The sequence below is a fragment of the Centroberyx affinis genome, unplaced genomic scaffold (genome assembly GCF_046629955.1).
Source record: "Centroberyx affinis isolate AG114_WGS23_722 - 3 ecotype Tasmania unplaced genomic scaffold, CSIRO-AGI_Caff_v1 ptg000193l_1, whole genome shotgun sequence".
Taxonomy (NCBI): domain Eukaryota; kingdom Metazoa; phylum Chordata; class Actinopteri; order Beryciformes; family Berycidae; genus Centroberyx; species Centroberyx affinis.
The window spans coordinates 741-138,844 of NW_027278886.1; the positions used below are offsets into that span (position 1 = coordinate 741).

The 138,104-nt window shown below is 40.5% G+C and overlaps 17 protein-coding genes and 3 pseudogenes across 22 annotated transcripts; 19 read left to right on the forward strand and 1 right to left on the reverse strand.

Annotated features, from left to right (window-relative positions):
* Window positions 1–1,530: 1,530 nt before the first annotated feature.
* On the forward strand, window positions 1,531–6,424 carry LOC139659944 (immunoglobulin lambda-1 light chain-like). Of its 3 annotated transcripts, XM_071537970.1 has the most exons (8): window positions 1,531–1,702; window positions 1,802–2,119; window positions 2,211–2,558; window positions 3,077–3,202; window positions 3,314–3,345; window positions 3,528–3,632; window positions 5,748–5,844; window positions 5,964–6,424. In XM_071537970.1, the coding sequence occupies exons 1-8, from the start codon at window positions 1,639–1,641 to the stop codon at window positions 6,035–6,037; spliced, it is 1,164 nt and encodes a 387-aa protein (XP_071394071.1). In that variant the 5' UTR covers window positions 1,531–1,638; the 3' UTR covers window positions 6,038–6,424. The 3 variants fall into 3 exon arrangements, with proteins under 3 accessions (XP_071394071.1, XP_071394087.1, XP_071394078.1); XM_071537986.1 differs by lacking the exon at window positions 5,748–5,844 and having other exon boundaries at window positions 3,528–3,554; XM_071537977.1 differs by lacking the exons at window positions 5,748–5,844; window positions 5,964–6,424 and having other exon boundaries at window positions 3,528–3,723.
* A 2,962-nt stretch (window positions 6,425–9,386) lies between these two features.
* LOC139659933 (immunoglobulin lambda-1 light chain-like) lies at window positions 9,387–11,734 on the forward strand. The gene is made up of 6 exons (XM_071537959.1): window positions 9,387–9,468; window positions 9,568–9,885; window positions 9,988–10,335; window positions 10,856–10,981; window positions 11,093–11,124; window positions 11,306–11,734. The coding sequence occupies exons 1-6, from the start codon at window positions 9,405–9,407 to the stop codon at window positions 11,432–11,434; spliced, it is 1,017 nt and encodes a 338-aa protein (XP_071394060.1). The 5' UTR covers window positions 9,387–9,404; the 3' UTR covers window positions 11,435–11,734.
* Window positions 9,400–24,777, forward strand: LOC139659915 (immunoglobulin lambda-1 light chain-like). Of its 2 annotated transcripts, XM_071537942.1 has the most exons (6): window positions 22,639–22,729; window positions 22,828–23,172; window positions 23,281–23,628; window positions 24,043–24,177; window positions 24,274–24,305; window positions 24,557–24,777. In XM_071537942.1, the coding sequence occupies exons 1-6, from the start codon at window positions 22,663–22,665 to the stop codon at window positions 24,683–24,685; spliced, it is 1,056 nt and encodes a 351-aa protein (XP_071394043.1). In that variant the 5' UTR covers window positions 22,639–22,662; the 3' UTR covers window positions 24,686–24,777. The 2 variants fall into 2 exon arrangements, with proteins under 2 accessions (XP_071394050.1, XP_071394043.1); XM_071537949.1 differs by lacking the exons at window positions 22,639–22,729; window positions 22,828–23,172 and adding an exon at window positions 9,400–9,524.
* On the forward strand, window positions 16,027–19,221 carry LOC139659691 (uncharacterized). Of its 2 annotated transcripts, none has more exons than XM_071537921.1 (5): window positions 16,027–16,137; window positions 16,286–16,993; window positions 17,129–17,248; window positions 17,339–17,379; window positions 17,534–19,221. In XM_071537921.1, the coding sequence occupies exons 1-5, from the start codon at window positions 16,083–16,085 to the stop codon at window positions 17,648–17,650; spliced, it is 1,041 nt and encodes a 346-aa protein (XP_071394022.1). In that variant the 5' UTR covers window positions 16,027–16,082; the 3' UTR covers window positions 17,651–19,221. The 2 variants fall into 2 exon arrangements, with proteins under 2 accessions (XP_071394022.1, XP_071394023.1); XM_071537922.1 differs by having other exon boundaries at window positions 17,221–17,248.
* A 6,887-nt stretch (window positions 24,778–31,664) lies between the features above and the next one.
* On the forward strand, window positions 31,665–34,333 carry LOC139659974 (signal-regulatory protein beta-2-like). The gene is made up of 6 exons (XM_071538010.1): window positions 31,665–31,741; window positions 31,832–32,185; window positions 32,291–32,638; window positions 33,152–33,295; window positions 33,402–33,433; window positions 33,657–34,333. Exons 1-6 carry the CDS (start codon window positions 31,675–31,677, stop codon window positions 33,783–33,785), a joined length of 1,074 nt encoding a protein of 357 aa, XP_071394111.1. The 5' UTR covers window positions 31,665–31,674; the 3' UTR covers window positions 33,786–34,333.
* Window positions 34,334–38,998: 4,665 nt separating this feature from the next.
* On the forward strand, window positions 38,999–41,616 carry LOC139659717 (immunoglobulin lambda-1 light chain-like). Its single transcript, XM_071537923.1, has 6 exons — window positions 38,999–39,075; window positions 39,166–39,519; window positions 39,625–39,972; window positions 40,488–40,631; window positions 40,767–40,798; window positions 41,023–41,616. The coding sequence occupies exons 1-6, from the start codon at window positions 39,009–39,011 to the stop codon at window positions 41,149–41,151; spliced, it is 1,074 nt and encodes a 357-aa protein (XP_071394024.1). The 5' UTR covers window positions 38,999–39,008; the 3' UTR covers window positions 41,152–41,616.
* A 382-nt stretch (window positions 41,617–41,998) lies between these two features.
* On the reverse strand, window positions 41,999–43,574 carry LOC139659782 (uncharacterized). The gene is made up of 3 exons (XM_071537927.1): window positions 43,538–43,574; window positions 43,064–43,426; window positions 41,999–42,453 (listed from the first exon to the last, which is right to left on the reverse strand). The coding sequence occupies exons 1-3, from the start codon at window positions 43,572–43,574 to the stop codon at window positions 41,999–42,001; spliced, it is 855 nt and encodes a 284-aa protein (XP_071394028.1).
* Window positions 43,575–55,689: 12,115 nt separating this feature from the next.
* LOC139659874 (uncharacterized) lies at window positions 55,690–57,496 on the forward strand. 2 transcript variants are annotated; one of them, XM_071537936.1, is made up of 6 exons: window positions 55,690–55,739; window positions 55,926–56,267; window positions 56,489–56,530; window positions 56,683–56,802; window positions 56,973–57,007; window positions 57,331–57,496. In XM_071537936.1, exons 1-6 carry the CDS (start codon window positions 55,697–55,699, stop codon window positions 57,451–57,453), a joined length of 705 nt encoding a protein of 234 aa, XP_071394037.1. In that variant the 5' UTR covers window positions 55,690–55,696; the 3' UTR covers window positions 57,454–57,496. The 2 variants fall into 2 exon arrangements, with proteins under 2 accessions (XP_071394037.1, XP_071394038.1); XM_071537937.1 differs by lacking the exon at window positions 56,489–56,530 and having other exon boundaries at window positions 56,692–56,802.
* Window positions 57,497–64,037: 6,541 nt separating this feature from the next.
* On the forward strand, window positions 64,038–65,734 carry LOC139659733 (uncharacterized). The gene is made up of 5 exons (XM_071537924.1): window positions 64,038–64,083; window positions 64,290–64,631; window positions 65,057–65,167; window positions 65,333–65,367; window positions 65,510–65,734. Exons 1-5 carry the CDS (start codon window positions 64,038–64,040, stop codon window positions 65,630–65,632), a joined length of 657 nt encoding a protein of 218 aa, XP_071394025.1. The 3' UTR covers window positions 65,633–65,734.
* Window positions 65,735–67,886: 2,152 nt separating this feature from the next.
* LOC139659589 (uncharacterized) lies at window positions 67,887–69,110 on the forward strand. The gene is made up of 5 exons (XM_071537906.1): window positions 67,887–67,932; window positions 68,076–68,420; window positions 68,549–68,590; window positions 68,749–68,859; window positions 69,031–69,110. The coding sequence occupies exons 1-5, from the start codon at window positions 67,887–67,889 to the stop codon at window positions 69,108–69,110; spliced, it is 624 nt and encodes a 207-aa protein (XP_071394007.1).
* Window positions 69,111–74,320: 5,210 nt separating this feature from the next.
* LOC139659627 (uncharacterized) lies at window positions 74,321–76,220 on the forward strand (annotated as a pseudogene).
* Window positions 76,221–84,103: 7,883 nt separating this feature from the next.
* Window positions 84,104–86,037, forward strand: LOC139659749 (uncharacterized). The gene is made up of 5 exons (XM_071537925.1): window positions 84,104–84,149; window positions 84,325–84,669; window positions 85,100–85,210; window positions 85,381–85,415; window positions 85,558–86,037. Exons 1-5 carry the CDS (start codon window positions 84,104–84,106, stop codon window positions 85,678–85,680), a joined length of 660 nt encoding a protein of 219 aa, XP_071394026.1. The 3' UTR covers window positions 85,681–86,037.
* Window positions 86,038–90,320: 4,283 nt separating this feature from the next.
* On the forward strand, window positions 90,321–92,079 carry LOC139660041 (uncharacterized). Its single transcript, XM_071538089.1, has 5 exons — window positions 90,321–90,376; window positions 90,739–91,083; window positions 91,487–91,597; window positions 91,759–91,793; window positions 91,925–92,079. The coding sequence occupies exons 1-5, from the start codon at window positions 90,331–90,333 to the stop codon at window positions 92,045–92,047; spliced, it is 660 nt and encodes a 219-aa protein (XP_071394190.1). The 5' UTR covers window positions 90,321–90,330; the 3' UTR covers window positions 92,048–92,079.
* Window positions 92,080–95,602: 3,523 nt separating this feature from the next.
* LOC139660001 (T-cell surface glycoprotein CD8 beta chain-like) lies at window positions 95,603–97,233 on the forward strand. The gene is made up of 6 exons (XM_071538044.1): window positions 95,603–95,648; window positions 95,796–96,140; window positions 96,346–96,387; window positions 96,558–96,677; window positions 96,848–96,882; window positions 97,014–97,233. Exons 1-6 carry the CDS (start codon window positions 95,603–95,605, stop codon window positions 97,134–97,136), a joined length of 711 nt encoding a protein of 236 aa, XP_071394145.1. The 3' UTR covers window positions 97,137–97,233.
* Window positions 97,234–100,572: 3,339 nt separating this feature from the next.
* Window positions 100,573–102,403, forward strand: LOC139660025 (uncharacterized). The gene is made up of 6 exons (XM_071538064.1): window positions 100,573–100,626; window positions 100,989–101,333; window positions 101,555–101,596; window positions 101,740–101,850; window positions 102,012–102,077; window positions 102,191–102,403. The coding sequence occupies exons 1-6, from the start codon at window positions 100,581–100,583 to the stop codon at window positions 102,298–102,300; spliced, it is 720 nt and encodes a 239-aa protein (XP_071394165.1). The 5' UTR covers window positions 100,573–100,580; the 3' UTR covers window positions 102,301–102,403.
* Window positions 102,404–116,356: 13,953 nt separating this feature from the next.
* Window positions 116,357–118,229, forward strand: LOC139659765 (uncharacterized). The gene is made up of 5 exons (XM_071537926.1): window positions 116,357–116,402; window positions 116,550–116,894; window positions 117,462–117,572; window positions 117,730–117,764; window positions 117,889–118,229. The coding sequence occupies exons 1-5, from the start codon at window positions 116,357–116,359 to the stop codon at window positions 118,009–118,011; spliced, it is 660 nt and encodes a 219-aa protein (XP_071394027.1). The 3' UTR covers window positions 118,012–118,229.
* A 3,003-nt stretch (window positions 118,230–121,232) lies between these two features.
* On the forward strand, window positions 121,233–122,796 carry LOC139659611 (uncharacterized). Its single transcript, XM_071537915.1, has 6 exons — window positions 121,233–121,278; window positions 121,427–121,771; window positions 121,990–122,031; window positions 122,166–122,285; window positions 122,420–122,454; window positions 122,586–122,796. The coding sequence occupies exons 1-6, from the start codon at window positions 121,233–121,235 to the stop codon at window positions 122,706–122,708; spliced, it is 711 nt and encodes a 236-aa protein (XP_071394016.1). The 3' UTR covers window positions 122,709–122,796.
* Window positions 122,797–128,419: 5,623 nt separating this feature from the next.
* On the forward strand, window positions 128,420–129,991 carry LOC139660034 (uncharacterized; annotated as a pseudogene).
* Window positions 129,992–132,112: 2,121 nt separating this feature from the next.
* On the forward strand, window positions 132,113–133,842 carry LOC139660013 (uncharacterized). Its single transcript, XM_071538053.1, has 5 exons — window positions 132,113–132,215; window positions 132,399–132,743; window positions 133,199–133,309; window positions 133,469–133,534; window positions 133,670–133,842. The coding sequence occupies exons 1-5, from the start codon at window positions 132,170–132,172 to the stop codon at window positions 133,777–133,779; spliced, it is 678 nt and encodes a 225-aa protein (XP_071394154.1). The 5' UTR covers window positions 132,113–132,169; the 3' UTR covers window positions 133,780–133,842.
* A 4,153-nt stretch (window positions 133,843–137,995) lies between these two features.
* Window positions 137,996–138,104, forward strand: part of LOC139660050 (uncharacterized) — a 1,529-nt pseudogene continuing 1,420 nt past the window's right edge.

Here is a 138,104-nt window from a genome sequence, read left to right on the forward strand (position 1 = left end):
CACACCCTCTTTCCCCCGGTTGATTGGGAGCATCTGTGTATATATATGGCTGTCGGAACTGACGTCCGGTAACTTATCAACTAGCCTACACTGCTCCAAACATCAGACCATGTGCGTCCATGAAGAAAACGTGAGCAGATTGTTCTTCTTAGGGAATTAAGCCTCACTACCATCGTAATATCACTGCTGCATGGAACGCTGCATTATTCCAACCAGGGAAATAGGATTGTTAGAGTAAATATCCGACCGGGAGGTCCGACAGCCAGCTTCCTCCGTTGCACCCAGGAAGGTCCGATGACGTCATTCTGCATAATAATTAGCCATGCGCTTCTGTTTGTTTGAGAAACGATGGAAGATTCAGTGTGAACAAGGTATGAAACATTAGGAGGCAGGGCCGACTGATTGCAGGCCATGAATCTTTCTAACTGCAGGGAGAGTGTGTATTTTCGGAGCAATGGGCATTTGTTTTCGGGATAATTATAATATGAAACATTTTTACAGTAACGCAAATGTACTTTTACTTGAGTACTTTTAAATAGGCTACTTTTTTACTCTTACTTGAGTAATTTCCTGGACTAGTAATTTTACTTGTACTTGAGTTAATTTTCACTGAAGTAACAATACTTGTACTTGAGTAGGATTTGTCAGTACTCTTTCCACCTGTGGTTATAAGGCCCTTAAGCCATTGTGGAAGAGGTTAAATGAATCCCTGAGTGATTTTGTTGCTGTAGGGTTAGAATTCATAGAAGTGTTCCTTACTAGCTAAAGTTAGGTCTACCACAAGCTGGAATTTCTGTTATGTTTTGTCTCAAAGCAGTATTGAAGGTTGCGATTATTTTTTTCACAATTACTACATTGCTTCTTGCAATATATTTGATGGGGAATATTTTATTCATTATTTTATCTTCAATTGGAGGAGTTGGCAACACAGTAAGGGGTTAAGTGGCTCGTGTAAATTCAGAGCTGAGAAACTAACTTGCTGCCATTAGCATGTGTGATCAACCTGCAACATATTGCCTGAATATTGTATTTCTTCGATAGACTGTGTCTATCGAAGTCACCTCGCCAACAGTATTGTTACGAGTTAGACTGTTCTGGATTACGGGCCGCAACGGATACAATTTAAGACTGCATATTGTTTTTTTTTTCTATGTTCAACAGATAGTGTTACATATACAAGCAGACTACTTTTTCCATTTTACAAGCCTTATTGTGTTTTAAGTGTCTGTAGTCGTTGCCCTTTAGTATTATTTTATATAAGTGAATGACAATTATATCACTATAACATTAACATAAAAATTGTAAGATAAACATTGAAACATGTAATGACATATCTTTCAGACACATGATGCTTTTCAGCCCATCTCAATCCAGAAAGCAAGGCTTAGAGACAATGTGACAGTAATGCTCCATTTCCAATACAAATTTAAACTCAGGCAGCAGTTTAAATCATACAAAAATATAATGAAATGTTTTTTGCTCCACTGTTAACCTACTGATTTGACCCACTCAACAACCAATCAGGTATTCTGCAGGATGAAAATGACGAACCAATCAGAAACTTGACAGATCTGGCATGATGTTAAGTCTGCTGTCGCTTCAAAAAGTCAGAATTGATGTGGAGAAGAAGCACGACTGATGGAGCTAGGAGCAGAGAAGATGATGGCGTACATTCTCAAAGTTTTCCTGCTCTGTAATCTGTGTAAGTAACAAATTTCCACTTGTAGGATCTTTTCATGAGAGTCTACACACACAGAGGTGATTACATCATTTACACTTCCTGCTTTTCTGTTTCTTTCAGATGTGGCACAGTTCAGTGACATCTCTCAGCCTGTTTCTTTCCAAACTGCGGAGCTGGGAGACCCAGTTACTATTGAATGTCAGATAAAGAGTGTTATACAAAGTAGAGTATGGTACAAATTAACTACTGGGAGGAGACTAGAGTGTGTGACATCAATACATAATTCCAATAGTCACCATTATTCAGTAAACTTTAATGGCATCAAAAATGATTTGAACATATCTGCTACAACGTGGGAGGACATTGGCACATACTACTGTGGAGTGTTATTTTTGAACTCCATTGAATTTGGACCAGGAACCTTTCTGATGCTAAAATGTATTTTATCTGTGCAATTTACCATTAAACTTGCATCCCAGGCTAAATTAACATGAATGTGTTAACACAGTTAATTTGGTTTCTTCCCAAGGTCCAAAGATCAACAGTGATTCTGTTGTTCAGCAGCCAGTGTCTAAGTCAGTCCAGCCAGGAGACTCTGTAACTCTCAACTGTTCTGTTCACACTGGCAACTGTGGAGGAGAATACACTAGTGTCTCTTGGCTGAAAAACTCACAAAATTCTGGTCCGGAAATGATTTACTCCTCTGTAAATAAGAATGACAGCTGTGAGAAGACTGAGACTGGCTCTCAACAAACTAGCTGTGTCTACAACCTTCCCAAGAAGAACCTCAGCTCTGCCGATGCTGGAACCTACTACTGCGTTGTGGCTTCATGTGGGGAGATACTGTTTGGAAATGGGACCGAGCTTAACATTATAAGTAAGACATCAAAGTTAAAGATGTGAAGGATTCCATTCCAAGATGCTGTATATCAACTTTGAGGGGGGGGGGGATTCCTGAAATGCATAAGTTGATAATTAAAAGAATACAGGTGACCCCATCCTCTATAATATTTTAAATGATGCGTACACAGCAAATTTTCCAGTGTAGATCCAAATGTAGATGTTTTTTTTCAGTGACAATTATTTGGAGGTGACAAGTGTTAACTGGAAAGATATAAAGCTGATATGGCTCTGGTCTAAAAGTGTTGAATTAACTTTGATGGTGTGGACTTATATTAAAACTAGCACAGTGTTTATTTTTACACTCTCAATGTTAAATTAACACTGACGATTTTGCTGTGCATCTCAAATTTTATATTAATGTCTGCAACCAATGTGAGAGACCAGAAACCATTCAGTGCATTTTGTTTTGTTTTTTGAAATGGCGGATATTGCACTTACAGCTTTTTTTATTCAGAAGAAAAAAAGTATTTGCTTATTCTCTTTGGTGTTAAGGAAACTTAACGGCACTTGACTGGAGTCCAACTGTTGTTGCACTGGCTTTGTCAAACATCGTTCTTGGGATGGCAACGCTTCTACTTGTATGGGCACTTTGCAAGAGTCGGAGCAAAGGTCCCACAGGTATTGCAAATTACACATTATAATCATTAGCTGTACATCTGTAACAGAAGAGTGACATATTCTCTTAAATTTTGTAGCATTGACAGTAGTTATCTTTGACTCTCTCTTCAGAGGAAACTGGTGGATCTTCTGAAGGCAATCAGGTAATGCAATTCTTTTTTTTTTTTTAATTACCAACCACTGATTTATACTCAAAGTTCAACACTGACATTGCCACATGTAAATTTGCATGGCATATTTGTCTGTCTGTTTTCCATTATACCTTTCTCTCTCAAACTGTCAGAACAAGTCTATAATACTTTATTTCCATTTCCGTCTTCCTCAGACTAGTGATGCAGTTCACTATGCAGCAGTGAGTTTGGCTCCCAGAAGCTCCTCCTCCAGGCCAGCCACAGTGAAACACAGTAGAGACGCTGTATTGTATTCTGAGGTCAGGTACCGTGAACAGGACTGAGAGGTTTAGTCCTGGACAGGTGGAGATATGAGGGAATTAATATCAAATGAATGAATCTCTTGTTGACTCTCTTACATAAAGAATATTAAAATATGACCAAAGACCTCTCTGTCATGTTCTTTGTGAAATATGAAAAAGACGGCCACAGGAATAGCACTACTTACTTTTTCAATTATTACATTTTTTACATTTATATAAACCCGCAATAAGCAATATGACAGTTTACAACCAACCCTGAAACACATGTTTGCTATGTGGAGATTCCATTGAGACATAATGATATAAACCAATATCCACACACCAACCACCAGCTACTAGTGGTTAAATTATTATGATGGGCCATGAAACACAAAGGGCAGAACCTAAAACACAATCTAACAATTCACAAGACCAAATGTGCAGTGCAAAATAATGCTTAATAAATGGTTCAGTAAAACATTTGAGTGCAATGTGTTTGCAGTTGTCTATCAAAGCATGCTCATAAAATAAGACAAGGGTTTATTAATACCTTCTAACCAGAAATGTAAGCACAGGTTGCACTTTTCAAACTAGCCAAGTCTCAGCCTTTAACTTGTGTTGTCTCTCCTGCGGTAAAGGTGGTGCGTGAGTTTCCATTGTTGCTTAAGTCCTTGCAGAGCTTTTACACAGGAAGACTGGCCTATAGTCTCAAGCCCACAGCGTCTTGCAGTTCAACCAGCCTGGTCTCACAAAATTCTGTGAAATGAGCATGATGTCTTAAAATAGAAACAACATGTTCTGCACACAAAAAGTGAGAGAAACGTGTTTCCACACCAGAACGGATTATGTGGAGGAGCCATGACTAGAAACAGGAAGTAGTTTGAGATTGAAATAGTGAAAATAAGGGTGTGGAGGTCGAGGTGGTGATTGGGCATATACGTTTACCTTCAACTTCAACAACCCGGGTTCAGTTCCCTACTCATGTAAAGAAGTGCTCTAATGTGAGTGAAGTTTTCGTTTTCAGTTTTTATTAATTAATCTTAACCAAAGACTTACCCTAACCTTAATTCAATTGTTTTTGTTGCCTAACATTAATGTTTCAGTTCCTTAAATTCTACTTTCCTAAACTTAACCTTTAGCTAACCTTTTCATGTAACAAGTAAAAATTACATGTCCAATTGCTATTGTCTTGCAATCCTCGGCAATCATCAGAGCTGTTTGTGAGCTGCAATATGAGATCAAGAAGCGGACAAAGTCACAGTGGACAGGACATAACATCCATCAATCAATTTAAGATAGACTCAACACTTCTTCCAGTATTTAAAGTACCTAGTCTTATTACATAAGAAACTGCACATTCAACCAAGCAAAGAGCTATCCACTGAAATGAAATGAAGCAGCCATTACACTAAGGCCTATTGACCTTTGCCCATATACTCTGCACCTCCTTCAGTGCAGCAGCCTTTGTGGTTTTCAGCAGGATGTAGGGGTGTTTGTGCTCACACATACATGCTCCTCATGCCACTAACGACCATTGTAGCATCCAAAACCAGCACATTTGTTACATATGGTATCTAATCAGCCTAAAGGACCCACAATTAACTCATCAGGTCACTTGTAATTATAATAATGTAATGTAAAATAATGATAATAAATATAGCATAGCAGCAATACACTGGATTTCACTATAAGAGCATCGCAATGATGAAATATGCTGCCAGAGAAACGGCATGGCTCTTTGACGTGTTTTTAATCGTTTTTTTTAATACAATGGAGTTCTATGGCTGCTGGGACATGGCTTTATTGGGCATCGGCTACATGGACGAGACTTGTTAGCAAAACAAATTCATTGCTGATTTTGTTATTTTCATAGGATTTGTTGACGGTAAGAAATGCATTAAAAAACACCAGCCTAATCCTTTAAGACTGATTGCAAGAGGCTTACAATGGCTAGCAACGGCAACATGTTGCCCCCCCTCCCCCTCCCTAGTGTTTGAGAGTAGAAGAAAAAGAGCCGCCCTAAGAACCCCAAACATAACTGTTACCATTTGTTGCTATGAATGGTTTTATCTTGTGACTAGTGTTCCTGACTGAACTTGCAAAGTAAAACGGTTTCTCTTTTGTGCTATAAAGCAATACAGCACATTTCCTGTGACACCCACTGTCAAATGCAGTGTAAAGGACAGTCTTGCCAGTCTTCTTGGCCATGGAGTTTTGTCTTTTGTTTATGGTAATTACATTGTCTCAAAATTAATATGGTAATGATTTATTGAAATTAAAATGCTTTACCTAGCACCTTTAATTCCGTTGCATTTATTTCTGTACTTATTTACTTTTCTATTCTTTAAGTTACCAATGCTGCTGGGAATCATCTGGATGTGGACTGTCAAGACAAGTCTGCCGCAGCAGCAAGACTGAAATAAGTTTTGATTGGAAGACACCAACACTCAGCCTAATGCCAACACAGCACAACATGCCACACAACATACACGTTATGTTGTGTATGGTTAATTTAAAGAATAGTGCATTTTATGGTAGTTTGCTGTACTTTCAGTAAAGACAGATACAATTGAATTTATAAACATGAACAGAGTGTTAAATGTAAATGTCTAAATTGTAATGCTTGGTCTATTCCCCATGCGTCTGTCTTGGTCTGACCAGCTTATAAATGTCCCCCTGTGTGGAAGTCTTGTGTGGTCAGTTTGTTTAGTTCACTTGTATTTACTTGTATTTACCAACTCGTATTTTGTGTTCGGAGTTAGTTAGTTGACTTCAGTTTTAATGTGCCCAAAAACAGTTCTTTTTTTGTAACAATCTTATTTTCAGTCGTTGTACCTTTTTCTGACTTTACTACCTATATTTTCTTTGTTACCATCCTTGTGGATCAATAAATCCTTTAATTTTGAGCACTCTACCTAGTCTACTTCTCACATCTGTCTAATTCCTAGGAAAAGTCAACAAAATCATTGTCTTACTATTTCTCTGTAGAGTATGTGTAACCCCCCCCACACACACACACACACTTACACTTGTATACATTTTTTTTGTCTTTTTCTCCCTTCTTTGTACTTTATTCATGTTATTATAGAATGTTAATTATAGCTCGCCTAAGGCACTGTCTTTTGTATGTCAGTCTGCACCAGAGTGTATCAGGCGCAAGGATACATGGGGTTAAGTGGCTTGTATAAATTCAGAGCTGAGAAACTAACTTGCTGCCATTAGCGTGTGATCAACCTCCAACATATTGCCTGAATCTTGAATTTCTTCCAGGGGTAAGCATGTATAAATAGGTTATAAGGCCCTTAAGCCATTGAGGAAGAGGTTCATTTTTGGCTGGACCGCAACAGCGGGGCCAGCCCTACAAACGCGAATGTCTGTCACTGACTGACTGACTGACTGACTGACTGACTGACTGACTGACTGACTGACTGACTGACTGAGTGAGTGATCAAGTTACACCATTGGTCGGCCGTGGCATGTGGCACATCATAGGATCACAGAGCCAGAAATTTCAGTTTCGTTTTCTCCGCCGTCTAGTTTCTCCGCTGAGATCAGGAGCCCGTTTCTCCCACACAGTAAGCAGGCTGACCAATATCATGCATGTAAGCTGAAGCTAAAGTAGAATCTATACAATTATATCATATCACCGTTTATGTCGATGCATACTGTATGCGCGAGCTCAGTCCACCTGAAGCCCCTCTGTTCTGAGAGAGACACAAGCAAGCATGGAGGTTTCATCACGCCGAGGGCTTATTTCCGACCTTCCCGAAGTTTCCCGGGGCCACGGTTCCGGCCAGTGCCACTAGCTGGCCGCCGATTTGTTCCCGATGATCCGGCCGAGATTTCGGCCGGGGTCCCGACGACGATGCGCCCCCGGTGTCCGGCGAACAGCGTCGGCACCGACGGGTAACAGAGCGCCTGGCGCTTGGATCGGCAGGATCAATGCGGGCCGTGGGCGCGGTGAAGAGGACAGCGGTGGAGAGAGACGGGACGCGCTGGAACGATCAGTATGGATGTATGGACTATTATTCTGTATTAGCAGTCTACAGCGGAGTTAGTTACACCATTGGTCGGCCATGGCACGTGGCACACTCATACACGGTCCAGCCATATACTAGGTTTTGGCCTAGTCTTGTTATTTTGTTGCTGTAGGGTTAGAATTCATAGAATTGTTCCTTACTAGCTAAACTTAGGTCTACCACAAACTGGAATTTCTGTTATGTTTTGTCTCAAAGCAGTATTGAAGGTTGCGATTATTTTTTTCACAATTACTACATTGCTTCTTACAATATATTTGATGGGGAATATTTTATTCATTATTTTATCTTCAATTGGAGGAGCTGACTACACAGTAAGGTTAGGTAAGGTTAAGTGGCTTGTGTAAATTCAGAGCTGAGAAACTAACTTGCTGCCATTAGCATGTGTGATCAACCTCCAACATATTGCTGAATATTGTATTTCTTCGATAGACTGTGCTCCTGATATAGACCGGTTTCACTGCCTTGCCATTCCCATTGGAGGGCTTCGCTGCTTCCAATCCACTTCCGACTGCTGCGCCATGGCGACTAGGCGCGGATGGAGCTGGGAGCCGGCTAACCTGACATGCCAGATGGTTTGTTACACAGAACCATCTGGGAAGTCGTCCTTGGAAACTGTTTGGAAAAGGGCAGGCACTTTCAAAAAATACTTGGCAGGTGATTGGACGAACCATCTGTCTATCACCGTCTATCACGGGCTAACTTCAACCAATCAGATCAACGAACCATATAAACAAACTCTTACCGAAGCCGGTCGAGAGAAGAGCGAAAACATCTTTTCCATCCAGAAAAGCCTTCAGTGCCGTTCTTTGCTCTTCTTTCAATGAAGAAATACTCTCCAGTTCAGAAATAACTGATCTTATAGCAGCATCTACGCTAGCCTCTTTAGGAGCCGCCATTGTTGTGAACGAACAGTCGCTTCTCGCTGTCGCCACACCTAAACCACGCCCCTAGCTGCCCTCATAGGACGCTGATTGGTCCGCACCACTGTGGTTCGGCCACAAACGCATAACTTGAAGCCTGGCAAGATGGATTCTCGCGTGATCGTGATCTCGCAAATCCAGCTGCCTCGCAAGGTAAGGAGCCGGCTGGGAGTAACAGTGTCGCCCTCTAGTGGAGTGAATCAGTTATGATCCACAGTAGACCACTCGGTGGATGAAGAGAGAGTCACCTCGCCAACAGTGTCGTTGCAAGTAAGACTGTTCCGGATTACGGGCCCCAACGGATACAATTTAAGACTGCATATTATTTATTTTTTTTCTATGTTCAACAGATAGTGTTACATATACAAGCAGACTACTTTTTCCATTTTACAATCCTTATTGTGTTTTAAGTGTATGTAGTCGTTGTCCTTTAGTATTATTTTATATAAGTGAATGACAATTATATCACTATAACATTAACATAAAAATTGTAAGATAAACATTGAAACATGTAATGACATATCTTTCAGACACATGATGCTTTTCGGCCCATCTCAATCCAGAAAGCAAGGCTTAGAGACAATGTGACAGTAATGCTCCATTTCCAATACAAATTTAAACTCAGGCAGCAGTTTAAATCATACAAAAATATAATGAAATGTTTTTTGCTCCATTGTTAACCTGCTGATTTGACCCACTCAACAACCAATCAGGTATTCTGCAGGATGAAAATGATGAACCAATCAGAAACTTGACAGATCTGGCATGATGTTAAGTCTGCTGTCGCTTCAATAAGTCAGAATTGCTGTGGAGAAGAAGCACAACGACTGATGGAGCTAGGAGCAGAGAAGATGATGGCGTACATTCTCAATGTTTTCCTGCTCTGTAATCTGTGTAAGTAACAAATTTCCACTTGTGGGATCTTTTCATGAGAGTCTACACACACAGAGGTGATTATATCATTTACACTTCCTGCTTTTCTGTTTCTTTCAGGTGTGGCACAGTACAATGACATCTCTCAGCCTGTTTCTTTCCAAACTGCGGAGCTGGGAGACCCAGTTACTATTGAATGTCAGATAAAGAGTGTTATACAAAGTAGAGTATGGTACAAATTAACTACTGGGAGGAGACTAGAGTGTGTGGCATCAATACATACTTCCAATAATCACCATTATTCAGTAAACTTTAATGGCATCAAAAATGATTTGAACATGTCTGCTACAACATGGGAGGACATTGGCACATACTACTGTGGAGTGTTACATTTTAACAAAATTGAATTTGGACCAGGAACCTTTCTGATGCTAAAAGGTATTTTATCTGTGCAATTTACCATTAAACTTGCATCCCAAGCTAAATTAACACGAATGTGAACATGTCTGTGATCACAATTCATTTGGTTTCTTTCCCTAGGTCCAAAGATGAGCAGTGACTCTGTTGTTCAGCAGCCAGTGTCTAAGTCAGTCCAGCCAGGAGACTCTGTAACTCTCAACTGTTCTGTTCACACTGGCAACTGTGGAGGGGAATACACTAGTGTCTTTTGGCTGAAAAACTCACAAAATTCTGGTCCGGAAATGATTTACTCCTCTGGAAATAAGAATGACAGCTGTGAGAAGACTGAGACTGGCTCTCAACAAACTAGCTGTGTCTACAACCTTCCCAAGAAGAACCTCAGCTCTGCCGATGCTGGAACCTACTACTGCGTTGTGGCTTCATGTGGGGAGATCCTGTTTGGAAATGGGACCGAGCTTAACATTATAAGTAAGACATCAAAGCTAAAGATGTGAAGGATTTCATTCCAAGATGCTATATATCGAGTTTGAGTGGGGGGGGGGATTCCTGAAATGCATAAGTTGATAATTACAAGAATACAGGTGACCCCATCCTCTATAATATTTTAAATTATGCGTACACAGCAAATTTTCCAGTGTAGATCTAAGTGTAGATTTTTTTTTTTCAGTGACAATTATTTGGAGGTGACAAGTGTTAACTAGAAAGATATAAAGCTGATATGGCTCTGGTCTAAAAGTGTTGAATTAACTTTGATGGTGTGGACTTATATTAAAACTAGCACAGTGTTTATTTTTACACTCTCAATGTTAAATTAACACTGATGATTTTGCTGTGCATCTCAAATTTTATATTAATGTCTGCAACCAATGTGAGAGACCAGAAACCATTCAGTGCATTTTGTTTTGTTTTTTGAAATGGCGGATATTGCACTTACAGCTTTTTTTATTCAGAAGAAAAAAAGTATTTGCTTATTCTCTTTGGTGTTAAGGAAACTTAACGGCACTTGACTGGAGTCCAACTGTTGTTGCACTGGCTTTGTCAAACATCGTTCTTGGGATGGCAACGCTTCTACTTGTATGGGCACTTTGCAAGAGTCGGAGCAAAGGTCCCACAGGTATTACAAATTATGCATTATAATCATCAGCTGTATATCTATAACAGAAGAGCGACATATTCTCTTAAATTCTGTAGCATTGACAGTAGTTATCTTTGACTCTCTCTTCAGAGGAAACTGGTGGATCTTCTGAAGGCAATCAGGTAATGCAATTCTTTTTTTTTTTTAATTACCAACCACTGATTTATACTCAAAGTTCAACACTGACATTGCCACATGTAAATTTGCATGACATATTTGTCTGTCTGTTTTCCATTATACCTTTCTCTCTCAAACTGTCAGAACAAGTCTATAATACTTTATTTCCATTTCCGTCTTCCTCAGACTAGTGATGCAGTTCACTATGCAGCAGTGAGTTTGGCTCCCAGAAGCACCTCCTCCAGGCCAGCCACAGTGAAACACAGTAGAGACGCTGTATTGTATTCTGAGGTCAGGCACCGTGAACAGGACTGAGAGGTTTAGTCCTGGACAGGTGGCGATATTAGGGAATGAATATCAAATCAATATCTCTTGTTGACTCTCTTACATAAAGAATATTAAATATGACCAAATACCTCTCTGTCATGTTCTTTGTGAAATATGAAAAAGACGGCCACAGGAATAGCACTACTTACTTTTTCAATTATTACATTTTTTACATTTATATAAACCTGCAACAAGCAATATGACAGTTTACAACCAATCCTGAAACAAATGTTTGCTATGTGGAGATTCCATTGAGACATAATGATATAAACCAATATCCACACATCAACCGCCAGCTACTAGTGGTTAAATTATTATGATGGGCCATGAAACAGAAAGGGCAGAACCTACAACTCAAACTAACAATTCACAAGACCAAATGTGCAGTGCAAAATAATGCTTAATAAATGGTTCAGTAAAACATTTGAGTGCAATGTGTTTGCAGTTGTCTATCAAAGCATGCTCATAAAATAAGACAAGGGTTTATTAATACCTTCTAACCAGAAATGTAAGCACAGGTTGCACTTTTCAAACTAGCCAAGTCTCAGCCTTTAACTTGTGTTGTCTCTCCTGCGGTAAAGGTGGTGCGTGAGTTTCCATTGTTGCTTAAGTCCTTGCAGAGCTTTTACACAGGAAGACTGGCCTGTAGCCTCAAGCCCACAGCGTCTTGCAGTTCAACCAGCCTGGTCTCACAAAATTCTGTGAAATGAGCATGATGTCTTAAAATAGAAACAACATGTTCTGCACACAAAAAGTGAGAGAACCGTGTTTTATTATGTGGAGGAGACATGACTAGAAACAGGAAGTAGTTTGAGATTGAAATAGTGAAAATGAGGGTGTGGAGGTCGATGTGGTGATTGGGCATATACATTTACATTTACCAGTTCCTTAAATTCTACTTTCCTAAACTTAACCTTTAGCTAACCTTTTCATGTAACAAGTAAAAATTACATGTCCAATCGCTACTGTCATGCAATCCTCGGCAATCATCAGAGCTGTTTGTGAGCTGCAATATGAGATCAAGAAGCGGACCAAGTCACAGTGGACAGGACATAACATCCATCAATCAACTTAAGATAGACTCAACACTTCTTCCAGTATTTAAAGTACCTAGTCTTATTACGTAAGAAACTGCACATCCAACCAAGCAAAGAGCTATCCACTGAAATGAAATGAAGCAGCCATTACACTAAGGCCTATTGACCTTTGCCCATATACTCTGCACCTCCTTCAGTGCAGCAGCCTTTGTGGTTTTCAGCAGGATGTAGGGGTGTTTGTGCTCACACATACATGCTCCTCATGCCACTAAAGACCATTCTAGCTTCCAAAACCAGCACATTTGTTACATATGGTATCTAATCAACCTAAGGACCCACAATTAACTTATCAGGTCACTTGTAATTATAATAATGTAATGTAAAATCATAATAATAAATATAGCATAGCAGCAATACACTGGATTTCACTGGACAAGAGATGGGAATCACCTGGTTGCTACTGGTAAATGTTTGGAGCATATGAAGTTACAGTTATGCAGTTGTGCATAGGTGAAGTGAAGTGTGAATGTTGACAAACTTTGGAAGCAAAATTTTCTCCAACTTTCAGACTTAATCATCCAACTTTGGAGGGCATTCATGTGAAATTTCCAAGTATGAAATTCATTTTTCAGATAGACCTGACAGCACATGAATAAACCAGTAGTCTCTCCCTTTTGCCCCACCTTTTTGGGAATTGCATTAAGCTATTTTTGATGTGACCATTAAGATTTGTAGACACAACTAACAATGTCTAGGGACAGGTAAAAATATAGATTTTCCGATTAATTGCCATTTTCATTTGGACAATCCAATATTGATTCTTAAAATCCAGGTCGATATTTTAATCTATGCCTTTTTCTGTGGATGTGTGTAGATTTTTACTAAATGTTTTTTATAGCTGGCCTCCTCTCCTGTAGATGTCTCTAGTTTGCGACAACTGATGCAAGTGGAGGGCAACAGCACCCGTACAACTTTGACAATAATTGGAAATAATATTTTCATATTTTAATAACATGATATTCCCAGATTTTAACGTCAGCTCCCTACTGTGGACTGCATGCATGATATCTGTTTATAGTTGATACCATGGCAGTGACAAACGTATGGGACTGCCATAAACCAGACTATATCAAACAGTGGATAGCGCATGCATACAAGCATCGGTAAGTGGCAAAAAGACGTCAACAGTGTCCTTTGGAACAAATTTGAACACTCTGTGTTGTCTACAATTCCTTGTTCCTAAATATGAAACGCAAATGATAATACCCATGTCAGAATTTTAGACATCGACAAATCCCCTTTCAACAAGATAGGAGTCTTGTCTTGTTACAAAGATGGTGCACAAGTGAACCAACCTCTCTTAAAGGGACTTTGGCCTAGCAGCACAGTTGAACTAGCTACTAAGAGCAGGCTTCCACCCTGACTAGCTAAGACAAGGCAGGACAATATTGATCATGAAAGACCCCAACAAGGGAATAGCTCCATCCAACTACCGACCAATAACATGCCTGTCCACAACATGGAAATTACCGTCAGGGATCATAGCCACAAAGCTGAATGGAAATATGTGTCAATACATGAGCAGCACTCAGAAGGGGACTGGAAACAACATCAGAGGCTCAAAGCACCAGCCACTGGTAGATAGAGCAGTCACTCAAGACTCTAAGGCCAGACAGACCAATCTGAGCACAGCCTGAATTGACTACAAGAAAGCTTACAAATCAATGCTGCACACATACAGTATATCCTTGAATGCCTGGCATTTTACAAAGTCAACAAGACACTAAAAACACTCATCAAGAACTGATGTGTAGACTGTGCAAAGATGCCTCCAAGACAGTCAAGCACATAGTAGCAGGATGTAAAATGCAGGCGGGAACAGCATACACTCGCGGCGCAACCAAGTTTCAGGGGATTGTGTACAGGAACATCTGTGGTGAGTATGGGCTAGATCCTCCCGAATCTAGATGGGAGACACCATAAAGGGTGGTTGACAATGACAGAGCTAAAATCCTGTGGGACTTCCAGATCCAGACAGATAAACAAGTATTGGCCAACCCACTAGACCAGACAAAAGCTGAAAGGGACTACCAGGGGCTGAAAGAAGAACTAGAGAGGTGGAAAGTGACGGCGAAAGTGGTCCCAGTGGTGGCAGAAGCACTCGGGGCTGTGATCCCAAAGTTGGGAGAGTGGCTCCAACAGATTCCAGGAACACTCTCAGGCCTCTGGTAGAGGATCCAAGATTGAGGAAGACACACATAACACCCATATGGGTCAGAAGGGACACACACACATATATATATACTTTACTATATAATTTATTTATATAAATAAAAAACATTCTATTCAATCAAGTCTATAGAAATAGAATTAAAGAAGTGATTTGAAGGATGATAGTGGCTCTACTAGCCGAAGACCAGGTAATTTCCAAGTCTTAAAACTAGACAAGAATCTGAGGTTGGCTACTGGTTCAGAGGGGGTTAAAGTGATGTTGAACTTTGGTAGGACCTTGGGTTGTGTAGCTTCCTGGCCATGACGTAATGGCAAAATGGTAAATTCTCTGTTATCTGTTGGTCTGGTGCTCCGATAGAGGCAATTGGAGAATTGCATTTTTTCTCTCTCCATTCACTGCCATTGTATGGCGACAAAGGTCTCAAAATCAAACTTCCTAGCACATAGGGTTAGGGTTAGAGTCAGTGACCGGACACAAACAAAGCAGATTCTGACAATATATAAAAAAAACTAGTCATGCTGCTGAATTGTATATCAGTGAATCGCTTTCTTTATGTTTATTAAACCTTTCAGTTTGAACAAGTGTAACAATGAAATCCAGAAGTGGAAAGATGTTATTTCATCTCTGCATACCAGTCAAAATCCTAGATGCTGCATTCTGAACAGGATGGAGAGGTGAAAGAGACTTTCAGTAGATGAAAGGAAAGGCTTTTGAAGTATGTTTTTTTTTTAAGTAGAAAAATGTCAGCCACAATAAGCAGCTTTGAAACAAGCTGCCATATAGATCAGAAGTCAGGATTCAATTCTGTGAGCCTTTCACTAACCCTAACCCTAACTGTCAAAATGTGCCTCTTCACATCACAGATTACAGTCTTGGTTCTCTGGACTCTAACTTTAAAGTCATTCATATACTCAAGTATGGATTGAACTTCCTAAAATCGTATGAACAACATGTGAATTTGGTGTGTATTTTCTGATTAAATGCAGACTATATGCTATCTTCTCTTCAAGTCAGAGAATATTATGCCTGCATGCCTGTTATCTGATCTGCATAACTGTGATAGCTGTAAAAAATTGGAGCATAACTGGACTCCACTTTGTCTTAAACCAATGTTTATGTATTAAGACAAATTCTGTTTCACTTATTTTAAAGCAAATTTTAGGATGTTGAGTCATTTTGTGGTTCAGATAGCCTACCTCTTCCCACGTCTTTTTTCAAGGACCAGAATTGACACTAGGGGGCTGTGACCAAGTGTTCAATGTTGCCTAAATAGGACATTCAGTCAGTTCAATCAAACACAGTCTCGTCTCTGAAGAGTGGAGTACGTACGGAGATTATCTCTATTCAACACAGAAATTTTGACACAATGACACCTCCGAAGTTTGCTTTTTATCTGACATGTCTATTCTTGGGCAGGATGGGTAAGTTTTACCTTTTTGGACTGCAGTTTGAATCCTTTAAACTTTTTTTTTTCCTTTAAACTTTTTTTTAATGTATTCTGCAATACAGTATGTACATTACGATTTACTCTCTATCAAATTAATTGTGCTTTTGCTAATTTCACTTCAGATCATATGACAACTCTAAAACTGTCCTCATCTGTACATCAGGAGAGTGGTCTTATATCAGTTAACGTTGGGGACAACGTGATTTTGCGATGCTTCTGTGAAGGTGACGTTGCAGCAAAGTTTTACTGGTATAAGCTAACACTGGGACAGAAACCAAAGCTCATGTCTACCTTCTACAAGTATGATAAAAATGGCAGTTTTCATCATGAATTCAAGGACAATCCACGTTTTATACTGGACACTGGAAATGGTAAGAATGACTTAAAGATCTTAGATTTGCGCCTTTCAGACTCGGCGACTTATTTCTGCGCAAGTAGCTATTCCTTTGACTTTGCATTTGCGGAGGGAGCTATTCTCAGTGTAAAGGGTTCGGGGTCCAACATCCGAGCTTTTGTCCATCAGCCAGCGTCTGAGACCATCCAGCCAGGAGGCTCTGTGACTCTGAACTGTACAGTACACACTGGGACCTGTGACGGAGAACACAGTGTTTACTGGTTCAGAAGCTCAGGAGAATCTCATCCAGCAATCATTTACACCCATGGAGTCAGGAATGATCAGTGTGAGAGGAAACCCAAGACACAAACACAGACCTGTGTCTACAACTTCCCAATGAAGAGCCTGAATCTTTCTGATGCTGGGACCTACTACTGTGCTGTGGTCTCATGTGGGGAGATACTGTTTGGAAATGGGACCGAGATGGACATTGAACGTAAGTCACATTTTAGCAGAGGTTGTCTCATCTCACAAATAGTTTTGATTACTCCCTCACTAAACTTCAGATTAATATTAACAGAAAAAAGCAGAACATTTTGCAATATGTCCTAATGTCTGCGGATCTCTGCAGATGGGGATTCTGTTGTCTTGGTGTATTTCTTGATTGCGGCATTGGCATTCACCACCATCCTGGTTTTTGTCCTGGCTTTCTCTATGTACAAGATGAACAAGAGAAACAGCCAATGCACAGGTAATTAATATTCTTTGTATTTGATAGCATATATTCACTGTACATGGCATTTCAGTAAGAGGGCTTTTCATAATATTTTCTCAAAAACAGATTCTCAACCAAGGTCAGCTGCTTCTATTTCAAATGTAGAGGTGAGTCTTTTCTATTTACATCAACTGTTGTATTACTGTACGAAGATATTTTTATAGCACAACAATGGCATGTTTCTGTGGGCTTCTGTTATATTGTTGTCATGTGGAATATGTTACATTATGGTTATTTACCAATTCTACTTTTTGTTACCAGGGCCAACATGCAGACAACCTCCATTACGCTGCTTTAAGTGAAAACAAGGCCAACAGATCAAGAAGACAGAGGGACAACACCAAGACTGAATGTGTGTACTCCAGCATAAGGCAGTAGAGCTGGGCATGTTTCATCTGTACTTTGATTGACTTTGATTTTGATCAGGCTTTGTAACACGGCATCATTTTATCAGTGTCTCTTTCTAAGGGTAATGTAGACTTTCCTGAAATAGGAATAGTTTTGTCAAGGTGATTTCATCTAAATATGATGATTATAAAGCCTTGCCTTGCAATAATAATAATCCAATAATCCAAATATGCTTTTAGAGGACTCAGTGACGTGACTCACTTGTATGTTCCAACTATTTTCATCATTCACAAAGACTATTTCAGGAATATAGTTGGTAATATTGATGTCTGCTGAAATTGTTTTGTTTAGAGGAGCTGATACACATCAATTGAGGAAACCATTACAAGTGGTCAATTATGCTGAATAGTCCACTGTTTTATAAAGCAGGTTTCCTTTACCATTAGAGGATTAACCTTCCACTGTTTAACATATAAAACTTGCACGAGTGAACACTATATGTGGGGGGGACAGAGCTTTACCCTGTATGATTCTCATCCATCTGTGGATGGTGAGGTTTTTGACGAAGAGGAGAATCTATGATTCTCGTCTGCCTTAGGCAGTGAGATCTGACGTAAATATCAGATCAAGAGTAGAATCAGGAAAGACAGGGGGAAAGAAAATTAAAGAAAAACATATGAGTTCACTCACAATGTGCATCTAAAAGTGGGAGTATTTGTTGTGTTCTTTTATCTTTCTATTTTACTTGATTTGATTATTTTAATGCAATGCATTTTGCTTGTTCTTTTATATGAATTTTATATTTTTATCTGTCTTTTATTGATGTAAAGCACTTCGAGCTGCATGATGTGTATGAAAGGTGCTATACAAATAAAGGTTATTATTATTATTATTATTATTATTATTAAAAGACTGAAAAAAATAATAATTTGCATTGCCATTTTCAGCTTTCCCCAAAGTATCTATGTATGTTAATGTGTTGCTATACCTGTAGGTTACAATGTGCGGAGAAGAACTACATTCACACCTCTGTAGTGCTGATGGGGTTAACTACCGTAGAGAGTTTATGCTATAGAGTTTCTGCTATTGGAAAATAAGTAGTAAAAATAAAATAAGTTTGTACCATGTACACTTGATGACCTGAAAATTCCCCTGCATCTGTCTTCTACACTGACCAAAAGCATGAAATGTGCCACTTTTCCACAAAGCCAAACCTTCATCATTGACAGTGCACTATGTGGACTATGTGTAAGGCAAAGATCCAGTTTAATAGTCACTCATAGAAACACACCATACTCATCAGTCTCTCTTAGTTTAATGACACAAGGAATAATTACATGCAATGCAGTGTATTGGTAAATACCTGTTAGTCTTCGGTTGTTTGTTGTAGGCACACTGATTGCATGACAAAACCAGAGATGTAAGACTCTTTTTATAGCTTCCTTGCGGTCAGCAGTCTAAACATGCTTTGGTATGGTTTGGTCATATAGTCTACATATCTAGGACCCTCTGCTCTCTTTGTTTTTGTATCTATGTGGTTTCAAGCAGGATGTGTGGAGTCACAGTGTTGCCTCATTTTCTTGCACAGCACCCATATACTGTAACCCTATGTATAACTGCTCTACAAAGAGCAACTCATGAGACACTTTGACCTTGACATAAAGAGTGTGTGTGCATGCGTGCATGCATGTGTGTGTTTGTAAGGATAAACCAGATTTTATCTAATGAACCTGGAAGTATGTATTCTTTTCTTCATGATGCAATATGAAACCATTCTAATCAGTTGATAGGGTGATAAGAAAAATGGTGCAAATTAGTTAATTGTATGAGTTGCTCTCTGTGTGTTTAATCTATTTGTCCCTGGGTGCAAATTTGTAGGATTGACTAATGACCACAAAGATAGAGCTTCAACCAAAACAATTTCTCTACTTGTTCCTATGGAAACAAATACACAGACATGTACAGATGCTGTCCAGTCCCACGGCGCCTAAATGTGCAACATCAACCGTTGCTGTAGTGTAAGTTTCTACATAGTCCTGGAATAGTCTGGAAAACCACATCATTCACCAATTAAATGCATTGTAAAGAAGAATAGATCCACACTACTACTATACTGTTACGCTTTGGTCTGTCTTTCAGTATCATAGCCTGTTAGTTAAAATGTTCAGTTAGCATTGCCCAAATTTAAATTCCACATCTGTAAGGCAAACTGCTATGCTAGCATAATCTAGTAGCTCAAATATTCACCAACGAAAAGATTTTTTGTCACGCATAGATAAACCTCTACAGTTACACACACACATTGTGATAAGAACACTAGGCAAGTGAGCGTCACTCAATATGAGGTGAGAGAGTGCCGTTTCGTTAGCACTGGGCAATTCGCTGGCAAAAATATATATTTTTTTGTTACATACAGATTAGGCACCACAGTTGCAAAGTTATACCTAACCATCACTCAACATGAGGCGAGAGAGCACAGTCTGACTTATCAACTGAATGACTTGAATTTGGCCCTGGTGAACACGTCTTGTGCCATGGGAAAAATAACTGAAGGGGTCGCCAAAGTCATGAAGTTCCAAATTCTGCCGGTAGCAGCTTAAACAACACCATAAGTTGTATGAAATGAGTAAATAATTTACAAATAACTTACAAATAACAAAACGTACAGCTGTTGTGATCCCCTTCGGGCCATTCATAAAGTGAATTAATGGATATACTGGATAGCCTACATATATTAGATTTAATCTGCGATGTTTTTTAGATGGAAAAACAATGTAAAAATGTCAGCTGACAAAATAAAAATGAGTTATTGTTTTTAAAATATCAGAGAGCATGCTACTTCTGTTCACAATGATACATTTCAAGCCGCATATCTAATAGATTTTAGGGTCTTGTTCTGGGTTTAATAGCAATAGTGTAAAACACGCGTGGCGGTCCAAGACTCTGAGCAGCGCTGGAAGTTGTGGCTGGGCGCCGGCAGACACTGCCAGTCAGCGGTGGTGTGTGCCCCTTCATTGTAAACACGGGTTTTGATTTTTTTGACGTTGTATGACGTCCACCTGACATGTCTGGTGTACAACCCCTTTAAAGGGAGGGAGACCTCAGGGAGGTCTGGGAGGGAGGAACCGAATAATGTCATTATTGTGCAAATAAGAAACAAGCTGAAGAAGATTAGTGCTCTGGCTCAGAAAGAAATGGCAGAGGCTAAAAGGCTGGGAATAATTCATCCTGAGAAAGGAGCTTTGAATCTGAGCTTTGGATCCCAATACCTATTAAGAAAGCTGGTGTGGTATTGGTCAGAAGTGTAAGGGATGAAGAGGAAGTTGATGAGAAGTACTTGTTGTACTTGGTTGCTCCAGCCTCCTCCCTCCTTGACTTGGACCATCTATCAAAGGACCTGCAATCCTGTTCTCACAGATATGATCAGACCAACAGTGGTGTGTGTGATGTTCATACCACCTGCTGCACATCAGTGCTCAGCTGTCATGTAATACACACGCACGCACACACACACACACACACACAATCAACAACACCTCCTCTATTCCCTTAACTTCCTGTTTTTTTTATTTTATTTTATGGCATTATACACTTTTGCATCCATAATGCACACACAAACCACAGCACAATGACAACACATAGCTTTTGTTTGAGCAATATTCACACGTTTACTGGCTTTTGGACACGTTAGCTAATGTGAGTGCATGCATTTTAGTCTAACCTTGTAATGTTCAATATTGCTATTTACTTTGCTGTTCAATTAAAGGTTAAAGGCTACATTAAAAAAATTAAGACCACATTTAGCATAAACCCGTTGATTCCTGATGGAAAGAGGATGTTGGTACTTGCCCCCCATCTCGTCCCTGGAATTTGTCTTGAAGAGCTAGAAGACGGATAAGAGGTGATAGCAGCCCTTGATAACAGTGAATATGCACTCTGACCAGGTAAGCTAATATGAAGTTTAAACAATATATCAGTAGAATAGTGCAACTGGAATAAAGTTTTGTATAACTTGCAAAGTAAAATGATTTATATTTGTGCCATAAAGCAATTCGCAGATTTCATGTGGCACCCTATTTAAAATTCAGTCTAGAGGCCTGTAGAGACTTCCTTTCCATTCTTTAAGTTACCACTGCAGCTGTGATCTTGGGAAGTGTTGGCTGGAAGATACCAACGCCCAGCCAACACCAACACCACATCATGGAGAGTAATGTCATGTTGGTATGGTTAGTTGAAAGCAATGTCCTTTCATTTTATGGTAGTTTGCTGTTGTTTCAGGAAAGGCAGATACAATTGAACTTGTAAAGATGGTACGGTGGTTAAGTGTTAATGTCAAAATTTTGTTTGTCCATTCCCCATTATGTCTTGTCCTTGTATAAATGACCCCCTGTGTGTCTGTCTTGTGCTGCCATTTTGTTCAGTATTTACTTTGTTCACGTATTTTGAGTTCGTTTTAGTTGACGTCAGTTTTACTGTGGCCAAGAGCAGTTTTTTTAACAACGGTATTTCCTGTTCCTGTTGTTTAACCATTTAATGTTTCCTGATTTTGTTACCCCTATTTTCATTGTTACCACCCTTGTGAGTCAATAAATCCCTTAATTTTGACCACTCTACCTGTGACTCCTCAAATTTGTGTAATTCCGGTGAAAAGTCAACAAATTCTTTATCTTCCTATTTCTCTGGAGAGTATGCAAGTAGACTACTTTCATTTACCAGCCTCTTATTGTGGTTTAAGTGTCAGCAGTAGATGCCATTTAGTTGTTTTAATATTTTTGAGTGAATTATGATATTAACTAAGATAACAATTATAAGATAAACATTGAAAAAAATACTAATATAACATTGAATTATGACATTCTTTCTTAAGATGCCAACTACTCTGATCCACTCAGCAGCCAATCAAGTATTCTGTAAGATGAATATGATGAACCAATCAGACGCTTGCCAGATCTGACACGATGTAAAAGATGTTGCTCTTGGTGAATGTTAAGTCTGCTGCCGCTTCAATAAGTCAGAGTTCCAGTGGAGAGGAAGCAGAATCAATGATGGAGCTAGGAGCAGGGAAGATGATGGTCTATCTTCTAAATGTTTTCCTGATCTGTAATGTTTGTAAGTAAGAAATTTCACTTATAGGAACTTTTCATTAGAGTTTACACACACAGAGGTGATTATATGATTTAGGCTTCCTACTTTTCTGTTTGTTTCAGGTGTGGCACAGTTCAGTGACATCTATCAGCCTGCTTCTTTCCAAACTGCAGAGCTGGGAGACCCAGTTACTATTGAATGTCATGTAAACAGTGCTACTAGAAAAAGAGTATGGTACAAATTAACTACTGGAAGAAGACTACAGTATGTGGCAACGGCAGACACTTTCTATAATCGGAGGATATTTGGTGATCAATTTAATCATGGTTATTCAGTAACATTTGACGGCATCAAAAATGACTTGAGCATATCTGCTACAACGTGGGAGGACATTGGCACATACTACTGTGGAGTGTTAGATTTAAACGATATTAAATTTGGACCAGGAACCTATTTGATGCTAAAAGGTATTTTATCTGTGCAGTTTACCCTTAAAACATTCGCCTCCCAAAGTAAGTTAACATGATTGTCCACATGTCATCAGCGATCACAATTCATTTGGTTTCTTTCCCAAGGTCCAAAGATGAACAGTGACTCTGTTGTTCAGCAGCCAGTGTCTAAGTCAGTCCAGCCAGGAGACTCTGTAACTCTCAACTGTTCTGTTCACACTGGAAACTGTGCAGGGGAATACACTAGTGTCTTTTGGCTGAAAAACTCACAAAATTCTGGTCCAGAAATGATTTACTCCTCTGGAAATAAGAATGACAGCTGTGAGAAGTCTGAGACTGGCTCTCAACAAACTAGCTGTGTCTACAACCTTCCCAAGAAGAACCTCAGCTGTGCCGATGCTGGAACCTACTACTGCGTTGTGGCTTCATGTGGGGAGATCCTGTTTGGAAATGGGACCGAGCTCAATATTAAAAGTAAGACATTAAAGCTAAAGATGTGAAGGGGTTCATTCCAAGATGCTATATATTGATTTTGACAAGATAAAATTACCTGCAATGCATCATTTCATAATGTAAAAAATGCAGATGACCCCATCCTCAATAATGTCAGCATTTTCTGAGCAAAGGTCTTAAGATAGCTAATAACTTAAATGATAAGTACATAGGAAATTTTCCAGTATAATTAAGTCTAGATATTTCACTGATGTGTGATGTTAATTGGAGACACGTTTGTCTACTCATAGAGCTGATATGGTCTAAAACTGTTAAATTAACTTTGATGGTGTGGACTGATATACACACTTGCGTTGATTTTGTTTTTCAAGTAGTAGATTTTTTTTTTTAAAAAGCTAAATAAAATACTGTTTGTTCATTCTCTTTGGTGATAAGGAAACTCCACCTTGAACTCACCACTTGACCTGAGTCCAACTGTTGTTGCACTGGCTTTGTCAAATATCGTTCTCGGAATGGCAATACTTCTACTTGTATGGGCACTTTGCAAGAGTCGGAGCAAAGGTCCCACAGGTATTACAAATTATGCATTATCAGAAGCGGAGTAACTTACTGTCTTATATTCTGAAGCAAATGGCACTAACAGTAGTTATCTTTGACTCTCTGCAGAGGAAACTGATGGATCTTGTGAAGGCAATCAGGTAATCCAATTTATTTCCTTTTATTACCAAAAATTATTAATATAAGCCAAGAGTTCACTTATGTACCGTAACATACATTGTCTCCTACAAAAGATACTGATACTGTCAGCTCGTGACTGTGGTCACAAGCTCAACACCCACATTGCCACATGTACATTTTGCATGGCCCATTTGTCTGTTTTCCACTACACCTTGTCTCAAGCTGTCAGAACAAGTGCGTAATAATTTATTTCCATTTCCGTCTTCCTCAGACTAGTGATGCAGTTCACTATGCAGCAGTGAGTTTGGCTCCCAGAAGCACCTCCTCCAGGCCAGCCACAGTGAAACACAGTAGAGACGCTGTATTGTATTCTGAGGTCAGGCACCGTCAACAGGACTGAGAGGTTCAGTCCTGGACAGGTGGAGATATGAGGGAGAATGAATATCAAATTAATGAATATCAAATGTATCTCTTGTTGACTCTGTTACATAAAGAAGGTTAAAATATGACCACAGACCTCTCTGTCATGTTCTTTGTGAAATATGAACAAGCCAGCCACTGTAATTAAAGCTGCACTAGGCAACTTCGCACCTTTGCAGCTCCAGTTGTCAGGGAAAGGTAACTGTCTGAATTTAAAGGACATCAGTACTCACAAATCATATACCGTGATGTCAGTAAACTGCCCACATGTCTCATGTCTACCAAAACAGCCGGTCTGTGATCGCTTAGGAAGATCTAATGTTGGCAAGTCCAGCTTTCTCTGGATAGAGTGAAACTGAAAATGATACTGAAACTGAGACAATTTGTATTTTGGTCTTAAAGGATAACGCTGGTGTTTTTTAATGCATTTCTTACCGTCAACAAATCCTATGAAAATAACAAAATCAACAATGCGTTTGCTCTACTCCCGTTACTTTCTGACTTCCCACGTACCGTTTTTAGCCTTCAACCCGGAAGTCATTGGCTCCAATTGTAAGCTAAAAACCTTGAAATACAGCTCACAAAGACATAGTTTCAATTTTAAAAATCGATAACTGTTACCACGAAAAGTCAGGCTGTTGTAGTTATTACCAAATCAAATTCAAATGGGAACAAATTTCATTACGCCGGGGACTATTTTCGGTGCTACGGAACTACTCTCCTGAGATCGCAAACATGTTTACAGCCGGCTTGTTAAGTTGTTTGAGGAAAAAGTCGGCTGGCCCGGTGCATCGCATGAAATATGTCGCCCAGAGCAACAGCATGGCTCTTTGACATGTTTTTAACCCTTTTTTTTTAATACAATGGAGTTCTATGGCTACTGGGACATGGCTGCATTGGGCATCGGCTACATGGACGAGACTTGTTGGCAAAACAAAATCATTGCTGATTTTGTTATTTTCATAGGATTTGTTGACGGTATGAAATGCATTAAAAGACATCAGTGTTATCCGTTTAAATTCATTACTTCCTGACAACGTAGAAGTGATCATAACTAGATCACTTCTACATTGTGGTATTCTTAAATCCTTAAGTCAGTGAAGATGCTCAAACTGCTAAATTCAACTTAGTTGTATGTTTTAACTATATCAGAGCGAAATGTTTGTATTTTTTCCACAACTAAGTATATTTAGCAATATTTATTGAATGATGTCAGTGTATATGACCACAAATATTACAAAGTCATTGTCAAAGTAAGTCAATAATTTTTATGATTCAAAGTCACAACCAAAGTAAAGTGATACAACCTAACACAATTTTATAAGTCTGTTATAACATTGTAATTAACTTAACTCGTCTATGTAATTGCATTTTATGTTTTTTTTCAGCTGTAATAAAAAAAAAAGAGGGTGGAAGGGTTGAGATTTCAAACCCCCTCTGTTGGCTGTTGGAGGGAAAACACATCACCTCTATTTTTATTAAACACATCATCAAACAGTTTAAGACGGTTCATCACGGGGCGACCTGGTGGCTCAACCGGTTGAGCGTGTACCATTTAGGATAAGTCCTAATCGCAGTGGTACGGGTTTCAATCCAGATCCTTTGCTGCATTTCATCCCCTCTCTCTGCCCTGTCTTTCCTGTCTCTCTTCACTGTGACAATACAAGAAAGTAGAAATGCCCAAAAAACATAATAGATAGTTTATCACCTTAACTGGTTAGGCTAAGGCTAAATTGTGGCAAAGCAAACCTGACCAAGACCACATTAGTACATTATGTTCTGGGCCTAAGGCTAAATTGTCACAAATTAAACCTGACCAAGACCTGACATGTGGCAGGCCCCTAGCACATTAGTGCATGTTCTTGGCCTGTCCCTAACTCCAGCAGTTGGCAGGTGATATATGAAACACTCACCAACAAACCAATGCCTTCCCTACCTTATTTGGTATAATTACACAAGACATTATTTTGAATAACTCTGGCATTGTTTGCTACCTTAATTACTTGATGTGCAATACTTAGGAAGTGGGGCATGTTGTCCTCCCAACACCCATACAATGGTTTAGAGATATGATTTGGTTTATGAAACTGGAAAAAACATTAGATATGCCATGAAAGGGTTAGCTGAAAACTTTGCCCCCCCCCACCCCACCCCTCACCGGAATACAAACGAATCAGACTAATTACTCTGTATACACCACTATTATCAATGAAAGCCTTGCGGCTTCTCTCCCATTGCAGACGTTGCTCAAGCCCGCTGTGGACAGCGGCATGGTCCATGTGAGCGATTCCGGTGTCACAGTGAATCCTGCCCATGGACCAATTGCTGTTTAGATGAAAAGCCACAATTTCTGCTTGTGGGCGATTCCATCATTAGATTCCTAGAATTGCCTGGTGGTTTAAACTACTGTCTTTCTGGTGCCAAAATATTAGATCTGGTTGAAGTTATTCCTGCTCTCACAGATCTCCACTCAACCGCTCACACCATAATCATGCATGTTGGCATTAATGACATCAGTCAAGCTGAAACAGGATTTTGAGATTTTAGTGGAAACCGTTGAGTCTTGGTAAACTCAGAAAAAAAAATAATAATAATTCAGCCGCATTTTCGGGCTGCACAATTGGCTCCTTAACTATTGTGTTGCAACAGACCATGACTATGTTAACCATTTTGATAGTTTCTGGACCAGAAAGGATTTATACAAAAAATATAAGCTCCACCCAAACCATGTCGGCACCATGATTTTATCCACAAATTTTACTTCCAAAATGCAACTTGACTGAGATGTTGGGAGGATAGGAGACAATAGCTACCCACTCCCTATTGACACTGACCCTGTACCTCTATCCTATCCCACTCATATCCCAGTGCTCACTAGCAGGCCTAGACCCACCAGCTCTTTGTTAAGGCCAGGTTTCAGGTCTGGAAATCCAGCCACTCTAAACAGTATTCCCCTCCAAAACATAACTCCAGTTGTATCAAAAACTGTTGTTATCAAGTTAATGTTACAGAATGTTAGATCCCTGACCAATAAATCCTTTATCTGCAATGATTTAATCACTTCACAAAATATAGACATCCTGATGCTGACTGAAACATGGCTAATCATGACAGAATCCTTATTCTTGGTGATTTTAATATTCAGATTTGTCACCCTGACAATACCTTTGGACTTCTTAACATTACTTGAATCTTTTAACTTGTCATTTCATGTCTCTGGGCCAACAGATGATCAGGGACATATTCTAGATCTTATTATATCTCATGGTCTGAGTCTCGAGAACCTAGAGGTTTTAGATAGAGGAATCTCTAACCACTCCAGTATTAGTTTTGAATTGTTGTGTCATGTCCCCTCTAGGATCAAATCTGCTCCCATTCGTTTCCGGCCCATTGGCTCCTCCACACCTGTTGAATTCTCCCATGTATTCCTCTCCTCTCTTACGTACTCCTCCCCCTCTCATCAAACAGCTGAGTTGTTGAATAATTTTAATGACGTTTGCCAGACCACCATAGACACTTTGGTTCCCTTCAAAATTAAGCAAAACCTTTGATTAATTTTTCCTCCTGGTTGACTGATCCAGTGGTCTGTTCCCTAAAGAGGGAGCGGAAGAAGGTGGAGAGAAAATGGAAATCCTGCAAACCAATGTTTTCTATATTCACTTGAAAGATCTCATGAAAGAATATAATGTAAAGGCTAGGGAAACTCGTGCTCTATCCTTCTCCAGGCTCATCTCAGAAAATTCTCATAACCCAAAGATTTTCTTCCACACTATCAACACAGTTGTCAATACTCCTTCTAGTACTGCTCTTAACCATTCTCCTGAGGTCTGTGAAAATTTCTGTTCATTTTTTACCAAGAGAAGATATACAGAATCAAATATTCACTCCTGCATGTGCTCTCCTTGATACCGGCATCTTCAACCAAGAGGTCAGTTTTGACTCATTTGATCCTACTAGTGCAGTGCCCGTTCCAAACATGCCTGTTTGGAACGGGCCGATTGCTTGGCCTCCGGTATTTCTGCTTGCAGCTTTCTCGAGAACCGCTCATCCAAACAACTTCACACTCAACACTGCGCTTCCAGTCGCTTGCTTTGAGCCCTGCTGCTGCACAGAGCGCTGTTCGCTTGTTTCTTCAAAGTTTATTAATATTGAACGTGTCGCGTGTCCAAACTGCACCAAATACGACACTGCACATCTTTGGGTTCCCAGCAATACACCCGCCAAGTGTGAAGTCGATCGGACGAACGGTTCTCTAGATATGCGAAGGACACACAGACAGACAGACAGAGATTCCTTGCTTTATAGTATGAAATCTGTAGAAAACCTCAAGAACATCATAATGCATATGAAATCTTCTTGCCCCCTGGATATTGTTCCTACAAGGCTGCTCAAAGAGGCCATCGACTGTGTGTGCACTAGTATTTTAGCTATTATTAATAGTTCCCTCATTTCTGGCTCAGTGCCTCCTTATTTTAAGCATGCTGTTACCCAACTGCTTCTTAAAAAAAACTACACTTGACCCCTCTGTTCTTAGTAATTTTAGAGCTATCTCCAAACTTTTTATCCAAAGTTTTAGAGAAAGTTGTGTACAACCAGCTGTGTGAGCATTTGACTACAAATAACCTTTTTGAAAAATTTCAACCTCGCTTTTGCCCATGCCACAGCACAGAAACGGCTCTTCTTCGGGTTACCAATGACCTTCTTTTAGCCGCTGACTCAGGACAATGCTCCATTCTAATCCTCCTTGACCTTAGTGCTGCGTTTGACACAATTGACCATTCGATTCTCATTGACCGCTTTCATCATTTAATAGGCATTTCTGGTTCTCCTCTTATTTCTCAAACAGACAGTTTTCAGTTAGTTTAGGTGACACATTTTCATCTTCAGCACACATGAAGTGTGCCTCAAGGCTCTATCCTTGGCCCCATCTTATTCTCACTTTACATGCTTCCATTAGGCTACTTAATACGCAAACACAACATCAATTTCCACTGTTGTGCAGATGACACACAACTGTACCTACCCATAAATCCATCTGACCCCAGTAACCTGCCATCTCTTAAGGAATGCCTCTGAGATTTATAATGCTGGATAGCTCAAAACTTCTTACAGTTAAATGACAATAAATCTGAAATCACCTTGTTTGGTCCACCTTCCATCACAACCACAATTCGACAACATCTTGGTTTTTTAGCTGCTAAGTCCTCAGCCAGGAACCTGGGAGCTTTCTTTGATAATGACTTTAGCTTTAACACACAGGTGAAAAACGTTGTCCAGTCCTGCTTTTACCGGTTTTACCAGTTTTGCTTTTACCTTAGAAATATTTCTAAAATTAAATCATTTTTAAATTACTCTTTTATTTTCTCCCACCTAGATTACTGCAATTCTTTATACTCCACCCTCAATAAGAAAAACCTTTCATGTCTACAATTAGTCCAAAATGCAGCAGCCAGACTTTTAACTCGTACAAGAAGATTTGAACAAATTACCCCAATCTTAGCCTCCCTTCATTGACTACCCATTAGCTTTAGAATTGATTTTAAGATTTTATTGATTACTTTTAAAGCACAGCTCAGTCTAGAGATCAATTTCTATACATTGACCAACTTTTTTGTGGCGGTGTACACATATTAGCCTGTATGAGTATGGGTGAGCAATGTATGGGAAACACTGTATCTCGCAGGAAAAGACACCCTCTAGAGACCATCTCACAAAGCGCTGACAACTGACTGACTGACAGACCTGAATTTGCCTCCCGATGCCCTCAGCTACGCCATGGGAAAAAGCTGTGGAAAAACACAGACCTTTTGTGTTTCTCCAAATTAAGACCACATTTACCACAAACCCCACTGCATCCTGTTGCAAAGAGGATGTTGCTACTTGACCCCCCCTTCACCTCCCCAGCATTTGTTTTGAAGATCAAGAAGAAAAATAAGACCCAATGCATTCTGACCAGGTAAGCTAAAAGCTGACAGTTGAAACTATGCAATTAAAATAGAATAGTGGCACCCAGTGTCAAATGCAGTGTAGAGGCCTGCAGAGGCTGCCAGCCTTCTTGGAGATGGACTATAAAAGAGCAACTAAACCCCAAACTCAAATCTGGGTAAAGCCTGACATCTAATGGTAAAAAGCAGGATACTGAAATTGCCATTTTCTATTGGCTGATCTTTGGTGCCAGGTGATGTTACCTTCTACCAAGTACAACAGGTGGTGACATAACCTGGCATCAGTTTTAGTTGGCCCAAGAACAGTTGTTTTTGTAAAAAACCTTTTTCTGTTTTTTCACCTTTTCCTGAATTTGTTACCCGTATTCTAGGTTATTTGTTACCGTCCTTGTGGGTCAATAAACCCCTTGTTGACCCATTGTGAGCATTCTACCTTATACCTCATATCTAGACTCATATCTAATTCCTGTGAAAAGCTAAACCTTTGACTTCCTGTTTCTCTGGAGAGTATGCAAGTAAACGACTTTTTCAATTCGACCTGGCTCCTATTGTGGTTTAAGTGTCTATAGTCGATGCCATTTAGTAATACTATACTATATCATTATATGTTAGCATTTTTATTAACATAACAATGATAAGATAAACACTGAATGTAAAATGTAATAACATAACATTGAATTATGACACTCTTTCTTGCCTCTCTCAGATGCTTTTCAGCCCATCTCAATCCAGAAAGCAAGGCTTAGAGACAATGTCGCAATAGCGCTCCATTTCTGATACAAAGTTGAACTCTGCCAGGACTGTTAATCATAGAAAACTAAAATGATTTTTTTTTTTGTGTCACTGTTAACCACCTGATTTGATCCACTCAGCAGCCAATCAGGTATTCTGCAAGATGAATTTGATGAACCAATCAGAAACCTGACAGATCTGGCATGATGTAGGAAATGTTGCTCTTGATGAATCTATTAAGTCTGCTGTCGCTTCAATAAGTCAGAATTGCTGTAGAGAAGAAGCAGAACAAATGATGGAGCAAGGAGAAGGGAAGATGATGGTGTATCTTCTAAATGTTTTCCTGATCTGTAATCTGTGTAAGTAACAAATTTCCACTTGTGGGATCATTCATGAGAGTCTACATACAAATGTGATTATATGATTTCCTGTTTTTCTGTTTGTTTCAGGTGTGGCGCAATTCAATGACATCTCTCAGCCTGTTTCTTTCCAAACTGTGGAGCTGGGAGATCCAGTTACTATTGAATGTCAGATAAACAGTGTTATAAGAAGTAGAGTGTGGTACAAATTAACTACTGGGAGGAGACTACAGCGTGTGGCAACAATAGACACACAAAAAAATCAGATTAAATTTGGCAAGCAATTTAATCAATTTAATCAACGTTATTCAGTGAAACATGACGGCATCAAAAATGACTTGAGCATATCTACTACAACATGGGGCGACATTGGCACATACTACTGTGGAGTGGTATATCAAAACTTCATCGAATTTGGATCAGGAACCCATTTGATGCTAAAAGGTATTTTATCTGTTCAGTTTACCATTAAAACACTCGCATCCCAAAAGTAAATTAACATGAATGTGAACATGTCAGTGATAACATTCATTTGGTTTCTTTCCCAAGATCCAAAGATGAGCAGTGACTCTGTTGTTCAGCAGCCAGTGTCTATGTCAGTCCAGCCAGGAGACTCTGTAACTCTCAACTGTTCTGTTCACACTGGCAACTGTGCAGGGGAATACACTAGTGTCTTTTGGCTGAAAAATTCACAAAATTCTGGTCGAGTAATGATTTACACCCCTGGGAATAAGAGCGACAACTGTGAGAAGACTGAGACCGGCTTTCAACAAACTAGCTGTGTCTACAACCTTCCCAAGAAGAACCTCAGCTCTGCCGATGCTGGAACCTACTACTGCGTTGTGGCTTCATGTGGGGAGATCCTGTCTGGAAATGGGACCGAGCTCAATATTAAAAGTAAGGCAAAGCTAGATAAGACAAGGGTTTCATTTCAACGTGCTATATCTGGAATTTTGATGTGATAAAATTCCCTGATTGCAAAAATACACATCCTCATTTTTTGACCCAATGTCTTAAAATAGCTAATAACTCAAATGATATGTACACAGCAAACTGTCCAGTGTTCATAATGATGATTTTTCAGTTATTTGGAGTGTTGACTGGAGATATTTGTTCACTCATAGAGCTGATATGGTTCTGGAGTGGGTGTCAAAACCATCTGAAAAATGATAAATTAACTCTGATGGTGTGGATTTATATAAACACTGGCATAGTGTTGATTTTTACATTCAGTTTTATTAACACTGATGATTTTTCTGTATATCACACAAGTATATTTATATTAATGTTTGCAATCATTCTGGGAGAGTGCACATCAGGCTTTTGTTTTTGCTAGATATTGCACTTGCAGGTTTTTTTTTATTCAAAAGTTAAAAACAGTAAGGTTTGTTTGTTCTCTTTGCTGTGAAGGAAACTCCACCTTGACCACACCACCACTTGACTGGACTCCAACTGTTGTTGTCGTTGTACTGGCTTTATCAAACATCGTTCTTGGGATAGCAACGCTTGTACTTATATGGGCACTTTGCAAGAGTCGGAGCAAAAATCCCACAGGTATTACAAACAATGCATTGTAAGTACATCATCAGCTCTACATTAGCTGTACATCTATATCATATGCAGAGTGACATTCTCTTGTTATCTTTGACTCTCTCTTCAGAGGAAACTGATGGATCTTCTGAAGGCAATCAGGTAATGCAATTTTTTCTTTTCTTTTGCCTAGAATTGTTCATTTATGCCTAAAGTTCTCTTATGTACTGTAATATACAGTGTGTCTCGGTAACAAGCTCAACATCCACATTGCCACATGTAAACTTTGTATGGCCTGTTTGTCTGTTTTCCACTGCACCTTTCTGTCTCAAACTGTCAGAACAAGTCTCTAATACTACCATATTTCCATTTCCGTCTTCCTCAGACTAGTGATGCAGTTCACTATGCAGCAGTGAGTTTGGCTCCCAGAAGCTCCTCCTCCAGGCCAGCCAAAGTGAAACACAGTAGAGACGCTATATTGTATTCTGAGGTCAGGCACCGTCAACAGGTCTAAGAGCTATAGTCATGGACAGGTGGAGATATGAGGGAGAATGAATATCAAATGCATATCTCTTGTTGACTCTCATACATAAAGGTTAAAATATGACCAAAGACCTCTCTGTCATGTTCTTTGTGAAACATGAACAAACCGGCCACTTAGCGCTTCTTCAGTGTAATTAAAGCTGTACTAGGCAACTTCGCACCTTTGCATCTCCAAATGGCAGCGAGAGGTAACTGTTTAAATTTTTAGGACTTCAGTACCCAGAAAATACATACGCAATGTCAGGCAGTAAACTGCCCACTACACACTCATGTTTACCATCCCAGCCCGTCTGTGATCACTTGGGAAGTTCTAATGTTGTTAAAACTGGAGTATTTTTACATTATCATCTTCCCTAGTGCAGCTTTACTGTAAGCTTCATAATAATGATAATGCAAGCAACTAGCTGACTTTTCTATATTATGGTATCCTTAAATCCTTACGTCAATGAAGATGCTTAAAATACATTCACATGCAACTTCATTGCATGTGTTAACCATGTTAAAAGAAACTCTGCATTTTTTCTCAAAGTATATTTATTCAATGTCAGTTTATATAGACACAAATATTGACAATGTCTTCATCAAAAATCAATTTAGAGTCAAACTCACAATGAAAGAAGAGTGCAATGTAATAAGCACAAATTTATCAGTCTGTATTATAACATTGTAATTAGCCTACTCTTCTGTGTTATTGCCGTTTATGTTGTATTTCAGCTATAATAAAAAAATGTTTAAATGTGCAAGTCTGCACCTACAACTGAACCTGTTGAACTTATTCACCTTAGCCTGGACATTGAATACTACAAACCAGACTCTGCATCACTTTTTACCATTCTTAGTGATGTAGGCCAAGAAACAAATGGTTAGAGAGAGCAAGAGAATCCCACTCCTGGTGATGGACAGACAGACTAAGATTCTCATCTGTGCTGTTAGGTCTTCAACACCATTTTTAATATGCAGCTTGCTTCCGCTGCCAAACAGTATCTCCCCACACGAGGCCACGGCACAGTAGTAGGTCCCAGCATCAGAGGAGCTCAGGTTTGTCTTTTGCAAATGGTAGACACAGCTCTGTGAAGGAGACCCTGGTTTAGAGATCTCCTTACACCGATCCCCATGGATGTGAAGGACTCCTGGGCGAGATCCATGGCGAGATCCTGTTTCACTGCTGAGGACTGGGCCACCGCTGACACATGAACTAGATCAAAAAGATGTAATGATATAAGAATACACTCATATTCTAGGTTTAGCGTTAAAATTAGCATAATGGGCTCAATGTGTCCTGTCTAGTGCTAAAGGTTCAACTTACACGGTCCGCAGAGAATAAGTATCATATACAGGTCCATCATCTCAAAGGTGTTAATCTTCTCAGGAACCACTATGTTTTGAATGAAAGAAACAAGCAGCACCTCAAAAACGGGGTTATGTGTGATTGGTTGGTAAGAGGGCCGAGCATTGCTGACACATTTTTAACATCCGTCTTGGCCTTGATAGGAAATAAATAAATAAATAATATGGGACATATGAAATGTAAGTTATTCCAAGTCTTTTGTGCTACAGATTGTCATATAGACAATTACACTGTTTTGTAACAAAAATGTAGCTGCAAAGACATTTGTCACTCTTTTGGTTTTCAAGAACAAAAGGCATGTCAAAATAGCCCTGTGGTGAGTTGAGCTGACCCTGATTTTGAGAGCAGGACTGACATGTCCTACAGGTCTGAGACTCACATCTTAACCTATTTAAACAATTTGTTCCTGAATGTTTTCAGAATCAGTTGAAGTTAGTTATACTGCAAAACTAATGTAAAAGTTGCATTTTTCTTTTTACTGATTTTTGCAAAAGCGGTTTCATTTTGATTTGCACCATACATTTATAAGCCACAGGATACATAAAAGCTATATATATCATGGACTGAGTGGGTTGAATGTGCTGTTTCAATGGGGGTCTTAAGTCAAGTTACAAGTAGAAGCACGTTCTACATATGAGTGTGTGTGTATGTGTGTGTGTCTGTCTCTCTCCTATGTGTCATGTTTTGCTATGACATTCACCACACAGGTTGGGTGGGGCGAGGGGGATGTAGAGATATCACTTCCTGTGGCATGATTAACAGGAAGAACCACCTCAGTGTTGCATGAGACCTGCTGAGATGAACATGAGTTGGTCTCACATTTGTAGCATCCAGTCTGAACGTCGACTCTAGCAAATTGTTGAGCACTTGGAAACACAACTTAAACTGATCTTTGCTTTTACAGGGGGCGTGTTTGCTTGCTGACGAAAGCTGGCAAAACAACATCACCTGGCAGCACCGATCAGCCAATAACAAAATTAAATTGCAATAGCCAGATTTCAACCAGTAGAATGTGTATTTATAACACAATCAAATCTAACAACTTTGCACTAGAATGTCAAGATTTGGACATGAATCCATCGATAACACTACTAAATACCCAAATATATCGGTTGTCAGCTGAAAAATGTTTTGAGGTTTAGTTACTCTTAAATCAAACAAGACTAGGTCAAAACCTAGTATATGGCTGGACCGTGTATGAGTGTGCCACGTGCCACGGCCGACCAATGGTGTAACTAACTCCGCTGTTGACAGGGGTTAAAGTGGGATTTGGCAGGTGGGGGAACCCTGTTTCGGAGGGGGGGGGTTCAGAAAAAAATAGTAATTTAAAACAAATTTCCTGCATTTCTACATCACCTAACCTCTTGGATTAAGTCAAGAAACAGCAACATATTATATATATATATATATATTACTAGATTTCAGCATTGAGGTGCTTACATTCATGATCTTGCATAGGCATACTAACCTAAAAAACCTATTATTGGGAATCATGAGAAAGTTTCAGAGCGACAGACACAGAGCGTCCCCGTAACCATAGCAACTCACTCTCACTCCTGCCTGCGTGCGCACGGCGCGAGAGGAGAGGGAGAGACGCTGAAGAGCTGCTGACTGAGATTACTCTGAGCAGCATGCATGGGAATAAATTACAATATAATAATAATATAATAATAATATAATATATATAATAATATAATATAATAATTTGTGTATATTTCTCGCTATTCAGATGGTCTGAATAACTTGCTGCTGCGCTGTGCTGCTCTGTCTCGTCTGTCCTGCTGTCAGTTTCCTTTTTTCACGTCGTGACTTTATCAGTTATGAATTTGTTTTTCACTGCGGGCGAAAATGGACTTGTGGCGTGAGAGCGTGTGAAAAATGTCAATTGCGTGAGTCTCTCGGTCAATGCGTGAGAGTTGGCAGCCCTGTGAACTCGCTTGTCATTATTATGTATGAAACTGCCAATCAGATTTATTTACTTATTAATCGAAGGTGCCGGAACGCCGTTCCGGATCGTTCCGGCCCATTTTAACCCCTGGCTGTAGACTGCTAATACAGAATAATAGTCCATACATCCATAGTGATCGTTCCAGCGCGTCCCGTCTCTCTCTCCACCGCTGTCGTCTCCACCCACGGCCCGCATTGATCCTGCCGATCCAAGCGCCAGGCGCTCTGTTACCCGTCAGTGCCGAAAACGCTGTTCGCCGGACACCGGGGGCGCATCGTCATCGGGACCCCGGCCGAAATCTCAGCCGGATCATCGGGAACAAATCGGCGCCCAGCTAGCGGCACCGGTCGGAACCGTGGCCCCGGGAAACTTCGGGAAGGTCGGCAATAAGCCCTCGGCGTGATGAAACCTCCATGCTTGTTTGTGTCTCTCTCTCCCCCGACAGAACAGAGGATTTCAGGTGGACTGAGCTCGCGCATATGCATCGACATAAACGGTGATATGATATAATTGTATAGATTCTACTTTAGCTTCAGCTTACATGCATGATATTGGTCAGCCTGCTTACTGTGTGGAGAAACGGGCTCCTGATCTCAGCGGAGAAACTAGACGGCGGAGAAAACGAAACTTAAATTTCTGGCTCTGTGACCTATGATGTGCCACGTGCCACGGCCGACCAATGGTGTAACTTGATCACTCAGTCAGTCAGTCAGTCAGTCAGTCAGTCAGTGACAGACATTCGCGTTTGTAGGGCTGGCCCCGCTGTTGCGGTCCAGCCAAAAATCAAAAAATGAATTGGATATACATACGCAGTAGTTTCTTCAGATTATGCTTACGTGGTGTTGACGCATTGTTCCCACCATTAGTTATGAATAAATGTCAACACAACACTGTTTTACCTGGTTTGGACATAAACGGACAGAAAATCAGGCATCATTCTCTAACAGTGCCAAAGCAGCCATTGCATCACTATGCACAGCTATATATTGTGAGAGTAATAGTGTATTGATAGATAACACTAGCAGGTTTAATCTATGATCCGATGTGCATTATTCTATTTCCCACATCACTGTACAATTTGGGTGACAATGTGTAAACCTATTTAATTTAGGATGTTAAACGCACACATCTATAAATGTTATGATATGCAACTCTATTGAGACCTAACAGGCTACTGTGCTGCACTGAAAAGATTAAGGCTTTAAATAAAATGGCGCCCAAATTTTTTCTCTTTGCCACCTTGCTATATCACACTCAGCTCAGCAGATTCATAAAAGTCTGTGTACGCACAGCCGCAACGCCGTCATGTAGGCTAGCCAATTAGCTTAGCCACAATGCTAATGTTATGGTACCTCGCAGTGCATGCGTTCAGGACTCTCGGTAGACAGATCGTCTACCAGATAGCACTCCAGGTGACCTGTGAGTTCCTCTGGCACCGAGGGAGGAAGGACACTTCTCCTGCTCATCAAACAGTTACCTCTTCAACCAGTTACCTGCTCTTGATCACCGCTGTCAATGGAAGGACTGAATGAGTGAAAGAGTGTGCACCGGCTATGTGAGTACCCAAGTTTTTCTTTAGACTCTTTTGAGTAATGCGGCAATTGTTGCGGCTAGTTGACTGATTTTTTTTCTTTTTTTTTGGGGGGGGGGGGGGGGGGGGGGCACAGCCACTCAAGCAATGACAAGGGGCCACATGATTAAATGATGCCCACCGTCACTGTTAACCACCTGATTTGATCCACTCAGCAGCCAATCAGGTATTCTGCAAGATGAATATGATGAACCAATCAGAAACCTGACAGATCTGGCATGATGTAGGAAATGTTGCTCTTGATGAATCTATTAAGTCTGCTGTCGCTTCAATAAGTCAGAATTGCTGTAGAGAAGAAGCAGAACAAATGATGGAGCAAGGAGAAGGGAAGATGATGGTGTATCTTCTAAATGTTTTCCTGATCTGTAATCTGTGTAAGTAACAAATTTCCACTTGTGGGATCATTCATGAGAGTCTACATACAAATGTGATTATATGATTTCCTGCTTTTCTGTTTGTTTCAGGTGTGGCGCAATTCAATGACATCTCTCAGCCTGTTTCTTTCCAAACTGTGGAGCTGGGAGACCCAGTTACTATTGAATGTCAGATAAACAGTGTTATAAGAAGTAGAGTGTGGTACAAATTAACTACTGGGAGGAGACTACAGCGTGTGGCAACAATAGACACACAAAGAAATCAGATTAAATTTGGCAAGCAATTTAATCAATTTAATCAACGTTATTCAGTGAAACATGACGGCATCAAAAATGACTTGAGCATATCTACTACAACATGGGGCGACATTGGCACATACTACTGTGGAGTGGTATATCAAAACTTCATCGAATTTGGATCAGGAACCCATTTGATGCTAAAAGGTATTTTATCTGTTCAGTTTACCATTAAAACACTCACATCCCAAAAGTAAATTAACATGAATGTGAACATGTCAGTGATAACATTCATTTGGTTTCTTTCCCAAGATCCAAAGATGAGCAGTGACTCTGTTGTTCAGCAGCCAGTGTCTATGTCAGTCCAGCCAGGAGACTCTGTAACTCTAAACTGTTCTGTTCACACTGGCAACTGTGCAGGGGAATACACTAGTGTCTTTTGGCTGAAAAATTCGCAAAATTCTGATCGAGTAATGATTTACACCCCTGGGAATAAGAGCGACAACTGTGAGAAGACTGAGACCGGCTTTCAACAAACTAGCTGTGTCTACAACCTTCCCAAGAAGAACCTCAGCTCTGCCGATGCTGGAACCTACTACTGCGTTGTGGCTTCATGTGGGGAGATCCTGTCTGGAAATGGGACCAAGCTCAATATTAAAAGTAAGGCAAAGCTAGATAAGACAAGGGTTTCATTTCAAGGTGCTATATCTGGAATTTTGATGTGATAAAATTCCCTGATTGCAAAAATACACATCCTCATTTTTTGACCCAATGTCTTAAAATAGCTAATAACTCAAATGATATGTACACAGCAAACTGTCCAGTGTTCATAATGATGATTTTTCAGTTATTTGGAGTGTTGACTGGAGATATTTGTTCACTCATAGAGCTGATATGGTTCTGAAGTGGGTGTCAAAACCATCTGAAAAATGATAAATTAACTCTGATGGTGTGGATTTATATAAACACTGGCATAGTGTTGATTTTTACATTCAGTTTTATTAACACTGATGATTTTTCTGTGTATCACACAAGTATATTTATATTAATGTTTGCAATCATTCTGGGAGAGTGCACATCAGGCTTTTGTTTTTGCTAGATATTGCACTTGCAGGTTTTTTTTTTTATTCAAAAGTTAAAAACAGTAAGGTTTGTTTATTCTCTTTGCTGTGAAGGAAACTCCACTTTGACCACATCAACACTTGACTGGACTCCAACTGTTGTTGTCGTTGTACTGGCTTTATCAAACATCGTTCTTGGGATAGCAACGCTTGTACTTATATGGGCACTTTGCAAGAGTCGGAGCAAAGATCCCACAGGTATTACAAACAATGCGTTATAAGTACATCATCAGCTCTACATTAGCTGTACATCTATATCACATGCAGAGTGACATTCTCTTATATTCTGTAGAAAATGGCATTAACAGTAGTTATCTTTGACTCTCTATTCAGAGGAAACTGATGGATCTTCTGAAGGCAATCAGGTAATGCAATTTTTTCTTTTCTTTTTGCCTAAAATTGTTCATTTATGCCTAAAGTTCTCTTATGTACTGTAATATACAGTGTGTCTCGGTAACAAGCTCAACATCCACATTGCCACATGTAAGCTTTGTATGGCCTATTTGTCTGTTTTCCACTGCACCTTTCTGTCTCAAACTGTCAGAACAAGTCTCTAATACTACCATATTTCCATTTCCGTCTTCCTCAGACTAGTGATGCGGTTCACTATGCAGCAGTGAGTTTGGCTCCCAGAAGCTCCTCCTCCAGGCCAGCCACAGTGAAATACAGTAGAGACGCTGTATTGTATTCTGAGGTCAGGTACCGTCAACAGCACTAAGAGCTATAGTCATGGACAGGTGGAGATATGAGGGAGAATGAATATCAAATGCATATCTCTTGTTGACTCTCATACATAAAGGTTAAAATATGACCAAAGACCTCTCTGTCATGTTCTTTGTGAAACATGAACAAACTAGCCATTTAGTACTTCTTCAGTGTAATTAAAGCTGTACTAGGCAACTTCGCACCTTTGCATCTCCAAATGGCAGCGAGAGGTAACTGTTTAAATTTTTAGGACTTCAGTACCCAGAAAATACATACGCAATGTCAGGCAGTAAACTGCCCACTACACACTCATGTTTACCATCCCAGCCCGTCTGTGATCACTTGGGAAGTTCTAATGTTGTTAAAACTGGAGTATTTTTACATTATCATCTTCCCTAGTGCAGCTTTACTGTAAGCTTCATAATAATGATAATGCAAGCAACTAGCTGACTTTTCTATATTATGGTATCCTTAAATCCTTACGTCAATGAAGATGCTTAAAATAGATTCACATGCAACTTCATTGCATGTGTTAACCATGTTAAAAGAAACTCTGCATTTTTTCTCAAAGTATATTTATTCAATGTCAGTTTATATAGACACAAATATTGACAATGTCTTCATCAAAAATCAATTTAGAGTCAAACTCACAATGAAAGAAGAGTGCAATGTAATAAGCACAAATTTATCAGTCTGTATTATAACATTGTAATTAGCCTACTCTTCTGTGTTATTGCCGTTTATGTTGTATTTCAGCTATAATAAAAAATGTTTAAATGTGCAAGTCTGCACCTACAACTGAACCTGTTGAACTTATTCACCTTAGCCTGGACATTGAATACTACAAACCAGACTCTGCATCACTTTTTACCATTCTTAGTGATGTAGGCCAAGAAACAAATGGTTAGAGAGAGCAAGAGAATCCCACTCCTGGTGATGGACAGACAGACTAAGATTCTCATCTGTGCTGTTAGGTCTTCAACACCATTTTTAATATGCAGCTTGCTTCCGCTGCCAAACAGTATCTCCCCACACGAGGCCACGGCACAGTAGTAGGTCCCAGCATCAGAGGAGCTCAGGTTTGTCTTTTGCAAATGGTAGACACAGCTCTGTGAAGGAGACCCTGGTTTAGAGATCTCCTTACACCGATCCCCATGGATGTGAAGGACTCCTGGGCGAGATCCATGTCTGAACCAGTAGACACTGTGTTCTCCATCACAAGTCCCAGTTTGTACTGTACAGTTCAGAGTCACAGAGGCTCCTGGCTGGACGGACTCAGACACCGGCTGCTGGACAATCTCCTTGAGGTTTGTTCCTAAAACCACAGGAAAGAAATTAGCAGAGAAGCTGTTTAACGTAAATGAAAACAGTGACTGTAATATTCCTTATATAACTCTGCTTGGCCTTTCTAATATTTTATCATATTTTATCTTATTGGGCAAATAAATATATCTTATTTTAGATATTCTTCTATTCTTCTAGTATTCTTTTACCTTGAGTAAGAGCTAATGTGGATCCAAATAAAGAATTAATGAATCTGTATTGAAACGTGACTCTTATGTGCTGAATCAGTTTCATGGCACTGATGCCTATGAAATAAATTCACAATTAATGGTCATCAAACTGAAAATGACATTCTTTAAAATATAAATCCCTGTAGGCTGTCTTTATGGAGACACAAGGTTTTCATCTGACAGCAGCACATCAATGCAATCATCATATGGCTCTGGGGCTTGTGTCGACAACTATCTTAAGTGTTCCATTAACTCTGATGGGTGTGGACACTAGAATACTGTCAATTTGTACACTTTTAGTTAAATTAACACTGGAGAGTTTGCAGCAAGTGACAAGAGACTTCTACGATCATAAGATCATATGGAATGCAAACCTCTCCAAAAGTCTAACATACAATAAGAGTGCAGTACCTTTCACGCTGAGAAAGACCCCCTCTCCAAACTCCACCACGTTGGAGTGTGAACTACCGCAGAAATAGGTAGCTGAATCGGAGCACTGGACGTCAGAGATGTGCAAATGATTGATCCCTTCATCCCTTTGCACAGCGAAGCGAGGTTTCTTTTTCAACGAGTGGAACGTGCCCGTCCGATCGTACTTATACATGGTAGACAGGAGCTGAGGTGTACTTCCAAAGGTCTGCCGGTACCAGGAGAAGTGCATCGCCACGTCGCTTTGATAGAAGCAATGTAAAGTCACATTGTCCCCAGCACTGACTGATATAACCCCGCTGTCCTGTTTCACTGCTGAGGACTGGGCCACCGCTGACACATGAACTAGATCAAAAAGATGTAATGATATAAGAATACACTCATATTCTAGGTTTAGCATTAAAATTAGCATAATGAGCTCAATGTGTCCTGTCTAGTGCTAAAGGTTCAACTTACACGTTCCGTAGAGAATAAGTATCATATACAGGTCCATCATCTCAAAGGTGTTAATCTTCTCAGGAACCGCTATGTTTTGAATGAAAGAAAAAAGCAGCACCTCAAAAATGGGTTTATGTGTGATTGGTTGGTAAGAGGGCCGAGTATTGCTGACACATTTTTAACATCCGTCTCGGCCTTGATAGGAAATAAATAAATAAATATGGGACATATGAAATGTAAGTTATTCCAAGTTTTTTGTACTACAGATTGTCATATAGACAATTACACTATTTTGTAACAAAAATGTAGCTGCAAAGACATTTGTCACTCTTTTGGTTTTTGAGAACAAAAGGCATGTCTAAGTAGCCCTGTGGTGAGTTGAGCTGACCCAGATTTTGAGAGCAGGACTGACATGTCCTACAGGTCTGAGACTCACATCTTGAATGTTTTCAGAATCAGTTGAAGTTAGTTATACTGCAAAACTAATGTAAAAGTTGCATTTTTCTTTTTACTGATTTTTGCAAAAGCGGTTTCATTTTGATTTGCACCATACATTTATAAGCCACAGGATACATAAAAGCTACATATATCATGGACTGAGTGGGTTGAATGTGCCGTTTCAATGGGGGTCTTAAGTCAAGTTACAAGTAGAAGCACGTTCTACATATGAGTGTGTGTGTATGTGTGTGTGTCTGTCTCTCTCCTATGTGTCATGTTTTGCTATGACATTCACCACACAGGTTGGGTGGGGTGAGGGGGATGTAGAGATATCACTTCCTGTGGCATGATTAACAGGAAGAACCACCTCAGTGTTGCATGAGAGCTGCTGAGATAAACATGAGTTGGTCTCACATTTGTAGCATCCAGTCTGAACGTCGACTCTAGCAAACTATTGAGCACTTGGAAACACAACTTAAACTGATCTTTGCTTTTACAGGGGGCGTGTTTGCTTGCTGACGAAAGCTGGCAAAACGACATCATCTGACAGCACCGATCAGCCAATAACAAAATTAAATTGCAATAGCCAGATTTCAACCAGTAGAATGCGTATTTATCACACAATCAAATCTAACAACTTTGCACTAAAATATCAACATTTGGACCTGAATCCATCGATAACACTACTAAATACCCAAATATATTGGTTGTCAGCTGAAAAATGTTTTGTGGTTTAGTTACTCTTAAATCAAAATAAAATAAAACACCCGTTTCAGGCCTGGGTCCAGACGCATAAAACAAAAACTGAATTGGATATGCATATGCAGTAGTTTCTTCAGATTAGGCTTAGGTGGTGTTAACGCATTGTTCCCACCATTAGTTATGAATAAATGTCAACACAGCACTGTTTTACCTGGTTTGGACATAAACAGACAGAAAATCAGGCAACATTCTCTAACAGCGCCAAAGCAGCCGTTGCATCACTATGCACAGCTATACATTGTGAGAGTAATAGTGTATTGATAATAATAATAATAATAATTAACTTTATTTGTATAGCACCTTTCATACAAGAAATACAGCTCAAAGTGCTTTACAACAAAGAAATTACATGCATGAAAATAGACATAGAATGAGCATAACATAAGATGGAAAATAAAACCCACCGAATAATAATAAAAATAAAGTTAAGAAATAGAGTACATAGAATGCATAAAATCAAATAAAATACAACATTTTAAAAGAAGTGCAGCAGTGCATAAGTGCGAAGCAAGTGCAAAAAAAAAAAAAAAAGAAAAAAGGTTAAGGCCTGTATCAAGAAAGTCAGAGCTAGTTAAAGGCTAAAGTGAAGAGATACGTTTTTAGCTTTCTTTTAAAAATATTTAGCGAGCTGGCTTCCCTGATATCTATAGGCAGTGTGTTCCAGAGCTTTGGGGCATAATTGACAAAGGCTGCATCCCCGATTTTCTTTCGGCTGTTGCTGGGAACCTCCAATAAACCAGCAGCTGATGATCGCAGTGTTCTTGAAGGCAAGTAGTGAACAAGGGAGTTAGCAGATAGATAACACAAGTAGGTTTAATCTATGATCCGATGTGCATTATTCTATTTCCCACATCACTGTACAATTTGGGTGACAATGTGTAAACCTATTTACTTTAGGATGTTAAACACACACATCTATAAATGTTATGATAGGCAACTCTATTGAGACCTAACAGGCTACTGTGCTGCACTGAAAAGATTAAGGCTTTAAATAAAATGGCGCCCAATTTTTTTCTCTTTACCACCTTGCTATATCACACTCAGCTCAGCAGACTCATAAAAGTCTGTGTATGCATGGTGTACAGCATCCATGGAGGTACACTCATTCTCACGGCACGTATAAATAATTTGTCTGGAAAGCAGCATATGCATTCTTTTTGTGTGTGGGCATCATTTATACATATGTCCCCTTGTCATTGCTTGAGGGCGCTGTGGCCCAAAAAAAGAAAAGAATCAGTCAACTGGCCGCAACAATTGCCGCATTACTCAAAAGAGTCTAAAGAAAAACTTGGGTACTCACATAGCCGGTGCACACTCTTTCACTCATTCAGTCCTTCCATTGACAGCAGTGATGAAGAGCAGGTAACTGGTTGAAGAGGTAACTGTTTGATGAGCAGGAGAAGTGTCCTTCCTCCCTCGGTGCCAGAGGAACTCACAGGCTTTTTCCTGGTCACCTGGAGTGCTATCTGGTAGACGATCTGTCTACCAAGAGTCCTGAACCCATGCACTACAAGCTACCATAACATTAGCATTGTAGTTAAGCTAATCGACAAGCCTACATGACGGCATTGCGGCTAAGCTAATTGGCTAGCATACTTTACGGCGTTCAATACATTCGGTCGACTGTACAACAAACAGACTAGTGCAAACTTTCTACTCGCAGACAATACCTGTAGTATGAACAAAAATTTACAGTCAACTGATGAACGTTTGTTTACCGTTTAAGCAGAAAAGCTGTAGATTTGCAAATTTTACTTCTCAACTGACAGTCGCCCCCTGTCTCTCTCTCCCCCTCGACTCTCTCGCTCTCATCCCGCCCCCAACCAATCACAATAAAGAAACAGTAAATCTCTTTCTTACTGACCAATAGGAGGTGGTGTAGGACAATGAACAGGTTAGGCTGTACTCTAAAACACTCTGGACTTGTATGCACTCCAATAACAAACTATTTAACTATTGAGAGCTTTATTGAAAATGAACACTAGACACTGGGGAAAGAACTTAGGGCTACACTGAGTAGGAACAAGTTGTAGCAACTAGGGAAATGTAGGGATTAGAAAATATGCGCAGGTGTTGGCCAGCAACACCTGTTCACCTGCTTGCAGCCCCACTAGAGATGGTAAGAACCAGCCTCAGACCTGACCTGGGATTATGGTGCAACACTCTGCAGCCCACAGTAGATGAGGCAGATGAAAGGAAGCTTAAGCCCCTTTCACACTGGACAAAAAAACCACTAACATCCGCTAACATCTGGCTTTTGTCTTCAGTGTGAAAGGGTACAATCGGCATTCATTCCCGGGTCAAATGAGTCTGCAGTAGTCACGGGTATTTATCGGCTCCAGCTCCGATCGGCATTGATGGGAACATGACACCCGGGTGGACACGCTAATTTTCGCCCCTTTTCCGGCGCGATGCTATGACTCGCGTTGAAGTTCCGGACGTTGGCGCGTAACTGTCCAGGAAGGAACATTATTAATTGTTTGGGAACAACGTGCAACGGCAATTTTGTTCTTTGTATCGTGCAAGATGCAACACTGGCAAGACAGCGAGGTGAGAGAGCTTCTCCTGATTCGAGGGGAAGAGGAAATAAGGAGACAGGTTACTGGGACTGTGAGAGACACTGTGATATACAACAACATATCGAAAATGCTGAGTGAAAGAGGCATTGCTCGCAGCCCAAGGCAAGTAATAAACAAATTAAAGGTGCTGAAGAAAAAATATCTTCTTAGGTTCTTCTGTTATTCAAGCACGCCAACGACACCTGATGAGCACACTACCTACAGGCAGTTATAGTATAACTGTATAAAGGCCTTTTCACACTGACAGGATTTGTGTCAAATGTCAGTTTGTGTTGCAATTTAGTATTTGAATAGTACTTGTTAAAATTTTTTCTACTTGCACACTGTTCTACTTTGTGTTGAACTTGATAGTTTACATTTTACATGTTATATACATTTCATATATTTTATTATGTTTAACTTGATATACTTGAATACTATTCCAGTTTTTTGTTGTATATCTTGAGTGCTGGAATACTTGGTCACTCTTCTATTGTTTTGTAATTGTTCTATTTTTGTGCACTTGAATACCGGCTAAGGCCTTTCTTTTATGGGAAAAATACTTGCACACTCTTCTTTGTGTTGAACTTGATAGTTTTTATTTTGCATGTTATACTTGCATGGACACTTGAATACTGGCTGAGGCCGTTGTTGTAAGACCTTTGTTATGAATAAACACAGCATAGCAGTAACAATCATGACTCAAAAAGGTACTCTGATACAGCATCAACACTTTTCACTCTGATTACAATCATGACTCAAAAAGGCACTCTGATACAGCATCAACACTTTTCACTCTGATAACATTGCTGTTAGGTTGTCTGTAATAGTGTTGTGGATGAGTTGGGCAGTGTTAGGTCTCTCTCCCTCATACACCACGGCATGTGGTTGACCCAGACCCTCCGGTTGATCCACCTCAATGTTCCACTCTGGCAAAAAAGTGTCTTTCTGTATTTCACATATATTATGCAAAATGCAACAGGCAGCGACAACATTGGGCATTAGATTAAGTTCAATGTCATTCCTCTTCATTAAGCATCTCCAACGTCCGTTCAGTCGCCCAAAGACATTCTCAACGGCCATCCTGGCTGAGCTTAGGGCGTGGGTGCTTGTTCTTGTGGGCTTGTTCTTGCGAAAGTTGATGCTGGGTGAATCCTTTCATCAACCATTGCTTCAGTGGATAGGCAGCGTCTCCAATGATATGCACAGGGATCTCCACGCCATCCACCATCTTGGATTTATGTAAGGAAAGAACATTACAAATGTTTCCCTTGACATTCAAAAGTGTTCTTTCCATTGATTGTCTTCAAAACGTTCTCTATCTCGGACCCACATACAACGACCGGGGGCCCCACTATCTACAAGAGCTATCATGGAGGCAATGAAGGCTTGTCGCCTCCGTCGATAACTTCTGCGACTCTTTGTCATCTCTGCCACAAATTCCATCCGTCTCCGTTGCAGCTGCGCTCGAAAATTGTTAATTCGGCATTGAGTTTGAAAAAGAGAGTGAAGCAAAAGATATAAAACAGTAACCACTGTGACATTGTCACTGGCCTCCATGCTGCTTGCTACTGTTTGCTAACACTGTTTTCCGGCGCGTTCGTGATGTCAAACATGACGTCGAACGTGACACAGAAAGGCAAAAAAAAGAAAGGCAAACTTGTATACTGGTGAAAGGAGTCAATCGCCTATTTTTAGCGAAAGTGATATCAGCATTCCAGCTTTGAATTGGCTCAGTGTAGTAGAATATAACGTGATGCCGCTTGTCATTACTGCTATGGATATGAATGTCACTCTGATTCCACTGGGACCCTCTGGCCCAATGTGAACCCCCCCCCCCCCCCCCGAGGCCTAAGTACATACAGTACATTAGTGCACAGTAATAAGCAGGGGAAATGTCTGTCTAGCTTACATATGAGGTGTCTCAAGATTTAGGAAAATACACTTTTATTGAACATAATAAAAGCATAATCTTTAAAACAATTATTGACATTTATTGTCAATTATGATTTCTTTCTTCTTTTGATCAGCCAGTCTTTTAAACTCATCTGAAAATTCAAACATGTGATTTGACAAACAAGCTATTAGTTTATGTGTGACCCATATCACCCACTGGGTGACCGTTTACATCCACTGGGTGTTAGCTAGCGGCTAGCTAGCTGTCATTCATTCGTCTAATTATTCATTCTTAACTGTCCTTTTTTCCAGAATTAACTTGCATCACCACACTGTTGTATTATCAAACAGTGTTAATTTACTTAAATGTAATGACATTTTCAATGATAAAATAACTTATTTATTTATGACGTTTCTTTAAAGGAATCCTATCCAAATAATATGTAACGTTTATAACTCTGTGAGGGAATCTGTCAGATGTCTTTGAGATTGACAGCTTTCAGTGGCCCTCGCGCATAGTAAGGCGGTTTTACCATAAGGCATAGGTAAGCAATTGCTTGGGGCCTCGTGAAATTTTTTTTTTATGAATTACACCTGTTCTAAATGAATGCGCATTCATGAGAATTGTGAATTTGCATAATTGACGCCCCAATAATGCCATATAAGGCTAGGGGTCCGGCCCATATGTCGGGAAGCTTCATTCATAAAAATGACACGCAAGACTAAGAAGAAGTCTACCAGCTCTGAGACTGAAGTCCTACTATCAGAAATAAGTCAACCAAAGCATATAATATTTAATATAATTCAATAGTGGAAACAAAGCCATTTATCTTTTTAAAATTTAGATTCACTTGCACTTACCCACATTAACATTATCAACTGGAGTAAAATTGCCTAAATCAGATTCATCTCCCTCTATAATGTATTTTCCCCAATACAATCTAACCTTGCCTTTGTCTGACCTGAGTGTTTATCAAATAACCTGGCAATTATTAGTGTTTTTTGTTTTGTCTTTGTATTGAGCGCACTTATAGGCTACTATGTATGGATATTTATGAGATTGCTGTTTTTCCTGTGACTATAACCACTGTAGTTAATCTCAACATGATTATACATTACAGTGTCATTTATATATTCAAACTCAAATCTCTTCAAAGTGACATACCGTATTTCCTCTAATAGTGGCCGGTAGTCAATTAAAAGCCGGTTCTCCGATAATGGCCGGGCCGTGGTCGACACGAACAAATAAAGGCCGGCCCAAAATACAGGCCGGGGAAAAAAACAAAGGAAACAAGCGTGAATTCGCCATAGCTGCGACCACGTACTGTGCGGGGAAATTTTTGTGGACCAACCAACTGACCGACCGACCGACCGAGCAAGCGAGCTATAGTGCTGCTGGTCGCAGCTAAAAACAACGATGGATACCTGTAAACTCCTGGCGGAAGTCTCTGGAGCATGCCGCCGTTGATTACCGTAATTATCATAATGCATTGCAGTAACAAAAAAACGGCTACCTAACGAACCCAAACAGAAGCAGATCAGAAAACAAGGAGGCTTCGTACTAAAATATGAGCAAATATACTCATCAAACAGAGGGAATTACAAATAAAGGCCTGTCTCTAATATAAGCCTGCTTCCAATAAAGGCCTGGTAGCCTCTGCAGTTGAGGTAAATAAAGGCCCGGGCCAATATTAGAGGAAATACAGTAGATACAATCTATTAGTCAACAACAAAGTTTTTTTTTGCTTTGGAGAATGGTAGGTTGATTGTACGTGACTCGTACGACAGGTCTGGACCACTCGCAGATTTTGTTTGTACCTGAGAGAAAATTCTAAATTGGTGAATGCGGCAAGTTCTCTTAAATCGCTCGTACGAGTGATTTAAGAAGAACCACTCGTACGAATCTGTTCGTACGAGTGGTTCTTGCATGAGGCTCAATGTTTGTAATATCTCACTAGGACATTTTTCATAGCACTTCGGCCCAGTTATCAATTCTCATATGTACAAGAGCCAAAGTATTGTTCTTTAGTATAGTATCCCTTTCTGCTTCCCTCATCTTGTTCTCCACACCTAGCGGTCGCGGTGCTGTGCATCAGAGGACGAGAGTGTGTTTGTGTGTGTGTATGTGTGTGTGTATTGTGTGTGTGACTGAGGGTCATTTGAAGTTCTTCAGTTAGAACAGTTAGAATTCCATTTGGGTCTGTCCTTTAGTTCTGTGGCTTTGCTAACTGAAAAGAGCTGCCTCCAAATAGTTTTTGTTCACTAGCTATGATTGCGTTAAGCAAAATGGAGAAGGGCCTCACACATTGATCTTTGCCTGGGGCCTCCAAATCACTAAAACCGCCCCTGGGCCCGCCTCCAGGAAGAAGAAAACGATCGCTGCATGTGGAATACCTACTATCTTTGAATCAAGATGTATCTTCCAAATGTTGTTTATTTCACAGATATGTGTGTCCTTGCGTATTCCTATCAAATGATTGCGTTTGCTGTAACGTTACTGTGCGATACTCACGTTGCAGGACTGTTTTCCCTTCGGCGAATGGTAATCCTGAACCCGTGATCGGCATTGCTTGCTTCATTGTTGATATCTACCGGGTGCTTGTTGTTATAATTGTTGTGCTGACATTATCAGGTAAGCGCAAAGTTTCTGGTTTATATGCTTTACTCACAGGTGTGTGAATTGACCTGGATATGAAGCGTCCGTAGCACAAAATAATATAACATTAGTTTCTAAAGAGATAAGACGGAGAACTCTCCTCTCCTCTCGAAAAAATAAAATAAAATTCAGCAGCGGCGGTCATATTTTATGACCTAGATGCATATAGGGGAAGCAGTGCATTTATGTGGTCAGTGTGAGCGAACAAATAAACAACATAAAACACCCCGCCTCTTTCCATTGAAACCCCCTCACTGGAGCTCAGTTATATTAAGAGCCATTGCAGTGATACAGTCATATGCACAATGATGAGCTACACCTTGGTAACAGCTTTACTTCTCTGCAACCTGAGTAAGTGCTGGTATTCAGTTATCCATTAATTGCACCGCTAACTTCTCATCAATAGAGTAACCCAGCAGAATTGAAATGTATTAATTATTTATTAATAACTTGATTTAGAGGCATTGTTTAGGTTCATGTTGCATCATCAACCTCGGAGTAAATCATTTGTTCTCTCTGGTGTTTGTTTCAGGCTGGATCCCTGTCTCGGTTTCTGAGTCTCAGACTGTGGAGGTCCAGCCTGGTGAAGAAGTCACGTTGCTGTGCACCAACATTTCCAGTTCTCCCACTTACTCAGAGTGGTTCAGACTGGTCAACAGATCTGGTCAACAAATTGACAAATGTGACATGAGATCCAGTGTCTTCACTCTCTTTCTCAAAATCAAGCAAGTTGGTTTATCTGACTCGGGACTTTATTTCTGTGGGTTTTGCATAGACGGAGACACAGTCACTGTCAATGCAACTTTAAAGGTTCAAGGTAAGATCGCCCTACAGTCTTGTCTGTCCTTTGGCTCCCATTCATGACTGTTATGTCTTTGCCGTTATATCTCAAATCCTCACAGTAGCCTCAAACATTAACATATAGATAAAATGTAACTAATATGTGGCCTATTTCATCATTGTCAAAATAGGATTATGTGTTATACAGACTAAATAAAATTAAGATGAAGTTTTATTGTCATCTTTTTTAAAGGCAATGGCAACTTTGATGACGAAGTGGAGGGTAAGTGTACACTCCCACATTCCCACTCCCTCTCATAAACATTTCTTTCATTGTGTGTGATATTTGTCAATTGTTTGAAGGTAAAACAGATTATATACAGTCAGTTTTGTCCATTTTAGCATTAGCCAGTTCTAAAACCACTAGAGTAGAGTTCAGAGAGTCTAATTTAATAATCCTTCTTGTAGAAAAGCCTGATGAAATAACAAGCCTGGCTTGTGCTTTCCTGGGTGGTGTGACTGTTTTCCTCGTTATGGTCATCGTCGTTCTGGTTCTCAAAATCAGACAACTTGAGATAGGTACATTTTAGGAGCTATCTGTTATATTTTATTGCACATTCTCTTTTAATTTGTGTAAATATAATGGACAAATCCAAAAGTCACTATTGCACCAAAATGCATTGACAACAGCAATGTTTTTGGACAATGATAATTAACTGACTGGACTGATTTTCCCTGTTATTTAGCTGCTGAAGAAGAAATGCAGGCACAAACAAGCAAGGTGAATCCAATTTTAAGATATATTTTTAAATGTTCTATCGTTTAAAAGGTGCTAGAATCTTTTCAAGTCATGGTTATACTACAAAAAAACTATGTGAGATGTGTGTGATTGTGTGTACTCTTATTTACAGAACCTGGACTCAGATGAGCTGAAGTACGCAGCGCTGAGTTTCCATCCAGAACCAAAGAGAAGCAGCAGGCCCACATCAGAGGAAGAGGTGGAACCAAATGTTGTGTATGCTGCCACCAGATAGGACCATGAAGACACTGGAAATGCAACTCAGGGTGGAACTGATGCTTTGTTGTACTATTCTTGTTTTATTGTCACTGGAAGAAAAAATTGTAATAAAGATCCAATGTCCATGCAAAATTTACGTGCAGTTTTGATTCTCAACTTGTCAAAATTCTCACTTTGTCAAATCAGCCTTCCTCTAATTTTGCCTAATTTAGATCTCAATCTGAAAGCAAAACAATATGATTGATGTTTTAAGAAGGAGGGGCCAGTAAGGACATCGATCACTGTCCAAATTCCCTTATAGGGAGAGTTAGATGGGCGTCTGCAACAGGGGAGGAGCAAGTTAGGTAGACATCACTTCTTTGACAGGAAGAGAGAAGAGAGAACTCAAGGAAGAACTGATTAACTTTTCGCACCGATTGACCAAAGGGGGAGTGTGGCAGTGGGTTTGGCTTCTCATAAAAAGGCATATAACTTTTGAAAGGTTGGCCATGAACTGCTGCCTTGTGCAGCACCATCTGAAACTGCAGGTCTAGAACTCCTGCTCGTTTGAAAATGTAGTAAATTTAAAAGTTAAACTTTAATGTACTTACTTTGCCAAATATACAGACTATAAAGAATTAACAAAAGTTAATTTGGTCAACTATCCGATGTGGAAATGGCATATCTTTACAATTGCTGGCGTTGTTGGAGGTATGCACTCTACTGAGTGCCATCTTTATAGCTTTCCGCTGCGGTGACAAACAGCACTGTCTATCTCAGCCAGCAAGGTCTCAACCACAGGAAGACTGGCCTTCAGCTCTCTGAATCGTAACCACACACAACAAAGGCCTCACTGTTTCCACACAAGAATGATACTACTTGATCAAAGACAATTTCTTTGCTTTTAAAATGTGCAGATCATTTTTGTGTTGCATTTGTAGAGTTAGCGTTGTGTTATTAAAAGGCCAAACCAAATACTTCACACAACCTCACTTAACTATCTCTCTGTCTAAACATTGTACATCAGCTTCCGCTTTCAAATTTGCAGCAAAGATCCCTGAGGCAACCTGCTACAAACAGATATGAATGGTTTACCATGTGAAAATGTCATACACATGTATAACTCTACGGAAAATACTTAAAAAAAAATGACTATGAAAATACTCAAGATTTTCATGGAATATGGGTATATTTTTTGAGATGTAATTCCACTACTACAATATTGACAGTTATCAATACAAAGCTTCACAGAGGAACCAGGCAAATTGTTCGGTACTGCCAATCAACGGGTGCTTGAGCTTACTGTTCAGACAAACTAGGCCAGACAGCAGTTTTCAGGCCTTCACAGGGACCTTGTTGCCACCGGTACCCCTCAGTCCCCGAAGCAGTACAGTTCCTCCTGTAGGCATTGGAGGGGAAAGCATTGCATTCAGCCACAGACAGCGTGTGGCTGAGAGCAAATCACACAAGTCAACTGTCTGCATCTGTAGACAAAAGGCATGTTGTTCCATTTTAACTACTACTACTATTATCTTGAGTTCTGTAGCCTGTGTCGAGTTCTTCAGTCATAGCAATACCACACTCAGATTTAAAAATTAAATTTGGTCTAAGGTGCGTACCACATAAACGCAACGTCCTTTGTTTGACTCCGACCCAGGACCTTTGTCGCATGTCATCCCCCTCTCTCTCCCAATCTTTCCTGTCTATCTTTACTTAGAACTTTCAAAAATGCCCAAAAAATAATCTAAAAAAAAAAAAAAATCATCCTGCAACAGGTCTGGACTGTCCAATGAGGTCATTTTCAAAACAGAGATTAGTAAAACTTCCCTGTAGTGTTGAGAATCGAGTTGACTTTTTTTTGGTCACATGTTGGAACATGAGCAAGAATTATCTAATAATATGGGCTGAAGAATGACTTTGTCTTGTACTATAAACTTTATAACTCACCCAATTATCCAAATGTTTTTATGTGGCCAGTGTGAGAGAACAAATAAACAGCATAAAATGCCCCGCCTCTTTCCATTGAAACCCCCTCACTGGAGTTCAGTTACATTAATCAGTGCCATTGCAGTGATATGGTCATATGTACAATGAGCTATACCTTGATAACAGCTTTATTTCTCTGCAACCTGAGTAAGTACTGATATTCAATTATTCACTAACTGCACCACTAACTTTTCATTAATACAGTAACGCACAAGGTTTGAAAATTATTAATTACCTATTAACAACTTAATTTAAATGCATTCTTTAGGTTTGTGTTGCATTATCAACCTAGGATTCAATCATTTGTTCTCTCTGGTGTGTTTTTTTTTTCAGGCTGGATCCCTGTCTCGGTTTCTGAGTCTCAGACTGTGGAGGTCCAGCCTGGTGAAAACGTTACATTGATGTGCGCCAACATTTCCAGTTATTCCACTCACTCAGTCTGGTTCAGATTAGTCAACAGATCCAAACCCTGCTGCATCTCCTCTATGTACGGCTCTAATGACGCTTCGTACTGTGATGGTTTTCAAAATGGCAAATTTGAAATGAGATCCAGTGTCTCCACTCTCTTTCTCAAAATCAAGCAAGTGGATTTATCTGACTCTGGACTTTATTTCTGTGGGTTTTACATAAACGGACACACAGTCATTGTCAATGCAACTTATTTAAAGGTTCAAGGTAAGATCATCATAAATTTTCATCTGTCTTTTGGTTCCCATTCATGACTGTTATGTCTTTCTCATGATACTTATATCTCAAATCCTCACAGTAGCCTCAAAACAACATCCATAAAAAGTGACATATATGTGGATATTCAATTAGTGTCAAAGTAGGATTATGTGCTATACAGTCAAAGTAAAATCAAGATGAATTTATATTATATATATATATATTTAAAGGCAATGGTGACTTTGATGACGAAGTGGATGACAAGTGTAAAAGTAAGATTCTCCCTCCCTCTTATAAAGATTTCTTTCATTGCACAGATTGATATTTGTCAGTTGTTAGAAGTAGTTCGTTTTGTCCATTTTAGCATTAGCCAGGTCTAAAACCACTAAAGGAGAGTTCAGAGAGCTAATTTAATAATCCTTAGTTCTTGTAGAAAAGCCTGATGGAATAACAAGCCTGGCTTCTGTGATCCTGGGTGGTGTGACTGTTTTCCTCGTTATGGTCATCGTCGGTCTGGTTCTCAAAATCAGCCAACTTCAGACAGGTACTTTCTGAGAGATATGTGTTATATTTTATTGCTCACTCTCTTTAAGTTGTGTCAATATGATGGACTAATCCAAAACTTCCTGCTGCACCAAAATGCATTGACAACAGTGATGTTTTTGGACAATAACAATCAATTAACTGACTAGACTGATTCTCTCTGTTATTTAGCTGCTAAAGAAGAACTGCAGCCGCAAAGAAGCGAGGTGAATCCAGTTTTAAGATTTACTTTTATATGTTCTATAGTTTAACACTAGAAAGAGAAAAATGCTATCCGCACACTTCCCGCAGATGCAAAGCTTAGTTTTGGGTCAATAGACCTTACTTTGATGAAGCATTTTCTTCTTTCTAGTGCCTTAGCTTCCAGCACCTTCATTTTTGGGTGTGCGGTTGATTCTGTATTAAATGTTCTATGGTTTAAAAGGTGCTGGAATCATTATAAGTCATGATTATGCTACTAAAGATGTTTGTCTCTCTGACAAACTCAGCTATGTGAGATGTGTGTGATTGTGTGTACTCTTATTTACAGAATCTGGACTCAGATGAGCTGAAGTACGCAGCGCTGAGTTTCCATCCAAAACCAAAGAGAAGCAGGAGGCCCGCATCAGAGAAAGAGGTGGAAACTAATGTTGTGTATGCTGCCACCAGATAGGACCATGAAGACACTGGAAATGCAACTCAGGGTTTAACTGATGCTTTGCTGTACTATTCTTGTTTTATTGTCACTGGGGAAAAATTTGTAATAAAGATCCAACATGCATGCAAGATCTACATCTTCTTGTTAGTGCTGAGGTTTGATCCTCACCTGTTTCTTCATCTTTCTTTCTCTCACTTTGCCAAAACAACATCTTCCTCTTATTTTGCCTACCTTAGACCTCAATCTGAAAGCAGAAGAATATGATTGATGTGTGACAGAGGAGGGGCCAGTATCACTGTCCAAATTCCCTTATAGAGAGAGTTAGATGGGCGTCTGCAGCAGGGGAGGAGCAAGTTAGGTAGACATCACTTCTTTGACAGGAAGAGACAGCACAGTGTGGCAAGAGAACAACTGAGGTGAAAACAATGAGGCCTGTCATGTCAAAGCTTTGTAGCGGGTCAAAGGAAGCAGTGAATACTGACATACTTGCTTCTGTCATGTAAACAAAATATGGTCAGCCTCTACACTTGTGTTGAAGTTCTGACATCAGTGTGTAAATAGTATTCTAGAGCGTTTGTACCTGTTATTGAATATTTTCACTTCTGATATAGCCTTATGAGCCTTTGGTCTATACTGGTAAGTCAAATGTGTGAATGAAAAATACAAAGATACAGCAGCATTTCAGTTTTCTATCCTGGGTGTGTTTGGATGCACATGTGGACATGCAACAAGTCTTTATGGCCCCCTGCCATTTTCCACTGCAGTGACAAACAGCACTGACTATCTGAGCCAGCAAGGTCTAAACCACAGGAAGACTGGCCTTCAGCTCTCTGCATCGTAACCACACACAACAAAGGCCTCGCTGTTTACACAGAACAACAATGATACTACTTGATCAAATGCAATTCATTTCTTTGCTTATAAGATGTGCAGAGCATTTTTGTGTTGTAATTGTAGAGATGCAATCAGTTAGCATCATGGCAACTATGTCTCCATCTCTTTTCAAACCATGTTGTTCCCTTCATCACAGACCAAACTAAACACTTCACACCTCACTTCACTCTCTTGTCTGAACATGGTGCATCAGCTTCCGTTTTCATATTTGCAGCAAACATCCCTGATGCAACCCAATATATCTATAGCCAGATATAAAAGGTTGTTACCTTGTGAAAATGGTATGACATGTATGTATGTACACAAGTTAACAGAAAATGACTTTGAAAAAAAAAAGACAATGAAAATACTCAAGATTTTCATGGGATATAGTTATATTTTCTGTTTGAGATGTAATGCCACTATTATGATACTAACATGAATACAAAGCCTCACAGTGGAACCAGGCAAATTGTTCGGCATCACCGCTCAGCAGGCATTCAAACCATACCCTTCAGACAAACCAGGCCAGAGAGGTGGCCTACAGCCACATCCTGTGATGACCTTGTACAAACATTTAACATTAGCTTAACGAACATTAAGGACATCATCACCCAGAAGTAGTAAAACAACAAGTATAGAGGCCCACGATGCGTGTGTTGAATTCCACTAGCTACCACACTGATCATCGGAAAACGGACAGAATTATTGACGGATAGATTTCTGTCCATTGGGCTGTTTTGTCAACATGGTGGGAGAGGCAGAAATACAGTAGCCTAGCTTCACTCATAACGGTGCAAACAGGTGCAACCACAGGTACTGCTCTATATTTATTTTTTCAGAACCGGAACGCGCGTTAAGTCAACAAATTCACTAACAGAACGATGTATCTGTGAGTTCCAACCCAATGACGCCCTTGATATAGCCTGGATTTGTTTTCTCTGTCAAGAGACTGGAGGCCATCTCTTAGTCAAAGATGCCCTCTAGAGGCCATCTCACGAAGAGACATCTCACTAAGCGTTACCCGACTGACTGACTGCCTGACTGCCTGACTGATCTGAATTTGCTGTGTGATGCCCTCTGCCACGCTGTGGGAAAAAGCCCCATGGATAACTGTTGAGGAGGCTAAGAAAGGAGTGTCAGAGGGCTGAGTGCAAATGGCGTGGAGTGCAAATGGCAAATGTGTTCTGACATCAGTGTGTAAATAGTATTCTATAGCGTTTGTATCTGTTACTGAATATTTTCACTTCTGATATAGCCTTGTGTGCCTTTGGTCTATACTGGTCAAATGTGTGAATGAAAAATACAAAGATACAGCAGCATTTCAGTTTTCTATCCTTGGTCCTGCTTCTGTGTGTCTTGTGCTTTTCCTGATGTTTGTCTTATATCATTCTGTTCTACGATTGATTGTTAGAAGTTAGATCTAGTTAGGCTCATTCTCTGTCAAGTCCTTTGAAACATGCACGTGATAAAGGTTTATATAAAGAAACAAACTTGAACTTGGACATGCAACAAGTCTATATCGCCCCCTCATTTTCCACTGTAGTGACAAACAGCACCGTCTATCTCAGCCAGCAAGGTGTCAACCGCAGGATGACTGGTAAAAATGTGCAGATCATGTTTTAGTTGTATTTGTAGAGATGCAATCAGTTAACATCATGTCAACTATGTATCCATCTCTTTTCAAACAACGTTGTTCCATTCATCCCAGACCAAACCAAACACTTCACATAGTCTCACTTCACTCTCTTGTCTAAACATTATGCATCAACTTCTGCTTTCAGATTTGCAGCAAACATCCCTGACGCACCCCAACACTTCTACAACCAGATACGAAAGGCTTACCTTGTGAAAAAGAGATGTCATACACTGTTGGACCTGAGTGCAAAGGCCTCACTGTTTCCACAGAACAACAATGATACTACTTGATCAAAGACAATTTCTTTATTTATAAGATGTGCAGGTAATGTTTGTGTTGTATTTGTAGAGATTCATACGATGGAAACGTTGTTCCCTTTACCACAGGCCAAACCAAACACTTCACTCTCTTGTCTAAACATGGTGCATCAGCTGCCGCTTTCAAATTTGCAGCAAAGATGCCTGATGCAACCCAACACTTCTATAGGCAGATATGAAAGATTTACATTGTGAAAATGAGATGTCATGACTTCATGACACCAACTGCCACCTCACTCTATCGGCCAGCACCCTGCTGAGAGGCAGGACCACTGCTATCACACTCAGACTCACTTGTCCTTCAAGCAGCCTAGGGCCCCAAAGACTAACCGCCGCCCCCTGAAGCCTATAAAGGTCGTGATGCCAGGAACTGAAGGTCTAGGTCGGCCATTGGTCACTTTTCCCAGCAGCAGCTCAGTTACTGGTCAGCTCACACCTCGGACCCTGTGTTACAAGCGGCAGTTCTGATGCAAGCCCCTAGTCTTCAGCTGGTAGTCAGGTAACGCTTCGTGAGATGGCCTCTAGAGGGCGTCTTTGACTAAAAGATGGCATCTCGCCTATGGGCTATATGCCACATAGGCTAGGATTCCCATACACTGATGCCATATTGGATCTCACACATTGACTTACACTCTCTGCTGTCAATTTACAGACATCCACATCTTCTGCTGTCCTGCAAACCTTAATGGTAGGTAATGTTATTACCTGTGGTATTTCAGACATCTCACCTCTCCCAGAAGCTCCAGGAATATCACATATATGACCACTAGCTCCCTGACACCCGCTAGTGATGACAAATCTCCCGCAAATGCCCAAACCAATCCACAGATGACAAAAAAAAATGATGGTGTGTCCCTCTCTGTCAGATTTCCATCCATTTTGAAGGACAGAAAGTTCAACCCAGTTGAACTTTTTCTGGACGGATGATTTCGTCACCGTTATCAAATCAGAGGCATTCCTACATTTATTTTGGAAAAAATAGTGGCGATCACAGACACAATGGTACAACCAAAACAAAGATAACATGGAGAAAGCTTGTTATAACATTGGGATGACTGGAGGTTTTCCAGGTCTGTTTCTTATTTAATTTATACTGTATGGTCTGTTTCTTGTATTTCTGCCTCTCCCACCATGTTGACATTCCAAAACAGCCCAATGGACAGAAATCTATCCATCAATAATTCTGTCCGTTTTCCGACGGATAAGTGTAAAATAACTACAGGTAATAACAATAATAATAATGACAAAGTAAAACAATTAGGGCAAAACAATACAAGTGTAACAACTGTAACAAAATAAATAAAAAAAGACGACGACTTCGGCAATACAGTTTCTCCTGTAAGCATTGGGAACTCAACGCATTCAGCCACAGACATCGTGTGGTGACACAATCAGACAATGATCCTGTCAGAAAGTTAAAATCAGTGCTCAAAGTGGGACGGTTTTTGACTCTGCTAATTGAAATTGTTGTCCCCTTGTTTTGAACATCAGCAATATCTCCTAGTATCTTTAATTCACTGTAGAAATTCAAAATGTAATACTTAATGATTTTCTGATAGCAAGCAAGCAAGCAAATTTATTTATATAGCACATTTCGTACACAGGGACAATTCAGTGTGCTTTACATAGATAAAAGCAAAAGGAACATCCATATATAATTAAAAGAAAGTACAAAGTACATAAAATAGTAGTTAAAAAGAGAGTAATATAATTACAAAATAAGTAATAAAAAGAAAATACAAAGTACATATTATCCCAACAAAGTACATAAAATAGTAGTTAAAAAGAGAGTAATAATTAAAAGATAAGTAATAAAAAGAAAATACAAAGTTTTCATGTGTAGGCACATGAAAACAGAAATGTTTTTAACCTGGATTTAAAAATTGCTACATTTGGGGCACATCTAAGATCTTCTGGCAGTTTGTTCCAGTTACATGCAGCATAACAGCTAAATGCTGCTTCACCATGTTTAGTTTGGGCTCTGGGCTGTACTAGCTGACCTGAGTCCATGGATCGAAGAACCCTACTCAGTTTATATTCCTTAAGCATATCAGAGATGTATTCTGGGCCCAGACCATTCAGTGATTTGTAGACTAGTAGCAGCACTTTAAAATCTATTCTGTAACAAACTGGTAGCCAGTGTAAAGATTTTAGAACTAGAGTAATGTGCTCTGTTCTCCTGGTCCTGGATAAAACTCTAGCAGCAGCATTCTGAATGAGCTGCAGCTGTTTAATGGTCTTTTTAGGGAGACCAGTTAAGAGACCATCACAATAGTCCACCCTACTGGAAATAAAAGCATGGATGAGCTTCTCTTGGTCTTTTTGGGACACCAAACCCTTGATGCTGGCTATATTTTTAAGATGATAGACGGCTGTTTTAGTGATTGCTTTGATATAGCCGGTAAAAGTGAGATCTGAGTCTATTAGAACACCAAGATTTCGGACTTGCTCTTTGGTTTTTAGAGCCGAGAGTTGAGCTATTTACTAATATTAATTCTCTTCTCTTTGTTACCAAACACAATAATTTCTGTTTTGGCCTTATTTAATTGAAGGAAATTTTAGCTCATCCAATTATTTATCTCGTCTAAACAATGACTCAGAGAGTCTATTGGGCTGAAGTCATCTGGTGAAAGAGCCAGATATATCTGAGTATCATCAGCGTAATTATGGTAATCAATGTTGTTGTTCTGTAAAATCTGACCCAAAGGCAGCATGTAAAGATTAAACAAAAGAGGTCCGACAACTGATCCCTGGGGGATTCCACATGTCATAGCCACTCTGTCAGATTCATAACTGCCAATGGTGACAAAGTAACTCCGGCCTTCTAAATAGGACCTGAACCAATTAAGGACTGCTACGGAAAGTCCAACCCAATTTTCCAACCTGTCCAACAATATTCTGTGATCTACAGTATCAAATGCCGCACTGAGATCTAATAAAACTAGAACTGATATTTTACCTGAATCGGTATTCAGCCGTATGTCATTTAACACTTTTATGAGAGCTGTTTCAGTACTGCGGTGAGGTCGGAAGCCTGAGTGGAATTTGTCAAAAAGACCATTTGAGTTTAAAAAATTGCTGCGTTGATTAAAAACTACTTTCTCAATGATCTTAGCAATACGGAAGATTTGAGACAGGTCTATAGTTGTTATAGTTGATACCGGCCGATACCCATGCCAACATGTGAATAAGGGGAGTACCGGCACTTATTTTTTTTCACTTCAAGCACTGGTTAAAACCTGATGAAAAGAATCACACAAGTCAACTGTCTGCAACTGCAAATATACAAGTCATGTTGTTCCATCTTAACCACCTACATGTTGACAGTTATCTTTCTATCTTGAGTTCTGTAGCTTGTAAGACCAGACTCAGATTTAAAGTTATATTTCCTAGCAGCTCTGAACTGTCCTGTGAGTTCATTTTTAAAGCAGAGATCAACAAAAGTTTAGATTGTCTTCCCTGTTGTGCTGAGAATTGATTTGACTTTTTTAAACAGGCTTTGATGTATTTTATGTCAATTTCTGAACATATGTTTAAACATGAGCAAGAATTATCAAATAACATGGGCTGAAGAATAACTTTACCTCGTACTGTAAACTCTATAATTCACTCTTTGGGGCTACGATAAACCCAATTACCCAAAAGCATTCATGTGGCCAGTATAAGCAAACAAATAAACAGCATAAAACACCCCGCCTCTTTCCATTGAAACCCCCTCACTGGAGCTCAGTTATATTAAGAGCCATTGCAGTGATACAGTCATATGCACAATGATGAGCTACACCTTGGTAACAGCTTTACTTCTCTGCAACCTGAGTAAGTACTGATATTCAATTATCCTCACCACTATAACTGCATTGCTAACTTATCATCAATAAAGTAGCCCAACAGAATTGAAACTTATTAATTACCAATTAATAACTTAATTTAGAGAAATTGTTTAGGTTCCTGTTGCGTTATCAACCTAGGAATAAATCATTCAATAAATCAATCATCATTGTTCTCTCCGGTGTTTGTTTCAGGCTGGATCCCTGTCTCGGTTTCTGACTCTCAGACTGTGGAGGTCCAGCCTGGTGAAGAAGTCACGTTGATGGGCACCAACATTTCCAGTTCTCCCACTTGGTCAGAGTGGTTCAAACTGGTCAGCAGATCCAAACCCTGCTGCATCTCCACTATGTACAGCTCAAATGACGCTTCGTACTGTGATGGTTTCCAAAATGACAAATTTGAAATGAGATCCAATGTCTCTAGTGTCTTTCTCAAAATCAAACAAGTGGATTTATCTGATTCTGGACTTTATTTCTGTGGGGTTTATCTAAGCGGACACACAGTCATTGTCAATGCAACTTATTTAAAGGTTCAAGGTAAGATCATCATTAAGTCTTGTCTGTCTTTTGGTTCCCATTCATGACTGTTATGCCTTTCTCATGATGCTTACTGTATATCTCAAATCCTCACATTAGCCTCAAACATCAATATATAGATAAAAGGTAACTGATATGTGGCCTATTTCATCATTGTCAATATAGAATTATATGTTATACAGTCTAAATAAAATCAAGTTTTATTGTTTTTTTTTGTTGTATCTTTTTTGAAGGCTACGGTGAATTTGTTGACGAAGTGGATGACAAGTCTAAAAGTAAGATTCTCCCTCTCATAAAGATTTCTTTCATTCTGCAGGTTGCTATTTGTCAATTGTTTGAAGATAAAACAGATTATATCAGTATATAGGTCTAAAACCACTAGAATAGAGTTCAGAGTCTAATTTAATAATCCTTAGTTCTTATAGAAAAGCCTGATAGAATAACAAGCCTGGCTTCTGTGATCCTGGGTGGTGTGACTGTTTTCCTCGTTATGGTCATCGTTGGTCTGGTTCTCAAAATCAGGCAACTTAAGACAGGTACTTTCTGTGAGCTATATGTTATATTTTATTGCACATTCTCTTTTAATTTGTGTAAATATAATGGACAAATCCAAGTCACTATTGCACCAAAATGCATTAACAACAGCAATGTTTTTGGACAATGATAATTAACTGACTGGACTGATTTTCCCTGTTATTTAGCTGCTGAAGAAGAAATGCAGGCACAAACAAGCGAGGTGAATCCAATTTTAAGATTTATTTTTAAATGTTCTACGGTTTTAAAGGTGCTGGAATCATTTCAAGTCATGATTATGCTACTAACGATGTTTGTTACTCTGACAAATTCAGCTGTGTGATTGTGTGTACTCTTATTTACAGAACCTGGACTCAGATGACCTGAAGTACACAGCGCTGAGTTTCCATCCAAAACCAAAGAGAAGCAGGAGGCCCGCATCAGAGAAAGAGGTGGAAACTAATGTTGTGTATGCTGCCACCAGATAGGACCATGAAGACACTGGAAATGCAGCTCAGGGTGGAACTGATGCTTTGTTGTACTATTCTTGTTTTATTGTCACTGTAAGAAAAAATTGTAATAAAGATCCAATGTCCATGCAAAATTTACATGTAGTTTTGATTCTCACCATTTTGCCTAACTTAGATCACAGTCTGAAAGCAGATAATAATATGATTCATGTCTGAAGTAGGAGGGGCCAGTAACAACACTGATCACTGTCCAAATTCCCTTATAGAGAGAGTTAGATGGGCGTCTGCAGCAGGGGAGGAGCAAGTTAGGTAGACATCACTTCTTTGACAGGAAGAGACAGCACAGTGTGGCAAGAGAACAACTGAGGTGAAAACCATGAGGCCTGTCATGTCAAAGCTTTGTAACGGGTCAAAGGAAGCAGTGAATACTGACATACTTGCTTCTGTCATGTAATGAAAACATGATTGGCCTCTACACTTGTGTTGAAGTTCTGACATCAGTGTGTGAAAGGTATTCTATAGCATTTGTATATGTTTTGAATATTTTCACTTCTGAAATAGCCTATAAGTCTTTGGTCTACACTGTTAAGTCAAATGTGTGAATGAAAAATACAAAGATACAGCAGCATTTCAGTTTTGTAATCTGGGTGTGTTTGCATGCACATGTGGACATGCAACAAGTCTTTATGCCCCCCTCTCATTTTCTCATCTTTATGGCCCTCTGTCTTTACCTCCGCCAACGGAGTTGGATAGCAGTTATGTTTTCGTCCCATTACGTCCGTTTGTTTGTCTGTTAGCAGGATAACTCCAAAAGTTATGAACGGATTTGCATGAAACTTTGTGAAAAGTTTGGTCATGGGGCAAGTAAGAACCTAACTTTTCACACCAATTGGCCAAAGGGGAGGTGTTGCACTGGGCATGCCATCTCATAAAATGGCATGTAACTTCCGAACAGATTAATGCAACACCATGAAACTTTATGGAAAAGCTGGTCATGGGGCAAGGAAGAACTGATTAACTTTTCGCACCGGTTGGCCACAGGGGGAGTGTGGCAGTGGGTGTGGCTTCTCATAAAAAGGCATTTAACTTCCGAAAGGATTCACTCAACACCGTGACACTTTGTGGAAAGGTTGGCCAAGAACTGCTGCCTTGCGCATGCACCATCTGAAACTGCATGTCTAGAACTGCTGCTCTTTTGAAAATGTAGTCAGTTTATAAGTTGCTCATGGGGCTATGTTTTCGCCCCGTTCCATCTTTTTGTCTGTTAGTCTTACTACAAAGAGTTAATTTCTTCGTTTGCCTTCTAAGTCTGACATCTTCAGTTTAACTGTTTGTATGTCACTCAATATAAGCTGCTTATATTGAGTGAAATATTCAAATACAATGTTTTTATGGCTGCACCATTACATCAAATGGAAAAAATCTACATGTTTGTGCATCATTTTATACACGTTTCCCTGTAATTCAGCGGGACATATTTGGTATCTTTGGGATCTTGGCTAGAATTTAAAATAAAGTTCTGTGGGTTTGAACAAAGCTTGGGTGCACAATATGCGTTTGTAATGATGGACCAGCCGGTGGAATCGTGGGGTTTTAACAGCTAAGAAAAACACACACAGATGCTGTACAGACCCACGGCGCATGTGTTCAGTTCAATTAAATGCACTGAAGCATTGCGACACGGTTATCGGTTAAATAATTCCTCTAACGTTACTTAAATACCACAAGGTAATAACGTTACCTACCGTTAAAGTTTGTAGGGCAGCAGAAGAAGTAATCAGGTTACTGTTTACAAATCCTGTTACTAACACAATCGAGTTTGGAGCAAATTGTAAGAATGTTAAGTTTCACTTCTGTTTTCACAGCTGGAGACTGGAGTACAATGCTGCTGGTCTGTGCATCTCCAAATGACAAATATGATACTCACAAAAAGGGTTTTGAGATATATATTTTTGTTTTCATAAAGTTATTTTTATGACGTAATTTTCAAAACTGAGGTTAGCAAAACTTAGGGCTCTTCCCTGTAGTGTTGAGAATCGATTTGACTTTTTTTTTGGTCACATGTTGGAACATGAGCAAGAATTATCTAATAATATGGGCTGAAGAATAACTTTGTCTACTTTATAACTCACCCAATTATCCAAACGTATTTATGTGGCCAGTGTGAGAGAACAAATGAACAACATAAAACGCCCCGCCTCTTTCCATTGAAACCCCCTCACTGGAGTTCAGTTATATTAAGAGCCATTGCAGTGATACAGCCATATGCACAATGATGAGCTATACCTTGGTAACAGCTTTACTTCTCTGCAACCTGAGTAAGTGCTGATATTCAAATATACACTAACTGCATTGCTAGCTAATCATCAATACAGTAACCTTCCAGAATTGAAACGAATAACTAATTAATAACTTATCAACCTAGGAATAAATCACTTGTTCTCTCTGGTGTTTGTTTCAGGCTGGATCCCTGTCTCGGTTTCTGAGTCTCAGACTGTGGAGGTCCAGCCTGGTGAAGAAGTCACGTTGATGTGCACCAACATTTCCATTACTCCCACTCACTCAGAGTGGTTCAGACTGGTCAACAGATCCAAACCCTGCTGCATCTCCTCTATGTACGACTCTGATAAAACTGCTTCGTTCTGTGATGGTTTTCAAAATGGCAAATTTGAAATGAGATCCGATGTCTCCACTCTCTTTTTGAAAATCAATCAAGTGGATTTATCTGACTCTGGACTTTATTTCTGTGGGTTTTACCAAGACGCACAGACAGTCATTGTCAATGCAACATTTTTAAAGGTTCAAGGTAAGATCATCATAAATTCTTGTCTGTCTTTTGGCTCCCATTCATGACTATTATGTCTTTCTCATGATACTTACAGTATGTCTCAAATCCTCACAGTAGCCTCAGTTTTATTGTCATATTTTTTAAAGGCAATGGCGACTTTGATGACGAAGTGGATGACAAGTCTAAAAGTAAGATTCCCCCTCTCTCTCATAAAGATTGATATTTGTCAATTGTTTGAAGGTAAAACAGATTATCTGCAGTCAGTTTTGTCCATTTTAACATTATCCAGGTCTAAAACCACTGGAGAGTTCAGAGTTTCTAATTTAATAATCCTTATTTCTTGTAGAAGAGTCTGATGGAATAACAAGCCTGGCTTCTGTGATCCTGGGTGGTGTGACTGTTTTCCTCGTTATGGTCATCGTCGGTCTGGTTCTCAAAATCAGCCAACTTCAGACAGGTACTTTCTGAGAGATATGTGTTCTATTTTATTGCATAAAATATGACATGTGTCATGTGTCAATATGATGGACAAATTCAAAATTTCCTGCTGCACCAAAATGCATTGAAAACAGCAATGTTTGTGGACGATGAAAATTAACTGACTAGACTGTTTCTCTCTGATATTTAGCTGCTAAAGAAGAACTGCAGCCACAAAGAAGCGAGGTGAATCCAAGTTTAAGATTTACTTTTATATGTTCTATGGTTTAACACTAGAAAGGAAAAAATACACTATCCGCACACTTCTGTCAGATGCAAAACTAGTATTTATTCAACTTTGTTTTGATCAATGGGCCTTACTTTGATGAAGCATTTTCCTCTTTCTAGTGTTATGCCTTAGCTTCCAGCACCTTCATTTTTGGGTGTGCGGTTGATTCTGTATTAAATGTTCTATGGTTTAAAAGGTGCTGGAATCATTTCAAGTCATGATTATGCTAGTAAAGATGTTTGTCTCTCTGACAAACTCAGCTATGTGAGATGTGTGTGATAGTGTGTACTCTTATTTACAGAATCTGGACTCAAATGAGCTGAAGTACACAGCGCTGAGTTTCCATCCAAAAATGAAGAGAAGAAGGAGACTCACATCAGAGAAAGAGCTGGAAACTAATGTTGTGTATGCTTCCACCAGATAGGACCATTAAGTCACTGGAAATGCAACTCAGGGTGGAACTGATGCTTTTTTGTACTATTCTTGTTTTATTGTCACTGGGGAATTTTTTTTTATAAAGATCCAATGTTCATGCAAAATGTACATCCTCTTGTGAGTGCTGAGGCTTTTTTCTCTCTCACTTTGCCAAAACCAAATCTTCCTCTTATTCCTCTACGTTAGACCTCAATCTGAAAGCAAAAGAATATGATTGATGTGTGACAGAGGAGGGGCCAGTATCACTGTCCAAATTCTCTTGTAGAGAGTTAGATGGGCGTCTGCAGCAGGGGAGGAGCAAGTTAGGTAGACATCACTTCTTTGACAGGAAGAGACAGCACAGTGTGGCAAGAGAACAACTGAGGTGAAAACCATGAGGCCTGTCATGTCAAAGCTTTGTAACGGGTCAAAGGAAGCAGTGAAAACTGACATACTTGCTTCTGTCATGTAAACAAAATATGGTCGGCCTCTACATTTGTGTTGAAGTTCTGACATCAGTGTGCAAATAGTATTCTAGAGCGTTTGTATCTGTTATTGAATATTTTCACTTCTGATATAGCCTTATCTGTCGTTGGTCTATACTGGTAAGTCAAATGTGTGAATGAAAAATACAAAGATACAGCAGCATTTCAGTTTTCTATCCTGGGTGTGTTTGGATGCACATGTGGACATGCAACAAGTCTTTATGTCCCCCTGCCATTTTCCACTGTAGTGACAAACAGCACTGACTATCTGAGCCAGCAAGGTCTAAACCACAGGAAGACTGGCCTTCAGCTCTCTGCATCGTAACCACACACAACAAAGGCCTCGCTGTTTACACAGAACAACAATGATACTACTTGATCAAATGCAATTCATTTCTTTGCTTATAAGATGTGCAGAGCATTTTTGTGTTGTAATTGTAGAGATGCAATCAGTTAGCATCATGGCAACTATGTCTCCATCTCTTTTCAAACCATGTTGTTCCCTTCATCACAGACCAAACTAAACACTTCACACCTCACTTCACTCTCTTGTCTGAACATGGTGCATCAGCTTCCGTTTTCATATTTGCAGCAAACATCCCTGATGTAACCCAATATATCTATAGCCAGATATGAAAGGTTGTTACCTTGTGAAAATGGTATGACATGTATGTACACAAGTTAACAGAAAATGACTTTGAAAAAAAAAAGACAATGAAAATACTCAAGATTTTCATGGGATATAGTTATATTTTCTGTTTGAAATGTAATGCCACTACTATGATACTAACATGAATACAAAGCCTCACAGTGGAACCAGGCAAATTATTCGGCATCACCGCTCAGCAGGCACTCAAACCATACCCTTCAGACAAACCAGGCCAGAGAGGTGGCCTACAGCCACATCCTGTGATGACCTTGTACAAACATTTAACATTAGCTTAACGAACATTAAGGACATCATCACCCAAAAGTAGAGAAACAACAAGTAGAGAGGCCCACGGCGCGTGTGTTGAATTCCACTAGTTGCCACACTGATCGTCGGAAAACGGACAGAAATATTGGTAGATAGATTTCTGTCCATTGGGCTGTTTTGGAACGTCAACATGGTGGGAGAGGCAGAAATACAGTAGCCTAGCTTCACTCATAACGGTGCTACTTCATAGAAACAAGTTAAATTCATCTGAACACATTGTTTTATTACATTGGGTTGAAAATAGGAAAGAATGTCTAGTTCCTTCTTTCTGGACATTTTCACAACACAACCTGACTAGACTGTCTGTGCTTGTCATTTGATTGTGCGTTTGTTTAATGTCACCCGGCATCCCGGTTGAGTGGAGTTTTTCTTTTTAAGCACTGAGCGTTCCGGTTCTGAAAAAATAAATACAGAGCACTGTTTGGATCTTTGGACAGTGTTTGGACCTTCGGGCCTGAAGGTCCAAACACCACCCAGCCGGAAAACTTTGGTCATAAAACCATATATTTATTTTTTCAGAACCGGAACGCGCGTTAAGTCGACAAATTCACTAAGGGAACGATGTATCTGTGTGTTCCAACCCAATGACCCCCTTGATATAGCCTAGATTTGTTTTCTCTGTCAAGAGACTCGAGGCCAAAGACGCCCTCTAGAGGCCATCTCACGAAGAGACACCTCACTAAGCGTTACCTGACTGACTGACTGCCTGACCTGAATTTGCCGCATGATGCCCTCTGCCGCGCTGTGGGAAAAAGCCCCAATGGAGAACTGGTGAGGAGGCTAAGAAAGGAGTGTCAGAGGGCTGAGCGCAAATGGCGAAAGACCAATTTTCAAATTCACTATGACATATCTAACGACAGACTTCACAAATACAACAAGGAAATGACTCTTTCCAAACAATACTATTTCTAAAAAATTATAAATGACAAAAACAATGCATAAATTATTCCTTTCTCTACAACTGTCAACCTGTAAAATCTCCCACTCTCAATCCCAAATGACCTTCTCTCGGCTGCAAAGTTTGACAAATTTGCTACCTTCTTTAACAACAAAATAGCACACATCAGGCATAACAGTTAAATCATGCCCTGATAAAAAAAAAGTTGATCCTCTCCTCATACCAAAAAATTGTACCCTTGAGCCAATATGTCACATTTCTCCATTATTATGTCGTAACTCCTGACTTACTTACATCATACAGTAAAGCAAGGAATCTCTATTTGTGTGTGTGTCCGTTGCAAATCTCGAGAACCATTCGTCCGATCAACACGCGACACGTTCAATATTAATAAACTTTGAATAAACAAGCAAACAGCGCTCTGTGCAGCAGCGGCGCAAACGGGCACTGCACTAGTAAACCCAATTATGCAAACGCAGGTCAGTGTGAGCGATGAAAAATGAAATGAAAAATTAATGAAAAATACAAAGATACAGCAGCATTTCAGTTTTCTATCCTTGGTCCTGCTTCTGTGTGTCTTGTGCTTTTCCTGATGTTTGTCTTATATCATTCTGTTCGATGATTGATTGTTGATCAGTTAGATCTAGTTAGGCTCATTCTCTGTCAAGTCCTTTGAAACATGCACATGATAAAGGCTTATATAAAGAAACTTGGACATGCAACAAGTCTTTATGGCCCTCTCATTTCCCACTGTAGTGACAAACAGCACCGTCTATCTCAGCCAGCAAGGTGTCAAAAATGTGCAGATCATGTTTTAGTTGTATTTGTAGAGATGCAATCAGTTAACATCATGTCAACTATGTATCCATCTCTTTTCAAACAACGTTGTTCCATTCATCCCAGACCAAAACAAACACTTCACACAGTCTCACTTCACTCTCTTGTGTAAACATGGTGCATCAGCTTCTGCTTTCAGATTTGCAGCAAACATCCCTGACGCACCCCAACACTTCTACAACCAGATATGAAAGGCTTACCTTGTGAAAAAGAGATGTCATACACTGTTGGACCTGAGTGCAAAGGCTTCACTGTTTCCACAGAACAACAATGATACTACTTGATCAAAGACAATTTCTTTATTTATAAGACGTGCAGGTAATGTTTGTGTGGTATTTGTAGAGATTCATACGATGGAAACGTTGTTCCCTTTACCACAGGCCAAACCAAACGCTTCACTTGTCTCAACATGGTGCATCAGCTGCCGCTTTCAAATTTGCAGCAAAGATGCCTGATGCAACCCAACACTTCTATAGGCAGATATGAAACCTTTACATTGTGAAAATGAGATGTCATGACTTCATGACACCAACTGCCACCTCACTCTATCGGCCAGCACCCTGCTGAGAGGCAGGACAGCTGCTATCGCAGCGGTCCTTCAAGCAGCCTAGGGCCCCAAAGACTAACCGCTGCCCCCTGAAGCCTATAAAGGTCGTGATGCCAGGAACTGAAGGTCTAGGTCGGCCATTGGTCACTTTTCCCAGCAGCAGCTCAGTTACTGGTCAGCTCACACCTCGGACCCTGGGTTACAAGCGGCAATTCTGATGCAAGCCCCTAGTCTTCAGCTGGGTCAAAAAAGTGCCTCTGTATGGGAAACACTGCATCTCTTAGTCAAAGACGCCCTCTAGAGGCCATCTGATGAAGCAACATCTCACTAAGCAACTGCTGGCTGACTGACTGACTGACTGACTGACTGCCTGACTTGATTTTGCTTTGCGATGCCCTGGGAAAAAGAAAGAGAAAAAGAAGGAAATGCTGAGAGCAACTTACATAAGTCAAGTGTCTGTAACTGTAGATACAAGGCACACTGTTCCATCTTAACTGTCTACATTTTGACTATTATCTCGAGTTCTGTAGCCTATGTCTAGTTCTTCAGTCACAGAGAGACCAGACTCAGATTTAAATGTTAAATTTAGTCTAAGGCAAATCCTGGGTTAGGATCTGACCCTTTGTCGTATGTTATGTCCCACTCTCCCAATCTTTTTTGTCTTATCTCTGTTTTCGAATAAAGGTGAAAATGCCCAAAAAATAATCTTAAAAAAAAAAAATCATAAACCCACTCTGAGCTGTCCAATGAGGTAATTTTCAAAACTGAGGTTAGCAAAACTTGGGGCTCTTCCCTTTAGTGTTGAGAATCGATTTGACTTTTTTTTTTGGTCACAGGTTGGAACATGAGCAAGAATTCTCTAATAATATGGGCTGAAGAATAACTTTGTCTTGTACTATAAACTTTATAACTCACCCAATTATCCAAACGTATTTATGTGGCCAGTGTGAGAGAACAAATGAACAACATAAAACACCCCGCCTCTTTCCAATGAAACCGCCTCACTAGAGTTCAGTTATATTAAGAGCCATTGCAGTGATACAGCCATATGCACAATGATGAGCTATACCTAGGTAACAGCTTTACTTCTCTGCAACCTGAGTAAGTACTGATATTCAATTATTCACTAACTGCATTGCTAGCTAATCATCAATACAGTAACCTTCCAGAATTGAAATTAAAATAGTTACTTATTAATAACTTAATGTAGAGGCATTGTTTCGGTTTTCGGTTGCATTATCAACCTAGGAATAAATCACTTGTTCTCTCGTGTTTGTTTCAGGCTGGATCCCTGTCTCGGTTTCTGAGTCTCAGACTGTGGAGGTCCAGCCTGGTGGAGAAGCCACGTTGATGTGCACCAACATTTCCAGTTCTCCCACTCACTCAGAGTGGTTCAGACTGGTCAACAGATCCGAGCCCTGCTGCATCTCCTCAATGTATGACTCTGATGAAACTGCTTCGTTCTGTGATGGTTTTCAAAATGGCAAATTTGAAATGAGATCCAATGTCTCCACTCTCTTTCTGAAAATCAATCAAGTGGATTTATCTGACTCTGGACTTTATTTCTGTGGGTTTTACCGAGTCGCACAGACCGTCATTGTCAATGCAACATTTTTAAAGGTTCAAGGTAAGATCATCATAAATTCTTGTCTGTCTTTTGGCTCCCATTCATGACTATTATGTCTTTCTCATGATACTTACAGTATGTCTCAAATCCTCACAGTAGCCGCAAAACAACATATACACAAAAAGTAACAGATATGTGGCCTATGTAATTAATGTCAAAATAGGGATTATGTGCTACACAGTCAAAATAAAATCAAGATGAAGTTTTATTGTCATATTTTTTAAAGGCAATGGCGACTTTGATGACGAAGTGGATGACAAGTCTAAAAGTAAAATTCCCCCTCTCTCTCATAAAGATTGATATTTGTCAATTGTTTGAAGGTAAAACAGATTATATGCAGTCAGTTTTGTCCATTTTAACATTAGGCAGTTCTAAAACCACTGGAGAGTTCAGAGAGTCTAATTTAATAATCCTTATTTCTTGTAGAAGAGTCTGATGGAATAACAAGCCTGGCTTCTGTGATCCTGGGTGGTGTGACTGTTTTCCTCGTTATGGTCATCGTCGGTCTGGTTCTCAAAATCAGACAACTTCAGACAGGTACTTTCTCAGAGCTATACGTTATATTTTATTGCATAAAATATATTTATTGCATAAAATATATTTATTGCATAAAATATGACATGTGTCATGTGTAAATATGATGGACAAATCCAAAACTTCCTGCTGCACCAAAATGCATTGACAACAGTGATGTTTTTGGACAATAACAATCAATTAACTGACTAGACTGATTTTCCCTGTTATTTAGCTGCTAAAGAAGAACTGCAGCCACAAAGAAGCGAGGTGAATCCAATTTTAAGATTTAATTTTATATGTTCTATGGTTTAACAGTAGAAAGAAAAAAATATGCCATCCGCACACTTCTGTCAGATGCAAAAGTACTATTTATTCATATTTATATGTTTTCGGTCAATGGGCCTTACTTTGATGAAGCATTTTCCTCTTTCTAGTGTTATGCCTTAGCTTCCAGCACCTTCATTTTTGGGTGTGCGGTTGATTCTGTATTAAATGTTCTATGGTTTAAAAGGTGCTGGAATCATTTCAAGTCATGATTATGCTAGTAAAGATGTTTGTCTCTCTGACAAACTCAGCTATGTGAGATGTGTGTGATTGTGTGTACTCTTATTTACAGAATCTGGACTCAGATGAGCTGAAGTACGCAGCGCAGAGTTTCCATCCAAAACCAAAGAGAAGCAGGAGGCCCGCATCAGAGAAAGAGGTGGAACCTAATGTTGTGTATGCTGCCACCAGATAGGACCATGAAGACACTGGAAATGCAACTCAGGGTTTAACTGATGCTTTGCTGTACTATTCTTGTTTTATTGTCACTGGGGATTTTTTTTAATAAAGATCCAATGTTCATGGAAAATGTACATCTTCTTGTGAGTGCTGAGGTTTGATCCTCACCTGTTTCTTCATCTTTTCTCTCTCTCACTTTGCCAAAACCAAATCTTCCTCTTATTCCTCTACGTTAGACCTCAATCTGAAAGCAAAAGAATATGATTGATGTGTGACAGAGGAGGGGCCAGTATCACTGTCCAAATTCCCTTATAGAGAGAGTTAGATGGGCGTCTGCAGCAGGGGAGGAGCAAGTTAGGTAGACATCACTTCTTTGACAGGAAGAGACAGCACAGTGTGGCAAGAGAACAACTGAGGTGAAAACCATGAGGCCTTTCATGTCAAAGCTTTGTAACGGGTCAAAGGAAGCAGTGAATACTGACATACTTGCTTCTGTCATGTAAAGAAAACATGGTCGGCCTCTACACTTGTGTTGAAGTTCTGACATCAGTGTGTAAATAGTATTCTACAGCGTTTGTATCTGTTATTGAATATTTTCACTTCTGATATAGCCTTATCTGTCGTTGGTCTATACTGGTAAGTCAAATGTGTGAATGAAAAATACAAAGATACAGCAGCATTTCAGTTTTCTATCCTGGGTGTGTTTGGATGCACATGTGGACATGCAACAAGTCTTTATGTCCCCCTGCCATTTTCCACTGTAGTGACAAACAGCACTGACTATCTGAGCCAGCAAGGTCTAAACCACAGGAAGACTGGCCTTCAGCTCTCTGCATCGTAACCACACACAACAAAGGCCTCGCTGTTTACACAGAACAACAATGATACTACTTGATCAAATGCAATTCATTTCTTTGCTTATAAGATGTGCAGAGCATTTTTGTGTTGTAATTGTAGAGATGCAATCAGTTAGCATCATGGCAACTATGTCTCCATCTCTTTTCAAACCATGTTGTTCCCTTCATCACAGACCAAACTAAACACTTCACACCTCACTTCACTCTCTTGTCTGAACATGGTGCATCAGCTTCTGTTTTCATATTTGCAGCAAACATCCCTGATGTAACCCAATATATCTATAGCCAGATATGAAAGGTTGTTACCTTGTGAAAATGGTATGACATGTATGTATGTACACAAGTTAACAGAAAATTACTTTGAAAAAAAAAAGACAATGAAAATACTCAAGATTTTCATGGGATATGGTTATATTTTCTGTTTGAAATGTAATGCCACTACTATGACACTAACATGAATACAAAGCCTCACAGTGGAACCAGGCAAATTGTTCGGCATCACCGCTCAGCAGGCACTCAAACCGTACCCTTCAGACAAACCAGGCCAGAGAGGTGGCCTACAGCCACATCCTGTGATGACCTTGTACAAACATTTAACATTAGCTTAACAAACATTAAGGACATCATCACCCAAAAGTAGAGAAACAACAAGTATAGAGGCCCACGGCGCGTGTGTTGAATTCCACTAGCTGCCACACTGATCGTCGGAAAACGGACAGAATTATTGGCGGATAGATTTCTGTCCATTGGGCTGTTTTGGAGCGTCAACATGGTGGGAGAGGCAGAAATACAGTAGCCTAGCTTCACTCATAACGGTGCTACTTCATAGAAACAAGTTAAATTCACCTGAACACATTGTTTTATTACATTGGGTTGAAAATAGGAAAGAATGTCTAGTTCCTTCTTTCTGGACATTTTCACAACACAACCTGACTAGACTGTCTGTGCTTGTCATTTGATTGTGTGTTTGTTTAATGTCACCCGGCATCCCAGTTGAGTGGAGTTTTTCGTTTTTAAGCACTGAGCGTTCCGGTTCTGAAAAAATAAATACAGAGCACTGTTTGGACCTTCGGGCCTGAAGGTCCAAACACCGCCCAGCTGGAAAACTTTGGTCATAAAACCATATTTTTTTTTTTTCAGAACCGGAACGCGCGTTAAGTCAACAAATTCACTAACAGAACGATGTATCTGTGTGTTCCAACCCAATGATCCCCTTGATATAGCCTAGATTTGTTTTCTCTGTCAAGAGACTTGAGGCCATCTCTTAGTCAAAGACGCCCTCTAGAGGCCATCTCACAAAGAGACACCTCACTAAGCGTTACCTGACTGCCTGACCTGAATTTGCCGCGTGATGCCCTCTGCCTGTGTTTTGTGCTTTTCCTGATGTTTGTCTTATATCATTCTGTTCTATGATTGATTGTTGATCAGTTAGATCTAGTTAGGCTCATTCTCTGTCAAGTCCTTTGAAACATGCACATGATAATGGGTTGTATAAAGAAACAAACTTGAACTTGGACATGCAACAAGTCTTTATGGGCCTCTCATTTCCCACTGTAGTGACAAACAGCACCGTCTATCTCAGCCAGCAAGGTGTCAAAAATGTGCAGATCATGTTTTAGTTGTATTTGTAGAGATGCAATCAGTTAACATCATGTCAACTATGTATCCATCTCTTTTCAAACAACGTTGTTCCATTCATCCCAGACCAAACCAAACACTTCACACAGTCTCACTTCACTCTCTTGTGTAAACATGGTGCATCAGCTTCTGCTTTCAGATTTGCAGCAAACATCCCTGACGCACCCCAACACTTCTACAACCAGATACGAAAGGCTTACCTTGTGAAAAAGAGATGTCATACACTGTTGGACCTGAGTGCAAAGGCCTCACTGTTTCCACAGAACAACAATGATACTACTTGATCAAAGACAATTTCTTTATTTATAAGATGTGCAGGTAATGTTTGTGTGGTATTTGTAGAGATTCATATGATGAAAACGTTGTTCCCTTTACCACAGGCCAAACCAAACGCTTCACTTGTCTAAACATGGTGCATCAGCTGCCGCTTTCAAATTTGCAGCAAAGATGCCTGATGCAACCCAACACTTCTATAGGCAGATATGAAAGCTTTACATTGTGAAAATGAGATGTCATGACTTCATGACACCAACTGCCATCTCACCTCACTCTATCGGCCAGCACCCTGCTGAGAGACAGGACAGCTGCTATCGCACTCAGACTCACTTGTCCTTCAAGCAGCCAAGGGCCCCAAAGACTAACCGCCGCCCCCTGAAGCCTATAAAGGTCGTGATGCCAGGAACTGAAGGTCTAGGTCGGCCATTGGTCACTTTTCCCAGCAGCAGCTCAGTTACTGGTCAGCTCACACCTCGGACCCTGGGTTACAAGCGGCAATTCTGATGCAAGCCCCTAGTCTTCAGTTGGGTCAAAATGACCATGGTGAACAAAAAAAGCTCAGGCCCTAAACCTAGAGTTATCTGCCCTGGGGTGTTCTATTTGACTCATTTTCTCATCAAAGAGAAAGACTGTGGTTTTCATCCAGTTCTGAATTAAAAGTGGCTCTTAAAAGCTGTAACGTTCTACATGTGAAGCACAGCAGTCATTCTTCTGGCGGTTGCCCGAGAAGATTATCAGCTTGAAGAATGCTTATTTTCAGGGTTTAACCTCACTACAGACAGTTTACTCGTTTTGCCTTCCAAGTCTGACATTTTCAGTTTAAGAAAAAAAGAAGAAAATCTGCACACCGCGTTTGTGTTCCCAAGCATGATTTATTTTTCCCACTGCACAGCCGAGGGCATCACAAGGCAAATTCAGGTCAGGCAGTCAGTCAGTCATTCAGTCAGTCAGGTAACGCTTAGTGAGATGGCCTCTAGAGGGCGTCTTTGACTAAAAGATGGCATCTCACATATGGGCTATATGCCACATTGATTCCCATACACTGATGCCATATTGGATCTTACACATTGACTTACACTCTCCGCTGTCAATTTACAGACATCCACATCTTCTGCTGTACTGCAAACCTTAATGGTAGGTGATGTTATTACCTGTGGTATTTCAGACATCTCACCTCTCCCAGAAGCTCCGGGAGTATCACATATATGACCACTAGCTCCCTGACACCCACTAGTGATGACAAATGTCCCGTAAATGCCCGAACCAATCCACAGATGACAAAAAAAAAATGGTGTGTCCCTTTCTGTGTCCCTCTCTGTCAGATTTCCATCCATTTCCATCCATCCAGACAGAAAGTTCAACCCAGTTGAACTTTTTCTGGACGGATGATTTCATCACCATCTGTTATCGAATCAGAGGCATTCCTACATTTGTTTTGGAAGAACTAGTGGCGATCACAGACACAATGGTACAACCAAAACAAAGATAACACGGAGAAAGCTTGTTATAACGTTGGGATGACTAGAGGTTTTCCAGGTCTGTTTCTTATTTCATTTATACTGTATGGTCTGTTTCTTGGATTTCTGCCTCTCCCACCATGTTGACATTCCAAAACAGCCCAATGGAAATCTATCCATCAATAATTCTGTCCATTTTCCGATGGATAAGTGTAAAATAACTACAGGTAATAACAATAATAATAATGACAAAGACTGTAACAAAATAAATTTAAAAAAAGACGTTGACTTTGGCAATACAGTTTCTCCTGTAAGCATCGGAGGGGAACTCAACACATTCAGCCACAGACATCGTGTAGCAACACAATCAGACAATGATCCTGTCAGAAAGTTAAAATCAGTGCTCAAAGTGGGACGGTTTTTGACTCTAATAATTGAAATTGTTGTCCCCTTGATGAAACAAATTTATGTTTTGAACATCAGCAATATCTCCTAGTATCTTTTATTCACTGTAGAAATTCAAAATGTAATACTTAATGATTTTCTGATACCGGCCGATACACACGGCAACATGTGAATAAGGGGAGTACTTATTTTTTTCCACTTCAAGCACTGGTAAAGCAAATCACACAAGTCAACTGTCTGCAACTGCAAATATACAAGCCACGTTGTTCCATCTTAACCACCTAAATGTTGACAGTTATCTTAAGTTATGTAGCTTGTAAGACCAGACTCAGATTTAAAGTTATATTTCCTAGCAGCTCCTGAACTGTCCTGTGAGTTCATTTTTAAAGCAGAGCTCAGCAAAGCCCCTTGTGGGCTGAAATGGGAGTGGCCTATATGGTATATATGATAGATGCGACTTGGCCCAAGGAATCCAACAATCAAGGAATGTTGTTCCTATGATCTACAGTCACCGAGTTATGGCCTTTTAAAATTTGAAATGTTGCTATAGCGTACGCTATAGGTGAAATGACACCAATTTTCTTATATTAGCTCAGACTACATACCTGCATACGTGTACCAAGTTTGGTTACCATAGGACAATGCGTTCCTGAGTTATGGCGATTTTTGTGAAATAGGCCCCACCCACAACAGTTGACCAAACTTTGGAAGTCGATTATATGAAAACGGTGTTGAATATCATAAAACTGCTCAATAACTTTTGTGCAGGACAATCCAGGCATGCTGTGTTGCAAATTTGGTGACAATTGGACAAAATTTGTAGGAGGAGTAGCGAAAAAACAGTTTTGGACAAAATTCAAAATGGCGGAAAATCTAGTAGGAATTTTGATTGTGGCCCATACGGTTCAGAAGTTATAGCCCAAAACGTAAAGTTGCTTGTTATAGCGCTACCATGAGGCCAATTGACGTGGATTTCGTAACCTGAGTAGTGGCTGAGACTTTGGACCTATCTGCCAAGTTTGGTCGCTGTAGCTCTTACGGTTTCTGAGATCCAGATACTTTTAGGGCAGAAGAAGGGGTCCCAGCACGTAGTGATGATTCATGTCTGAAGTAGGAGGGACCAGTAACAACATTGATCACTGTCCAAATTCCCTTATAGAGAGAGTTAGATGGGCGTCTGCAGCAGGGGAGGAGCAAGTTAGGTAGACATCACTTCTTTGACAGGAAGAGACAGCACAGTGTGGCAAGAGAACAACTGCGGTGAAAACCATGAGGCCTGTCATGTCAAAGCTAACTGGGTCAAAAGAAGCAGTGAATACTGACATACTTGCTTCTGTCATGTAAACAAAATATGATTGGCCTCTACACTTGTGTTGAACTTCTGACATCAGTGTGTTAAAGGTATTCTATAGCATTTGTATATGTTTTGAATATTTTCACTTCTGAAATAGCCTATATGTCTTTGGTCTACACTGTCACACTACACAAGTCAAATGTGTGAATGAAAATCACAAAGATACAGCAGCATGTCAGTTTTGTAATCTGGGTGTGTTTGCATGCACATGTGGACATGCAACAAGTCTTTATGCCCCCCTCTCATTTTCTCATCTTTATGGCCCTCTGTCTTTACCTCCGCCAACAGAGTTGGATAGCAGTTATGTTTTCGTCCCATTACGTCCGTTTGTTTGTCTGTTAGCAGGATAACTCCAAAAGTTATGAACGGATTTGCATGAAACTTTGTGAAAAGTTTGGTCATGGGGCAAGTAAGAGCCTAACTTTTCACACCAATTGGCCAAAGGGGAGGTGTTGCACTGGGCATGCCATCTCATAAAATGGCATGTAACTTCCGAACAGATTAATGCAACACCATGAAACTTTATGGAAATGCTGGTCATGGGGCAAGGAAGAACTGATTAACTTTTCGCACTGATTGGCCAAAGGGGGAGTGTGGCTTCTCATAAAAAGGCATTTAACTTCCGAAAGGATTCACTCAACACCGTGACACTTTGTGGAAAGGTTGGCCAAGAACTGCTGCCTTGCGCATGCACCATCTGAAACTGCATGTCTAGAACTGCTGCTCTTTTGAAAATGTAGTCAATTTATAAGTTGCTCATGGGGCTATGTTTTCGCCCCGTTCCATCTTTTTGTCTGTTAGTTTGTCTGTTAGCAGGTTATCTCAAAAGCCTATTTTCATTGCACCTTACTTCAAAGAGTTAATTTCTTCGTTTGCCTTCTAAGTCTGACATCTTCAGTTTAACTGTTTGTATTTCACTCAATATAAGCTGCTTATATTGAGTGAAATATTCAAATACAATGTTTTTATGGCTGCACCATTACATCAAATGGAAAAAATCTACATGTTTGTGCATCATTTTATACACGTTTCCCTGTAATTCACCCGGACATATTTGGTATCTTTGGGATCTTGGCTAGAATTTAAAATAAAGTTCTGTGGGTTTGAACAAAGCTTGGGTGCACAATATGCGTTTGTAATGATGGACCAGCCGGTGGAATCGTGGGGTTTTAACAGCTAAGAAAAACACGCACAGATGCTGTACAGACCCACGGCGCATGTGTTCAGTTCAATTAAATGCACTGAAGCATTGCGACACGGTTATCGGTTAAATAATTCCTCTAACGTTACTTAAATACCACAAGGTAATAACGTTACCTACCGTTAAAGTTTGTAGGGCAGCAGAAGAAGTAATCAGGTTACTTACAAATCCTGTTACTAACACAATCGAGTTTGGAGCAAATTGTAAGAATGTTAAGTTTCACTGCTGTTTTCACAGCTGGAGACTGGAGTACAATGCTACAACATTACATCTCTTTGGCCCTGGTAATCTGGATCCTGTCACCTCAGTAATCAAATACACAGAGGACATCAAACACTGGATGACCCAAAATGTTCTTCAATTAAACAAAGACAAGACAGAGATATTTCTGTTGGGTGCAAAAGCAGACACATGAAATCTCTTCTTATCTAGATTGTCTTATTAAAGTGCAGTGACCATGTCATAAATCTTGGTGTGATTATGGATGCAGATCTGAACCTCCAGTGTCATAAACAACATCACTAGAACCGCTTTTTACCACTTACAGGACATTTCCAAAGCAAGAGGCTTTTCATCATAGACTCTGAAAAATGTACATGCCTTTATAACAAGTACGCTAGATTATTGTAATGCCCTCTGCTCTAACCCAATTATCCAAACGCATTCATGTGGTCAATGTGAGCGAACAAAAACAGCATAAAACGCCCCACCTCTTTCCAATGAAACCACCTCACTGGAGTTCACTTATATTAAGTGGCTTTGCAGTGATATGGTCATATGCACAATGATGAGCTACACCTTGGTAACAGCTTTACTTCTCTGCAACCTGAGTAAGTACTGATATTTAATTATTCACTAACTGCATTGCTAGCTAATCATCAATACAGTAACCTTCCAGAATTGAAATTTAAGTTATTAATAACTTAATGTAGAGGCATTGTTTAGGTTTTGGTTGCATTATCAACCTAGGATTAAATCACTTGTTCTCTCTGGTGTTTATTTCAGGCTGGATCCCTGTCTTGGTTTCTGAGTCTCAGACTGTGGAGGTCCAGCCTGGTAAAGAAGTCACGTTGATGTGCACCAACATTTCCAGTTTTCCCACTCACTCAGAGTGGTTTAGACTGGTCAACAGATCCAAACCCTGCTGCATCTCCTCTATGTACGACTCTAATGGAACTGCTTCGTTCTGTGATGGTTTTCAAAATGGCAAATTTGAAATGAGATCCAACATCTCCACTCTCTTTTTGAAAATCAATCAAGTGGATTTATCTGACTCTGGACTTTATTTCTGTGGGTTTTACATAAACAGACACACAGTCACTGTCAATCCAACTTATTTAAAGGTTCAAGGTAAGACCATCATTAAGTCTTGTCTTTCTTTTGGTTCCCATTCATGAAGAAGAAGGAGACTTATATCTGAAATGTATCCTCAAAGTAACCTCAAAACAACATAAAGAGAACATTTTAATATTGTCAAAATAGGATTGTGTCTTATATAGTCAAAATGAAAAAAAAAATGAAAAAGTCAAGATTAAATTATATCGTCATCTTTTTTAAAGGCAATGGGGACTTTGATGACGAAGGGGGTGACAAGTCTAAAAGTAAGATTCTCCCTCCCTCTCATAAAGATTTCATTCATTGCGCAGGTTGATATTTCTCAGTTGTTTGAAAGTAAAACAATTTATCTAAAGTCAGTTTTTTCCATTTCAACATTAGCCAGGTCTAAAACCACTAAAGGAGAGTTCAGAGAGTCTAATTTAATAATCCTTAGTTCTTGTAGAAAAGCCTGATGGAATAACAAGCCTGGCTTCTGTGATCCTGGGTGGTGTGACTGTTTTCCTCGTTATGGTCATCGTCGGTCTGGTTCTCAAAATCAGCCAACTTCAGACAGGTATTTTCTGAGAGATACGTGTTATATTTTATTGCTCATTCTCTTTAAGTTGTGTCAATATGATGGACAAATCCAAAACTTCTTGCTGCACCAAAATGCATTGACAACAGTGATGTTTTTGGACAATAACAATCAATTAACTGACTCTATTGATTCTGTCTGTTATTTAGCTGCTAAAGAAGAACTGCAGCCGCAAAGAAGCGAGGTGAATCCAATTTTAAGATTGATTTATGTTCTATGGTTTAACAGGTGCTGGAATCATTCCAAGTCATGATTATGCGACTAAAGATGTTTGTTTCTCTGACAAACTCAGCTATGTGAGATGTGTGTGATTGTGTTATTTACAGAACCTGGACTCAGATGAGCTGAAGTACGCAGCGCTGAGTTTCCATCCAAAACCAAAGAGAAGCAGGAGGCCCGCATCAGAGAAAGAGGTGGAACCAAATGTTGTGTATGCTGCCACCAGATAGGACCATGAAGACACTGGAAATGCAACTCAGGGTGGAACTGATGCTATTGTATTGTTGTCACATTTTTTGCTTGTGTGTGTTCCGTTTACCACTGGAATAAAAAGTCAAATTTTGTTATAAAGATCCAATGTTCATGCAAGATTTACATCTTCTTGTTAGTGCTGAGGTTTGATCCTCACCTGTTTCTTCATCTTTCTTTCTCTCACTTTGCCAAAGCAACATCTTCCTCTTATTTTGCCTACCTTAGACCTCAATCTGAAAGCAAAATAATGTGATTGATGTGTGACAGAGGAGGGGCCAGTATCACTGTCCAAATTCCCTTATAGAGAGAGTTAGATGGGCGTCTGCAGCAGGGGAGGAGCAAGTTAGGTAGACATCACTTCTTTGACAGGAAGAGACAGCACAGTGTGGCAAGAGAACAACTGAGGTGAAAACCATGAGGCCTGTCATGTCAAAGCTTTGGAACGGGTCAAAGGAAGCAGTGAAAACTGACATACTTGCTTCTGTCATGTAAAGAAAATATGTTTTGGCCATTGAATATTTTCACTTCTGATGTAGCCTTATGTGTCCTTGGTCTATACTGGTAAGTCAAATGTGTGAATGAAAAATACAAAGATACAGCAGCATTTCAGTTTTCTATCCTGGGTGTGTTTGGATGCACATGTGGACATGCAACAAGTCTTTATGTTCCCTCTCATTTCCACTGCAGTGACAAACAGCACTGACTATCTGAGCCAGCAAGGTGTCAGCCACAGGAAGACTGATAAACACACACAGCAAAGGCCTTGCTGTTTCCACACAACAACGATACCACTTGATCAAAGACATTTTCTTTGCTTTTAAAATGTGCATATCATTTTTTAGTTGTATTTGTCGAGATGCAATCAGTTACCATCATGTCAACTATGTATCCATCTCGTTTCAAACAATGTTGTTACATTCATCTCAGACCAAACCAAACACTTCACACAGTCTCACTCCACTCTCTTGTGTAAACATGGTGCATCAGCTTCTGCTTTCAAATTTGCAGCAAACATCCCTGATGCACCCCAACACTTCTACAACCAGATAAATTAAGGCTTACCTTGTGAAAAAGAGATGTCATACACTGTTGGACCTGAGTGCAGCCTTTGATACGCTGGATCACAACATATCAATCCAAAGACTGGAAAGCTGGGTCGGCCTATCTGGCCCAGTTCTGAATTTGTTTGCTTCTTATCTGAGCAGTCATAAGTTCTCTGTCTCCTTCAGAAACTTTAAGTCTGAAAAGAGTGTGTAGACAGAGAGTATGGCGTCCCACAAGGGTCAGTTCTTGGACCATTGTTATTCACGCTCCTTTCACAGATGCAGCCTGTTCCGTAAATGTAACAGCACTGGGGTCATGTGTGAATATGAGCCGGTGTCCAAATGCCAGTAAATCAGTTCCGCCAATTTCACTGCTCAAGACGTAACATTTCTGGTAAAGTTCCATATTGACCGCATGTGTGAACAATGCTTTAACATTACCGGCTCAAGCACGCACAACGTTAGGACGCTCTGCTGTTGAACTGTTTGAGCCGATCACAAAGTTCACAAGGAGGTGACGAGTTTATTCTGTGCTGGCTAAGACGTGTAGGAGGGAAATACAAACCACCATACAATGGGCTGTAGCTATTTTGACAAAGTATTGGCAAAAATGTCGAATTGGACAGACTTGGAAATAAGAAAGCTCTTCAGCGTCCGGGCGGACAAAGAGATTAGCCTGCTGCTTTACCCGCCATGTTTTCAAACTGCAGTGACTCCAGCACAAAGGTTAAACATAGTTTCTGGGAAATGACAACAGAGGAATTTAATGGTATTGCCAGTGTTGTGTGAACGGTAGCACTACGTAAAAAATGCGGAAAGACATGTGTCACAAACCGGGTCTAGTACGTGACAAAGAGGGAGTCTACACATGAATTTAAATACAAAAAGTAATTTATTTTAACCTAATTTAACTCAAATAAACCTAAAACAAACCAAAAGGCATCAGTGGGAATAAATGTAAACCATCAGTCATGTCTGCAATGTATGGATGAATGAAGTGTAGTGTGTGTGTTGAAAGGTGCAAAATGAACACCGGCTTAGCCCCACATGGCAGGTGGAGACCTGGGACCAAACACAGTGGCGAGAAGGAAGAGAAAAGAGAGAGACATTGGGCTAGCACAACAGCTTATATACACCATGAGCCCCAGCTACCCAGGTGAGATGAATTGGCTGACAACCTGCCCCACTCTGCCAATAACCTCCCCTGAAGGGAAACAAGACAGCCAGTAAGCAGGCAGAGGGGGAGGGCCGTCACACATGTCTTGTGTGAACAACATAAACTGCTACATTTACTGGAAAAACATATCTGGCAATTTCCCAGGTTTCATGTGTGAATGGGCTGATCTGGACATGCTCCCTCTTGAATCTTGTTATGCCCCAGCCTAGGGTAAACCCTGGTGCTACACGAAAGAGTGGTTCCCTCCTTCCCTGCTCCGAAGCACAACCAGCAAACAAAAGGTTTCAGCCCCAAACTGTTTATTGTTTTCATGGGGGAAGACTTCAGAGGGGTATTCCATCAACGCAGCTAATGAAAGCCGCGCTTACTTGAAAAAGCCCGGCTTGAATTAATGTCGACTCTCACTTAAGGCTCAAGCCGTTCCACTAACACAATCCAGCCTTGTCTAGTCAACGTCAACTCTAACCAGTCTTGAGTAATCTTGCATAGCCAGACAGACTAAATGCATAAGTTATATAAGCCTACTTATTGTTTCATTTGTATTTATTAATAAATGAACATTCAGATCACTAGATACAGTAGGGCTGTGTGGCTATATTATCAGTAGGCTAGATAATATCAGATGTATGTTTAAAATAATGGTGTGGGCTAAGTTAGGAGAACCGACATAACTACAATGCATTTACTGTTAATTAGCCTAATTCAGTGAGGTGTGTGAAGCCCCTCTGACCTAGTAATCCTTGTCCTCTATATTCATTCTTCACTGTTACATCTCAACAGGAGCCATCTCAATAGCCAGAAAATTAGTAGTGAATATTAAATACAAAAACACTTTCCAGAGTGGTAATAGCCTATAATGAAATGTGAAATGTATTTGTTAAAATAGTTGTTGAGCTGTAAATATGTACCATTATAGCCACCAAAAAAAAGATGGATGCCTACTAGCCAATCAGAGGCAGAGTAGGGCGGGTCTTCGCGGAATGCGGGTTGGAAATGAAATAAGGCATCTTTTTTTTTTTTTTTTATCTAACCTCATGTTCTATTTAACTCTTTTTATGTTCAGCACTTGGAGTTGCATTTGATGTATGACTTGTGCTATATAAATAAAGTTTGATTGATTTTGGAGACAGTGAAAGTGGTGAGACATGATTTTCATGACTTATTTTTATTAATACGGTCTTTTAAACACGTACATTCATGCTTGGTCACATTGTGAGAAAAGGTCTGAACTTATGTTTCCGAACACGAACATGAAATAAGTGATGCCAGCGTGAAAATACACCTGACGGAACTGTCTTTTGGGAGTCTAAATTAAGCTTGACAGTTAGCCTGCTACGGAGCAGGCTAGTTCTGCGGTATAAGTTACCATGGTTACTGAGCAGGGAATCATATAAGCCACGGTGATGAAACGGAACTCTCACTTAAGTTAGCGAGACTTATCAAAATAAGCCAGGCTTTTCCTTTGTCCGCCTTGATGGAATACCCCCCAGGGTGGGTACATGGCCAAAATAATAAACAAAAAGAAAGCTAAACACAAGTATCCTATTCTTACCTGTTTGAAAAGAACAACCAAAATTGCAGGAGACTTACCGAAACAGACACCTCTGGACAGGTGGCAGCAGTTTTATACTCTGGAGTACTCAGCAGGAACCAATCACCAGCCAGGACACACCTACACAATAACACATTGCAACCAATCACAGCACACCACCTGTTGCTCGTCAGACACACCCACAGATGAGGGAGAGAGAGAAACATAACACAGAGCAGAGGAACACAACACAATAGTACAGGGAAACCACACATATGACCAGGGGTCATAACAAATCTGTCATTCGACACCATAATATACTGTATGTTATCACAATTACACAGATGATACACAACATTACATCTCTTTGGCCCTGGTAATCTGGATCCTGTCATCAATCAGTAATCAAATACACAGAGGACATCAAACACTGGATGTCCCAAAATGTTCTTCAATTAAACAAAGACAAGACAGAGATATTTCTGATGGGTGCAAAAGCAGACACATGAAATCTCTTCTTATCTAGATTGTCTTATTAAAGTGCAGTGACCATGTCATAAATCTTGGTGTGATTATGGATGCAGATCTGAACCTCCAGTGTCATAAACAACATCACTAGAACCGCTTTTTACCACTTACAGGACATTTCCAAAGTAAGAGGCTTTTCATCATAGACTCTGAAAAACGTACATGCCTTTATAACAAGTACGCTAGATTATTGTAATGCCCTCTGCTCTAACCCAATTATCCAAACGCATTCATGTGGTCAATGTGAGCGAACAAAAACAGCATAAAACGCCCGCCTCTTTCCAATGAAACCACCTCACTGGAGCTCAGTTATATTTAGAGCCATTGCAGTGATACGGTCATATGCAAAATGATGAGCTATACCTCAGTAACAGCTTTACTTCTCTGCAACCTGAGTAAGTACTGATATTCAATTATTCACTAACTGCACCGCTAACTTCTCATCACTATAGTAACTCACCAGAATTGAAACTTATTAATTGCTTATTAATAACTTCATATACAGGGCATTGTTTAGGTTCCTGTTTCGTTATCAATGTCCAAACTCCGCCAAGTGCGAGCACAACTCGATCAAAAAATCCTCCTTAGGTGCACGGCCAAATATTAATAAATGAAGAATGCTACAGAGCAATAGCTGCTCTATAGCTGCCCATTTAATTAAGAGACAAAAGGACATTATGAGTGCTGGCTTTTCTTTCTTCCTGTTTGACTATCAGCATAGGATTAAATCACTTGTTCTCTCCAGTGTTTGTTTCAGGCTGGATCCCTGTCTCCGTTTCTGAGTCTCAGACTGTGGAGGTCCAGCCTGGTGAAGAAGTCACGTTGATGTGCACCAACATTTCCAGTTCTCCCATTTACTCAGAGTGGTTCAGACTGGGCAACAGATCCGAGCCCCACTGCATCTCCTCTATATACAAGTCAGATGACAAAGCTTGGTTCTGTGATGATTTTCAAAATGGCAGATTTGAAATGAGATCCAATGTCTCCACTCTCTTTCTCAAAATCATGCCAGTGGATTTATCTGACTCTGGACTTTATTTCTGTCGGTTTGACATAGACGAAGACACAGTCATTGTCAATGCAACTTATTTAAAGGTTCAAGGTAAGATCATCATTAAATCTTGTCTGTCTTTTGGTTCCCATTCATGACTATTATGTCTTCCTCAGGAGACTTATATCTGAAATCCTCACAGTAGCTGCAAAACGATATATATACAAAAAGTAACTGATATGTGGCCTATTTAATCATTCTCAAAATAGGATGTGTTATACAGTCAAAATAAAATAAAGATGAAGTTTCTTTTATCATCTTTTTTAAAGGCAGTGGTGAGTTTGATGACGAAGTGGATACCTTGTGTAAAAGTAAGATTCTCCTCCGTTTGTCAATTGTTTGAATGTAAAACAGCTCCTTTGTTGTCAGTTTTGTCCATTTCAACATTAGCCAGGTCTAAAACCATTAGAGGAGAGTTCAGAGAGTCTAATTTAATAATCCTTAGTTCTTGTAGAAAAGCCTGATGGAATAACAAGACTGGCTTCTGTGATCCTGGGTGGTGTGACTGTTTTCCTCATTATGGTCATCGTCGGTCTGGTTCTCAAAATCAGACAACTTCAGACAGGTACTTTCTGAGAGATATGTGTTATATTTTATTGCTCACTCTCTTTAAGTTGTGTCAATATGATGGACAAATCCAAAAGTTCCTGCTGCACCAAAATACAGCGATATTTTTGGACAATAACAATCAATTAACTGACTCTATTGATTCTGTCTGTTATTTAGCTGCTAAAGAAGAACTGCAGCCGCAAAGAAGCGAGGTGAATCCAATTTTAAGATTGACTTTTAAATGTTCTATGCTTTAAAAGGTGCTGGAATTACTTCAAGTCATTTGTCTCTGGCAAACTCAGCTATGTGAGATGTGTGTGATTGTGTGTACTCTTATTTACAGAATCTGGACTCAGATGAGCTGAAGTACGCAGCGCTGAGTTTCCATCCAAAACCAAAGAGAAGAAGGAGGCCCGCATCAGAGAAAGAGGTGGAAACTAATGTTGTGTATGCTGCCACCAGATAGGACCATGAAGACACTGGAAATGCAACTCAGGGTGGAACTGATGCTATTGTATCGTTCTCATATTTTTGCTTGTGTATGTTCTTTTCATCATTGGAATAAAAAGTCAAATTTTGTTATAAAGATCCAATGTTCATGCAAGATTTACATCCTCTTGCTAGTGCTGAGGTTTGATCCTCACCTGTTTCTTCATCTTTCTTTCTCTCACTATGCCAAAACCAAATCTTCCTCTTATATTGCCTACCTTCGATCTCAATCTGAAAGCAAAATAATGTGATTGATGTGTGACAGAGGAGGGGCCAGTATCACTGTCCAAATTCCCTTATAGAGAGAGTTAGATGGGCGTCTGCAGCAGGGGAGGAGCAAGTTAGGTAGACATCACTTCTTTGACAGGAAGAGACAGCACAGTGTGGCAAGAGAACAACTGAGGTGAAAACCATGAGGCCTGTCATGTCAAAGCTTTGTAACGGGTCAAAGGAAGCAGTGAAAACTGACATACTTGCTTCTGTCATGTAAATAAAACTTGATTGGCCTCTACATTTGTGTTGAAGTTCTGACTGAGTGTGTAAATAGTATTCTATAGCGTTTGTATCTGTTATTGAATATTTTCACTTCTGATATAGCCTTATGTGCTTTTGGTCTATACTGGTAAGTCAAATGTGTGAATGAAAAATACAAAGATACAGCAGCATTTCAGTTTTCTATCCTGAGTGTGTTTGGATGCACATGTGGACATGCAACAAGTCTTCATGGCCCATTTTCCACTGTAGTGACAAACAGCACTGACTATCTGAGCCAGCAAGGTCTCAACCACAGGAAGACTGGCCTTCAGCTCTCTGCATCGCAACCACACACAACAAAGGCCTTGCTGTTTACACACAACGACAATGATACTACTTTATCAAAGACAATTTCTTTGCTTATAAGATGTGCAGATCATGTTTGTGTTGTATTTGTAGAGATTCAAACGATGGAAATGTTGTTCCCTTTATCACAGGCCAAACCAAACATTTCACACCTCATTTCACTCTCTTGTCTAAACATGGTGCATCAGCTGTCACTTTCAAATTTGCAGCAAAGATGCCTAATGCAACCCAACATTTCTATAGGCAGATATGAAAGGGTTACATTGTTAAAATGAGATGTCATACACATGTTCAACTCAACAGAAATTGACTTCATGACAATTTTCTGCCACCAACTGCCACCTCGCTCTATGGGCCACCCCAAGTATCAGCACCCTGCTGAGAGGCAGGACCACTGCTATCGCACTCAGACTCACTTGTCCTTCAAGCAGCCTAGGGCCCCAAAGACTAACTGCTGCCCCCTGAAGCCTATAAAGGTTGTGATGCCAGGAACTGAAGGTCTAGGTCGGCTGTTGTAGAGCCCTGCACGGGTCTCAAATTTAGGCCCGAGCCCGACACGAGCCCAATGTATTTTTTTTTTTTTACATATAAACCTAATATGTTTGATCAATTTCAAATAGCCTATTGAATCAACACCATACAAAACACTTCCAAAGCATTACCAGTATTAAATGTGTCAGTTGTGGCCGAGCGCAAAGTAGGCTACCACAAAATCGGATCAGAGCCACAACTCTGGAGATACGCAACACTTCTATTTTTGACAGACTACTATGCATCCGTCCGTTCCGTATTTTAGCCATATAAATGTATATAAATGCCAATAGTTTGCTTATTGTAGTCATTCATCACCATGTCAGTTAACAAAACAGAGGATACATGAACCAATGTCGCTTAAATATATGCTGGAGATGAGGTTATCCACGGATAGCTGCTGAGAAGCTTCTATTTGGCAACAGTGCACCTACACTCAAAAAAAGTGACATACGTACTCCTCCATGGTACATTAATGTTCCTCACAGTACAACCTGAGTTGTTTATAGAACAATAAGCAAAACTAGATAACTGTGTTCACTTACCCATAGCCTAGGTAAAAACCTAGATACGCTCAACAGAACGGGCTGACCGTAACGGAGCTGGTGGAGCAGCTTGGATACGCAAACGGAACGCATGCTGTGTACGATGATCAAAAGCTTCACCAAAGAACATGGCTGAAGTCCATTTTCTCAAGAACATTCCAAGAACAGTAATGTGCTTGCTTGGAAGTGACGAGAGGGTGCGTGTGTGTGCGCCAGGCAGACTGTGTGTGTGTGTGATAGGCAAAACGGTTTTCTAAGTTAACTTAGAGTTAATTAGTAGTTTCTTTGATTGATATGCCTATTGATTTCAAGCCAAAAAACCCAAGCCCGAGCAAGTTATGTGAAAATCGGGCCGAAGCCCGGCCCGAGTCTGTCAGTAGCTTCGGGCTCTGTCGGGCTCGGGCTGGAATGCAGGGCTCTAGGCTCTTGGTCACTTTTCCCAGCAGCAGCTCAGTTACTGTGCAGCTCACACCTCTGACCCTGGGTTACAAGCTTCATTTCTGATGCAAGCCCCCAGTCTTCACATGGGTCAAAATGACCATGGTGAACAACCTGGAAAAAGCTCAGGCCATAAACCAGGAGTTATCCATCCTCTTGGTAAAAGGGGCTATTGAACCTGTGGACCCCCTGATACAACCTGGGGTGATCTATTCCACTTATTTTCTCATCAAAAAGAAAGACGGTTGTTTTCACCCAGTTCTGAATTTAAAGGGGCTCAATGTGTTCTTAAAAGCTGTAACGTTCCACATGTTAAGCACAGCAGACGTTCTGAAGAAAAAAAAAAAGAGAAAACCCACACACTGCGTTTGGGTTTTTTCATTCTTACATACTGTGAGCATGACAGTGTTTGATTTCATACCAACATAATATGATAAAAAAAAATAAGTTGACTGATAAAATAACTACAGGTAATAACAATAATAATAATGACAAAGTAAATCAATTTGGACAAAACAATACCAGTGTAACAAACAAAAGGACGAAGACGTCGGCAATACAGTTTCTCCTGTAAGCATTGGAGGGAAACTCAACACATTCAGCCTCAGGCAGCGTGTGGCAACACAATCGGACGATGATCAAGTCAGAAAGTAAAAACCTGAAAAAGAACAAATCACACAAGTCAAGTGTCTGCAACTGCAGATACAAGTCACATTGTTCCATCTTAACCACCTACATGTTGACAGTTAAATTCTGTAGCTTGTGTAGTTCTTCAGTCATAGAAAGACCAGACTCAGATTTAAAGTTATATTTCCTAGCAGCTCTGAACTGTCCTGTGAGTTCATTTTTAAAGCAGAGATCAACAAAAGTTTAGGTTTTCTTCCCTGTTGTGCTGAGAATCGATTTGACAGGCTTCGATGTTTCATTTTTGGTCACATGTTGGCACATGAGCAAGAATTATCAGTTAACATGGGCTGAAGAATAACTTTCCCTCGTACTCTAAACTTTATAATTCACTCTTTGAGGCTACGATGAACCCAATTACCTAAAAGCATTCATGTGGTCAGTGTGAGACGAACAAATAAACAGCATAAAACGCCCCGCCTCTTTCCATTGAAACCCCCTCACTGGAGCTCAGTTATATTAAGAGCCATTGCAGTGATACGGTCATATGCACAATGATGAGCTACACCTTGGTAACAGCTTTACTTCTCTGCAACCTGAGTAAGTACTGATATTCAATTATTCTCAACACTAACTGCATCACTAACTTCTCATCAATACAGTAACCCACCAGAATTTAACTTATAAATAATTAATGACTTACCAACCTAGGATTAAATCACCTGTTCTCTCTGGTGTTTGTTTCAGGCTGGATCCCTGTCTCGGTTTCTGAGTCTCAGACTGTGGAGGTCCAGCCTGGTGAAGAAGTCATGTTGATGTGCACCAAAATTTCCAGTTCTCCCACTTACTCAGAGTGGTTCAGACTGGTCAACAGATCCAAACCCTGCTGCATCTCCTCTATGTACAACTCTGATGAAACTGCTTGGTTCTGTGATGGTTTTCAAAATGGCAAATTTGAAATGAGATCCAGTGTCTCCACTCTCTTTCTCAAAATCAAACAAGTGGATTTATCTGACTCTGGACTTTATTTCTGTGGGTTTTACATAGACGGACACACAGTCATTGTCAATGCAACTTATTTAAAGGTTCAAGGTAAGATCATCATTAAATCTTGTCTGTCTTTTAGCTCCCTTTCATGACTGTTATGTCTTTCTCATGATACTTATATCTGAAATGTATCCTCATAGTAACCTCAAAACAACATAAAGAGAAAATTTAAATATTGTCAAAATAGGATTGTGTCTTATATAGTCAAAATTAAAATCAAGATCAAATTATATCATCATCTTTTTTAAAGGCAATGTGGACTTTGATGATGAAACGGATGACAAGTCTAAAGGTAAGATTCTCCCTCCCTCTCATAAAAATTTCATTCATTGCGCAGGTTGATATTTCTCAGTTGTTTGAAAGTAAAACAGTTTATCTAAAGTCAGTTTTTTCCATTTCAACATTAGCCAGGTCTAAAACCACTAGAGGAGAGTTCAGAGATCCTAATTTAATAATCCTTAGTTCTTGTAGAAAAGCCTGATGGAATAACAAGCCTGGCTTCTGTGATCCTGGGTGGTGTGACTGTTTTCCTCGTTATGGTCATCGTCGGTCTGGTTCTCAAAATCAGCCAACTTCAGACAGGTACTTTCTGAGAGATATGTGTTATATTTTATTGCACATTCTCTTTAAGTTGTGTCAATATGATGGACAAATCCAAAACTTCCTGCTGCACCAAAATGCATTGACAACAGTGATGTTTTTGGACAATAACAATCAATTAACTGACTATATTGATTCTGTCTGTTATTTAGCTGCTAAAGAAGAACTGCAGCCACAAAGAAGCGAGGTGAATCCAATTTTAAGATTGACTTTTAAATGTTCTATGCTTTAAAAGGTGCTGGAATTACTTCAAGTCATTTGTCTCTGACAAACTCAGCTATGTGAGATGTGTGTGATTGTGTGTACTCTTATTTACAGAATCTGGACTCAGATGAGCTGAAGTACGCAGCGCTGAGTTTCCATCCAAAGCCAAAGAGAAGCAGGAGGCCCGCATCAGAGAAAGAGGTGGAAACTAATGTTGTGTATGCTGCCACCAGATAGGACCATGAAGACACTGGAAATGCAACTCAGGGTGGAACTGATGCTATTGTATCATTCTTATATTTTTGCTTGTGTGTGTTCTCTTCATCACTGGAATAAACAGTCAAATTTTGTTATAAAGATCCAATGTTCATGCAAAATTTACATCTTCTTGTTAGTGCTGAGGTTTGATTCTCACCTGTTTCTTCATCTTTCTTTCTCTCACTTTGCCAAAACCAAATCTTCCTCTTATATTGCCTACCTTAGATCTCAATCTGAAAGCAAAATAATGTGATTGATTTGTGAAATTCCCTTATAGAGAGAGTTAGATGGGCGTCTGCAGCAGGGGAGGAGCAAGTTAGGTAGACATCACTTCTTTGACAGGAAGAGACAGCACAGTGTGGCAAGAGAACAACTGAGGTGAAAACCATGAGGCCTGTCATGTCAAAGCTTTGTAACGGGTCAAAGGAAGCAGTGAATACTGACATACTTGCTTCTGTCATGTAAAGAAAATATGGTCGACCTCTACATTTGTGTTGAAATTCTGACATCAGTGTGTAAATAGTATTATACAGCGTTTGTATCTGTTATTGAATATTTTCACTTCTGATATAGCCTTATGAGCCTTTGGTCTATACTGGTAAGTCAAATGTGTGAATGAAAAATACAAAGATACAGCAGCATTTCAGTTTTCTATTCTGAGTGTGTTTGGATGCACATGTGGACATGCAACAAGTCTTCATGGCCCTCTGCCATTTTCCACTGTAGTGACAAACAGCACTGACTATCTGAGCCAGCAAGGTCTCAACCACAGGAAGACTGGCCTTCAGCTCTCTGCATCGCAACCACACACGACAAAGGCCTCGCTGTTTACACACAACAATGATACCACTTGATCAAAGACATTTTCTTTGCTTTTAAAATGTGCATATCATTTTTTTGTTGTATTTGTGGAGATTCAATCAGTTAGCATCATGTCAACTATGTATCCATCTCTTTTCAAACACTGTTGTTCCATTCATCTCAGACCAAACCAAACACTTCACACAGGCTCACTCCACTCTCTTGTGTAAACATGGTGCATCAGCTTCTGCTTTCACATTTCCATATTGACCGCATGTGTGAACAATGCCATAACATTACCGGCTCAAGCACGCACAATGTTAGGACGCTCTGTTGTTGAACTGTGTGAGCCGATCACAAAGTTCACAAGGAGGTGATGAGTTTATTCTGTGCTGGCTAAGATGTGTAGGAGGGGAACACAAACCACCATACAATGGGCTGTAGCTTTTTTGACAAAGTATTGGCAAAAATGTCGAATTGGACCGACGTGGAAATAAGAAAGCTCTTCAGCGTCCGGGCGGACGAAGAGATTAGCCTGCAGCTTCACCCGCCATGTTTTCAAACTGCAGTGACTCCAGCACAAAGGTTAAACATAGGCTGCGTTCGGAATGGTTCACTCATTCCCTCACTCACTATTCCCCATGTAGTGTTTATCATATAGTGAACTATATGGGCAACGACCAAACAAAATTTCGGACACTACAGTAAATATAATTGCGTCAAAAACATGCGCTGGATATTCGTGTGACGCACCGGGATGCGCCCAGCATCACGTAAATAAACCAAGCATCATGACAGCAGGTTGAAATGGACTCAGGTCGTATTGATTTTGACAAGTTTTCAGCATTAAATTACAAATAAATTGTTGAAATTCTAATCATGTGCAAGTGTGGTTTTGTCAACTTTGGTGCTGTCTGCTAATGGCAGCAAGCTGTTTTGGTTTGGTAAACAAGCTTGTGAGCTAATGACTAACAGAAGCTTTCATATCACCTCCTGTCCTGTATTGGTGGATAAAGTAGTTAGCTGACCTGTAACGATGATTCCTGCAGTGTTGCTGCTCTTGGTTCAAAACGGAGGAAACTCGAATGAGGCCTCTAATACGTCTTTTGTTGATTTGCTAACGCTGTCAACCGGTAAATAGACCAGTTTCTATTAGCTAACATGTTAGCTAGCTGTTTCTTCTTCTTCGGTAAGACACGATCACATTGCATTGTGGTATACAGGAGAAATTGTAGGGTACACTGTCTGTTCACTACAATTTGTAGTGCATTGTGGGTATCTTATAGTGGACTATTTAGTGAATCAAATTAACTCAATTAACTTAATTCGGACACTAGTAGAAAATGGCGGATACACTATATAGTGCACTATTTCTGTAATAGGGAACGGTTTCGAACAGAGCCATAGTTTCTGGGAAATGACAACAGAGGAATTTAATGGTATTCCCAGTGTTGTGTGAATGGTAGCACTATGTAAAAAATGTGGAAAGACATGTCTTGTGTGAACAACATAAACTGCTACATTTACTGGAAAAACATATTTGGCGATTTTCAAGGTTTCATGTGTGAATGTGCTGATCTGGACATGCTCCCCCTTGAATCTTGTTATGCCCCAGCCTAGAGGAAACCCTTGCGCTACACGAAAGAGTGGTTCCATCCTTCCCTGCTCCCAAGTCTTTATTGTTTTCATGGGGGAAGACTTCAGGGTGGGTACATGGCCAAAGTAATAAACAAAAAGAAAGCTAAACACAAGTATCCTATTCTTACCTGTTTGAAAAGAACAACCAAAATTGCAGGAGGCTTACCGAAACAGAAATCTCTGGACAGGTGGCAGCAGATTTATACTCTGGAGTACTCAGCAGGAACCAATCACCAGCCAGGACACACCTACACAATAACACACTGCAACCAATCACAGCACACCACCTGTTGCTCATCAGACACACCCACAGATGAGGGAGAGAGAGAAACACAACACAGAGCAGAGGAATACATCACAATAGTACAGGGAAACCACACATATGACCTGGGGTCATAACAAATCTGTCATTCGACACCATAATATACTGTATGTTATCATAATTACACAGATGATACACAACATTACATCTCTTTGGCCCTGGTAATCTGGATCCTGTCATCAATCAGTAATCAAATACACAGAGGACATCAAACACTGGATGTCCCAAAATGTTCTTCAATTAAACAAAGACAAGACAGAGATATTTGTGTTGGGTGCAAAAGCAGACACATGAAATCTCTGCTTATCTATATTGTCTTATTAAAGTGCAGTGACCATGTCATAAATCTTGGTGTGATTATGGATACAGATCTGAACCTCCAGTGTCATAAACAACATCACTAGAACCGCTTTTTACCACTTACAGGACATTTCCAAAGTAAGAGGCTTTTCATCATAGACTCTGAAAAACGTACATGCCTTTATAACAAGTACGCTAGATTATTGTAATGCCCTCTGCTCTAACCCAATTATCCAAATGCATTCATGTGGTCAATGTGAGCGAACAAAAACAGCATAAAACGCCCGCCTCTTTCCAATGAAACCACCTCACTGGAGCTCAGTTATATTTAGAGCCATTGCAGTGATACGGTCATATGCACAATGATGAGCTACACCTTGGGAACAGCTTTACTTCTCTGCAACCTGAGTAAGTACTGATATTCAATTATTCACTAACTGCACCGCTAACTTCTCATCACTATAGTAACTCACCAGAATTGAAACTTATTAATTGCTTATTAATAACTTCATATAGAGGGCATTGTTTAGGTTCCTGTTTCGTTATCAATGTCCAAACTCCGCCAAGTGCGAGCACAACTCGATCAAAAAATCCTCCTTAGGTGCACGGCCAAATATTAATAAATGAAGAATGCTACAGAGCAATAGCTGCTCTATAGCTGCCCATTTAATTAAGAGACAAAAGGACATTATGAGTGCTGGCTTTTCTTTCTTCCTGTTTGACTATCAGCATAGGATTAAATCACTTGTTCTCTCCGGTGTTTGTTTCAGGCTGGATCCCTGTCTCCGTTTCTGAGTCTCAGACTGTGGAGGTCCAGCCTGGTGAAGAAGTCACGTTGATGTGCACCAACATTTCCAGTTCTCCCATTTACTCAGAGTGGTTCAGACTGGGCAACAGATCCGAGCCCCACTGCATCTCCTTTATGTACAAGTCAGATGACAAAGCTCAGTTCTGTGATGATTTTCAAAATGGCAGATTTGAAATGAGATCCAATGTCTCCACTCTCTTTCTCAAAATCATGCCAGTGGATTTATCTGACTCTGGACTTTATTTCTGTCGGTTTGACATAGACGAAGACACAGTCAATGTCAATGCAACTTATTTAAAGGTTCAAGGTAAGATCATCATTAAGTCTTGTCTGTCTTTTGGTTCCCATTCATGACTATTATGTCTTTCTCAGGAGACTTATATCTGAAATCCTCACAGTAGCTGCAAAACGATATATAGACACAAAGTAACTGATATGTGGCCTATTTAATCATTGTCAAAATAGGATTATGTGTTATACAGTCAAAATAAAATAAAGATGAAGTTTCTTTTATCATCTTTTTTAAAGGCAGTGGTGAGTTTGATGACGAAGTGGATGGCTTGTGTAAAAGTAAGATTCTCCTCCCTTTGTCAATTGTTTGAATGTAAAACAGCTCCTTTGTTGTCAGTTTTTTCCATTTCAACATTAGCCAGGTATAAAACCACTAAAGGAGAGTTCAGAGAGTCTAATTTAACAATCCCTAATTCTTGTAGAAAAGTCTGATGGAATAACAAGCCTGGCTTCTGTGATCCTGGGTGGTGTGACTGTTTTCCTCATTATGGTCATCGTCGGTCTGGTTCTCAAAATCAGCCAACTTCAGACAGGTACTTTCTGAGAGATATGTGTTATATTTTATTGCTCACTCTCTTTAAGTTGTGTCAATATGATGGACAAATCCAAAACTTCCTGCTGCACCAAAATACAGCGATATTTTTGGACAATAACAATCAATTAACTGACTATATTGATTCTGTCTGTTATTTAGCTGCTAAAGAGGAACTGCAGCCACAAAGAAGCGAGGTGAATCCAATTTTAAGATTGACTTTTAAATGTTCTATGCTTTAAAAGGTGCTGGAATTACTTCAAGTCATTTGTCTCTGACAAACTCAGCTATGTGAGATGTGTGTGATTGTGTGTACTCTTATTTACAGAATCTGGACTCAGATGAGCTGAAGTACGCAGCGCTGAGTTTCCATCCAAAGCCAAAGAGAAGCAGGAGGCCTGCATCAGAGAAAGAGGTGGAACCTAATGTTGTGTATGCTGCCACCAGATAGGACCATGAAGACACTGGAAATGCAACTCAGGGTGGAACTGATGCTATTGTATTGTTGTCACATTTTTGCTTGTGTGTGTTCTTTTCATCATTGGAATAAAAAGTCAAATTTTGTTATAAAGATCCAATGTTCATGCAAGATTTACATCTTCTTGTTAGTGCTGAGGTTTGATCCTCACCTGTTTCTTCATCTTTCTTTCTCTCACTTTGCCAAAACCAAATCTTCCTCTTATTTTGCCTACCTTCGATCTCAATCTGAAAGCAAAATAATATGATTGATGTGTGACAGAGGAGGGGCCAGTATCACTGTCCAAATTCCCTTATAGAGAGAGTTAGATGGGCGTCTGCAGCAGGGGAGGAGCAAGTTAGGTAGACATCACTTCTTTGACAGGAAGAGACAGTACAGTGTGGCATGAGATGAAACTGAGGTGAAAACCATGAGGCCTTTCATGTCAAAGCTTTGTAACGGGTCAAAGGAAGCAGTGAATACTGACATACTTGCTTCTGTCATGTAAATAAAATATGGTCGGCCTCTACACTTGTGTTGAAGTTCTGACATCAGTGTGTAAATAGTATTCTACAGCGTTTGTATCTGTTATTGAATATTTTCACTTCTGATATAGCCTTATGAGCCTTTGGTCTATACTGGTAAGTCAAATGTGTGAATGAAAAATACAAAGATACAGCAGCATTTCAGTTTTCTATCCTGAGTGTGTTTGGATGCACATGTGGACATGCAACAAGTCTTCATGGCCCTCTGCCATTTTCCACTGTAGTGACAAACAGCACTGACTATCTGAGCCAGCAAGGTCTCAACCACAGGAAGACTGGCCTTCAGCTCTCTGCATCGCAACCACACACAACAAAGGCCTTGCTGTTTACACACAACAACAATGATACTACTTTATCAAAGACAATTTCTTTGCTTATAAGATGTGCAGATCATGTTTGTGTTGTATTTGTAGAGATTCAAACGATGGAAATGTTGTTCCCTTTATCACAGGCCAAACCAAACATTTCACACTTCACTTCACTCTCTTGTCTAAACATGGTGCATCAGCTGTCATTTTCAAATTTGCAGCAAAGATGCCTGATGCAACCCAACATTTCTATAGGCAGATATGAAAGGGTTACATTGTTAAAATGAGATGTCATACACATGTTCAACTCAACAGAAGTTGACTTCATGACTCCACTGCCACCAACTGCCACCTCGCTCTATCAGCCACCCCAAGTATCAGCACCCTGCTGAGAGGCAGGACCACTGCTATCACACTCAGACTCACTTGTCCTTCAAGCAGCCTAGGGCCCCAAAGACTAACTGCTGCCCCCTGAAGCCTATAAAGGTTGTGATGCCAGGAACTGAAGGTCTAGGTCGGCTGTTGTAGAGCCCTGCACGGGCCTCAAATTTAGGCCCGAGACCAACACGAGCCCAATGTATTTTTTGTCTTTTTTTTTACATATAAACCTAATATGTTTGATCAATTTCGAATAGCCTATTGAATCAACACCATACAAAACACCATACAAAACACTTCCAAAGCATTACCAGTATTAAATGTGTCAGTTCTGGCCCAGTGCAACGTAAGCTACCACAAAACCGGATCAGAGCCACAACTCTGGAGATACGCAACACTTCTATTTTTGACGGACTACTACGCGTCCGTCCGTTCCATATTTTAGCCATATAAATGTATATAAATGCCAATAGTTTGCTTATTGTAGTCATTCATCACCATGTCAGTTAACAGAACAGAGGATACATGAACCAATGTTACTAAACTAAACTAGATAACTGTGTTCACTTACCCATAGCCTAGGTAAAAACCTAGATACGCTCAACAGAACGGGCTGACCGTAACGGAGCTGGTGGAGCAGCTTGGATACGCAAACGGAACGCATGCTGTGTACGATGATCAAAAGCTTCACCAAAGAACATGGCTGAAGTCCATTTTCTCAAGAACATTCCAAGAACAGTAATGTGCTTGCTTGGAAGTGACGAGAGGGTGCGTGTGTGTGCGCCAGGCAGACTGTGTGTGTATGTGATAGGCTAAAACAGTTTTCTAAGTTAACTTTGTTTTATAATCAATTTGTATTTATTTTCTTAAATTAGTAGTTTCTTTGATTGATATGCCTATTGATTTCAAGCCAAAAAACCCAAGCCCGAGCTAGTGATGTGGAAATCGGAGCGAAGCCCGGCCCGAGTCTGTCAGTAGCTTCAGGCTCTGTCGGGCTCGGGCTGGAATGCAGGGCTCTAGGCTGTTGGTCACTTTTCCCAGCAGCAGCTCAGTTACTGTGCAGCTCACACCTCTGACCCTGGGTTACAAGCTTCAATTCTGATGCAAGCCCCCAGTCTTCACATGGGTCAAAATGACCATGGTGACCACCCTGGAAACAGCTCAGGCCAAAACCAGGAGTTATCCATCCTCTTGGTAAAAGGGGCTATTGAACCTGTGGACCCCCTGATACAACCTGGGGTGATCTATCCACAGCGCACCTACAGGAAGCAGCCGAGGAAGCGGAGAGGGTGAAGAAACACACCTTTTGGGGCAGAGCTGCACCTACGCCTCATCCGAGGCACAGGGATGCTCGCCCCAAGAGGAGGCACCCTGCACCTGCTGCTGCATCTGCGCCCCCACGAGCACTCGCTGCGGCACCACCTCCTCCCCCGTCGCGGTATCCTCCACCGGCGACCTCGACTTGGCAGGCTCCGCGCCCGCCCAGGCAAGACCAGCATGCATGTGGTCCAACCCCGCCGTCAAGCCCCCTCGCAAACATATGCGTCAGTGGCAATGACGGGACGTGGGGATCGTGAGTCTCACTGTGGCTGAACTGAAACACAACGGCCCTTTTCAGGGCCACCCACTGTTTCCTAAAGAGCTGTTTCCTTTTAGCCAGTCCGCCGATGCTCCCTCTGAGCTGTTTGCGACTTCTCTCACACAGACTCACGCTCCCCACAGTCAACAGAGGCTCGCCGCCGCACACACAAAACGCAGTGCAGCGAGCTCAACCCGAACGAGAGGGGGCGATTTTCAAAATACTCTGCTCCCTCGCTCATTGGACCGTTCTACTGACGTCATCGCTGCGCCTCATCAGGGACAAGCGGACGTGTATGGGGACAGGTTTTCTCACACGGCGGCATCGGGCAGCTATGCGAGTGTGGGGGCGGGGCTTCAGATGCCGGCGGGCTATTCATTGGTCAATGCACAGAGGCTCGCCGCCGCACACACAACACAGTGCAGCAGTGCTGCCCGGTCACTTCCTCACATTTTAACGAGTAATAAATCCTCTACTACTTTTTTTTTTTCTTTTGACTTCCTGTGTGTTTGAATTTGAAAACCAGAAGCCGGAAGCTCTGTCACAGCTCTGTTCGTTCGTCCGTCTGAACTCTGTCACAAACTGACATTTTTATCCAGTTCTAAGCCACATCCTTATCTACTCTTTTGGATCCTGAGTGCTTTTACCTATATTTTTGAACACGGTAAAAGATTTTAGTCATCAGACGCCAGGATCGTAAGTTGTAAGTCTCCCGGTCGGGACAGCCTGCCGCGCAAATGGACTTGCTGCTAGCACCGGCTTGTTTTTAGCACAGGAGCTAGCTAGCCAACGGGGACTGCAGATAACATCACTGCTATTCTACGCCATCAACAGGCCCTGAAAACTGTCTGCTGCTTACACGCAATAACAGAGAGGTTACTAACCTCAAAGAAGATATCCGTAGGCTCTCTGCGGAGCTGCGGAAGAAGGACTCCATGCTTTCCAGTTATATGGACACGGCAGCCGCTCAGGCTAGGAGGATTTCGGCTATGAACTCCGCCATCTCGGATACCATTCTGTGGGATCCAGTACGCCCTCGGCCATCCTCTTGCTCGACCCCCAATCCACAGGCCACCTGGTCGGAGGTGGTGGTCAGGGGAGGTAGGAAAGGGGGGCGGGCGGTCGTTTCTCCCCCACCACTCCACCTGTCAAATCGCTACGCAACGCTGCCAGACGAAGCTCCGGACCACCCAGGTGATGCTGGTGTAACCTGCCCAGCTCCAGACCGTGTCTACACTGGAGCGTCTCCCGATCCTGCTAACTGTCCAGCGGCGTCTGCTCCTGCTTCTGCTCCTGCTAGATCCAGCAGTGGCAGATCCTCTGTCAAAGCTGCGTCGCACACCTCCGCTGTCACTGCCCCTGCGGCGATAAACATTCAGCCGCGCTCTCAAGATCGTGGCCAGCAGTGTCCACCGTTGGGCAGGACTGGAAGGTCCTCCAGTTGTTGTTCCGGTGTCGACAGCTCCTCCCATCCACCTGGTAGACCAGAGCCATCCAGTCAGGCAGCACGACAGTCTCCCCCCAAACCCGAGGGGCGTGAAACACGGAAGGGGCCCAGACGTCGCCCTCGCTCCTGGGAGACTCACCACCAACCACCGGCTGCTCAGCTCGGACCTCCATCTGTGCTCGTTGTCGGCTCATCCATGGTTCGACACATCACCCTGCCTGCGGCTAAAACCTTCTGCTACCCGGGTGCCCGAGTCCAGGATATAGACTCCAAAATCCCACAGCTGCTGGATCAAAACCCATCTGCTTCAACCGTTGTCATCCATGTGGGAATTAACGACCTCCAAAATAAACAGTCGGAGACACTTAAAGACGACTTCACGAACCTTATTGATAGCCTTTTACAATCAGACCGCCGGCTCATCATCTCCGGCCCACTGCCCTGTCCCAGCTTTGGAGACGTCAAATTCAGCCGTGTCCGTCAACTTCATACATGGCTCAAGGGATATTGCTGCTCGCTCAGCGTACTGTTTGTAGACAACTTTATTACCCTCTTCAACCGCTCATACCTCTTCAGACACGATGGAGTACATCCAAATTCTCACGGATCACGTCTTCTCGCCATGAACATGGAACTTGCATTAAACTCCTCCAACGCACTACGAAACTGATGTTTGGTGAGTCCGATTCATTATACTAATGACTGTCACTCTGCTACACAAATTCCTGTAATTATAAGTCATAGACACAGACCCCGTAATCTCTCTGTAACATACAGGAATCTAAACAATTTATTACTGGTTCGGACTCCAATTATCAGTCCCCCACAAAGCCATGCACCTCGAACAATAAAAATGGCTTTATTAAACGTCAGGTCGCTAACGAATAAGTCATTTTTAGTTAATGATCTTATAAGTACACATAACCTAGACTTCACCCTACTGACCGAGACCTGGCTGGATAGAAATGGCGCAGTCGCGCTCATTGAGACTGCACCTCCTAACTTCAAGTTCATCCATACCACTAGATCTGATAAGAGGGGCGGTGGAATAGCTACTGTCTTCTCTGATATATATAGGTGCAAGGAAATCTCCCTCGGGGAATTCACGTTGACAATCCCTACAGACCCTGATGCCAGAAACTTAATTAGCCTACTGGAGGCATTTGACCTCACTCAGCATGTTTCTGGCCCCACCCACAATAAGGGGCATACTCTGGACTTGGTCATATCAAAAGGACTTAATATTTCCGTACCCTGTGTCATGGATGTTGCTATCTCAGATCACTGTTGCATATTTTTTGATGTGTCTGCTTTTCCTGTACAACAGAAGAGTACTCGAACAATCAAAAAACGTACCATTGATAATAACACAATTGAAACCTTTAAGAAAACTGTAAATGAGTTACCATTGTTCATGGCATCACCAACTGAGGATCCTGTGAACAGCTTCAACTCAAAAGTACGAAATATCATTGACAGCATTGCACCTGTTAAAACTAAAAACATAAAAAAACAAAAAGCCCCCTGGAGAAATGGAGTGGTTGTTAGGCAGTTTAAGAGAAAGTGTCGCCAGGCAGAACGACAGTGGAGAAAGACAAAACGTCAGGTTCACTATGAAATCTACAAGGATAGACTGAGTTACTACAACAAAGAAATTAAACAGGCCAGAGAATCCTTCTTCTCTAAAATCATTAATGAAAATATCAACAATAGTAAAGTGCTCTTCTCTACTGTTGATCGACTTATTAATCCACCATGTCCAACCCCATCAGAGATGCTGTCCACTAAAAAATGTGAGCAATTCGCCACATTCTTCAATAACAAAATTATTGCCATCAGACAGAACATTAGTGCCTCAAGTACTATAAATGAACCTACCCTCCAGTTCTCCAGGAATATTACTTGTGCCATGTCTCATTGGAGACCCTTGGACCCTCTCCCTACCACATTTTTTAAAACTATTTTTGACTGCTTAGCACCTGAGGTATTGGAAATGATTAACTGCTCTCTTCAGTCAGGTATATTTCCTGCAGCGCTTAAAACAGCTGTCATTAAACCACTTCTGAAGAAGAGTAACCTTGATGCAACTACAGGCCCATCTCCAACTTACCTTTCCTCAGCAAAATACTTGAAAAAACAGTTTATTCTCAACTTAATAACTATCTAACATCAAACAGCCTTCTAGACACTTATCAATCTGGTTTTCGATCCCACCATAGCACAGAAACAGCACTTATCAAAGTTGTGAATGATCTGCATATAAACACAGACTCCAATAAACTATCTGTTCTTGTGCTTCTGGATCTCAGTGCCGCTTTCGACACTGTTGACCATGACATTTTACTACAGAGGTTAGAAAAATGGGTCGGCCTATCCGGCCCGGTTCTAAACTGGTTCAGATCCTACCTACAGGGCAGGCAGTTCTTTGTGTCCATTGGTGACTTTGCCTCGGAAAGAGTGAGAAGGGTACCCCAAGGTTCGATTCTTGGACCACTACTGTTTAATCTCTATATGCTCCCACTCGCACATGTCATACAGAAACACAAAATAAACTACCATATTTATTCAGATGATTCACAACTGTACATATCCCTATCCCACGAGGACCTAGATCCCATACATTCCCTAACTCAGTGTATTGATGATATTAATCTATGGATGTCACAGAACTTTTTACAACTGAACAAAGACAAAACAGAAATACTCATCTTTGGTGCAAAGGCTCAGAGACAGAAAATTGCAGCTCATCTCAGTTCTCTGTCTCTGGAGAGCAAAAGTGAAGCTAGAAATCTGGGTGTAATCATAGACGGCGATCTAAATTTTAAGAGCCATATCAATCAACTCACAAGATCAGCCTTCTACCATCTAAAAAACATTTCAAAACTGAGGGGCTTTCTATCAAAATCAGACTCTGAGAAATTAATTCATGCATTTATAACAAGTAGACTAGACTACTGTAATGGTCTTTTCACCGGCCTTCCAAAATCAGCCGTGCGGCGACTACAGTTAATTCAAAATGCAGCTGCACGCGTTCTCACCGGAACTAAAAAGTCTGAACACATTACACCGGTTCTTAGATCCCTGCATTGGCTCCCTGTCAAAACTAGAATCGATTTTAAAATTCTACTACTTGTTTACAAAGCTCTAAATGGCCTTGCACCTCAGTATATAACAGACATGCTAATTAGATACAAACCAGCAAGAACTCTCAGGTCCACAGGCAGCGGTCTTTTAACCGTCCCTCGTACTAACTCCAAAGCAGGGGATGCTGCCTTTTGTATTTATGCCCCAAGTAGATGGAACGCCCTGCCTGAGGACCTGAGAGAGGCCCCCACACTGAACACCTTTAAAACCAGGTTAAAAACCTTTCTTTTCACAACAATCTATGGCTAAGTTCTTAATGTGTGTGTGTGTGTGTGTGTGTGTGTGTGTGTGTGTGTGTGTGTGTGTGTGTGTGTGTGTGAGTCTGTGTGTGTGTGTTTTGTATATTTTGACATTGGCATATTCTGCACTGATTCTTGTGTAACTGCACTAACACTTGTTGATGCATATTGCATATGCATACTGTATTGTCTTTTTATGTAAAGCACATTGTGTTGCCCTGTGTATGAAATGTGCTGTATAAAGAAATTTGACTTGACTTGACTTGACTTAAAATGTGCTTCACTGACCGTAAAGGATTACCAACAGACGTGCGCGCGGCCACTTACAGAGCACTGCTCAGTGGGGCAAAACCTGTTATCCATGAATACATGGATGTCAAGGTTTATTTCAAAGGGCTACACGCTCCAGTTCGCCAGTCCCCCCCCCATTTCTCGGTGTGGTGGAAACGACCATGTCATCTCTATCAGAGACAACAGCCCTGAAGGCAGAACTAGCAGAGATTCTGGGGATGGAAGCTATCGCTCCTGTCCCTCCAGGAGAAGAGAACGAGGGGTTTTATTCCCGCTATTTTGTCACACCAAAGAAAACAGGCGGGATGAGGCCGATTTTGGACCTGTCCCTGTTCAACAAATACATTATGAAGCGGCCTTTTCACATGTTGACAATCAGACATGTGTTGGAATGCGTGCGTCCCGGTGATTGGTTCACATCCATCGAACTGAGAGATGCATATTTCCACATCCCCGTCATTCCCAAGCACAGGACGTTTCTGCGCTTCTCCTTCCAGGGAATCCAGTACCAGTACAACCGGTTACCATTCGGTTACTCTCTGGCTCCGCACACCTTTTCCAAGTGTATGGAAACGGCGTTGGAGCCATTACGCAGGAAAGGGATCAGGGTTTTGTTCTACCTAGACAACGTAATCCTTATGGCTCACTCCCAGGAAAAGGCTGCACCCCACACAGTGGAAGTTGTGCAGCATCTGCAAACACTGGGTTTCGCCATGAACTGGCAAAAGAGCTCTCCGCTCCCCAGCCAATTTACCTGGGTGTGGACTTGAACTCTGCCACCATGAGAGCAAAGCTGTCCCCAGCCAGGCTGGAGGAGCTAAGCTCTCTGCTGTCTCACATCGCACCTCACAGAGTGGTGACGGCGCTGTCTGTGATGCGTCTGCTAGGCATGATGTCTGCAAGTCACGTGGTGATTCCCTTGGGACTCCTCCACATGAGGAAAATTCAGAGATGGTTCAGCCGCCTGTGTCTTGACCCAATACGGCACAGAAGACGCATGCTGTCCATCCCTCCCTCACTGCAGTCAGACCTGGCATACTGGAAAACCCCCTGTGTCCTGTCGACAGGGGTTCCCCTCAGGAACTCTCTCTCTTTCAGGCTGGGGAGGGATGCGCGAGTCTCACGTTGTGGGGGGAAAATGGGAGAATCCTCCTTCCCTCCACGTAAACTGTCTGGAACTGTCCACGGTGCTCAAAGTGCTGAAGCACTTTGTTCCGATGCTGACGAACAGGCATGTCGTAGTGAGGACAGACAACATGGCGGCGGCAGCATCCATCAACCGTCAGGGCGGTGTGCACTCAGCCCGGCTGCTGGAGATAGCCAGGAGCCTCTTGCTGTGGTCTCACAGACACCTGCTCTCCATCAGAGCGGTGTACATTCCAGGGGTACAGAACCGTGCTGTGGACTTGATCTCTCGCGGCAGAGTGGAAACTGAGTCCCACACTAATTCAGATGTTGTGGGAGAGATTCGGGAAGGCGAGGGTGGATCTGTTCACCTCACGAGAGAACGCGCAATGCGCACTGTGGTTCTCCATGAACGCACGACAATCCTCCATTGGGAGTGGATGCCTTCTCTCACCGGCCGTGGCCCAGGGCTCTCCTTTATGCGTTTCCCCCAGTTCCCCTAATTTCTCGCCTCTTAGCGCGTGTTCAGGAGGAGAACCTAGCGGTTACTCTGGTGGCACCAGAACGCACAAGCACGTCTTGGTTCCCGATCATGGTGCAGCTGCTGGCGGGGAAACCGTGGCAGCTCCCATGGTGCAGAGACGCACTGTCACAGCTGGACGGTGCGATCCTCCACCTCCCGGTAATAGGCCAACAACTGTGGGCCTGGCCGCTGCACGGGAGCGCTTGGAAAGGTTAGGTCTGCTCCCTGCGGTGGTGCGCACTATCCAAGGTGCGAGAGCCCCTTCTACTACAGCGTGTTACACGGGTAGATGGTCTGCTTTTCAGTGCTGGTGTGTGGAGAGAGGCTCAGATCCCACGTTGTGTCCTCTGCCTCTCGTGTTAACCTACCTTCAGATGCTGGTGGATAACGATTTGGCTCCATCTACAATCAAAGCGTATGCTGCAGCCATTTCATCCTGCCATGAGGGCTATGGAGAGAGATCAGTTTTCGTGCATCCCTTGGTGAAGCGCTTTTTAAAGGGAGTCAGACGACAGAAACCTGTCGTGCGCTCTGTAGCTCCGCAGTGGGTTTTACCTCTGGTGTTCTGGGGGGTCCCCCTTTCGAGCCGATAGCCCAAATCTCTCTCAAGATGCTATCCAAGTCGGTCTCACTGTCCTGCCTTTCTATTAGAGAGGACGGGAGTGCAGCGACTTTACAGCCAAATCCCTCATTCACACCTAAAGTCCTAACAAACTCCTTTTGGTCGAGAATTATTTCCCTCGAGGGGTTCTTCCCCCCGCCTCACAGAAATGAGGCAGAGGAAGCGTCTCCATCCATACCATCACACAAGCCTACAGTGCGGCGGGAGCCGAGCCGCCGCACTGCCAGGTCATTCAGTCTTAAACGTGCTAGACCGCAGATGACGCGTTGTCAGATCTGGCGTTTTTTCACGCACATGCCAAACGGTGCGCCCCCAATCCAATCATCACGGATTAGTGGGCTGCATGAGCGATTATTACGATACGCAATCAACGTCTCACATTCTGTAACGGCAGTGTTGTGTGGAGCGAGTGTCTACCACTCGCCTTTTTTCCACACAGGGTTGACATGAGGTCAGCCATGGCACAGCCGGTGTTTTGCTGCCTTATTACGCTTGGCATTATAGGGTTGTGAACTGAGCCCTGTTTCATAAAGCGAGTTTACCAAATAAGCCAGGCTTCTTTCGGTTAGTCTGACTCATTTTCAGTTTATTCGGTTCCATAAATCAAATTCAACATAGCTCAAGCTCAGTTACTATGGCAACTTATGCTGGGAAACTAACCTGGTCTGGGGCAGGCTAACTGTCAGGCTAAGCCTTAATTGTTGCTTAACCAGAGTTCCCGTAACACTGACCCGACGAGAAAGCCATGATTTTACCACTGACTTTCTGGCGTGCTGCCATATTATTTTACTTTATAACCACTATCAGTCAAAAAATTAAAGTTAATAGAAAATCTACTTAAATAAATAATAAATTAAATAAATTATACAATGATTAATGATAAGATATAGACCTACGTGTTTAATTATATGGTATGTGATATCAAACGTCTAGGCTTATGCTACATAAAATATGTCTCAAACCAAATGACCCCAATAGAATGACAATAGCTACATAAATAGTTAACAGTACAATTGCAAAAACATATATTGACCAGAAATGTAGTATTTGCCCGATAGGAAACCATGTTTAAAAATGTATTGGTTAATGTATTGATTAATACATTTAAACCAATGTCAAAAAGTAAACTTAAAACTTAACTTAAATAAGGACCTCAACCCATGTGTCGTTCTTTGTCAGTCATGGCGTGTGCTTTCATTGATGAGTACTGTATATATACATCCCTTTTCTACGTAAGCCTGTCTCATAAATAGGTTTACATATTGTCACCATATCATACAGTAATGTGGGAATAGGAATAACGCACATCAGATAATAAATCAGACCTACTGGTGTGATCAATCGGGCCATTATGGCTCAAAATATACAGCAGTGCCGGTGCGTAATGGCTGTGCGTAATACTGTACAGTGGCTGCTTTGGCTTGAATCTACAGTTTTATGCGTCTGGCCCGCAGGTGATGCCAGCTGTGTGCCAGTCAGCACCGTTCTTTTAGCAAAACAATTAGCGTTGATGACGGACCTCCTTTTCTTTTTACACTTGGTCGCCCTTCTTTTATCCACAGCTCTGCAAATTTATGAGCTGGAAAGAACGCACCTTCTATAATCCATGCGTTTTATTTGGAAGTTGTTTGCGCCATGTACTGTCATATTGGAGAAATACATGTATTTAATTCACTGACAGAATAAAACATACCAGAGAGTGGGGGAAAGCGTGTCCCCACCTGCGATTGCATTTCATGATCAGAGGTGGGGAAATCAAAAGCTGTAAAATACGTATATATTAAACATGTATACATTTGCAGCCTTGAGGTTTAATATCTATGTATTCTTGCATAAGATATTTTAATAACCTACAGGTTTTCTGTTCTTACTAACTGTTTGAATGTATTGTGCCCAAGATTTAATTTTGTTTGTATCAAAATATTTTGTTTGTATTTTGTTTATGGCAGCTGCATTACATTTTTTGGTTATTATATGTTTCATTCCTTCATATACCGTATTTCTACTAATAAGCGCTGCTCGGTGGCCGTGAACATCGCCGCTCTCTCTTTCCCATTGCTTTTTGCCACGGTGTATCGATGTGATCCATGTTCGACCTCTCAGGCTGCTTAAGAATGGCGTGCACACGCAATTATCCTGACTAGTTGAACCTGTCTCGAATTAGTCTGATTGCGTGAACTTGAATTGACCTTTATGGAACCGCTTTAGCCCCGACTGATTTGTTAGGTTCATTCAAGTCAGGTTTTGGACTTTAATCCCCACTTTTCTTAGCGCGCTTTATGGAACGGGCCCCTGGTGTATGTTATCTGCTTGAGGTCCTTGGTGTCTCAGTGGGCATTGACTACATCATATAGGGGAAGCCTATACGAAATAGAACGTTAGTTATGTTGTCATAACTCCAGATTCTATGAGTATATGCGTAGCCATCTAAGATTTAGGCCCCCTGCTCCACTGACATTGGCCGAAGAAATTACTGGCTTTTGGGAGCAGAGCTCAGGTCCCGACGCTGTATATTCTATAATTGAGGACCTGAGTGTAGCCACTGTAGCATACGTGGCGGGAAAGAAAATCTTCAGACTGCGCATGCACGAGAGGGATAAACCCAATAGCGACAGCTCTTAGAGGGCTACGCCTATACTCATAGAATCTGGAGTTATGGTAACATAACTAACGTTTTCATTTCCAAAACAATGTCGCTGAGGTCTAATTCATTCATCTCTCCCTTGTCCTCCTCCTGATCTAACAACAGGTGAGGGAGGTGTGTTTGGATCCAACAGTCCTCTGTAGCTCCGTTTCTCTCTGTAGCTCCGTATTGCGCTAAACTCTAAACCCCACCCACTGTTTAGCGGTCCAATCAAATGCAAAGGATTTGATTTAAATCCCTCTTGTAACTGTACATTGCTCAAATATTCCATTTAACTGGGAAATACGTCACAGTACATAAGCTAAAGACGCTCTAACTTCCGTTTCAGTGGGACTTTAAGCACAGCAGACGTTCTTCTGAAAAAAAAAAGAGAAAAACCACACACCGCATTTGTGTTCCCAAGCATGATATTTTTTTAATTCTTACTGTGAGCATGACAGTGTTTGATTTCATACCAACATAACATGATAAAAAAAAAGAAGTTGACTGATAAAATAACTACAGGTAATAACAATAATAATAATGACAAAGTAAATCAATTTGGACAAAACAATACAAGTGTAACAAACAAAAGGACGAGGACGTCGGCAATACAGTTTCTCCTGTAAGCATTGGAGGGAAACTCAACACATTCAGCCTCAGGCAGCGTGTGGCAACACAATCGGACGATGATCAAGTCAGAAAGTAAAAACCTGAAAAAAAACAAATCACACAAATCAGCTGTCTGTAACTGCAGATACAAGTCACATTGTTCCATCTTAACCATCTACATGTTGACAGTTATCTTGAGTTCTGTAGCTTGTGTCTAGTTCTTCAGTCATAGAAAGACCAGACTCAGATTTAAAGTTATATTTCTTAGCAGCTCTGAGTTCATTTTTAAATCAGAGATCAAAAATAGTTTAGGTTGTCTTCCCTGACTTTTTAAAACAGGCTTTGATGGATTTTATGTCCATTTTTGGTCACATGTTGGAACATGAGCAAGAATTATCAAATAACATGGACTAAAGAATAACTTTACCTCGTACTGTAAACTTTATAATTCACTCTTTGAGGCTACGATGAACCCAATTACCCAAAAGCATTCATGTGGTCAGTGTGAGATGAACAAATAAACAGCATAAAACGCCCCGCCTCTTTCCATTGAAACCCCCTCACTGGAGCTCAGTTATATTAAGAGCCATTGCAGTGATACGGTCATATGCACAATGATGAGCTACACCTTGGTAACAGCTTTACTTCTCTGCAACCTGAGTAAGTACTGATATTCAATTATCTCAACACTAACTGCATCACTAACTTCTCATCAATACAGTAACCCACCAGAATTGAAACGAATAACTAATTAATAACTTATCAACCTAGGATTAAATCACTTGTTCTCTCCGGTGTTTGTTTCAGGCTGGATCCCTGTCTCGGTTTGTGAGTCTCAGACTGTGGAGGTCCAGCCTGGTGGAGAAGTCACGTTGATGTGCACCAGCAATTCCAGTTCTCCCACTCCCTCAGAGTGGTTCAGACTGGTCAACAGATCCAAACCCCGCTGCATCTTTTCCATGTCCAAGTCAGATGACAAGGCTCGGTTCTGTGATGGTTTTCAAAATGGCAAATTTGAAATGAGATCCAATGTCTCCACTCTCTTTCTCAAAATCAAGCCAGTGGATTTATCTGACTCTGGACTTTATTTCTGTGGATTTTTCATAGACAGACACACAGTCATTGTCAATGCAACTTATTTAAAGCTTCAAGGTAAGATCATCATTAAATCTTGTCTGTCTTTTAGCTCCCTTTCATGACTGTTATGTCTTTCTCATGATACTTATATCTGAAATGTATCCTCATAGTAACCTCAAAACAACATAAAGCGAAAATTTAAATATTGTCAAAATAGGATTGTGTCTTATATAGTCAAAATGAAAATCAAGATGAAATTATATCGTCATCTTTTTTAAAGGCAATGGGGACTTTGATGATGAAGGGGATGACAAGTCTAAAAGTAAGATTCTCCCTCCCTCTCATAAAGATTTCATTCATTGCGCAGGTTGATATTTCTCAGTTGTTTGAATGTAAAACAGTTTATCTAAACAAAATAAAATAAAGATGAAGTTTCTTTTGTCTTTCTTTTTTAAAGGCAGTGGTGAATTTGATGACGAAGTGGATACCTTGTGTAAAAGTAAGATTCTCCTCCCTTTGTCAATTGTTTGAATGTAAAACAGCTCCTTTGTGGTCAGTTTTTTCCATTTCAACATTAGCCAGGTCTAAAACCACTAAAGGAGAGTTCAGAGAGTCTAATTTAATAAACCTTACTTCTTGTAGAAAAGCCTGATGGAATAACAAGCCTGGCTTCTGTGATCCTGGGTGGTGTGACTGTTTTCCTCGTTATGGTCATCGTCGGTCTGGTTCTCAAAATCAGCCAACTTCAGACAGGTACTTTCTGAGAGATATGTGTTATATTTTATTGCACATTCTCTTTAAGTTGTGTCAATATGATGGACAAATCCAAAACTTCCTGCTGCACCAAAATGCATTGACAACAGTGATGTCAATCAATTAACTGACTATATTGATTCTGTCTGTTATTTAGCTGCTAAAGAAGAACTGCAGCCGCAAAGAAGCGAGGTGAATCCAGTTTTAAGATTGACTTTTAAATGTTCTATGCTTTAAAAGGTGCTGGAATTACTTCAAGTCATTTGTCTCTGACAAACTCAGCTATGTGAGATGTGTGTGATTGTGTTATTTACAGAACCTGGACTCAGATGAGCTGAAGTACGCAGCGCTGAGTTTCCATCCAAAGCCAAAGAGAAGCAGGAGGCCCGCATCAGAGAAAGAGGTGGAACCAAATGTTGTGTATGCTGCCACCAGATAGGACCATGAAGACACTGGAAATGCAACTCAGGGTGGAACTGATGCTATTGTATTGTCACATTTTTGCTTGTGTGTGTTCTTTTCTCATTGGAATAAAAAGTCAAATTTTGTTATAAAGATCCAATGATCATGCAAGATTTACATCTTCTTGCTAATGCTAAGGTTTGATCCTCACCTGTTTCTTCATCTTTCTCTCTCTCACTTTGCCAAAACCAAATCTTCCTCTTATATTGCCTACCTTAGATCTCAATCTGAAAGCAAAATAATGTGATTGATGTGTGACAGAGGAGGGGCCAGTATCACTGTCCAAATTCCCTTATAGAGAGAGTTAGATGGGCGTCTGCAGCAGGGGAGGAGCAAGTTAGGTAGACATCACTTCTTTGACAGGAAGAGACAGCACAGTGTGGCAAGAGAACAACTGAGGTGAAAACCATGAGGCCTGTCATGTCAAAGCTTTGTAACGGGTCAAAGGAAGCAGTGAATACTGACATACTTGCTTCTGTCATGTAAACAAAATATGATTGGCCTCTACACTTGTGTTGAAGTTCTGACATCAGTGTGTAAATAGTATTCTATAGTGTTTGTATCTGTTATTGAATATTTTCACTTCTGATATAGCCTTATGTGCTTTTGGTCTATACTGGTAAGTCAAATGTGTGAATGAAAAATACAAAGATACAGCAGCATTTCAGTTTTCTATCCTGAGTGTGTTTGGATGCACATGTGGACATGCAACAAGTCTTCATGGCCCTCCGCCATTTTCCACTGTAGTGACAAACAGCACTGACTATCTGAGCCAGCAAGGTCTCAACCACAGGAAGACTGGCCTTCAGCTCTCTGCATCGCAACCACACACAACAAAGGCCTCGCTGTTTACACACAACAATGATACTACTTTATCAAAGACAATTTCTTTGCTTATAAGATGTGCAGATCATGTTTGTGTTGTATTTGTAGAGATTCAAATGATGGAAATGTTGTTCCCTTTATCACAGGCCAAACCAAACATTTCACACCTCACTTCACTCTCTTGTCTAAACATGGTGCATCAGCTGTCACTTTCAAATTTGCAGCAAAGATGCCTGATGCAACCCAACATTTCTATAGGCAGATTTGAAAGGGTTACATTGTTAAAATGAGATGTCATACACATGTTCAACTCAACAGAAATTGACTTCATGACTCCACTGCCACCAACTACCACCTCGCTCTATGGGCCACCCCAAGTATCAGCACCCTGCTGAGAGGCAGGACCACTGCTATCACACTCAGACTCACTTGTCCTTCAAGCAGCCTAGGGCCCCAAAGACTAACTGCTGCCCCCTGAAGCCTATAAAGGTCGTGATGCCAGGAGCTGAAGGTCTAGGTCGGCTGTTGTAGAGCCCTGCACGGGCCTCAAATTTAGGCCCGAGCCTGACACGAGCCCAATGTATTTTTTATTTTTTTTTACATATAAACCTAATATGTTTGATCAATTTCGAATAGCCTATTGAACCAACACCATACAAAACACCATACAAAACACCAGACAAAACACTTCCAAAGCATCACCAGTATTAAATGTGTCAGTTCTGGCCGAGCGCAAAGTAGGCTACCACAAAGCCGGATCAGAGCCGCAACTCTGGAGATACGCAACATTTTTTGACGGACTACTACGCGTCCGTCCGTTCCATATTTTAGCCACATAAATGTATATAAATGGCAATAGTTTGCTTATTGTAGTCATTCATCACCATGTCAGTTAACAAAATAGACAATACATGAACCAATGTCGCTTAAATATATGCTGGAGATGAGGTTATCCACGGATAGCTGCTGAGAAGCTTCTATTTGGCAACAGTGCACCTACACTCAAAAAAAGTGACATACGTACTCCTCTATGGTACATTAATGTTCCTCACAGTACAACCTGAGTTGTTTATAGAACAATAAGCAAAACTAGATAACTGTGTTCACTTACCCATAGCCAAGGTAAAAACCTAGATACGCTCAACAGAACGGGCTGACCGTAACGGAGCTGGTGGAGCAGCTTGGATACGCAAACGGAACGCATGCTGTGTACGATGATCAAAAGCTTCACCAAAGAACATGGCTAAAGTCCATTTTCTCAAGAACATTCCAAGAACAGTAATGTTCTTGCTTGGAAGTGACGAGAGGGTGCGTGTGTGTGCGCCAGGCAGACTGTGTGTGTGTGTGATAGGCTAAAACGGTTTTCTAACTTAACTTTGTTTTATAATCAATTTGTATTTATTTTCTTAAATTAGTAGTTTCTTTGATTGATATGCCTATTGATTTCAAGCCAAAAAACCTGAGTCTGTCAGTAGCTTCGGGCTCTGTCGGGCTCGGGCTGGAATGCAGGGCTCTAGGCTGTTGGTCACTTTTCCCAGCAGCAGCTCAGTTACTGTGCAGCTCACACCTCTGACCCTGGGTTACAAGCTTCAATTCTGATGCAAGCCCCCAGTCTTCACATGGGTCAAAATGACCATGGTGACCAACCTGGAAAAAGCTCAGGCCATAAACCAGGAGTTATCCATCCTCTTGGTAAAAGGGGCCATTGAACCTGTGGACCCCCTGATACAACCTGGTGTTCTATTCAACTTATTTTCTCATCATAAAGAAAGACGGTTGTTTTCAGCCAGTTCTGAATTTAAAGGGGCTCAATGTGTTCTTAAAAGCTGTAACGTTCCACATGTTAAGCACAGCAGACGTTCTTCTGAAAAAAAAAAACACACTGCGTTTGGGTTTTTTCATTCTTACATACTGTGAGCATGACAGTGTTTGATTTCATACCAACATAATATGATTAAAAAAAATAAGTTGACTGATAAAATAACTACAGGTAATAACAATAATGATAATGACAAAGTAAATCACTGTCCTGTGAGTTCATTTTTAAAGCAGAGATAAACAAAAGTTTAGGTTTTCTTCCTTGTTGTGCTGAGAATCGATTTGACAGGCTTCGATGTTTCATTTTTGGTCACATGTTGGAACATGAGCAAGAATTATCAAATAACATGGGCTGAAGAATAACTTTCCCTCGTACTGTAAACTTTATAATTCACTCTTTGAGGCTACGATGAACCCAATTACCCAAAAGCATTCATGTGGTCAGTGTAAGCGAACAAATAAACAGCATAAAACACCCCGCCTCTTTCCATTGAAACCCCCTCACTGGAGCTCAGTTATATTAAGAGCCATTGAAGTGATACAGTCATATGCACAATGATGAGCTACACCTTGGTAACAGCTTTACTTCTCTGCAACCTGAGTAAGTACTGATATTCAATTATTCTCAACACTAACTGCATCACTAACTTCTCATCAATACAGTAACCCACCAGAATTGATACTTATAAATAATTAATAACTTATCAACCTAGGATTAAATCACTTGTTCTCTCCGGTGTTTGTTTCAGGCTGGATCCCTGTCTCCGTTTCTGAGTCTCAGACTGTGGAGGTCCAGCCTGGTGAAGAAGTCACGTTGATGTGCACCAACATTTCCAGTTATCCCACTTTCTCAGAGTGGTTCAGACTGGTCAACAGATCCAAGCCCTGCTGCATCTCCTCTATGTACAAGTCAAATGACGAGGCTTGGTTCTATGATGGTTTTCAAAATGGCAAATTTGAAATGAGATCCAATGTCTCCACTCTCTTTCTCAAAATCATGCCAGTGGATTTATCTGACTCTGGACTTTATTTCTGTCGGTGTGACATAGATGGACACACAGTCATTGTCAATGCAACTTATTTAAAGGTTCAAGGTAAGATCATCATAAATTCTTATCTGTCTTTTGGTTCCCATTCATGACTATTATGTCTTTCTCAGGAGACTTATATCTCAAATCCTCACAGTAGCTGCAAAACGATATATAGACACAAAGTAACTGATATGTGGCCTATTTAATCATTCTCAAAATAGGATGTGTTATACAGTCAAAATAAAATAAAGATGAAGTTTCTTTCATCATCTTTTTTAAAGGCAGTGGTGAATTTGATGACGAAGTGGATACCTTGTGTAAAAGTAAGATTCTCCTCCCTTTGTCAATTGTTTGAATGTAAAACAGCTCATCTGTTGTCAGTTTTGTCCATTATAGCATTAACCAGGTCTAAAACCATTAGAGGAGAGTTCAGAGAGTCTAATTTAATAATCCTTAGTTCTTGTAGAAAAGCCTGATGGAATAACAAGTCTGGCTTCTGTGATCCTGGGTGGTGTGACTGTTTTCCTCATTATGGTCATCGTCGGTCTGGTTCTCAAAATCAGCCAACTTCAGACAGGTACTTTCTGAGAGATATGTGTTATATTTTATTGCTCACTCTCTTTAAGTTGTGTCAATATGATGGACAAATCCAAAACTTTCTGCTGCACCAAAATGCATTAACTGACTAGACTGATTCTGTCTGTTATTTAGCTGCTAAAGAAGAACTGCAGCCGCAAAGAAGCGAGGTGAATCCAGTTTTAAGATTGACTTTTAAATGTTCTATGCTTTAAAAGGTGCTGGAATTACTTCAAGTCATTTGTCTCTGACAAACTCAGCTATGTGAGATGTGTGTGATTGTGTGTACTCTTATTTACAGAATCTGGACTCAGATGAGCTGAAGTACGCAGCGCTGAGTTTCCATCCAAAACCAAAGAGAAGCAGGAGGCCCGCATCAGAGAAAGAGGTGGAACCAAATGTTTTGTATGCTGCCACCAGATAGGACCATGAAGACACTGGAAATGCAACTCAGGGTGGAACTGATGCTATTGTATCATTCTTATATTTTTGCTTGTGTGTGTTCCCTTTATCACTGGAATAAAAAGTCAAATTTTGTTATAAAGATCCAATGTTCATGCAAGATTTACATCTTCTTGTTAGTGCTGAGGTTTGATCCTCACCTGTTTCTTCATCTTTCTTTCTCTCACTTTGCCAAGACCAAATCTTCCTCTTATATTGCCTACCTTAGACCTCAATCTGAAAGCTAAATAATGTGACTGATGTGTGACAGAGGAGGGGCCAGTATCACTGTCCAAATTCCCTTATAGAGAGAGTTAGATGGGCGTCTGCAGCAGGGGAGGAGCAAGTTAGGTAGACATCACTTCTTTGACAGGAAGAGACAGCACAGTGTGGCAAGAGAACAACTGAGGTGAAAACCATGAGGCCTGTCATGTCAAAGCTTTGGAACGGGTCAAAGGAAGCAGTGAAAACTGACATACTTGCTTCTGTCATGTAAATAAAATATGATTGGCCTCTACACTTGTGTTGAAGTTCTGACATCAGTGTTTGAAAGATATTCTATATCATTTGAATATGTTATTGAATATTTTCACTTCTGATATGGCCTTATGTGTCCTTGGTCTATACTGGTAAGTCAAATGTGTGAATGAAAAATACAAAGATACAGCAGCATTTCAGTTTTCTATCCTGGGTGTGTTTGGATGCACATGTGGACATGCAACAAGTCTTTATGTCCCCTCTCATTTTCCACTGTAGTGACAAACAGCACTGACTATCTGAGCCAACAAGGTCTCAACCACAGGAAGACTGGTCAACACACACAGCAAAGGCCTGTACGATACCACTTGATCAAAGACATTTCCTTTGCTTTTAAAATGTGTATATCATTTTTTAGTTGTATTTGTCGAGATCATTCATTCATCATTGGAATGAACAGTCAAATTGTCCAATGTTCATGCAAGATTTACATCCTCTTGCTAGTGCTGACTTTTGATCCTCACCTGTTTCTTCATCTTTCTTTCTCTCACTATGCCAAAACAAAGTCTTCCTCTTATACTGCCTACCTTAGATCTCAATCTGAAAGCAAAATAATGTGATGTGTGACAGAGGAGGGGCCAGTATCACTGTCCAAATTCCCTTATATAGAGAGTTAGATGGGCGTCTGCAGCAGGGGAGGAGCAAGTTAGGTAGACATCACTTCTTTGACAGGAAGAGACAGCACAGTGTGGTATGAGAGGAAAGCCGCAAATACTGACATACTTGCTTCTGTCATGTAAACAAAATATCATCTGCCTCTAAGCTTGTATAGAAGTTCTGACATCAATGTAGAAATGGTATTCTTTAGCATTGCTATATTTTCTTCTGATATAGCCTATGTGTCTTTGGTCTATACTGGTAAGTCAAATGTGTGAATGAAAAATACAAAGATACAGCAGCATTTCAGTTTTCTATCCTTGGTCCTGCTTCTGTGTGTCTTGTGCTTTTCCTCCTGTTTGTCTTTTATCATTCTGTTCTACGATTGATTTTTTAACTTGTTCATGCAACAAGTCTTTATGCCCTCTGTCATTTTCCACTACAGAGACGAACAGCACTGTCTATCTGAGCCAGCAAGGTCTCAACCACAGGAAGACTTGCCTTCAGCTCTCTGAATTGTAACCACACGCAACAACAAAGGCCTCACTGTTTCCACAGAACAACAATGATACTTGATCAAAGACAATTTCTTTGCTTATAAGATGTGCAGATCATTTTTGTGTTGTATTTGTAGAGATTCAAAGGGTGGAAATGTCACTTCACTCTCTTGTCTAAACATGGTGCATCAGCTGTCGCTTTCAAATTTGAATAAAAAGATGCCTGATGCAACCCAACACTTCCATAGGCAGATATGAAAGGGTTACATTGTGAAAATTAGATGTCATACACATGTTCAACTCAGCAGAAATTGACTTCATGACTCCAATTTTCTGCCACCAACTGCCACCTCGCTCTATCGGCCACCCCAAGTATCAGCACCCTGCTGAGAGGCAGGACCACTGCTATCACACTCAGACTCACTTGTCCTTCAAGCAGCCTAGGGCCCCAAAGACTAACTGCTGCCCCCTGAAGCCTATAAAGGTCGTGATGCCAGGAACTGAAGGTCTAGGTCGGCCACTGGTCACTTTTCCCAGCAGCAGCTCAGTTACTGGAAGTGTTGGGGAAGTTACTTTCAAAATGTAATATATTATTTATTACTTATTACTCCTTATTCAAAGTAGTGTGATTAAGTTACTTAATTACTTTCTGTATATGGTAACTAGTTATATTACTCGTTATATTACTTTAGTACTTTCACTCAAGGCAATTATGCTGATAAGTCCAACCGGTGGTAGGGCACTGAAAATCGGACACAGGCAGAAAATAACGTCTTTTAACTCTTTATTTAAAGAGATAAAACAACCTCTTCACTCCTAATTAAGAACTTATGATTAGCAGCAAATGTTTACAAAAAATAAGTAAACTAGAAGGGCACTCGGAGAGCACAGACCTCCGCCAAGGTTTGTGCTATTATTGCTTGTTTCTGAGTCAGATCCGGATCCGCTCCAAAATTTAATGGGTTCTTCCTTGGTCCATGCGACACCCTTCCACGAAGTTTCATGAAAATCGGGCCAGTAGTTTTTCCGTAATCCTGCTAACAAACAAACAAACAAACAGACAAACAAACAAACAAACAAACGGCACCGAAAACATAACCTCCTTGGCGGAGGTAATAAAATAAAGTGCCTAAATGGGCATTAAGTAGCATAATGCCTAAATAAAACAACATTGTGTGTAGGCAAAATTATTTTAAAAGTGACCATGGTGAACGACCTGGAAAAAGCTCAGGCCCTAAATCAGGAGTTATCTATCCTCTTGGTAAAAGGGGCTACTGAACCTGTGGACCCCCTGATACAGCCTGGGGTGTTGTATTCAACTTATTTTCTCATCATATTGAAAGACGGTGGTTTTCATCCAGTTCTGAATTTAAAGGGACTCAGTGTGTTCTTAAAAGTTACTGTTACATCTGCCTCTGCTGTCACTCCTTCCACTTCCCGTTCTGTCTCCTAACCTGCTGCCACGCCCCCAGTTGCTCTCTCCCTGTGTGTCTGTGTGATTGTGTAGTGGAGTCAGGTGTGCTGGACTCAGAGCGGAGCACCGCCAGCTGCAACCTATCCTGTGATCAAGACCTCTACAAAGACTCAGCTCTGCCACATCCACTTTGCCAGATCGTAGTACTCACTCAGTCAGTCTATGTCTAGCTATTCTCTTGCACAATTGCTTGTTGCCTGTTTCTCTCTGCCTGATCCTGTCCCTCCTGTTCCGCAGTTCCGTCTGCTCCAGCCCCGTCTCCAGTCCTGTGTCCCGTCTACCCAGCTACTCTGCTCCAGCCCCGTCTGCCCAGCTACTCTGCTCCAGCCTTGTCTCCAGTCCTGTGCCTCGTCAGCCCAACTCCTTGGCCTTGGACCACCTCACCTTGGTCTCTACTAGCCAGCAATAAATACCTGTTTGCCTGATTCCTGTCTCCAGCTTGTCTGTGTCCGCACCTGGGTTCACCAGTGTTAGTTGCCACGTAACAGTTACTCTGATCCACATTTTCAGTGCAGCAGACATTCTGCCGGTTGGTCGAGAAGATTAGTTCACGTGTATCAGCTTGAAGAATGGCTATTTTCACGTTCCCATTGCACCTCACTACAGACAGTTTCTTCGTTTTGCCTTCCAAGTCTGACATTTTCAGTTTAAGAAATAAAGAAAGAAGAACAAGCACAGATCCTGTACAGACCTACGGCACGTGTTCAATTCTATGCACTCTGCGACACAGTTAAATTACCTAATTCCACTAACGTTGCTTAAATACCACAAGGTAATGTTAAAGTCACCTACTGTTAAAGTTTGTAAAACAGTGAAGATGAGGTACGGTCTACAAATCCCTGTTACTGACAGTGGGATGCTAAGTTTCACTTTTGTTTTCACAGCAGGGGACTCTGTGGATGGAGTTCAGTGCTGCTGGTCTGCTGTCTGTACATCTCCAAATGACAGACATGACATGATTAACATTAGAGATCGATTTAGATCCATTTCTATACAGTGACCAACTTTTGATTTTGTGCCTCTGTATGAGAAAGACTGCCTGTCACAGTCGGAAACGCCCTCTAGAGGCCATCTGACGAAGCGCATCATCTCACTAAGCATTACCTGACTGACTGACTGACTGACTGACTGACTGACCAACGTTTATCTGGACTGCAATAATCCAACTATTGACCTTATTCTAAATAAGACAATATTTCGATTAAGGTGTTTACATGAGTTGCTTATAGAATATTCCATTCTTATTCCCGTTTACATGCTACAGAGCATAGTCCGATTAATGACTGAAGACGCACACCCACATTACGTTCCTACGTCCTACGTCCGAGTTTCCCTCCAGAATTTAACCTGAAACCCTTTCTGTCATGTTGCTACCATGGTATACCCTTATGAGTATGTAGTGTTGGGACTTCTTTTTACCGGTGGCAGTCATCTTTTCTTCTGTAAACAAGTTCGCAACACTCGCTGGAAGCTAGAGCATGTGTCGTCAAGAAGTTGGATTGTTGTACGTGTCGCGAAATGCTGCGAAAACTCTGATAGGACGTCATAGTGCGATTAAGGTGTATACATGTCCACAATGCACTTCAATAATGCGCCTAAAATCGGAATACTCCACTTAATTCTTAATTTGACTGTTGTTTACTTCGACTATGACTTTATTCAGGTTAAGGTAATCAGAAAATGCTGTTTACATGGCAGTGTCTTTTTCAGAGTATTGTCTTAATTGAGTTAATATCGGAATATTGCAGTCCATGTAAATGTGCTAACTGACTGACTGACTGCCTGACCTGAAATTGCCTCATGATGCCCTCGGCTGCACCGTGGGGAAAAAGAAGAGAAAACCCGCACACTGCGTTTGTGTTCCCAAACATATCTTTTTCATTCTTACATGTGTGAGCATGACAGAGATTTATTTCATACCAACATAAATAACATGATTACAAAACAAAAGTTGGCTGATAGAATAACTGCAGGTAATAACAATAATAGTAATGTCAAAGTAAAACAATACAAGTGTAGCAACAGTGACAAAATAAAAAAGACGAGGACGTGAGCAATACAGTTTGTCCTGTAAGCATTGGAGGGAAACTAAACGCATTCAGCCATAGACAGCATGCGGCAACAATGATCCTATCAGATAGTTAAAACCTGAAAAAAAGCAAATCACACAAGTCAAGTGTCTGCAACTGCAGATACAAGTCACATTGTTCCATCTTAACCAGCTACATGTTGACAGTTAAGTTCTGTAGCTTGTGTCTAGTTCTTCAGTCATAGAAAGACCAGACTCAGATTTAAAGTTATATTTCCTATAGCAGCTCTGAACTGTCCTGTGAGTTCATTTTTAAAGCAGAAATCAACAAAAGTTTAGGTTGTCTTCCCTGTTGTGCTGAGAATCGATTTGACTTTTTTAAACAGGCTTTGATGTATTTTATGTCCATTTTTGGACACATGTTGGATCCAAAAGCATTAATGTGGTCAGTGTAAGCGAACAAATAAACAGCATAAAACACCCCGCCTCTTTCCATTGAAACCCCCTCACTGGAGCTCAGTTATATTAAGAGCCATTGCAGTGATACGGTCATATGCACAATGATGAGCTACACCTTGGTAACAGCTTTACTTCTCTGCAACCTGAGTAAGTACTGATATTCAATTATTCTCAACACTAACTGCATCACTAACTTCTCATCAATACAGTAACCCACCAGAATTGAAACCTGTAAATAATTAATAACTTATCAACCTAGTATTAAATCACTTGTTCTCTCTGGTTTGTTTCAGGCTGGATCCCTGTCTCCGTTTGTGAGTCTCAGACTGTGGAGGTCCAGCCTGGTGAAGAAGTCATGTTGATGTGCAGAAACATTTCCAGTTATTCCATGTACTCAGTCTGGTACAGATTGGTCAACAGATCCAAACCCTGCTGCATCTCCTCTATGTACAAGTCAGATGACAAGGCTTGGTTGTGTGATGGTTTTCAAAATGGCAAATTTGAAATGACATCCAATGTCTCCACTCTCTTTCTGAAAATCATGCCAGTGGATTTATCTGACTCTGGACTTTATTTCTGTGGGTTTTACATAGACGGAGACACAGTCATTGTCAATGCAACTTATTTAAAGGTTCAAGGTAAGATCATCATTAAATCTTGTCTGTCTTTTGGTTCCCATTCATGACTATTATGTCTTTCTCATGATACTTACATCTCAAATTCTCACAGTAGCCGCAAAACGATATATAGACAAAAAGTAACTGATATGTGGCCTATTTAATCAATGATAAAATAGGATTATGTGTTATACAGTCAAAATAAAATCAAGATGTTTCTTTCGTCATCTTTTTTAAAGGCAGTGGCAACTTTGATGAAGTGGATGGCTTGTGTAAAAGTAAGATTCTCCTCCCTTTGATAATTGTTTGAATGTAAAACAGCTCATCTGTAGTTAATTTGATCCATTTTAGCATTAGCCAGGTCTAAAACCACTAAAGGAGAGTTCAGAGAGTCTCATTTAATAATCTTTAGTTCTTGTAGAAAAGCCTGATGGAATAACAAGCCTGGCTTCTGTGATCCTGGGTGGTGTGACTGTTTTCCTCGTTATGGTCATCGTCGGTCTGGTTCTCAAAATCAGCCAACTTCAGACAGGTACTTTCTGACAGATATGTGTTGTATTTTATTGCTCATTCTCTTGTCAGTTGTGTCAATCGGATGGACAAATCCAAAACCAAAATGCATTGAAAACAGTAACGTTTTGGGACAATTATAATTAACTGACTAGACTGATTCTCTCTGTTATTTAGCTGCTAAAGAAGAACTGCAGCCACAAAAAAGCGAGGTGAATCCAATTTTAAGATTTAGAAAATGTTCTATGTTTTAAAAGGTGCTGGAATCATTTCAAGTCATGATTATGCGACTAAAGATGTTTGTTTCTCTGACAAACTCAGCTATGTGAGATGTGTGTGATTGTGTGTACTCTTATTTACAGAATCTGGACTCAGATGAGCTGAAGTACGCAGCGCTGAGTTTCCATCCAAAACCAAAGAGAAGCAGGAGGCCCGCATCAGAGAAAGAGGTGGAACCTAATGTTGTGTATGCTGCCACCAGATAGGACCATGAAGACACTGGAAATGTAACTCAGGGTGGAACTGATGCTTTGTTGCACTATGCTTGTTTTGTCACTGGAAGAAAAAATATAATAAAGATCCAATGTTCATGCAAGAATATGATTGATGTGTGACAGAGGAGGGGCCAGTATCACTGTCCAAATTCCCTTATAGAGAGAGTTAGATGGGCGTCTGCAGCAGGGGAGGAGCAAGTTAGGTAGACATCACTTCTTTGACAGGAAGAGACAGCACAGTGTGGCAAGAGAACAACTGAGGTGAAAACCATGAGGCCTGTCATGTCAAAGCTTTGTAACGGGTCAAAGGAAGCAGTGAAAACTGATAGAAGTTCTGACATCAATGTAGAAATGGTATTGTATAGCATTTCTATATTTTATTGGATATTTCAACTTCTGATATGGCCTATTTGTCCTTTGTCCACTGGTAAGTCAAATGTGTGAATGAAAAATACAAAGTTACAGCATTTCAGTTTTCTATCCTGGGTGTGTTTGGATGCACATGTGGACATGCAACAAGTCTTTATGTCCCTCTGTCATTTTCCACTGCAGGGACAAACCGCACCGACTATCTGAGCCAGCAAGGTGTCAACCACAGGAAGACTGGCCTTCAGCTCTCTGCATCGTAACCACACACAACAAAGGCCTTGCTTTTTCCACAGAACAACAATGATAATACTTGATCAAAAACAATGTCTTTGCTTTTACAACACATGCAATCACTTAGCACCGTGTCATCACACTAAACACATCACACAACCTCATGTCACTCTCTCCAGCAAAGATGCCTGATGCAACCCAACACTAATATAGCCAGATATGAAAGGTTTACCTTATGAAAAGGAGTTGTCATACATATGTGCAACTCAACAGAAAATGACTTAGAAAAAATTACTATGAAAATAGTCAACATTTTCATGGGATATGGGTCTATTTTCTGGTTGAGATTGGTTAATTCCACTATTCCATCATTCACATGGCTCCAGCTCACCTTCAGCTGGACTCAAAGCAGCCAGATCCAGGCCCTGTAAGGGACGTGCTCCAGCTCACTCTGTCTTTACTGTCCTTCCCTTCAATGAGTACCTGAGTGTATGCATACTGGAGTCACTACAGCCCTATCCCATCATATGAGTGATGGCCGCAAAAATGACCACGGTGAACAACCTGGAAAAAGCTCAGGCCATAAACTGAGTTATCCACCCTTTTGGTAAAAGGGGCTATTGAACCTGTGGATCCCCTGATACAGCCTGGGGTGATCTATTCCACTTATTTTCTCGTCAAAAAGAAAGACGGTGGTTTTCACCCAGTCCTGAATTTAAAGGGGCTCAGTGTGTTCTTAAAAGCTGTGTCGTTCTACATGTTAAGCACAGCAGACATTCTTCAGGCAGTTGCCCGAGAAGATTAGTTCACATCTATCAACTTGAAGGAGGCCTATTTTCTTGTTCCCATTGCACCTCACTACAAAGAGTTTCTTTGTTTTGCCTTGAAAAAAAGAAAGAAAAATATTGCCGAAAACTGTTATTGATAGGATTCAGCTTCCTGTGTCACACACAATATCAGAACTCTAATTATTAGAGTTGATTATGATTAGTTGAAAGGTTGTGTTAAAATAACTACAGGTAATAATAATAATAATGATAGTGACAACAATAATGACAAAGTAAAACAATTCGGGGGAAAATAAATACGAGTGTAAAAACTCCCAAAATAATTTAAAAAACAAGGCGATACAGTTCCTCCAGTTAAAACCTGAAAAAAGAGCAAATCGCACAAGTCAACTGTCTGCAACTGTAGATACAAGGCATGTTGTTCCATCTTAACGGTCTACATCTTTACTATTATCTCAAGTTCTGCAGCTTGTTATTAGTTCTTCAGTCACAGAGAGACCAGATTCAGATTTAAATGTTGAATTTCCGACAACATCTCTGACCTGCTCAGTGACGTCATTTTCAAAACTGAGGTTAGCAAAACTTAGGGCTCTTCCCTGTTGTGTTGACAATCGCTTTAAGTTTTTTAAACAATCTTTGATATATTTTGTGTATATTTTGGGCATATGTTGGAACATGAGCAAGAATGATCAAATAGCATGGGCTGAAGAATAATACATCTGTGAGGCCAGTGTGAGACGAACAAATAAACAGCATAAAACACCCCGCCTCTTTCCATTGAAACCCCCTCACTGGAGCTCAGTTATATTAAGAGCCATTGCAGTAATACAGTCATATGCACAATGATGAGCTACACCTTGGTAACAGCTTTACTTCTCTGCAACCTGAGTAAGTACTGATATTATATTATTCTCAACACTAACTGCATCACTTCTCATCAATAAAGTAACCCAGCAGAATTGAAATTTATTAATGACTTATTCATATGTTAATTTAAAGGCATTGTTTAGGTTCCTGTTGCATTATCAACCTAGGATTAAATCACCTGTTCTCTCCGGGGGTTCGTTTCAGGCTGGATCCCTGTCTCGGTTTCTGAGTCTCAGACTGTGGAGGTCCAGCCTGGTGGAAAAGTCACGTTGAGGTGCACCAACATTTCCAGTTCTCCCACTTACTCAATGTGGTTCAGACTGGTCAACAGATCCGAGCCCCGCTGCATCTCCTCTATGTACGACTCTGATGACAGGACTTGGTTCTGTGATGGTTTTCAAAATGGCAAATTTGAAATGAGATCCAATGTCTCCACTCTCTTTCTCAAAATCAAGCCAGTGGATTTATCTGACTCTGGACTTTATTTCTGTGGGTTGTGCATAGCTGGATCCACAGTCATTGTCAATGCAACTTATTTAAAAGTTCAAGGTAAGATCATCTGTCTTTTGGCTCCCATTCATGACTGTTATGGCTTTCTCATGATACTTATATCTCAAATGTATCCTCAAAGTAGCCGCAAAACAATATATAGACAAAAACTAAGTGTGTAATATGTGGTAATATGTAATATGTGTTCTATTTCATCATTGTCAAAATAGGATTATGTGTTAGATAGTCAAAATAAATCAAGATGAAATTATATCATCATCTTTTTTAAAGGCAATGGTGACTTTGATGACAAAGGGAAAGACAAGTCTAAAAGTAAGATTCTCACTCCTTCTCATACAGATTTCTTTCATTGTACATTGTTTCATTGTTCGAAGGTAAAACAGCTTATCTACACTCAGTTTTGTCCATTTTGTCCATTTTAGCATTAGCCAGGCCTAAAATGACAAAAGGGAGAGTTTTAATCAGTCTAATTTAATAACCCTTAGTTTTTGCAGAAGAACTTGATCATATAACAAGCCTGGCTTCTGTGATCCTGGGTGGTGTGACTGTTTTCCTCGTTATGGTCATCGTTGGTCTGGTTCTCAAAATCAGGCAACTTCAGACAGGTACTTTCTGAGAGATATGTGTTATATGTGTTTTATTGCACATTCTCTTGTCAGTTGTGTCAATCGGATGGACAAATCTACAACCAAAATGCATTGAAAACAGTAACGTTTTGGGACAATTATAATTAACTGACTAGACTGATTCTCTCTGTTATTTAGCTGCTAAAGAAGAACTGCAGCCACAAAAAAGCGAGGTGAATCCAATTTTAAGATTTATTTTTAAATGTTCTATGTTTTAAAAGGTGCTGGAATCATTTCAAATCATGATTATGCGACTAAAGATGTTTGTTTTTCTGATAAACTCAGCTATGTGAGATGTGTGTGATTGTGTGTACTCTTATTTACAGAATCTGGACTCAGATGAGCTGAAGTACACAGCGCTGAGTTTCCATCCAAAACCAAAGAGAAGCAGGAGGCCCGCATCAGAGAAAGAGGTGGAACCTAATGTTGTGTATGCTGCCACCAGATAGGACCATGAAGACACTGGAAATGCAACTCAGGGTGGAACTGATGCTTTGTTGTACTATTCTCGTTTTATTGTCACTGGAAGAAAAAATTGTAATAAAGATCCAATGTTCATGCAAGAATATGGCTGATGTTTGATGGAGGAGGGGCCAGTAAGGACATCGATCACTGTCCAATTTCCCTTATAGAGAGAGTTAGATGGGCGTCTGCAGCAGGGGAGGAGCAAGTTAGGTAGACATCACTTCTTTGACAGGAAGACACAGCACAGTGTGGCAAGAGAACAACTGAGGTGAAAACCATGAGGCCTGTCATGTCAAAGCTTTGGAACGGGTGAATACTGACATACTTGCTTCTGTCATGTAAATAAAATATGATTGGTCAAATTGTCCAATGTTCATGCAAGATTTACATCCTCTTGCTAGTGCTGAGTTTTGATCCTCACCTGTTTCTTCATCTTTCTTTCTCTCACTTTGCCAAAACCAAATCTTCCTCTTATTTTGCCTACCTTAGACCTCAATCTGAAAGCAAAATAATGTGATGTGTGACAGAGGAGGGGCCAGTATCACTGTCCAAATTCCCTTATAGAGAGAGTTAGATGGGCGTCTGCAGCAGGGGAGGAGCAAGTTAGGTAGACATCACTTCTTTGACAGGAAGAGACAGCACAGTGTGGCAAGAGAACAACTGAGGTGAAAACCATGAGGCCTGTCATGTCAAAGCTTTGTAACGGGTCAAAGGAAGCAGTGAAAACTGATAGAAGTTCTGACATCAATGTAGAAATGGTATTGTATAGCATTTCTATATTTCATTGGATATTTCAACTTCTGATATGGCCTATTTGTCCTTTGTCCACTGGTAAGTCAAATGTGTGAAATGAAAAATACAAAGATACAGCAGCATTTCAGTTTTCTATCCTGGGTGTGTTTGGATGCACATGTGGACATGCAACAAGTCTTCATGGCCCCCTGCCATTTTCCACTGCAGGGACAAACCGCACTGACTATCTGAGCCAGTAAGGTGTCAACCACAGGAAGACTGAAAAACTCAGTGGTATTCCCTTAAAGCTGTAGGCCTACATGCCAGCACTCAATGGTCTTTCTTCTTGCAGTCTTGCAATAGCAGTCTGATGGCTACTTGGATGGCACAAAGTCATTATCAGCTTTCAATTTCAGTGATAGAAAATAATTAAATGTTCTTGTTTTTATGTTGGATACAAAATACAATATCAATTCACTTGAGCTTTGAAATTATTTTCAGTACTATTACTCAGCATGTTTAACAAGTTTCACGTGTGTATGTTTCTATCTCCTGAAAATAATTGTTTCTGAAACCAGGCTACTTTATCTACAAACGACATGTTTCTCAACCACATAACATCTTCAGTAAACCACACAACACTACACCAGTACTGTATACGCATCATGTACCACAACATGTATAGTGCTGAATCATCTCGCCTGTGGTGTATAAGACACAACATCAGATCACAGTGTTGTTCTTGTCAAGCCAGCAGATACAAGGTAGTTTGAAACAAGCTTGTGTTGAGCATGTTCCCCCTGTTGGCTTTCACAGGTAACTGTCAATTCAGCAGAATAAAACTTTAAAGGTCCAATATTATTCACATGACTGTGTATGTTCTTCACGATGATTTGAAAATAAAAAATAGTCTAGTTCAAAAGGTATTATTGAATGTGTGTCCTCGAAGGCACACAAAACCACAATAAGGGGCCCTGATTATTATTATTATCGTTATGACTGGTCAATAGCAGCAGCTCCTCTAATTCAAACGGGGTAAACCTGCTGAGTGGAGGCTTTCCAGTGCAAACTGGTCTGATTGGATGGAGTAATTCTTTATTGAGGGGAGCCAATCAGAACCAAGTCCAGTTGTGATGCGTTTACTGGAGCTTGTTTGAAACTGACTGTAAAAAAGGATGGATTTTTTAAAAATGTAATCACTTTAAAATCAACCACTCAAACAAAATAAAAATTTAAAATAACAAAGCCTTCATTAAACATTTTTGACATGTACAGGAAAATTTGAATTCCTATAATAGGGCCCCAGAATAAAGAACCCTTTATTCTGGGGCCCTAAGCCTCAAAAATGATATGTTATTAGTGGAATAACAATTACATATTCTTATATTAAAACCATGATATGTGTTATAAAGTAAGTGTTTAAAATATTTTATTTAGGCAGGTCAGAATTAATACAAAGAGTGAGCATAAGCAGGCTGCTGTTATACATTTCTCACATGCCTGTCGTCAACACCGAAATTCAATTTTAGAAAAACACTTCATATAGAGAATGTCATAAATTCACGTCATGCTCTACAAGGATTTAATAAAATGACTTGCCATGTCTGCATGTCTGATTTGAGGTGCAGACTGTTTCTCACCTGTGATTCAGAGGAATGCTCAACAGAGAACTCCAGTTTTTTACTTTTATACTTAAATACGTAAATTACACGTCAATTTAAGACCATGTACTTTTATACTTTGACTCGAGTAAAAGATTTAAAATGGTACTTCAACTTTTACCAGAGTATATTTTTAGAGTTTTACTTGAGTAAGAATTTGTGTACTTCTAACAGAGCAGAGCTGTAGCTGAGAATTATTATTACATTACAAATATTAGAATTGAAGAAATTATAGTACGTTTACAACTATATAAAATGGATGGTCTAATGTGTATGGGGACAAAATTTTACCATACTTTTGCCTTTGGCCTCCAGCAGCCTTTGGTGTCATCTCTCCATAGATGCTCTCAGAGTAAACTAGTCTCAACTCAAATCCCACCTGGTGGAGTATGGAGGCAATGCATTCAATATTAACCCCCTTCTCCACCTCAGCTGTGACATGGAGAATCTTTAGGGGACAAGTTAAAATGTAGGCTGGTGAGTGATAAAGCTGGGACATTTCAGACCAGATTAGAAAGGAGATATTTCTTGAATCAACGTAACGATTGTAACAAGTCTCGTATTTCATCCTTCCTGAGGCAGTGCATAACACTGAATACCTTCCGTCTCCGCAGGTCGAGACTTTATACCTACAAAGTCACTTGTGACCCAGGATGACGTATGCTGACAGAGAGCATAACTGCCACCATCATCCGGAAAACAGCTCCTTTTCATCTTCTCACATGTTAAAGTTCAAGTTTAGGTGCTTCATAATCTTTGCCGCTCTTGTTTTGGCCTTGAGCATTTGAGGGAAGGCCTTTGAAGGGACCTTTGCGTGAATTGCAGCCTCATGCCTTCGAGCATTAAAGGCCACTAGGCTAGCCAAAGTGGAACTCCTACTTGGAAGTGACATCCCCTTGTCCTTAATCTCAGCCTACCCCTTGCAAGCGTCATGCTGTGACCAGGCCCTGAGGTTGGAAGCCAGGTGGTCTCGACCCCAAAGTTGAGTTACTAATGACCTCATCTCTAAGGTTATGCCATAGTGGCATGCATGGGCCATATCAGCAACTTCCTCTCTCACCTCATGCTTGCTCTCTCAACCTCCCTGCACTAGTCTGATGTCAGCAATGCTTCATTGCAGGCTCGTGTCAAGAGAGCTTGGACAGCTGAAGTCTTCTCTTGTTCAGACTCACAGTGGACCCAGTCAAGTTGTTCCGCCTGGCCACTGAACATGTGCTCAAGCGTACCGTTCAGGCAAACCACACTAGACAGCAGTTTTCAGGCCTTTGCAGGCACCGTTCTGCCATTGGTTCCCCTCAGTCCTCCCTCGTGGGTGCCAAAGACAAACCGCTACCCCCTAAAGCCTATAGGCGAGCAATCGGACAACGATCACATCGGATAAATTAACATGTTGACAATTATCTTGAGTTCTGTAGCCTGTGTCTAGTTCTTCAGTAATAGAGAGACCAGACTCAGATATAAATGTTATGAGCAGTTCTGAACTGTCCAATTAGGTCATTTTTAAAACAGATCAACAAAAGTTAGGGCTGTCTTTCCTGTTGGTCTTTTAGCAGCTTTGATGTATTTTCTGTACATTTCCGGACATTTGTTGAAACATGAGCTGGGATTCTCAAATGGGCTGAAGAATGACTTTGTCTCGTACTATATGATGTGATCTCGCAGTCTCACTTCTTTTTCCAAAGTCATTTATGTGGCCAGTGTGGGAAACAAATAAACAGCATAAAACGCCCCGCCCCTTTCCATTGAAACCCCCTCACTGAAGCTCAGTTACATTAAGAGCCATTGAAGCGATACAGTCATATGCAAAATGATGAGCTGTGCATTGATAACAGCTTTACTTCTCTGTAACCTGAGTAAGTACTGATATTCAATTATTCTCAACACTAACTGCATCACTAACTTCTCATCAATACAGT

What these genes read in the sequence shown, in the direction of transcription:
- LOC139660013 (XM_071538053.1), top strand. Translation starts at nt 132,170, where the DNA reads ATGATGAGCTACACCTTGGTAACAGCTTTACTTCTCTGCAACCTGA. An exon ending in AACTTATTTAAAAGTTCAAG is followed by an intron (nt 132,744 to 133,198) that starts GTAAGATCATCT and finishes TAGTTTTTGCAG; the next exon opens with AAGAACTTGATCATATAACA. An exon ending in AATCAGGCAACTTCAGACAG is followed by an intron (nt 133,310 to 133,468) that starts GTACTTTCTGAG and finishes TCTGTTATTTAG; the next exon opens with CTGCTAAAGAAGAACTGCAG.
- LOC139659874 (XM_071537936.1), top strand. Translation starts at nt 55,697, where the DNA reads ATGAGCTATACCTTGATAACAGCTTTATTTCTCTGCAACCTGA. An exon ending in AGTGGATGACAAGTGTAAAA is followed by an intron (nt 56,531 to 56,682) that starts GTAAGATTCTCC and finishes AATAATCCTTAG; the next exon opens with TTCTTGTAGAAAAGCCTGAT. An exon ending in AATCAGCCAACTTCAGACAG is followed by an intron (nt 56,803 to 56,972) that starts GTACTTTCTGAG and finishes TCTGTTATTTAG; the next exon opens with CTGCTAAAGAAGAACTGCAG.
- LOC139659974 (XM_071538010.1), top strand. Translation starts at nt 31,675, where the DNA reads ATGATGGAGCAAGGAGAAGGGAAGATGATGGTGTATCTTCTAAATGTT. An exon ending in TTTCCTGATCTGTAATCTGT is followed by an intron (nt 31,742 to 31,831) that starts GTAAGTAACAAA and finishes TGTTTGTTTCAG; the next exon opens with GTGTGGCGCAATTCAATGAC. An exon ending in GACCGAGCTCAATATTAAAA is followed by an intron (nt 32,639 to 33,151) that starts GTAAGGCAAAGC and finishes TTTGCTGTGAAG; the next exon opens with GAAACTCCACCTTGACCACA.
- LOC139659691 (XM_071537921.1), top strand. Translation starts at nt 16,083, where the DNA reads ATGACACCTCCGAAGTTTGCTTTTTATCTGACATGTCTATTCTTGGGC. An exon ending in TCTATTCTTGGGCAGGATGG is followed by an intron (nt 16,138 to 16,285) that starts GTAAGTTTTACC and finishes ATTTCACTTCAG; the next exon opens with ATCATATGACAACTCTAAAA. An exon ending in GAGAAACAGCCAATGCACAG is followed by an intron (nt 17,249 to 17,338) that starts GTAATTAATATT and finishes TCTCAAAAACAG; the next exon opens with ATTCTCAACCAAGGTCAGCT.
- LOC139660001 (XM_071538044.1), top strand. Translation starts at nt 95,603, where the DNA reads ATGATGAGCTACACCTTGGTAACAGCTTTACTTCTCTGCAACCTGA. An exon ending in AACTTATTTAAAGGTTCAAG is followed by an intron (nt 96,141 to 96,345) that starts GTAAGATCATCA and finishes TCTTTTTTAAAG; the next exon opens with GCAATGTGGACTTTGATGAT. An exon ending in AATCAGCCAACTTCAGACAG is followed by an intron (nt 96,678 to 96,847) that starts GTACTTTCTGAG and finishes TCTGTTATTTAG; the next exon opens with CTGCTAAAGAAGAACTGCAG.
- LOC139659944 (XM_071537970.1), top strand. Translation starts at nt 1,639, where the DNA reads ATGGAGCTAGGAGCAGAGAAGATGATGGCGTACATTCTCAAAGTTTTC. An exon ending in AACCTTTCTGATGCTAAAAT is followed by an intron (nt 2,120 to 2,210) that starts GTATTTTATCTG and finishes TTTCTTCCCAAG; the next exon opens with GTCCAAAGATCAACAGTGAT. An exon ending in GATCTTCTGAAGGCAATCAG is followed by an intron (nt 3,346 to 3,527) that starts GTAATGCAATTC and finishes CGTCTTCCTCAG; the next exon opens with ACTAGTGATGCAGTTCACTA.
- LOC139659717 (XM_071537923.1), top strand. Translation starts at nt 39,009, where the DNA reads ATGATGGAGCAAGGAGAAGGGAAGATGATGGTGTATCTTCTAAATGTT. An exon ending in AACCCATTTGATGCTAAAAG is followed by an intron (nt 39,520 to 39,624) that starts GTATTTTATCTG and finishes TTCTTTCCCAAG; the next exon opens with ATCCAAAGATGAGCAGTGAC. An exon ending in GATCTTCTGAAGGCAATCAG is followed by an intron (nt 40,799 to 41,022) that starts GTAATGCAATTT and finishes CGTCTTCCTCAG; the next exon opens with ACTAGTGATGCGGTTCACTA.
- LOC139659733 (XM_071537924.1), top strand. Translation starts at nt 64,038, where the DNA reads ATGATGAGCTACACCTTGGTAACAGCTTTACTTCTCTGCAACCTGA. An exon ending in TTTACTTCTCTGCAACCTGA is followed by an intron (nt 64,084 to 64,289) that starts GTAAGTACTGAT and finishes TGTTTGTTTCAG; the next exon opens with GCTGGATCCCTGTCTCGGTT. An exon ending in TGCAGGCACAAACAAGCGAG is followed by an intron (nt 65,368 to 65,509) that starts GTGAATCCAATT and finishes TCTTATTTACAG; the next exon opens with AACCTGGACTCAGATGACCT.
- LOC139660025 (XM_071538064.1), top strand. Translation starts at nt 100,581, where the DNA reads ATGATGAGCTACACCTTGGGAACAGCTTTACTTCTCTGCAACCTGA. An exon ending in TTTACTTCTCTGCAACCTGA is followed by an intron (nt 100,627 to 100,988) that starts GTAAGTACTGAT and finishes TGTTTGTTTCAG; the next exon opens with GCTGGATCCCTGTCTCCGTT. An exon ending in AGTGGATGGCTTGTGTAAAA is followed by an intron (nt 101,597 to 101,739) that starts GTAAGATTCTCC and finishes TAATTCTTGTAG; the next exon opens with AAAAGTCTGATGGAATAACA.
- LOC139659933 (XM_071537959.1), top strand. Translation starts at nt 9,405, where the DNA reads ATGGAGCTAGGAGCAGAGAAGATGATGGCGTACATTCTCAATGTTTTC. An exon ending in AACCTTTCTGATGCTAAAAG is followed by an intron (nt 9,886 to 9,987) that starts GTATTTTATCTG and finishes TTCTTTCCCTAG; the next exon opens with GTCCAAAGATGAGCAGTGAC. An exon ending in GATCTTCTGAAGGCAATCAG is followed by an intron (nt 11,125 to 11,305) that starts GTAATGCAATTC and finishes CGTCTTCCTCAG; the next exon opens with ACTAGTGATGCAGTTCACTA.
- LOC139659611 (XM_071537915.1), top strand. Translation starts at nt 121,233, where the DNA reads ATGATGAGCTACACCTTGGTAACAGCTTTACTTCTCTGCAACCTGA. An exon ending in AACTTATTTAAAGGTTCAAG is followed by an intron (nt 121,772 to 121,989) that starts GTAAGATCATCA and finishes TCTTTTTTAAAG; the next exon opens with GCAGTGGTGAATTTGATGAC. An exon ending in AGTGGATACCTTGTGTAAAA is followed by an intron (nt 122,032 to 122,165) that starts GTAAGATTCTCC and finishes AATAATCCTTAG; the next exon opens with TTCTTGTAGAAAAGCCTGAT.
- LOC139659915 (XM_071537942.1), top strand. Translation starts at nt 22,663, where the DNA reads ATGATGGAGCTAGGAGCAGGGAAGATGATGGTCTATCTTCTAAATGTT. An exon ending in GACCGAGCTCAATATTAAAA is followed by an intron (nt 23,629 to 24,042) that starts GTAAGACATTAA and finishes TTTGGTGATAAG; the next exon opens with GAAACTCCACCTTGAACTCA. An exon ending in TCGGAGCAAAGGTCCCACAG is followed by an intron (nt 24,178 to 24,273) that starts GTATTACAAATT and finishes GACTCTCTGCAG; the next exon opens with AGGAAACTGATGGATCTTGT.
- LOC139659765 (XM_071537926.1), top strand. Translation starts at nt 116,357, where the DNA reads ATGATGAGCTACACCTTGGTAACAGCTTTACTTCTCTGCAACCTGA. An exon ending in TTTACTTCTCTGCAACCTGA is followed by an intron (nt 116,403 to 116,549) that starts GTAAGTACTGAT and finishes TGTTTGTTTCAG; the next exon opens with GCTGGATCCCTGTCTCGGTT. An exon ending in TGCAGCCGCAAAGAAGCGAG is followed by an intron (nt 117,765 to 117,888) that starts GTGAATCCAGTT and finishes TGTTATTTACAG; the next exon opens with AACCTGGACTCAGATGAGCT.
- LOC139659749 (XM_071537925.1), top strand. Translation starts at nt 84,104, where the DNA reads ATGATGAGCTACACCTTGGTAACAGCTTTACTTCTCTGCAACCTGA. An exon ending in AATCAGCCAACTTCAGACAG is followed by an intron (nt 85,211 to 85,380) that starts GTATTTTCTGAG and finishes TCTGTTATTTAG; the next exon opens with CTGCTAAAGAAGAACTGCAG. An exon ending in TGCAGCCGCAAAGAAGCGAG is followed by an intron (nt 85,416 to 85,557) that starts GTGAATCCAATT and finishes TGTTATTTACAG; the next exon opens with AACCTGGACTCAGATGAGCT.
- LOC139659782 (XM_071537927.1), bottom strand. Translation starts at nt 43,574, where the DNA reads ATGGACCTGTATATGATACTTATTCTCTACGGAACGT. An exon ending in ACTTATTCTCTACGGAACGT is followed by an intron (nt 43,427 to 43,537) that starts GTAAGTTGAACC and finishes TTTTTGATCTAG; the next exon opens with TTCATGTGTCAGCGGTGGCC. An exon ending in GGTCTTTCTCAGCGTGAAAG is followed by an intron (nt 42,454 to 43,063) that starts GTACTGCACTCT and finishes CTGTGGTTTTAG; the next exon opens with GAACAAACCTCAAGGAGATT.
- LOC139660041 (XM_071538089.1), top strand. Translation starts at nt 90,331, where the DNA reads ATGATGAGCTATACCTCAGTAACAGCTTTACTTCTCTGCAACCTGA. An exon ending in AATCAGACAACTTCAGACAG is followed by an intron (nt 91,598 to 91,758) that starts GTACTTTCTGAG and finishes TCTGTTATTTAG; the next exon opens with CTGCTAAAGAAGAACTGCAG. An exon ending in TGCAGCCGCAAAGAAGCGAG is followed by an intron (nt 91,794 to 91,924) that starts GTGAATCCAATT and finishes TCTTATTTACAG; the next exon opens with AATCTGGACTCAGATGAGCT.
- LOC139659589 (XM_071537906.1), top strand. Translation starts at nt 67,887, where the DNA reads ATGATGAGCTATACCTTGGTAACAGCTTTACTTCTCTGCAACCTGA. An exon ending in AACATTTTTAAAGGTTCAAG is followed by an intron (nt 68,421 to 68,548) that starts GTAAGATCATCA and finishes TATTTTTTAAAG; the next exon opens with GCAATGGCGACTTTGATGAC. An exon ending in AATCAGCCAACTTCAGACAG is followed by an intron (nt 68,860 to 69,030) that starts GTACTTTCTGAG and finishes TCTGATATTTAG; the next exon opens with CTGCTAAAGAAGAACTGCAG.